The sequence below is a fragment of the Anser cygnoides genome, chromosome 3, assembly GCF_040182565.1.
Source record: "Anser cygnoides isolate HZ-2024a breed goose chromosome 3, Taihu_goose_T2T_genome, whole genome shotgun sequence".
NCBI classification, from domain to species: Eukaryota; Metazoa; Chordata; class Aves; order Anseriformes; family Anatidae; genus Anser; species Anser cygnoides.
Window position 1 is genome coordinate 61,200,608 of NC_089875.1, and position 105,723 is coordinate 61,306,330.

The 105,723-nt window shown below is 37.2% G+C and overlaps 1 protein-coding gene and 1 non-coding gene across 8 annotated transcripts; one reads left to right on the plus strand and one right to left on the minus strand.

Annotated features, from left to right (window-relative positions):
* The first annotated feature begins 3,708 nt into the window (after window positions 1-3,708).
* AHI1 (Abelson helper integration site 1) lies at window positions 3,709-101,702 on the plus strand. Of its 7 annotated transcripts, XM_048075691.2 has the most exons (27): window positions 3,710-3,895; window positions 5,177-5,268; window positions 6,457-6,562; window positions 7,387-7,458; window positions 8,333-8,454; window positions 14,479-15,089; window positions 15,647-15,804; window positions 16,764-16,977; window positions 18,055-18,247; window positions 19,672-19,767; window positions 21,338-21,523; window positions 24,686-24,841; window positions 26,391-26,523; window positions 27,464-27,587; window positions 29,757-29,986; window positions 31,467-31,570; window positions 32,152-32,270; window positions 35,263-35,393; window positions 36,319-36,459; window positions 38,795-38,997; window positions 55,658-55,775; window positions 74,515-74,573; window positions 79,744-79,809; window positions 82,092-82,254; window positions 83,675-83,775; window positions 95,029-95,108; window positions 99,149-100,706. In XM_048075691.2, exons 4-27 carry the CDS (start codon window positions 7,449-7,451, stop codon window positions 99,375-99,377), a joined length of 3,747 nt encoding a protein of 1,248 aa, XP_047931648.2. In that variant the 5' UTR covers window positions 3,710-3,895; window positions 5,177-5,268; window positions 6,457-6,562; window positions 7,387-7,448; the 3' UTR covers window positions 99,378-100,706. The 7 variants fall into 7 exon arrangements, 6 of the variants coding, with proteins under 6 accessions (XP_047931652.2, XP_047931653.2, XP_047931648.2 ...); XM_048075695.2 differs by lacking the exon at window positions 5,177-5,268 and having other exon boundaries at window positions 3,709-3,895; window positions 83,678-83,775; window positions 99,149-101,702; XM_048075690.2 differs by lacking the exon at window positions 5,177-5,268.
* Window positions 65,660-65,730, minus strand: TRNAG-GCC (transfer RNA glycine (anticodon GCC)). The gene has a single exon. It is a non-coding gene; the product is annotated as a tRNA-Gly (tRNA).
* Window positions 101,703-105,723: the final 4,021 nt, after the last annotated feature.

Consider the following 105,723-nt stretch of genomic DNA (forward strand, 5'->3'; position numbering starts at 1 on the left):
TTCTTCTACAATTGAAGGTCTCTGGGGAAGCCGTTCAGATAAGAATACAAGTAAACATTCTCCCCAGCCATCAAGAATCCCATGATACAATGTGCAAATAGGGTAGCAGACTCAACTTGGGGAATTTAACTTAATTTCTTGGCAATTAACATAAATATTTAATGACTGATTCATGTCTTGGGAAACAAAACAAAACAAAACAAAATAGACAAACATTTAGAATATCTGTCCTCCACCTTTCCCAGGCTCATCTTCACTTCCAGGCTCATTTCACCTCAAACATCTCTCTGTGGTGGTTTTACTCAAGTGGGCAGCTGAGCTCCACCACAACCACTCTCTCACTCCCCCTCCTCAAAGGGAAAGGGGAGAAAATGTGATGAAAAGGGCTCAAGGGTGGAGATAAGGACAGGGAGATCACTTAACAATTATTATCATGGGCAAAACAGACTCAGCTTAGGGAGATTAATTAAGTTTATTGCCTATTACTAACAAACTAGAGAAGTGAGAAACAAAGAAAACAAACTAAAACCACCTTTCCCTCACCCACCCTCTTCTACCTCCTCCCCCCCAAGCAGCACAGGGGAATGGGGAATGGGGGCTGCAGTCAGTCTATACTATATAGGCTTTCCCTACGCCGCTCCTTCATGGTCACTCTCTGCCCCTGCTTCAGTGTGGGGGATGCTGTTCTTCCCAAACTGATACTGGGGAGGCTGGCAAAAGGCAGCAGCTCTTCAAGAACTGCTCCCACACGGCTCCGTACCATGGGGTCCATCCCCCCGGAGCAAACGGCTCCAGCACGGGTCCCCCACGGGTGGCCAGCAGCTCCCCCCAGGCCCCCTGCTCCTGCGTGGGCTCCTCTCCACGGGCTGCAGCTCCGGCCCGGGGCCTGCTCCTGCGGGGGCTCTCCATGGGCCGCAGCCTCCTCCAGGCCACATCCACCTGCTCCACCGGGGGCTCCTCCACGGGCTGCAGCGTGGAGATCTGCTCCGTGTGGGACCCATGGGCTGCAGGGGGACAGCCTGCTCCACCAGGGGCCTCTCCACAGGCCGCAGGGGAACTGCTGGCGGGTCCCTTTGTAGCCGTCAGACTCTGGCCCTTATCTAACATGAGGCAGCTTCTGGATTCTTCTCTTAGAAGACACCCCTGCAACCCCTTGCTACCAAAACTTGGCCACATAAACCCACTACACTCTCCTCTGTCCTCATTATTGCCACAGGTTATGCTCAGTCCCTTCGATGAGGCAGTGATCAGTACAGGGATTTGAGGTCAATACATAAAGGTTTCTCTCTGCTGTTCCTTCCTTTTCACTCTTTTAGTACGCTCCAGTGTGGGTCCTCTGCAGACTGTAGTCCTTTTTGGGGTGTACGTGATCCAAATGTCGGCTCACCCACAGCTGCAGTCCCTTCGGGCAATTACCTGCTATGGCATGGGCTTATCCACCTTCCTTCAGAGGTTCTGTGTTGGCATGGGTACCCCAAGAGGTTGCAGTCCCTTCGGGGAAGTGCTTGCTCCACAGGCTTACCCACAGGTCACAAACCCTGCAGGGAAGTAACTGCTCTGTCATGGGCTGTTCATGGGTCACAGTCCCTTTGGGGGTTTGCCTTATCTTAGCCCGGGAGCAATAGCTTCTGCAAACATAAACCCTAACCTAAACCCAATCACAGCTACACCCAGAAAACTCATAAATATGAAGGAACAATGCGTAAAGTATCTATCTCCAGTTGACACACTGCAGACTTTGCAAATTTGAGTGAAGATAAACGCTCTTCTACCCAGACTAGTCTAGATTTGAAATTCTCATATGTCTGGCACCAAATTTACTTTAGAATTGCAGAACATTGTCATGGATGACAACCCTAAGCATCTTTTGGTGGAAATGTTTTGCATGCATTCCCACACAAATTCTCATTCTTTGTATTTAGAGATGACCGTATAAGAGTAATGCATGAAAATACAAAGAGTGAGGGGAACAAAAATATACATGTAAACTTGGGACTGACCTCAAATGAAACTGTTAACAATTCAGTAGTTCTAGTTAGCTTTAAGTTTTATGTATTTTCCTCTAAATATCTCAACATAATCTTTTATTGTTCACTAAAACTACTCGCTTAAGGACTACAGTATACTACTGCAACTGAACTCAGCTCCTCTGACAATTATGTTTCTGTAAGTGAACGTTTCTTACTACAAACATTAGACACATTAGACATTAGAACTAGAAAGTTACATTTGCAGATGCCACGCATGAACATTTTTTCACCTTATCATACTTGCATAACCATATATAGGTAACAGTTGCTAGGAAAAAAAATAATAAAAAGAATTTCAAAGAACCAGTTTCTCACAACTCTAGATATAAAAAGCACTAGCTTCCATATTTGGACTTCTAATTCAGTAGGGTTTGCATCATTTTAACTTTCACCATGGGGAAAACTGCAATACATTGTCAGCAAGAAGCCTGGTATTGCAAAGATTCCTGCACATTAGTAATTAGGAATATGAAAAATGCACTTAATTGTTTACAGGCAATAGTTTTTCCACTAGTATCTCATTCCCCTACCAATCAGATAGGTGCACATGAGCATTTGAGGACAGGCAGAGCAGGTAATTAGGGGGAGAAAAAAACAGCATCTGACATAATATTTGAGAAACAAGCAAATGATTTCAATATGTATAGTCTGACAGAAGGTCTAACTCTTTGACAGAATTCTAGGCATAGTACTCTTGGGAACTGTATATCATTATCCTGGTAAGGTTGGACTGGTGCTTAGGGACATGGTTTAGTGGGTGACATTGGTAGCATGGTGATGGTTGGACTAGATGACCTTGAAGCTCTTTTCCGACCTTAATGATTCGATGATTCTACAGTATCTATCCCAAGCATTAACCCACCTCTAGGTTGTACCAATGGCACATGGGCAGCTGAAGGCTGATTTTACTTGACTTCACTTCTGAACAGATACGGCCATATTCGTCCAAAACCTACATGCGTTTCTGGGTCTAAAACGTGACCCTCCCAGTGTTCGAAATAACTTGGACATCAACAATTTATTTACTTTTTTATTATTAACAAATTGCAAATGAACAAACAGTTCTTCCTTAACAATAACAATAAATCATTTCTTACTGCTGGAGAACAAACCATTGCGTAAGTTATCTACTAAATAAACACAAGAAATTAAGTATCTACATAGCTCAAGAATCTGCATAGCTTCAGTACATCTATTTGTAGTATTTTCAAAAGCTGATGTCTATGCCATTCAGCTCATAGAAAACCTCCTGAGTTCAACAAAGAGCATCACCCAGGTGTTTCATCCTTCTGTAACCAGCTTTCATCGTTAGGCGGACCTCAACAGAGCTACTTCTGACATTTTTGAAGTGGATGATGTAAATGGCTTTTGTTACTAAAGCTTTTCACAAGTTTTGTTTTCAAATTTCCAATTTAAAAAAGGGCAAATTCCCCGAAACGGCCACTCCTCTGAGCTCCTCCTCGGGCCACCTCAGCCCGCAGCGGCCCCATGGCTGAGCAGAGAAGGGCAGCACCACCACAGGCAAAATCCCAGGCGGGGAGGGAGGCACCGCGCATGCGCGCGGGCACGCCCCTTGCCCCATCCCCCGCCCGCCGCCGCGGCTTAACGCGCATGCGCGCCTTTATGGCGGGAAACCACCCGCGGCTGCCGTATTTAAACGGGGCCGTGAGGGGCGCGCGCGGCGCATGCGCAACGGGCGGGACGCTGGGTGCATGCGCGCCGTTTCCCTGGCAGCTGGGATTGTTTTCGGCCGAACCACCTGCGTGGCGCTGCGGAGGGGGGAGGGCGAGACCATTGGAGGAGTGAGACAGGGGCGGCCGCAGCAGCAGCAGCAGCACTACTAGTACTAGGAGCAGCAGCAGCACGTGAGTCGGGGCTCGGGGGGCGGGGGGAGCGGTGCGCCCCGGCGGCCGTTGCGTCTGTACCCGGCTGGGGCGGGCTGCAGCGCGCGGCGGCGCCCAGCGCCGTGCCCGGCCTGTGAGGGCTCTGCCAGCCCCTGCCGGCGCGTCAGGCGCCGCGCGTCCCCTGGGTGCTTGGGTGCTTACGGGGTGATTATAACGAAGTTAGCTTTAAAGGTAGCGCGAACGCCCGTTTCTTAAATAAAAATGTTGTAAGGCGCGTTAAAAAATGCCTAATTCTTAAATCCGAGGGGTCCCGCTACAGGACGACTGATTTTGTGTAAAAGACGGAAAGTAAACAAAGCCTGATAGCCACCCTAGGTGGCACTCGCTCGTTGCAATAGAAGGAGAAAAAAAAAAAGTGTTTTTAGTTCATGGAAATCCTCAAATGTGCAGTTATATTCTGTCAGCTCAGCTTCCAAAGTGGTCCAAGTGGGGTAGGGAACTTCTCAGTTCCCGCTGTTTAGTACAAATTATGTGTGTTCTGCTTCATTGTAAGATACGTTGCTTTTGGGATTGTCCTGTTATGGTGATTAATTGAAGTCTTTTTTTCCTGAAAGGTGTGGCTCATGACATGCCTTATGACATTGAGAATGCCCATTTTACAGATGCAGAATGTAGCTACTTATTCTGTTGTAAAACACTGTGAAAACAACAAAAAATTGATGGAGAATTGTTTAGAAACATGGGTGAAATATTAAAGAGCAAGTTACATTAATTTCAGGGAGGTGTCTAGTAATTCTTGGAAGATTTCATGATATAGTTTTCCTGGCTATTCCTGATGGCTGGAATATACCGCTGTTCCCAAATACATACTTTTGTCACTCCTGGATTGCTTTATGTTAACTAACATGGAAAAGATCAAATATGGCCAGGCATAAGTGCATTTTGCCAGATTAATCTCTATGATAACTGAGTTTATACAGATTGGGGCGCTGTGGTTGCTGAACTCCAATGTAAGATTAAATCTCTACTATTTTAAGGTGAGATTAAACTGAGTAAACACTCTTGTTCTTACCCTGTTGATTAATGATCTATATTTACACAAAGCTAATAGTTGCTTTAATGCACCATGTCAAATGTCATGTAATTCTAAATTGCAAGTGTGTATGAAATACAAGGACTATCATTGTAGGACTTCACCTCAATTTCATTGTCGCAAGAGGATAGATTATTTACTGAATATATAGAGGTAAATAGAAAATGATGCAGTCACTGGTGAACTTGGTGAATCTATGCATTTTACAGAGAACGCTGGTACATACAAGTTGAGCCAAGCATTTGGAAAGGTGTTGGTTCCATTATAAGCAAAAGGATCTTCAAAATTAATTTAGCTGCAGGTTTGTTGTTTGTTTGTGTTTGTGGTATGGTTTGTTTATCCTTTGGCTATAAAGTTATTTCAATAGTTGAAACGCGTATGCGCTTTAGTTGTTGTGCTGTTTTGTTATGTATTACCTCTTACTTTTTTTTAAACTTGAGAGTGCTTAATCATTTCATTTGTTGTTTATTTGTTTATTTGTTGTGAGGTGGTTGAAGTCACTAAACCAATCATAACAGAATCTTGTGTGTTCTTGTCATTCACCATGAATGATTAAAGTGATTGAATGTGCTATATTTTATCTTTTAACTCTTTCAAATTATAAATGTTTTCTAGCTGATTGTGAATCAACTACTTGAAAAGTAGCACTTAATGACTATTACTTTTAAAATGGTCCTTTTGTATAACAGGTTAAATTTCAAGGGTAGATTTACTTTCAGTAATATTTTCTGTTTTTCATTTCCTGTAAGAATTAGGCATTTGTGTTATTTTTAACAGTTATTGTTCAGTTGTGACAGTAAAGCTTTGCTTTACCAGTCAAAACATTTTTAGTAAGGGAAAATATTCCTACCCTGTGGGTGAAAGCATGAAATTACACAACAAAACATTACCTGTGAAGTCACTTCTGGTCATCCTTGTAAATTTCAAACATCCTTAGGAGCTGTTGGATACTTAGTATAAATGCTTTGCTTAGTATACAAAATAAACTAATGACACCGGGAAACTGACTAAGCAGCACTTCTTTAATCCCAAACCAACCCCTGTGCTTCGCTTTTTTTTTTTTGGTTTGGTTTTGCAAGCAGGCGGGCCAAACTACTGTGAGTAAGAAATATGAAATGACCTGAAATTTTGTAGCCTGTGGGGGACAAGGAAGAAGCAAATAACACTGTGAAAGAGAAATGAGAGGGATCTGAGGGTACTGTAGTGCAGATTCTGGGGCACGTAAGTGTGTACTTGTAAAATACATTTGCCTGGGAGTGATTTATAGTGTTGAGGCTAAGTGGTATGCATGGCCTGCTTTCATGCTGTTAAACTTCCTTAGCTCCAAATCAGAGGGTCCACATGCAAACTGCCTGTTAATAACAATCTATCATCTATACTAACTCCTAAACCGTATTGCAGGAGTTGTTGGGAGAGTGCTAGATGGGTTGTACTAAACCTGTGACAAGGATGATTTAACAATATTTACTGGTATGTCTTAATTTACTAGGACTGGTGTAGTGTGGGTGTCCGGTGGATGTGCGAGTGACGTCTAACAGACGGCGTTCTGCAGGGAGGACGTGGAGCTGCTGCCTGATGTGCTGTTGGAAGGGCAGGTGGGTATGGGAGTGTGCTGCATGGAAGGCTCAGGGGAACATAACATATTCATAGAAAGCTAGGTTTCATTAGTTCCACTGTTTACAAAACAGCTTTTTGTATTAAAGGTTTTTTGTGAAACATTATGATTTTTTTGTTTTTGATGAGAAGATAAAGCTGTGTAATAGTTTTATTTGCCTTCCAGCTTTGGTTTGAATTACATTTGTAAGCTTTTCTTCACAACCAGGAGGGCCTAACATTTTTTCTTTAAAGAAATGAGTTTCATGTGATTGCTTGTCTGTTTTATATAAAATACAACTGCTTTATGTAAATGTAAATATTTAGGGATTTGCAATAAAGTTAGATTTGCTGGCAGCTGTGAATCTTTTCATTGTAGGCGATCAGTTGGCTAAAATGTGACTTCGTTTATGATGCTATCAGACAGGAAACTGCTTAGAAAAACTTCAATATAAATGGCTTCATGGTTCGCTATTTAAATACACTGTACAGTTGTTTTTGTGTTTGTGGTGTTGCTGTTTGATTGTCTTTTGTTTTAAGATTGGAGAACTGCAGTACTGAAATACTGGCTATTATCTAGAAAAATACCTATTTTTATTGTCATGGCAGTTTTTTATTTGCTCTCAGGTAACTAAGTATCTCATATGCTGAGCATTCTGAGCTGAGATCTGAGAGAACTTCTTATAATTTAGAGAAATACTTATTTCTAGACCGTTTGTCTAAAAGGCCTGTACTCATCCTTGATATTAATTAGTATGCATTCAATTTGTAGTTTCAAGTCTATGGACCAGTTATGTTAATTAAAGTTGTTAATTACTTTAAACAGAATGGTGAATTCTGAGGAAGAAGCATCTGGTGTGCTGAGCCGCTTTTAACTGAGGACTGAAAATGCCAGCAGGTAAGAACCCTTTGTGTTTCATTTCTAATGTGTATTTTATAGTCAGAATTATATGATATGTGTTACTTCTGTCCATAAATTTTTCATCCTGCATTGTTTCTATTTTGAGTCCATGCTTATAGCTGATTTTCAAAGTATTGTTTTTGCTATTATTTTTTGTTTTAAATTTGAGGGCCTCTGTAAATGTTTTCGTTTCAATGACATATGCTAAAGCTAAGGATTCAGTAGCCTTTTTTAGTGGTGTGACACAATGCATTTTTAATACTTTCACTGCAAGTTAACCATTACTTAGGTGGGGGGGCAGGGGGCTAGAACACCTACTGCTTCAAGGATTGAAATGCTGCTGATAGCACTGTCATGGAAGTCAGGGGCTCTCAGGGCTATAGCTGATTTCAAATCCATGGGCACTCCTGCCTCTTGCAGATCTGCCCATGGTGATGCTCTTCTGGCTTCTAGGCTCAGTAAGAACCCAGAGCTGCCCCTTCTCCTGGGGACAGTTTGTCATCTCCATTGTCAGTGTACTACTGCTCATAAACAATGAAGGGAATAATCTGTCGTCTGCGTTGGCTGACCCAAGGTTTGCTTGATGCTTGATCTTGATGTGTGTGCTGTTCGAAAATCTCCTTTCTTCACGAAACAGTAAACAGTGCCAGTTTCAGCAACAAGTAGCAGTGTGGCATGTTTGTACAGTGTTGCCGAGTTATCCTCCTGCAGTTTATATAGTCAGTGGAAATTCTTAACTGAATACTAAGCAAATTTCTTGGTAAATTTTTCCTGATTAAAATAATTCCTCTCTACTGAAATTGTAAAGTATGATTAGGCACTCTTATAGCAATGGTGATTATTGAATCATAGTCCAACTTTCTTTTTTCAGTTGAAAGTGAGGCAAAGGCAAAAACCAAAGTTCGCTTTGAGGAAATCTTCAGACGTCATGCTGGCCTAACAGACAACAAGAAATCAAAGAAAAAGAAGTTCCACTCTCAAGAGAATATTGTGGTAAGTTTGAACACAGCCATGCTTTGTTTGGTTGCCTTTCTTAGTGGAAAAAGACCACAAAAATGTATTGTAGAAAGGAGATATAAACTTTTTTTTTTAAATATAAAGAGTATTTCTGCCTGTATCTTTTGGTTTTGATGTGGCTTTTATTTATTGTTTATGTACCATAAATTGATCCTTGTAATTCAGAGGCACTCCAAAATTATTTGGAGTGTAACATTGGTAAAGAGTAAGTGGTGTACACAGGTACGGACTCATTTAAAGTATGTCAATACTTTTTTTCCATTCCATTTTTTCAGAAAAGATTTAAGATTTTCATATTCAGTGTTGACTTCAGTGGGAGTGTGAATGATGGACTTGTAGGATCATGGCCATAACGTTATTTGGTCTTGAGAGTAATAATACATCTGTGAGTTGAGAATCAATGAGAGTTTAGATAATCAGCAACTTTATTACATTCCCTAAAGTTACTGGTATAAGTATTTAGAAACAATATCAAATAACATTTGAAATGTACTATTTTCATTTTGTTCTCTGTAATCAGCATATTTCTACATGTGCTGAACTTTCATTACATGTATCATTGCAGTCCACCTGTTTTTAAGATATTTGCCTTAGCTTGTGACTTGAAGGTTAGGAATGCTTCTATCAACCTGTCTTTATGGTTAGATGACATCTTCATTTGTGGTGTATCTTCCATTAAAAGAGCCTGTGAGATTCCTGTAAGTTATGGTTCATATTGTAACTTTTTTTCTAAGCAGAAAAATAAATGTTTGTGTCCTATATATCCCAATTATTGACTTTTAATGTTTAGAATTTCAAAAGAAAGAAAATTGATTAAAAGGCAAATGTTCCTTTTTTATTTTATTTTTTTTCCCTGTTAGACTTTATGCTGTCAATCTTTTTTCTTACAATTGCATCCATACCACATGTTGGAAGTGAATGTTCATTCTTTTATAACTTAGTTAAGACAAAGAAATGATATTTTCTTGAATACCAAAATTGCACATGTATTTATTATGTAACTATTCTGAATATACTTATATATAAAACTTATTGTCATGTTGTCATACAGAATGCAACTATCTATTTACTCTCATAAATATTTTAAGCTTACTTTGGTTTTAAAACTGGTCTTTAATCCTGAAGATTCTCACGTAAAACACTACTATTTTGGAGTTGGCTAGAAACACTTGCAGTATAGTCATGGTGAGCTGAAGCAAAAGCTAATGGTACAGAAGCAAATTAAGAAGCATTTTTAGTATCAGTGTGAAAGTCGAACTTTATGGTTTTGTTGAAGCTGTAAACTTAAACCTGTCGAAGTACTGAAGAACTTGAAGAACATGTATTGAAATACTGCAAAGACCATTTTGAGTATTTCCTTAATGTGTGGCAAAGATGTAAGAGCTCAGGTTGATATTTTCCATGCTGGTTGCATTCTCGTAGAAATTTCTGTAAAAGCTTCAGCTTTCTTTTCTTAGTAAGAAATGTGTGTGGGAGAAGAGGAGATGGAGGGGGTTGTTTGGTTCTGTTGCAGTTTTGTTCACTTCATATAACTTAACTGTGTAGTGTTTTGTGTGTCTTGAAATAACATGGAATTTGTCAGCAACGGTTGTCTTTGTGTCACATAATTGCCATAAATGGTTTCCCAGGTTTGATCAGAAACAGGTCATGGCTGAGAGTGTGTTTCCAATGGAAATGTTCCAGGCTGTGCTTTTGCCCTTACTGAACCTTGCTTTTCTTGAAGTAATAAAACCTTTCCTGTCATAGGCCACTGTTTCCTTGAAACCTGAGTTTGGAACTGCAGGAGGCTGCTGTGATTTTAAATGTCAGAAGTGAGGGTAAAGAGACCTCTTGTCTGCTGTGCTCTGTGTGCCCATTGTCTGGAGAGAAAAGAAGCAGAATGACTGGAAGGGGAAAGGCCATGACAGTAGGGTAGATGAGTTCCAAGCCACAACTGATCGAAATGAAGGGCAAGTAATGGAGATAGAGATGTCAGCTATGGCCAGTGAAAGGCCTGCTTTGTCATTCAGCTTTTGCTGCTGAACTGTTTCTTCTAACTCAGTTCAAGTGTGTTACATACAGGTGATTGCTTTTAGTTCTTTCCTCCTTCATTTCAGATGGAGGGTCTGTACCAGTATCCATGTCTCTGCCTAAGACCTAATCTGATGCAAATAATGTTTTAATTATTATATTTAATTAAATGGTATGTGTAGAAAATGTGGCCTGAATTAAGATCACACAGTGTGTCTGAAAAATTTGTTTCAGCTACAAATCCTGCAACAGCTTTGTGTTGCTTGCAGTATCTTTTAATGTTCCTGGAATTTGCGGCAGTTTGTGATTGTGTTTTCCTTGATTATGAGGATATTCTGTTTTTTGTTTGTGTTTTTTTCCTTTTTTTCTGAAGGATAAATTTCCTATAATCAAGTGACTGTGTACTGTATTTTTGTGGACAAATGTTTTTGTTTGTAGACATAATAAATAACAGGTTCTAGTAAATATTTCAAGCAGGATTTTGCAATAACTAGGTTTGTTTTAGGAAATGACTCTTGCATGCCAAAGTTATTTTAGAAACTCTCAAACAGGTCAGATATGAGTTTTTGTTATTGTTTGTTTGGGGTTTCTCAAAGAATTCCACTTTATGTGCTTGTGGTTTAACACCAATAGGTAGCCAGTCACCACACAGATGCTCTCTCACTCCCACTCCTCAACAGGATGGGGAGAAAAATACAATAGGGGAAAAAAAAAAGCTTATGGGTTCAGATGAGGACAAGGAGATAATTCATGAATTACTGTCACGGACAAAACAGACTCAGCTTGTGAGATTAATGTAATTTATTGGCAACTGATAACAGACTAGAGCGGTGAGAAGCAAAAGCAAACTACAAACAACTTCCACCCTCTTCTACTTCCCACACACCAAGATGCACAAGGAAATGGGGGCTCCCTAACGCTTCGTCTCCACCGCTCCTTCACGGTCCCTCTCTGCCCCTGCTCCACGCGGGGTCCCTCCCACGGGATGCCGTCCTTCCCGAACTGAGCCTGCGGGGGCTGCCCACAGGCAGCAGCTCTCCAAGAACTGCTCCCACATGGCTCCGTACCATGGGGTCCATCCGTCAGGATCAAACTGCTCCAACATGGGTCCCCCATGGGCAGCAGCTCCTGCGAGGTCACCTGCTCCTGTGTGGTCCCCTCTCCATGGGCTGCAGCTCCATCCCGGTGTCTGTTCTAGTGGGGATCCTCTCAGGAGGCCACAGCCTCCAGGTCAGGTCCACCTGCTCCACCGGGGGCTCCTCCACAGGCTGCAGCGTGGAGATCTGCTCCGTGTGGGACCCATGGGCTGCAGGGGGACAGCCTGCTCCACCAGGGGCCTCTCCACAGCCCGCAGGGGAACTGCTGCTGCCTGCCTGGAGCACCTCCTGCACTGACCTTCGGGTCTGCAGGTAGGGCTGTTTCTCCCCCATTTTCTCACTCCTCTCTCCGAGCTGCTGTTGTGCAGCAGTTTTTTCCCTTCCTTAAATCTGCTCTCGCAGAGGCCCACTCAGCATTGCTCCCTGGCTCGGCTCTGGCCAGCGGTAGGTCCCCTTTGGAGCCAGCTGGAACTGGCCCTTACCTGACATGGGGCAGCTGCTGGGCTCTGCTCACAGAGGCTGCCTGTGCAGAGCCCCCCCCCCCCATCCCCCTACAGAGCCCTCCTGCTACCAAAACCTTGCCATGTAAGCCCAGTACAGGGCTTAAGGCATTAATGATCAAAAATTAGCATAACCTTAGTTATGGTCACTGATGTGTCTTAACAACTGTTGGTGTGTTTTAACCTAGATTCCACATGCTCTGCAGTTAAAGCCTATCAGAAGAGGAGGTGGATAATCTATTAGCATTACTTTATTTTTTTTCAGTTTTTGCAGAGCTCATTGCTTTAAATACTATTTTCTTTCCCTTACTTTCTCTTTTTCAAGTTATTTATGTGTTCTTCCAGATAAATCATTGACTTATGAATAAAAAGGATGTTAGTGGTCTATTTAAGCAAAAAAAGGTGACGGTACAAGACAGGCCTTTTCATGATTTCATGTTGAGATAATTTAAACTATTTTTAGACGTGGGGAGCTAAAAATAAAGACACCTACTGAAAAGTTACGTGGATGGGTTTTGATTTTTCTGATATATTTGATAAGTATGCTTAAATTAGGTTCTAGATACTTATTCATTTCACAGTATCAGAGAAAGGTTGAGGTTAGAAGGGACCTCTGAAGATCATCTAGTCCAACCCCCCTGCAGAGCAGGATCACCTTGCCTCCTGGGCACATTGCCCAGGATCGCACTCAGGCGGGTTTTGAATATCTCCAAAGAAGGAGACTCCACAACCTCTCTGGGCAACCTGTTCCCCTGCTCTGTCACTGCCACAGTAACGAAATGTTTCCCCATCCTCAGCTGGAACTTCCCATGTTTTGGTTTGGGCCCGTTGTCTCTTTATATTTTATTAGGATAGTGTTGTTTAATATGTAGAGTGAGTAATTCTAGTTAGTGCATTTTACAACTTTCTAGTTTCAGACTTCAGCTGTTAAACTTTTTTTTTGTAGCACTGCTTTTATTTGATGATTTTCCTATACAAATAATAAACTTCTGTGATTTTTCCCTCCTCCTGTGTTTTTACTCATGTAATTCCAACTTTTTCTTTCTTCTGCCTATTCGTTTGTCAATGGGTATAATACTTTCCTTGCTCTCCATGCTCTCTCTTTGAATGTCAGATGTGAGTAAAACAAGATAGTGATGAAGGTTTGCAGGCTCACGTAATTCTGGCCATACAGTGTGGAGGCAGTTGACTTGCATAATGAGTATACTCTTCCTAGTCATTGAATATTATTATACCCACAGGCTAGCGTTTTAAAGTCATGATCCTCCAAAATGTGATTGCCACTGCAACTTCACTCTCTGTCCATGTCAAGTATTTTCTTCTCTTCTTGTAAGTTTATACATTTTGGTGATCATACATTCTTTTACACATACTGTCCCTTCCTAAAAATGTTTGAGACAAATGTGATTTTGTAACTGAGAGAAGAATCCTAGCTAGAAGTAGAAGCTGGCCATGTTTGTTGAGGGAGGAAGGTCTCAGCAAAGAAAAGATTGTATGCATTCTGTGTGTATGTAAGCACATTCTTTGTGTTTTAAAGTCCTTTTGTAATGTTTCGTATGGAAACTCCAGAGTTTTATTTAAGAAGATAGAGTAAATGAACCACGGTGACTTTATAGAAGCTCTATCGAGGAACAGCAATCTGTGTGTCAAGCTTCTTACAGAACTGGGCATAAGTTACTTGCTGTGTTGTTTGTAGTTATGCTGGTTAGTAAATCAGGAAAAGACACCTGAAGGAGGAAGGAAAGTTTACTACATGTTCTCTAAAAAAACACTAAAAGTGGTCAGAAGGAGTACAAAGACAAATGTATTAACTGAGATTAATCTCTGCTAGTTTTACTAGGCTGGTCTTTAGATTAATTATTTGTCATTTAACTAAGACTAATATGGATTTTTTATCTTTATATATACTCTTGGAATAAGTTTTTGGAATCAGTTTTTCAGTTTTAACACTTTCTAATATAATTTCATTATCAGAAAGTTTGTCTCTAGCTTGGATTTTAAATGTTCTTAAACATTTAAACAAATGTTTTCATGCTACGTGTTTTCTTTAAGGGTTTCATAGTGTAAAGCATTCACGTATACTTATGGAGTGGACTTGCGGATTTCTTTTTTCCTGGATATACATAAGAGTCATTTAAAAACATAGTGAAAATAAACTGAAGGTGAAGTGTCCAAACATAATTTTCTGTTTGTTTGTTTGCTTTGTTTTCAGTGCAAATTATCTGTTGTCTTTCAATTTGTCACTTGTTAATTTTAAGTAAGAAAACTTAGATCCTTGATTTCATTTTGCTTTTTTCTTTGTGTAATTTTGCTTAAAAAATAACAAAGTAGCATGTTCATCCTTAGAATGTGATTTTTATTACAAGTATGTTTTATATTCTTTTCCTTTATAGCTTGACACCTTTAGAACTAATATTGATCTAACTAAAGAAAGTGGGAATGATGAAGCAATTATACACAACACATATAAACCTGAAGAAGAGAGTCCCCGATTTACAAAAAATAAACTCAGAGAGAAAGCATCAATTGCAGAGAAGATAAATAATGATATTGTTAGTGGAGAGGCAAACAAACAACCAAAGTCTAACAAGAAGAAAAAGAAATCACTGTTACAAGAACAATTTAATGAGGAGGAAAATTTATATGAAGCTAAACTGGAGAGTTTTGAAAAAAAGATAAATGATTTTCCAAAGAAAAAAACAAAAAGTAAATCACAAACAGATGTACCTCATCAACAAGGTGATAGAAAGATTAAAAATTCCTTGACTGAAGTGAGAAATGTAACTGAATTAGAAGAGGAAGAAGAACTAATTCAAGCCTATCAGCTGCATGTGGCTGAGGAAGAGGTAAATGCAATTAAAAAGAAAATAAGAATGAAGCTTAAAGAACAGATGTCTGAATTTACTTCCACTGTTCAAAGCCACGAAGTTGCACTGAATGATGAAGTGGGCAAAAAGAAGAAAAAGAAGAAAGAAATCACAGTATTGTGTGAAGCTGAAACAAGGTACTGTGATAAACTACCTTACAACAATATGAAAACCTTTGCTGAAAGTTCATACACACATAGTATAGTTTGTCAGAGAGCTTTTACCTGTACATTTTTTTCTAAGTGATGAACAAATGGATAATTCTGTTATGGAAATAATTACTAAATAGTGTTTCATAATGCTGAGATTAATATTAAATTTACAGATTTTGTATAACTTTTTAAAAAATACCATTTGATGTCTGTTTTATGTGGAACCCACTCTTAACCATTTAGTATGTTCTTTTGGTAATGAGTGATGGCCCTAATCCAGCAAAAAAACTATATACTTAGCTTTATTCAAATGAATGGTTCTGCACACACAGGAAAGTGTTTGGAATGGAAAAAGGAAAGAGACGAATTCCGGGGAGCCCGGGGTGGGGGGAGGGGGGCGAGAATGTTGTATTTTCAAGATCCACAGATGATAAGTTAGAGAACTGAAGATGAAGTTTCAGGTGGATTAATGATGTTAACAAACAGTTGTATTCATATTTGCAATAGATTGCAATTGCTGACAGTAATCCGTAACGTTTCAGTGCAATGTCCCTTTCTGAGCTACAGCATCACCCAGCAGAAGATAGCAATGAAAATCATTCATTGGAAAGGCAATTTGTATCAGGAGGACAGAACCTGGAGGAAAGCATGGAAAAACAGAAACCAAAAGCAAAGAAGGTTAAAAAGAAAACCAAAAAAGGTATGCCAGCAAAATGTTAGAATGGTGTGCTGCTTTATCTAAGCCTCTGTTTTGTTTGTTTTTTTAAAGTATTTTGCCTGTAGTACTAATGAAAGTGACTGAGACTGATGTTGAAGTTATTGAAGTTTATTTAGTTACTTGTATTTTTGTGCTTCCAATTCTAATACTTTTTTTTAAAGGAAGTTAATTTGATGTATCTATCCAAAATCTTGAGAATTCTTTTACTGGAGATAACTTTAGAATTGTGAAGTAGTTAACAAGTGTCTTTTAAGAATAATATTTTATATATCTACCAACTTTACAGTTCATTACTTAGGTGCATATTCTAATTGCCTTTTTGTTATTTCATCACTTCTTATTTGCATTGTAAAGGCTGTATCACCACTGTTTTAATGTGGTGCTCTATTTAAACATAAGAAATACTTTTTCACACAACATATACTAGAGAGTTGGAGAACTCATTTCTTCAGATGTTGCAGAGACCAAAATAAGTGATTTTTTTTTAAAAGGGACCTTACACAAATTCACGAGGAATAGGTCTTTTGATAACTATTAAGGGTGGCAGTCTTACTTTAACTTCTAAATCAGGATGTTCTTTAGCCAATGTTTGATAGATTCAGGCTTTTTTTTTCTCTTTAAAAAAAAGCTGTAGGCTGAGCAGGATACTGAACTGCATGAATTTTAAGTCCTTGTGGCAAAGAACTGTCAATTAAGAGAAAGACCTCTGCCTTTAAATAAAAATGTTTGTTAATAGGAATAGATTGTATGAATTTATATATACTATGCATTCAGTCATTCAAATTTTATGATTTTATTTAACCTATTACAAAAAGAACATATGAAATACTATTACTTTACCATTTATTGCTAAAGGAATGCAGTGGTTTTGTTCCTTTAAACTGCCACTAGCAGAACATAGTAACTTCTGGTTGTTGTTGTTGTTTTATTACTATTTCTAGAAGATAACACAGGAGTTACTGCAGAAAATGATGAGGAAATGAAGGATTCAGAAGTTTCAGTTCAGTCTAAATTTGGTTTTGATGATGATCTTGTATTGGGAGTTTATATCCATCGATCTGATCGACTTAAAACTGATCTCCTGGTATCTCATCCTATGGTTAAAATCCACGTTGTTGATGAAAGAAGTGGCTTATATGTCAAGAAGGATCATAGGTGACTTTTTTTAATAAACTATCTGTTGTCTGTGATAAATGCTTTTTTTTTTAATCCCTAGAAAATGTAATATGGAAGTAACCACAGAATGGCTTGGATTGGAAGGGACCTTAAAGATCACGTAGTTCCAACCCCGCTGCCAGAGGCAGGGATGCCACCCACTAGATCAGGTTGCCCTGGGCCTCATCCAACCTGATCTTGAACACCTCCAGAGATAGGGCATCCACAACCTCTCTGAGTAATCTGTTCCAGTGCCTCACCTCCCTCGGAGTGAAGAATTTCTTCCTAACCTCTAATCTAAATCTCCCCTCCTTTAGTTTAAAACTATTCTCCCTCCTCCTGTCATTATCTGATTGAGTAAAGAGTCTCTCCCCATCTTTTTATAAGTCCTCTTTAAATACTGAAAAGCCACAATGAGGCCAGCCCACAGCCTGCAAGGTCATTTGTTCGCTTCTACATCTCGGATAATGCAGATATACATACTGTAAATTTGGGTGGTATTCCTTTCTTTTTGAGTTTTAAACACTCTGCACTACTACTAATGCTGTCAAGGTTCATGCATTTACAGCATGGTTTATTCTATATTCTTTCCAGAGAGAAAATTTCTCAAATCTCAAAAATATGTAGAAGCCAAGATTAGAATAAGTAAGCAAAATTCTTGTAGCATAAGTAGCACTTGGCTTTTCATTTTCATAAAAGGACTTGTAAAATCCTGAAATGAAGTTTAGTTCTTTGTATTTCTAATCACTTCAGTTGCCTCTTTCTACTGTCATTATTGATACGTATCCCAAAAAACAGATTTCAACCCTGCTTATGCATAGTGATCCTGAAAGAGTCTATGGAATAAAGTTGGTCATAGTAATTTGATTGCTAGGGTTTTGCAATTCAGCCTGTTGCATTTCTACATACATTGTCAATTGCCTTAAGCTTTGTGTGGCTTTTGATTTTTATTTTTCTTTTAAAATCAAATAAATGGTATCTTGTATTTGCTTTCACTAACTTAAATTACTGTTTCATTTGAGATTCCTTTTTTTAAGGCATTATAACAATTATAACTGTTTGGAAATTTTCAAACAGCGAGAGGAAAGTTTCATCTTATTATGAAGAAGAACAAATAGAGCATGTTCTTCCTATTATGACACAACCATATGACTTCAGACGGTTTAAATCAACAGTTCCAGAATGGGAGGAGCAAGTAATATTTAATGAGCGCTTTAGTTACTTTATTCAAAATACTGAAGAAAGCCCTCGGGTAATTCTGTTTTTTGAGGTAAGATTAAATATTTAAAATTTTTGCTTGTTATGATTTTGTGTTACATTTGTGTTTCTTCAACGGTATAAATTTCTCTTATTCAGATGTCTTATTTCAGTTATATTGAATTAATAGCAAAGCTTTAAGATACAGCATTAAGTGGAGATATCAAAAAGCAGTATTGGTGATTGCTAATGTTATTTATAAGCTAAAAAACATGTTCTGGAAGCAGCAAGGGGAAGAAAGCTTTCTTATGAACTCATGAAACTTATGAACTTGAAAAGATTTATAAGATTGTTCTAGATCAGGAGGGGTGGCACCACATAAAGAGGATATCAATTTCTTTCCCACATTCTTGAAATATGAAACAAAGTTTAAGCATGAGAAACTCAAAGATGGAGTCTGTCTGCTTGTAGCAACACCTTTTCTCTTGTACCAATGAACAAGCTGTTGCCTTGTTTTCCATTAATTTTTTTAGATATCTGCTTCTCTCTCATTCTTCATAAAGTAATTATTAGTTCAGCCCCCAATCTGGTTGTATTTATAGGAAAAAAAAATTGTGGAGTATATATTCAACATAATTTTCAGCTCAAGTATTACAGTATTTATAAGAATGTATATATATGAGATTCTGCAGTATTAAATAGAAAACAAAAAGCTAATGCAATAAATACTTTTTAATTTTAAAAAATATTTCATATACATCGTATATACAATATTCCCGTATGTTTCTTTGTGTTCTGTGATGCTCATAAATGAACACATTTATAGAATTAAGAGTCCCTGGTTACGTAGGACAAAAGTAGTTACAGCTGAGTGTAAAGATTCTTCATCGGAATCACATTAACAATGGAGAGCCAAAGTATGACTACACTGAAAGCCTACTGTTTGATTTCAGTGTAGGTTTTGAAGTAAAAATTTCAAGATAGAATGATATACTGGAAGAATTACAGGAGTTGCTAAATACAAGAAGATTCTGGTCTGATAAGAAAAATGAAGAATCTTGTGGGCATAACTGATGAAGTTAGGAAAGGACCTAACCATTTTTGACCAACCATTTCCAGCTAGATTAATTTACAGCTGGTTCTGGCTGTAGGATTTATTATCTATATGTATGATTTGTGAACTATATAGGATTTATGAAAATTACACATGAACTTTTTTTATTTTCTAATGAGACAGAAAGGAAGAAAATTTTTTTTTAAGATCAGATTTATGTTCTTTTTTAAAATACGTCGTATATAGTTATGAGGCAAATGCAAAAGGTTCTGTTACCTCTAATGGTGTACTTGTGTGGAAGAAGTACTGTTTTTGTACTTGCCTAAAATTGAAATCTCTTTAATTTAATGAATCACCTCTAGCATATTTTCAGCAGTATTTTCTATTAATACTAAGTATATATTCATTAGAAGTACACTTATATTCCTTGTTAATGCTTGCAGATCCTTGATTTTCTAAGTATGGATGAAGTGAGAGCCAACTCTGATACACAAATTCAGGAATGTGGTTTCCGAAAAATCTGTTGGGCATTTCTAAAGGTATCGTAAATATTTCAAGGAAGAAGCAAAAATTATAAACATTTTTTATTAAAAGTTATCTAAAAGAAACTAGCTTTTTCTGTAGTGGTGAAACATTTCTGAATATTTCCAGACAACAGAGATGAAAAACAAATCTTTTCTCGCCTGTCTGTTCCCTCCTTTCCCTCTCCTTTCCCCACATAAAATCCATAGGAATACATTCATCAGTGAAAATTTTTTTTCAAAAAAGTATAGGATGTGTAAGAATTTTGCTTATTTGTCAAGAGTAGATTTATTTTTTTTAAATTTTCATGAGATTGTCTTTGCAAAGGAAAGAACAAATCTGCTGATTTATGTACCTCGGCTGTGTTGTATTTTAATGGCATTTTTAGTTTTCTGGTCTTTGGAAAGACTCCCTAGCCTGATAATAAAATGTCATTTTTAGATGCAAAGCCTGAAATGAGATATAGGTAGTTTAGCCCACATGTCATGTACCTTTTTCTCCTTTTTAGAGAGACTTTAGTGTGCCAAATGGGACTTCTGAGAGCTAACAAGGTATTATGTGCTCTAACTTGCCTGAGGATTGTACATTTTGACCTACCCCTTTGGATGGTAGATCTTGACAGTCATTGAGCAGTCCATAGCATGAGACATACAGGAGAGGATAAATGGACTGCAAGCTTAGGGGAAAGCACAGGGACCTCCAGGTCATTCTGTACTGATTCTCTTCTCAACACTTCCCAACGTGAACCTGCAGAAATCAGGGGTGTGGTATTCCCTGTCTGGGTGTATGTCTGGGCATTCAACACAGCCTACTACTGAGCAAATGGAAGGATGAATTTCAAGCTCATAAATACAAATAAAATTACAACCTGTTCTTCATTACTTATTCTTTATTACATCTATCCTTTCATCTATCAGTCAGAGTAGAAGCGTCTGGATAAACAGTGGTCAGTGTTAATGGCAGTAGGTACACAAAAAGGAAAACACAAGCATTAATTTCTGATTTGTTCTAGCAGCATGTATTGATTTTTAATCAGTAATAGGAATTCATTTTTCTAACTCTATTTAGATCAATAAAGAGAACTCTTCTCTCAGAAACTGGAAGAGTTAATGCTTTCATGTATCTTCTGCTCTGAGTCAATGAGACAGAATGGGAAGAAAGTCTGCTCTGAGTCAAAGCCTTACCTATGCCCTTTGCTGTAGCATTCAAACTTACGTGGGTGAGGAGGCAGGAAGAGGCTTTTCGTGGATTTACAGTCATTTGAGATTTGGGTGATTCCAGCAAGTGGTATTAAAAAAAAAAAAGTCAGTGGGACTGCAGAGGGCATCTCACCTACCGGATGTTGTCACTGTGCACATGAAGTATATTTAAGAACTAGACTGCCATCTAAGCTTTAATCTTAGTGATTTGATGAAGGGGATATTTAATACATGCTTATTTTATTACAGCTTTTAGGAATAAACTTCCCCAATGGGAGGTGGATTTTAGAGTTTATCCTGTAGTTGTTTACAATATTAGAAATACTCTAAGACTTCTATTAATTTTATGTTAATGTAATGCTTCTTCTCTTTTTAACTGCTCTCCCAGCTTGTTGGTGCAAATGGAATTCTAAATATTGGTGGAAAACTCCGTCTGCAATTGTATTACCCACCTCCAAAGACCAGGTCACATTCAAATGTTGTTGAGGTTTATGACTGGTGGGCAAGCTGTCCTAGAAATCGTTACCCATCAACTTTATATGTAACCATAAGAGGCATAAAGCTTCCAGATCACGTGAGTTAAATTAAATATATTTACAGATACACAGACTTTTCTGTAGGAGTTAGTAACTAACTGGAGTGTATGTATGATGCATCTGTAAGCGTGCATATAAAAGCTGTACTTACATGTAGGATATAAAATGGTTAGTGTGTAACTAGTTATAGTAAGAACTTTGCATCTTAAGATTCATGTTCCAAACTCAGAACTTCAGAGCTATCTTTAAAAAAAAAAATAGACATTCTCTCCTGTGTGCAACTTTGCATATTCTGCCATTGACAGTCAGAAAACTTTCAGGGCATGTTCTGGAAAACAGGTATTCCTTCTCATTAGGAGAAACACTATTTTAAGTTACAGGGCTTATGCAGGTGTGTAAACTCTGTAAGTGAGAGGGACAGTAAGTGACTTAACTCTGAATTGCTTTAAATTTTTGCTATTTGATTTTCATGTATGAGGTTTCTTCCAGTCTCTTCATTTTTCAGATGTAAAAATGTAATGCATTTAAAGTTAAAAGTACTTTTTTAATCTTTTCAGATATCACACTGTTCATTTTAAAACATTGTTCCTGATAATTAATTTCACAGTATCACAGATTTCTAGGTTGGAAGAGACCTCAAGATCATCGAGTCCAACCTCCAACCTAACACTAAGTACTCCACTAAACCATATCGCTAAGCTCTACATCTAAACGTCTTTTAAAGACCTCCAGGGATGGTGACTCCACCACCGCCCAGGGCAGCCCGTTCCAATGCTTAATAACCCTTTCGGTAAAGAAGTGCTTCCTAACATCCAACCTAAAACTCCCCTGTCGCAACTTTCGCCCATTCCCCCTCGTCCTGTCACCAGGCACGTAGGAGAACAGACCAACCCCCACCTCTTTACAGCCTCCTTTAAGGTAACTGTAGAGAGCGATAAGGTCGCCCCTGAGCCTCCTCTTCTCCAGGCTGAACAAGCCCAGCTCCCTCAGCCGCTCCTCGTAAGATTTGTTCTCCAGACCCCTCACCAGCTTGGTCGCCCTTCTCTGGACTCTCTCGAGCACGTCCATGTCCTTCCTGTAGCGAGGGGCCCAAAACTGAACACAGTACTCGAGGTGCGGCCTCACCAGAGCCGAGTACAGGGGCACAATCACTTCCCTAGACCTGCTGGCCACACTGCTTCTTATGCAGGCCAGGATGCTGTTGGCCTTCTTGGCCACCTGGGCACACTGCTGGCTCATATTCAGCCAACTATCAACCAATACTCCCAGGTCCCTCTCGGCCAGGCAGCTTTCCAGCCACTCATCTGCCAGCCTGTAGCTCTGCTTGGGGTTGTTGCGCCCCAGGTGCAGGACCCGGCACTTGGCCTTGTTGAACTTCATACAGTTGACCTCAGCCCATCGCTCCAGCCTATCCAGATCCTCCTGCAGAGCCTTCCTGCCCTCGAGCAGATCGACACACGCACTTAGCTTGGTGTCATCTGCAAACTTACTGAGGGTGCACTGGACGCCCTCATCCAGATCATCGATAAAGATATTAAAGAGGACCGGCCCCAGTACCGAGCCCTGGGGGACACCACTAGTGACCGGCCTCCAACCAGATTTGACTCCATTCACCACAACTCTCTGGGCCCGGCTATCCAGCCAGTTTCTAACCCAGCGAAGCGTACGCCAGTCCAAGCCCCGAGCAGCCAGTTTCTTGAGGAGAATGTTGTGGGGAACTGTGTCAAAAGCCTTACTGAGGTCAAGGTAAACCACATCCGCAGCCTTTCCCTCACCCACCAAGCGCGTCACTTGGTCATAGAAGGAGATCAGGTTCGTCAAGCAGGACCTGCCTTTCATAAACCCATGCTGACTGGGCCTGATCGCCTGCTTGCCCTGCAAGTGCCGCGTGATGACCCTCAAGATAATCTGCTCCATGAGCTTTCCTGGCACTGAGGTCAAACTGACAGGCCTATAGTTCTCCGGGTCTGCCCTGCGGCCCTTCTTATAGATGGGCGTCACGTTGGCTAGCCGCCAGTCAACTGGGACCTCCCCCGATAGCCAGGACTGCCGATAAATGATGGAAAGCGGCTCGGCCAGCTCCTCCGCCAGTTCTTTCAGTACCCTCGGGTGCATCCCATCCGGCCCCATCGACTTGCGCACATCCAAGCTCCGTAGCAGGTCGCCAACCATTTCCTCATGGATAGCGAAGGCCACGTCCTGCTCCCCATCCCCTTCCACCAGCTCAAGGCACTGGGTATCCAGAGAACAACCGGTATTGCCGCTAAAGACTGAGGCAAAGGCGGCATTAAGCACCTCAGCCTTTTCCTCATCCTTAGTAACTAGGTTTCCCCTCGCATCCAGTAAAGGATGGAGATTCTCCTTAGTCCTCCGTTTCGCGTTGATATATTTGTAAAAGGATTTTTTGTTGTCTTTAACGGCAGTAGCCAGGTTGAGCTCCAGATGAGCTTTGGCCTTTCTGATTTTCTCCCTGCACAGCCTCGCTACATCCTTGTAGTCCTCCTCAGTGGCCCACCCTTTTTTCCAAAGATTATAAACCCTCTTTTTTCTGCTAAGCACAAGCCGCAACTCTCTGTTGAGCCAAGTCTTCTTCCACGCCGGCTCGTCTTTGGGCACGTGGGGACGGACCGCTCCTGTGCCATCACGATTTCCTTCTTGAGGAGCGCCCAGCCTTCCTGGACTCCTCTGCCCTTCAGAACCGCCTCCCAAGGGACTCGGCCAACCAGCGTCCTGAGCAGCTCAAAGTCAGCCCTCCGGAAGTCCAGTACAGCAGTTTTACTGGTCCCCTTCCTGGCCTCGCCAAGAATAGAGAACTCTACCATTTCGTGGTCACTCTGCCCAAGACAGTTTCCGACCACCACATCTCCCACCAGTCCTTCTCTGTTTGTGAAGAGAAGGTCTAGCGGGGCACCACCCCTGGTAGGTTCGCTGACCAGCTGCGTCAGGAAGCTATCTCCCACGCTCTCCAGAAACCTCCTAGACTGCTTTCTCTGTGCCGTGTTGTGTTTCCAGGATATGTCCGGGAAGTTGAAGTCCCCCACGAGGACAAGCGCCGACGATTTTGCAACTTCTGTCAGTTGCCTATAAAACTCCTCATCTGTCTCCTCATCCTGGTTCGGCGGTCTATAACAGACCCCGACCAGGAAGCTAGCCTTGCCGGCCTTCCCACGGATCCTAACCCTAAATTTGTTTGCCTTAAGGTTGCTCCTTCTTTCCGTTCTATGGTAGCCGTTCAGCAGGAACAAAGTAGTGCAACACTGTGTGAGCTCCAGAGAGAGGGATCTAAAAAATCATGTGAAATCACTTCTCCAGAGGAGAAAAAGGAGCAACTTAAATGGACAAGATTGCCTGGACAGGTGAAATATTTTCTTTTTTTGCTTTTTGAAGAAAAATAGTTTAAAATTCTACCACCTTTTAATAGCTTTATTTTTATGATGTGTTATGAAGCAAGTCATTCATTGAAACCTTAAAACAATAACAAGAAAACTACTAAACAAAATACAAAACACAAGGAACTTTTAGAAATAGTAGTGGACGCATAATATCTAACCAAATATGGTTGATGTAATCATTTTTTCCCAGAACAGTCAGGTGTTCTTAATCTCCAGAATTCTCAAGGATCTGAAAGAGTAGGGCTCTTCAGGTAGTGGAAGTAAGACAGTTTCTAGATTTCAGCTCAGTTGTACAAGTCCTTTCAAAGAGAACACTTAGATATGCCTGAACTTCATTTTATTTCCCAATAATGTTTGCTAATTATAATAGTAAAGAACAGTCAAGTCTGTTTTACAATGCAAATTTTCTTACTACAAATAGCAGGATACATAAAATGCATATTTATGTTAATGTTAATTGCAGAAAATTGCAGTTCTGCAAATAAGTGTGTATTCAAAACCAAGTGAAATATAATCCTAAGAATATTTGCTTGACATCCAAAAACAAACAAACAAGGCAGCTCTTTTATTCTTAGACCAGTCCATACACATAATGAAGAACCCTTATTAGCAGTGATCATCTCTTTTATGATGTGGTGTCTTGTGAAAGAATTTCAGTAAGATTATCATGATGCATGTCTTTGCTCCAAAGAATATTAAAACAGATGTTTCTTTTAAAAGAAATAATAATCTCTCCAAATTATTATTTCCTTTATATACATAAAAATGACTCTCATCTTTAAAGCTAAATTACCTTTTAAAGAACCACAATATATTTGTATGTCTCCAGAGATATAGATTGATAGGCGATGTTATTTTTAAAAATCCTCCATATAATTATGAATTACTTACGAAATAAATTGTACGTGAATTGCAGCTTCGTGAACTCTAAGAAGTTTGTTCTAAGCTGAAATTTATAGATTCAACATTGTAATGATTTATTTTAGAGAGGTTAAAAAGCATTAAAACATGTTTAGTTTCTAAAAAATGTGTTTACCTTTATTCTTGAGTGAAGAGTGGATACATAATTATTTAATAACCAGATCTATTTGTATGTTTTAAATGCGTAGGAATCTGTTCATACACATTTGTCACTCTTAAAAATCAAGTTTAGGTTAAATATTCATATAACTACTCTGGATATTTTAATTTCCCTTAAATTTTTAGTTTAGTTCTGGGGAAAAAGAACTGAAGGAAATGTTAATTTTAGATTTTCTTGGGTTTTAAGGACTTTTTATTTGTCTGTTATAAAGTGCAGAAATGAACATACAAAGTAAATGCGATCTAAGTTATGCTGCAGAACTGTGTCTCTTTATAAGGTTGAATTTTTCTTTTACATTCACTTTGGATATTAATAGCTTTTGAAGACTTGTGCGTGACAAAGTTGAGAATGTTTTTTTGTTTTTTTTTTTTTAAAGCATCGATTAGTTGATATTTATAACTCTGTAATCCCAATTCTTGCCTGAAAAGCTAGGCTTGTCGCATACCAAACAAACATCTGTTTTCACTGAGAGGTGGAGATATGGGTTGTTTCTGTATTCGTTTCTCGCATGATGGGAAAACCCTGGCAGCAGCATGTGCTGGAAGGAATGGATACCCTATTGCTTGTAAGTTAATTTTTTTTCCCTATAATCAAATTAGTTTGGCATTAAAGGAAAAAGTGCATATTTAATTTTTAAGAGGTTTTGTTTTATAGTGTATCTTGTAAATTTTCTGTGCATTAAAGACTTGAGGAAATGATCTGTCTGAGTTAATAGGGCTGGAACTGGCTTTTCATACATGGTGATATATATACAAGTCAATGACGTGAAATAATAGTATTTCTGCATAGAATCCTAATGGAAGTACTAAATCAGTTTACATAAAGAACATGTTTTCTGATAATAAGGTTTTAAGTGAAATAACTTTTTGAACCCTCACCCCCCACTTTTTTTTCCTCTAATCTATCATCACGTCTAGAAAACTGTCATCTCCAGACTGGAGGCTTATGTCTTCCATAGTCCAGTTCAGATGGAACTACAAATATTCCTTATTACTCAGACTTAGGGCTGCTTGTTCACAAGCATCAACTGCATAGTACTTTTCTGCATAAGGATTTTTAGATTTACAGAGAGTAGTATTTTAAGTGTACAAAGTAAATGCAAGGAACTGTAAGTCTAGATTCCTTTATTGTACATCTGCAGAAAAATGATCTCTATCTTAATATTTATCTAACATTGGTCATCTGCAGCCACAGTTTCAGAAATTAAAAAAGAAATAATAATCCTAATGTGGTTCTAATAATTTAAACCTTGTGGGCCCAACTTCTTAAGCATTAAGGCATTTGTGGCATCCATGAACCACTAGATGGAAGTATATGCTTGCTGTCCATGTATACCTAGCAACTATTTGATACTGTTTTCTGAAAATGTGAAGGTAAAGAGCATGAATTGACTTATGCTAGCAAAAACTCAGCATGAGACTAGACTAAACTTTGCACTAGTAATTGTGTATAATGGATTGTAAACACTTACAAAAATTTTATTTTCCTATTTGAACTTCCATTAGTGTATGAAATTCCTTCTGGACAATTCCTGAGAGAATTTTATGGTCACCTTAACATTGTGTATGATCTTTGTTGGTCAAAGGACAATCAATACCTTCTTACTGCATCCTCTGATGGTACTGTCAGGTACGTGTGATAGGAATGTTCTGGCAGACAGCTTCAGAAGTGTGAGAGAGAGTGGTGCAATTTTGTGTATATAAATTTGAGAGCAAAGCTTTTGCAAAAAAAAATGTAGTATCTAAATGTACGGCAGGAAAAACAGGCGTATTTCAAGAAATCACTGAGACAATTGGAGTACTCTATCCTTAGAGAATTGTCCTATTCTGAATGCAGTATTAAGGTTAAAGATTAGAACTTGAGGCAGGAAATTTATAGTTGCCATGTTGCACATATATAAGCTTTTGAGTTTCTGGAGATATAGTTAAATACTTCACCTTTAATTACTGTAATTATAATTCGATATTATTTGAGTCTGAAGATGAAAACGTTTTCCTCAACAATTAAAAAATGTGCTTCAATGCAGTGTTAACTGTTAAAATGTTAAAATCATGATCTGAGGTTTCAAAGCAAAACTCTCAAAACTACAGAAAGAACTTGAAAATATGGCTATGACACTGCAGAATTTTACTACAAGCAACTTCATAGGTTTTCATAGACTTTTTTTGTTTTTAAACTCTTAAGATTCCTATCTGTTGTTTCTGTTGTGCAACTCAGTAATGCTACAGGGAGTTGCATAATTAAAATGCCAGAAGAATTGTTAAACGATGCATTGTATATGTGGAGCCTTCTTGCCCCCTCCCCACCCACCCCCTCTCCCCTTTTCTGCGTAGGAATAAAGAGAATATTTTGAGTGCTTGTTCCACGTTTTTCTTTCCTTTTTTTGTTTGGATGCAGGTTAAAGAGAAAATTTTGATATTAAAGTAAATATTGATTTCAGTCATTTATATTTAAACAGTCCAGCTGTTCCTCAATTCTTGAATTTGTGGCAGCATGATGAAACCGTAGTAATCTGCCTCCTTTTCTGTGTACTACACATAGTCACTGTATGAGTTATTTCCTGTATTTATTGTCCGTTGCCGTAAGCTCCTTAAAAGTGCCTCAGTTTAGGAAAGGAGTTCTTCTTTTTTGCTTTCATGTTGGGAACATTTGGCCTGAGAAACATGGTAGAATTAAAGGATGAGGACCAAAAGATACCCTGTAATTGTAAAGTCATATCCGTTTATTACCCGGATCATCTCTCAGACTTGAGTTCTAAGGCATTGTAAAGCGAAGTTTGAGAACTTAGGTGAATTCTTCTTTATATAGTGTTTCATATTGGCATTGCTGCTCCTGAGGATACCCAGGCTTTAGTCCCTCATTATTTCTGAGCAATAAATAAACTTTTCTGTTGTTAGAGTAAAGCCATTCTAAAAGATAGGTTTGTGACCTTTGCATGGTAAGGTGCAAGTTAAATGGTATACTCTTAAAGATTGTAACTTTGTAATGGATTTACCTCAGAGTAAGCTTAGAATTCTTCAGCAGTCACCAGAAACAAAACCTGAAAGGACAGCACTCAAACAATTAAATTCTGTGTTGTAACTGTGCTCTCTGAAAATGCTACCCACCTGTATTTTATGGTTAAGGTACTATTCCATTCTTTAACCTCATCTTGGGAGAAGGCTCAATATAGGTGCACGCAAAAAAAAAAATTCCTAAGAAAGATCTGATCTTTCAGGTGTGGGTGGTGAAGGATAGGAAATAGAGCCATAGTAAAAACTGAGTTTACATGAAGAAAAGGTCCTTGAGAATCATGATCATCATGGTGTGGTAGGTAACTGTTGTTTTAAAATTTTCTGGAGTTCTAGTTATATTTAGTGGTCCTGAATGTTCCTTTGTGGTTTTTTTTTTGGTGTTTGGTTACCTGGTTGGTTGGTTTGTTTTTTTGTCATTCTACTTTTTTTCCTCATTAATGCTAGAACATCTAAAATAATGTGTTTATAATTACTGAAAGAAAAAGAAACCAAACCATTCCATGCATTGCTTTGTGTATTCAAAAATGTGCAAAATATCCATTAAATGAGTATGTAGTCATGAAATTACCTGGAAGATGGAGTACTTTGTGAGGTATTAAACATATCTTAATTCTTGTTTGAGAAAATGATATTGAAGGATTAAATATAGGTGAAACAAATTAGTAAGATAAACAAATGCTGTTAAGTATTTGCAAGCATTTGACTTTAGAACCACTAGCACAAAATATGTCAATTATACGTGTGTATGTGATTGCTTTATTCAATAGATATCCTTTCCTTTTAGAATGTGGAAAATTGAAACACAGGCTGCATCTGCAGTGAGAGTTTTCCCTCATCCTTCATTTGTTTACACTGCAAAGTACCACCCAGTTGCTGACTCTTTGGTGGTGACAGGATGTTATGACTCTGTGATTAGAATCTGGAATGCAAATGTGAAAGAAATCCATGGGCAACTGCTACAGGAGCTTGATGGTCACAAAAGTTTCATCAACACACTTTGTTTTGATGCAGAAGGTATATACATAGTATTACTTCTTCAAATATTACTCGTTTCAATCGAAGATCAGTTTGAGTGTTACTTGAGCCTCATTTCATAGCAACAATATGAAATGCTATAATAGAATTATTTTAGCTGTGTTAGCAATTAATATATCAGTATTGTGCATTATTTGGTACTATTTTGGGCAAACAGAAAGGGGCGTGTAGTCCCTGTTATAACTGAAGAGTAATCAGAAAAGGTAAGCATAGAAAAGACAAGCAAAGAAATATGTAGCGATCCAGAAATCATGACTGGGCAAAATTTTATAGTAGTTTAGTTTGCTTTGTTCCTGTAGCTAGCTATTGTTAGCTAATGTTTTGTATCTATCGCAGTAAAAATTAGCAGAAAATAGAGCACAGAAGCTGCTTTTCAGAAGATGCAAATGCATCAGGATGCAGGTGAAAAGCCTAGTAGCTAATGTAGAGAGGTAAGTTTGAAAAAAGTAAGTTGAGATAAAAAGTAAGTGGAAGAATTATGCAGTAACTTAAAAGCAGAAGTAGGTATTTGAAACCAGCTTCTAGAGAACTATCCTAGCACTTCAGAAGATTTCATGATCAGAACAGTAGTGAAGACAGCTCCTCTATATTGTTCAAAGCTGTCAACTAAATACAAAGATAGAGGAAAATAAGGTAGCAGTAATTAGATTGTGAGAATTTTAATGCTACACTGAAGAAGTGGGAAGGTGATGAACTTTTCCACTTTCTCTGCTAATGCTGAGAAGCGAGAGAAGGACAGAGATTAGTTATAACATTGTGAGGAATGTTAACGGGTAGATTAATAGCTGAAAGTGGGTGTGAGAGATGTACTACTGGATGTTGGGAAGAGTTGAAGATAGATGAATGAATAAGGTACTTGAAAGCGTTTGATTTCTGATATTAGTGACATCATTAGTAGTTGTGTGTTTCATTTTTGGGGATGATCATGGGAGTACGTACTAAGAAGAGGAAAGATGCATTTTTGTAAAAATAGATAAATAAATTGTGCTTAAGAACAACTATTGGAATTTGTTCAAGGTGTTTCCAGAGAATGTATAGGTAAACAGTAGATGATTATGTAACACTTATTAAGCTATAAATGTTCTTTTTTGATGGCTCCCTGGAATATGAGTAGAAAAAGAATACATTTAATAACATTTTCAGCATCCCTGTGTCTAACTTATTTGCTAAATGCATATTTGTGGTTTCAGCTTTCAGCACGCAAGTTTGAGCAGAATCATAGAATCCTTTAGGTTGGAAAAGGCCTCTGAGATGATCTGGTTCAGCCTTTAACCTAGCACTGCCAAGTCCGCCATTAAACTGTGTCAGTGTATTTGCACTGAGTATATCATAGCAAAAGAGAGGGAAGCATTGGTGTTTGCCTATTCACAAAAGGAATAGAAAAAGTTGTTCGTTGTTCGTAAATCCTCTTTATTTGTTCTTTTGCATGGTATTCTTATATGAAGTCTTTATTTCACAGGGCTCCACATGTTCTCGGGAGATAGTTCAGGACTGATAATAGTTTGGGATACATCTGTGAAAGGAAGTTCTCAACACCTATTTCAACACTGGAGAATTAATAAGGTATACAGATTTCTTAAAGAAGCATTGTAATATTTATGTGAACTGTTCCAAATCTAGTCATTTGATTTGAATTCATTTTTTTAATACATTAACATTTAACTGGAAAGGTGTATTTTCTTTAAACAACTTGTTAACAGTATGAAGCAGCTCATAGAACATGCTATGTTTCATTGACTTAGCACTTCAGAATTACTTTGCATTTTTTATTTTATATGTATAAAACATGAAAATGCGTGAGGTTTAATGATGTTATTAACAGATAGATGCTTATTCATTAAACTTATTCTCTAGAGGCAACAATAAAATAGACCACAGGTTTTACAAATCAGCTTTGTTCATACTTTTGAGATGTAGTTTTCAATCAGCATTTCTGTCATCAAGTGTGTTTCAGAAGTTTAGAGTCATAATATAATCTGTTTTTTTGGTTATGAAAAGCTGATTGCTTGGGATACAGTGCCTTAATCTAGGAACAGACATTTTCAGTACTTGAATAGAGTGAAGAGAGCATGAAAAGAGTAATGCAAGAGAAAAATGAATAATAATGTTTACAAACATGAGTTCTAAAACACCTTTTTCTGTAGGAAATAAAAGAAAATGATATTAGAGGAACTCCAGTAAATCATTTGGAGGTGCATCCAAATGGAAGGCGTTTATTAATACATGCCAAAGACAGTACCCTGAGAGTTATGGATCTCAGACTGTAAGTAGATTTTGGTATTAGTGCATATTTTCCTTTGTTTTTAAAACTTATTTAGCAGGGAAGTAAGGTGCCATAAAGCTACTAAATATATTATGGCTGTGAAGAAGAACAGATGTCCTAATAACTAAGGATAGCAATATTAGGGCTAGGAAATGGTTTCAAAACAGTGTTGTGTTGCATACCTTTTGTGTGATGTTGGGTAAGTCTTTTAGAACAGAGTATCTAAAAATGACTGGATTACTTACTGAAGGCAGCATGAAAGAAAATACCATAATCTCCTAAAGATTGCATTCACTTGTAAAAATGGAATCTAGGCCTGAGAATAACTTTGAAATTATAATATTCATATATTTGTGCTTTAGTTTTACATTAGAAAGACTGTGGAAAGTGTTTTCATGATAAAAATGGAATGGAGATCATCATCATATGTACAGAATAATGCAATGATGTATATAATGGTTATATTGAACAAGTGGTAAAATATCTTAACCCAATTTTTTTTATTTTCTTACTTTTACTAGTTGTGAACATAATGCTTTAATAATAAATTACAGTAGAATTATTTATAAGAATAAATTACAATAGAAAACAAGGGGTTGACAGAATCACTCAAGTTGTTGTGGTTGGATGCAACCTGTGGAGAGTGTCTTGTCCACCCCCCTCTAAGAGTAGGTGAGAGTAGGTTGCTCAGAGCTTTGTCCAGCTGAATGTCTCCAAGGATGAAGACTCCACAACTTCTGTGAGCAATATGGTCTAGCGTTTGTTCGCCTGCAAAGTAAAGGAAGCTTCTTCATAGGTTTAATTAGAATATCCTGTATTTCAGTTGGTTCCCACTGCTTCTTATCCTTTAACTATGCAAAACTGAGAAGAGTCTCACTCTCATCAGTTGCACACATTGATAAGATGCACCTGAACATTCTCTTCTGGAAAGTCACACTACAGATATGAACGCTCTTTGTAAATGATTCATCCCATCTTTAATTTCATGGGCTCCCTATCCATGAAAGGAGCCAAAGGGTGACCCTCACCATGCAGAAAATCAAAGGTCTCTGGTGTTCTACATGAAATTAACTGAGGGAAGTACCCTCCCCACCCCCTGGAAATCTCACTCTTTAATAATATTGGATTGGGTGTTTGAGCTAGCTGAAGGCTTTCTAGTTTTAAAGTGTCTCTCTTCGTTTGTAACTGCAAATATTAAACTATAACAACCATGCTAGAAGGCTAAGCTATCCATGTAACAAAAGCATGAAATCAGTAGATTAACTGAGGTAACTTGTAGAGCTTATTTAAAGCTGGTGATGATCTCCTATCAATACCATTCCAGAAAAGTGCAGAGTTGTAGTTTAAGAAAGAAAACTGAATGTGCATATTAAACCTCTTAGAAAGAGTTAACATGGTATGCAATTGCACAATTATTTTAAGTCAATTTATCACTAGGATACAGCATCTCCCCGTCTCCCCCACCTTTGGCAATGTATTCCTAGCATTTTCTCTGCATCAGCTCTACAGATCTTTGGATGTAGGATAAGTCAGATCAGTGAACTGATCCGACTAAAAATCAGCCTACAAAAAACAAATGATTAATTTTCATTTTAATCAACTATCTGATCTAACTCATCCGATAGCTGCCAAAACACTAGAGAAGTGAGGGAGAGCCTGGGAAAATAAGGGTGGAGAGGGTAGCAGCAGGACTGCTGCTTTGACCACAACCCAAAGTTACATTGGCTTAAGTCTATCAATAAACCACAGGGTCAGATACCCAGTAGTGATAATTTTACACGTCATCATTAACTGTTCATTCCCTGTATGAGAAAAGAGGGGGTGGAGGTCACAGATCAACACAATTCACTTTGACAGATAGTTGTTCTGAACTGTCCTCTTTCAACTTTTTTTTGATCTTACTGGATAATGCTACTGTCCTGTCACTCAGGTATGTGATCAGGGTTTTGGTTCAGACCTTGGGGTTTCTTTCTTCTGCAGGTTAGTTTCACATTTTGCAGAGCTATTCTACATGACATCTCAGAGAGATTGTCTTTCTGTTCACACACCAGAAGCTCTTGTTTGGGTGAATATGGTCTTGCACTGTGCTCATTATAGCATACTTTTCCCCTTCTTGTCAAATAGAATTGTATCTCAGGTATATTTATCCAGAATATTGTTAAAAGTAATTCTACCATCCAGTCATATTAACTGCATTACACTTTTCCCAGCATATGTCCATTGTCTCTTCAGTAACATGTTTTAAATATTAATGTCTTCATTCTTTGAGGGCTGTCATGGTCTACTGCCGTTCTTGCCTCAAAATCTGTGTCACACTATTACTCATATATTAGTCTCCACTTCGAACTTCCATACCTCTTTCCCAGCTGTACCTCATGTTTGAGATGGCCTCTTACAAGCTGGGTTATGCTTCTTTAAACCCTTCTGCAAATTCTCTGTTACATGATGTTAACAAACTATTTAAAAGTAGTTAATTAGTAGGTCATTATAACTATGCTGACCAGCAGTGTCTCACTGAAAAAAAAAATGAATACCTAAGTAGCAAAATAGTATTAAAACTATTAATATTAATGGTAAAATAATTAATGTTGATGTTTGAAATTTGTTGATTCTACTGCTGTTTTTGTAGCCAGCGAGACATTAGCCTGAAAAGTTTAAGGAGACCTGCTGGATAAATACAAGCACTACTGGGATGTAATCAAACTCAGGAAACATAATGAAAATATTGGCAGAGCTTGGAATAATAGTGCTAATTTCCCAATATTCTTTGAATCCCAGAATCAAGAAAACTCAAATAGCTATAGCCATATTCATTCTCTAGATCTGAGTATATGCCTTTTGTAATGAAAGACAAAGACATCTACTAAATTATCTATAATTTCAGGTTCATTAAAAAACAGGGAAAATGAAGGGTAAACACTACACTCAGCAAGAAGTGGGTTTACAAATGTGGAAGTATCTGCTATGTTTACAAATTGTTCTTTATCTTCAGTTTGGCTACAAAGAAGTATATAGGTGCCACAAATTACAGGGAAAAGATTCACAGCACCTTAACACCATGTGGCACGTTCCTTTTTTCTGGAAGTGAAGATGGGAAGGCGTATGTTTGGAATCCAGAAACAGGTAATTTTATGGTTTTTAAGCCAGTTCCTCAAGATGGTGAGGAAAGGGTTCTCTAAGTTTTATTGAAACACCCTTTTGGTATGAAATAAAACTTCAGTAAGATGTTCTTAAATCTTGAAGTCTTAGCTCTACTTTTTAAATAGCTGTTACTGATTTTCAAGATCTAATCCTCTAGAGGAAATAAATAGGCAGAGGTTGCATTTGTGGTATTTAGCAGGAATGGAGCACCTTAAACTCAGCTGCAATTCCACAATATGCAGATCAACATCTTAAAACAAAATGCACAACAGTGTTTTAAGTCAACTTTTTCTGTGTGCTTGTGTGTTTTGGTCAACTTTCACTCCCACTGTCAATATTAAATAATTGAAATCCACAACTAAGATAGCTATCTCTGGTGAAATGCAAGCACAAACAAATACTGTGGAACGCCACCTTTCCAGAACTTGCTTATCAGAAAAACACAACTCAGTTAACCTGATGCATCCCCTGAGGTTTCCTGTAGCTACACAGCTGTAGGTATTTTCTGACTTCTTGAATAACTTAAAAACTTTAAAAAAAAAAAAAAAAAGGACAAATAATATTTTTCAATAAGGAAAATGTCCGAAGAATATTTACAGCAGCAGTCACTACGTTGCAGTAATACAGGCTTTAAACAACTCAAACAGTGATATGCGAAGTACTTGCATTTGCCATACTACAGTAATATATCATTTAAGTTGTTAAGCTGTGTGTTTAGCTTTTTAAGATGAGAACCTCTTTATCTTAATAGTATAAAAATGAATTAGTTTATAGCTTCAGAATCACTGACTACTTCAGAAAGCTAAACAAAGACTTACAGTGCTTTGGCACTTTACAAAATACTGCAGTTAGTCAACTGTATCAAATACGTTTCCATGGTACTGATAACCATATTTCACTTTTGTAGGAGATCAGGTGGCAATATATTCTGAACTTTCTTTCACATCTCCGCTTCGTGATGTTGCCTTTCATCCACATGAACACATGGTATCATTTTGTGCCTTTGGTCAAAACCAACCCATACTTGTATATATTTATGATTATAAAGGTACAGTACAAAATCTTTTTTCTACATATGCTTGTAAATGTTTTATTTTTCAAAGTGATTTGCTAGTGTTTGTGCTTTTGAAGGAAAAAGAAAACTGTATTTGGTGATAGTATCTATCTATATCCTGGGAGATACCAAGAGGCTTCGGGGAGACCTCATGGCAGCCTTCCAGTACCAAAAGGGGCCTACAAGAAAGCTGGAGAGGGACTCTTTGTCAGGGAGTGTAGTGAGAGGACAAGGAGTAATGGCTTTAAACTAAAAAAGGGTAGATTTAGATTAGATATAAGGAAGAAATTCTACACACAGAAGGTTCTGAGGTGCTGGAACAGGTTGCCCAGAGAAGCTGTGGATGTCCCATCCCTGGAGATGTTCAAGGCCAGGCTGGATGGGGTTTTGGGCAACCTGGTCTGGTGGGATGTGTCCCTGCCAATGGCAGGAGGGCTGGAGTTAGGTGGTTTTTAAGGTCCCTTCTAATCCAAACCATTCTATGAAAACCTGACTGTGGACTTTACTCTGAACAGGGTGGTTGAACTAGGCAATAACTAGAGGTCTTTGCTGCTTCAGTTTTAGATGTATTACTGTATTGTTCTGTGTGAGTCTGTCAGCACTTTATGGCATATAGGAAGTGTCATGTAAATATTTAGAATCCTCATTTCAGAATCAGGGTGGATTATGAAGCCAGAAAATACCATCATTCTGAAAATTATTGAATAGCTTAAAAAAAGTCAGTATTTTGTGTTAAGTTAAAAAGTAATGATGAAGAGCTCTGCAGAAACTAATTCATATGAGAGTGTATAGGTTGTTTTATTAATGGGTGTTAAGTATCTGTGGCAGATATATTTATTCTCCATGTTATCTGCATGTTAAAGAGAATTTGGTGAGAAATGCTAGCTTTGAATTTGTGATCTGCAAAACAAAATCCAGACTGTCTTTTGCAGTCTTCTCTGGTTTAGTGTTTTTGTGGTTAGCTTTAGCAGTGTCATTGTTTCAATTAAGCACATAGTTTCAGATGTCATGTTACATCTTGACAGTAGATAATGTTAATGCGAATTATGCATTAATTTTTGCATATCTTTAACAGATTTTTGTTTGAATTATATTTGCAGTGAACATAGGTTTATAAAGCTAATCCTGTCTTTATACATTTACTTTTTAAATAGCATGTACTAATGAGATTACTCATATCAAATCTCACAGCTCAGGTTATTTGTCTATTGAACTGGTTGACTTTTACAGGAAAATAAAGTGGAATGACTTTACTATCAGTATTCAGTACTAAACTTCAACCCAGTAAGATATCTGCATTCTAGAGAACAATGGAAAATTTGTCAGTTGAAAATAAAATGGACTGTTTAGTAGACAGTCTTTAAAAAGCTAATAAGGTAGTTTAATGTGTGTATATTTAGAGATCACACTGATATCACACTGGTAGTTATTTGTATCATCTGACTGTTTAACTAAGTCACTGGTGACAGTAAGATTTTGCATAGGTTGTGGTATTTTCTATATTGTCTGTTAGTAACTTTTTGTTCCTTTTTTGGTTGAAAGCATACAGTTTGCTTTCAGAAGATAGTCTTACTGCTTTAGTATTGAAAGAGTTAATCATATAGTAATACTAATTTTAGTCACTGACACAGTTTTTCAGACTCCAACAGTAGGTGTTTTACATGCACAAGAACTTTTATAAATATCCTGGACAGAAGTTACATGAAGAATTCTGTTAACCTTTGTTGGCTTGAGACCTCAGTATAAAAATGACACAAGCCAAATGACGTGTTTAAATGAGAGTGGGCATAACTTTTAATGAAAGTGTCCTGTTCTAGAAGAGTCTGCTACCTCCTAGGAATGACTCCTGTGCCCATATATATGTCTAGCAGCTTCTGAAATTTTCCTCAAGTATAATAAGCTCACTTGAACTAATTTGAAAAAGCCTTGAGGAGATACACACAGTAAAATAGCTGACTTGAACTCATGGCAAGCTATGCTTCCTAGCCTTTGAAAACATCTTTCATCCCCCCCCCCCCCCCCCCCCCCCCATTTCTTCATGGAGAGCACCACTCTTTATCAGCAATACCATAATGCCAGTTCAATGTGAGAGGCTACCGAACACAAATAATAGAAGGGGAGCCATTGTGATCAGGAGGCTTTAGGGAGAAGTACGGGACTATGGGGAAAATTTCATTTCTTTTTCAGGTTTTCCCCATTGCACTATTTACAAATTGTTATGGTGTTTCACTGAGGACGTGGCTGGTAAAATGACAGTGGGCGTTGAAATTTTTTCTCCCATGATAATGTAAGGCTTCACCTGACATATTAATATTGGCTATTTCTACAGTTGCACAACAGGAAGCTGAACTTGTAAAAGATCTCAGCTCATCACTTACCTCAGCTGCACCAAGAGGGCCACAGATTTTTAGCAGTTTTTCTGAAATACCTTTGCAAAAAAGTTCAATGATGTCTCCAGCAGATCATTTTGTCAGCGTTGCAAGAACATCAATGAGAATGCAAAAGCTGAAACAAAAACTTGATTCTGTTATGGTAAGTCAACTTTCATTACTTTCCAGGAATATATATTTTCCTCAGGCAGAGTTCATATTCTGTGAATGGTGTATGTAACAAAACATATTTATGTAGTCTTTGAATCCCATCAGAAATGAATACAAATGCATCTATAAGTATCTCTTCAGAAGAGATTAATCATTTAAAGCCTGGTTACTCTTGTTTATCAAGCATTGATGACAAGGAATGCATTATGTTAATGCTTATTGCCATTCATACAATTTACTCCCTGGATTAATATGATCATTATGGCTGAGCTTTAGAAAGGTTTTAGAGGTGGTTGCGTTTGTTTATACACCTCTAGAATTGTATTTGGCAGAAGTTTCATGGTGAGGGGCTGCAGGGCTGACCTGTGTGACAGGAGATGAACTGCCCTGTGCTGGGCACAGACGTTTCTAGCAAGCTCTGCAAAGGACAGTATTGACCCACTGCACACTGAAATTGGAAATAATCAGAAGAGCATGTGGTACCTCTGCAAAAACATATTTAAGGAAGGATATGTTTGCGAGGGGCAAGAGACACCAGAGTGGAGGGGTGGCAAAGGGAAGCATGTGAGGAGACAGAATTGGAGATACAGGAGGGAGGATTTAAGAAGACATGGAGGAGACACATAACTATACAAATGGAGTTAAAGGGGGAGATAATGGAAAAGGCACAAAAGGAAACACAGGAGGAGATGTGTGAGGGCGCACAAAGGAAAAGACTGGAGGAGGTACACCTCTGAACAACTGCAACCCATGGAGGAATCCATGCTGGAGAAGATACAGCCCCTAAGGGGGTACTTTGGTCTGTGGAGGACTCACATTAAAGCAGCTGAAAAGAGTAAGAAACCAGGAGAGGCCTAAAGAAGAAACCACTGTGTGCTAATCCCAGTCTCCTGCACCACCCATTGCTTTACCAAAGGGACTGTGTATAATGCAGTAGCAAAAGCAAAGGAACTAGAGATTTGGAAGGGGAAAGGAGAGATGTTTGGAGTAAAGTTGAGGCAGTCAAAGAGGGAGGAAATGTATTTCTAAGTATTTTTTGACTGTTTGTCGTGCTTATTTCTCAGTATTTGAATCAGTAATTATTGCCAATTACAAAAGGTTTTTAAGTTAAGTAAAGACTTGAGACTATTTTGCTTGTGACAAGAATGCAGAATATTCCAGAACCGTGCAGTTATGATCGCTGTACACAGTGACATGATCTGTATTTGGTTTTGCATATTATTTTTCATTTTAAGTATTTTCGAGTGCATGTTGATTTTATGTATCTTTCACCTTTGTCTTCGTTAATTAGTGAAGCACAAAAGATGCAGACGATTAGATGAAAGTACTTATTGCTGAGGATACTGTAGCTACTCTCCTCAAGTTCTAGGGGTTTTGATTTGGTTTAGATGTAGTGTGGTTCCTTACATTCCCATTATGCCTGTACTTTGAAACTATCCAAAGAAAACCTATCCCACAACCTTGTGCCTTCTGGGCTGTGAGCTCCTAGTGGACCCCTTTATAAAATACCATACTATAGCTTGCATGGATAATTGTAGAATCCTAGAATGGCTTGGGTTGGAAGGGACCTCAGAGATCATATAGTTCCAACCCCCCTGCCATGGGCATGGATGCCACCCACTAGATCAAGTTGGTCAAGGCCCCATCCAGCCTGGCCTTGAACACCTCCAGGGATGGGGCATCCACAATTTCTCTGGGCAATCTGTTCCAGTGCCTCACCACTCTGAGTGAAATGGTAGCGTGTTGCTGCTGCCTGTACCATTATGTATGGCTCACATAAGGAAGGAAGCCTTTTTTTATGTTTCTTCTCATTGTCCCTCCTCATCTACAAGTGAGCCCTGGTGCCTTGAAGTTGATTATGAGCCAAAGAGTTGTATATACTGTGGAGGGAATGGAGCATATAACCTTGCATCTGAGACATTTATTTTCAGGAAGACGCTCTAGAAGAAATTTATTTTCTTTCTCTTCTAGATGTCTTCTTGTTTAAAGAAGAAGACTGGGATAATAAATTTGTGAGTTTTTACCATTCCAGCTGCTTGGTCCCTGATTAGCCAGGGATTTGGGGTTCTGGGAGACAAATCTGGTTTAGCAGAACCATGTAATGCCTAGGCTATAGGATGGCAGCAGTGGGCATTCATTTTATGTCATTGTAGAGTACACTGAAGCCTTTTGACAAGAATTTGCACTGTTTCTGTAGTTAGATGAGATGGTGTAAGCCTATGGTGTCAGCCTGGAGAAGTGAAAGCTCTAGGGAGACCTTATACCAGCCTTCCAGTACCTAAAGAAAAGCTTCCTTTCCTACAGGAAAGCTGGAGAAGGGACTGTTTGTCATGGAGTGTATTGACAGGACAAGGTGTAAAGGTTTTAAGCTAAAAGACGGTAAATTAGGTAAAGGGAAGAACTTCTTTACTCTGAAGATGGTGAGGCACAGGAACAGGTTGCCCAGAGAAGCTGTGGATGCCTCGTCCCTGGAAGTGTTTAAGGCCAGGCTGGATGGGGCTTTGAACAATCTGGTCTGGTGGGAGGTGTCCCTGCCCATGGCAGTGGGGTTGGAATAAAGTGGTCTTTAAGGTCCTTTCCAACCCAAAGCATTCTATGATTCTGTAACAGTGTTCAAGAGAATTACGTTCAGCCACTGAAGTTTTGTAACCCCAAACTCCCACTGTTCAGGACTGACCAGTTTGGGATGGGCAAGTCCACTATGAGCAGAACCATGATCAAGGTCTTGGACAGCATCCTCCAAAACCTCTACCCTTGAACCATATATAAGGGAGATGTTGGAAAGGTCATCTGAGCCTTTTGGCTGTATGGATTTCCAAATAGTACAGGATGGCAGTTGAAAGAGTCCATATTCAGTCTGATGTCTGTCCCAGAGCAGTGATGATTATAAAAACTTCGAAAAGCTCTGCAAAGAAGTTTATGAACCACTGAGGTCTTGGGTGGAGATTTCTTTTCATTGATAGGACTTGTGATACTCAATTTCAGCAGTCAGACATAGAATCAACGGGATCTCCTTTCCAGTGAGGGACAGGATCACTTCTTGTATGTGGGTGAGGTGCCTGTCTGCCTTATCAGAAATTCCAGGCTGCTAAGTCAGGAAGCTCTACCTGGGCAAAAGCGGAACTTAAGCCAGTGTTTGCTTCCTTCCCTCCATCTGTCCGTCCTTGCTGTAGGATGGCTTTCTGGGCCAGCACTCCTGTAAGTTCTTGGCTTGAATAAGAACACAATTCACTGATTTGTTACCTGTGCCCATTCTCTCTAGCCCCAGGTTCCCAAGGATGTAATTGTTTTGCAAGATACTGGATGTGTTGGGGTGTGTACTGGTGCTCTAGCTTCTGAGAACAGATGAAATAGGAGAACGGAGAATAGATGAAAAACGGAGAACAGATGAAATAGAACTTTGAACAGTTACCTCTGTGCCCAACACTGGCAAGCTACCTTATGTCATGACTGGTCATGTGCTCTATGAGGGTCTGTCCTATGATCTGCTGACCTTTGGATGGGGGGAGTAGAGGGAAGGTTGGTGTTAGGAAAGCAAAAGAGAGCATATGGTGTCTCCCACAGTGATGTCTATCTCATGCTTTGTTTTTCCAGCATCCACTCAGTGGAGCATTTATCTGTGTTCTTATCTGACACTGTTCACCATATGTGCTGTAGACTCATGTCATGCTGACATATATACCAGAGCATCCTTCTCCCTCCTCCTTGTGGGGTACGTTGCCCACAACTAGTATCCTCTGTACTGATCCACTGAAAGAAGGAATAAAAGGAACTCTGTACCTCACACCCTTCCTGCAAGACCTTTCCTCCCCAAAGCCAAACTGACTGTGATGCTCTAGGCTATCAGTGGAGAAAGGTCCAAGACTGAAGGGTTAGGAGTGCGCAGTCAGTGTTCGCCGATAGTGGCTGATGGCAGGCAGGGAGGCCTGCAGCTTCTGCAGTGTTTTGTGCTCAATAGAATGCAGAGGTGGGGAGATCACCACTGTGACAAACAGCTTCAGCCTTTTCATGCTTAAAGTCTCAAATAAGTAGGAATCAGTCCAACCTGTACTTGTCAGCACTAATGTTCTTGGGACTGTGAATACAATCTTAACTTGCTTTACATGATGCTGTTACCATATCATTTCATTGGTCTTTGCAGTATTGTTGAAGTCATTAATAGCCCTTGTGGTCAAACCAAAGAAGTTCAGTACCTCTTTGCAGACCAGGGACCAATTCTGTGGTTCCACCTGAAGTTTTGTAAGCTCACCTCTTCCCTTCATGTGTAAGAGGGCAGTATGCTTACTTCAGTTGAAATCATGAGTACCGTCACAGGGAGTTGTTGATAAGGGTTGCAGCTGTGAGCATGCAGAAGAGAAGTCTGTGAATGCTGATGCTCCCTCACAGGGGTCTTTTTAAGTTGTAAAAACAGGATCTGTACAGCAACACAGAACCTCTGTAGTGAGGACACAGCTGTTGTGCTGCCACAAACAGCTAGCTGTCTGCCTAAGTCTTCAAAAGACAGCCGCCATCTTTTGAACTTAATGCAACACTGATCATTGGTCCCCTTATATTCAGTGACAATCATGAAATCTGCAGCTTCCTAATACTACTAACATAAGATCGTCCTGCTGCCAGAGAAGCTCTAGCTGCTCAGCATGATTTGTTGAGTAGTGTTGTTTCCTGCTGGTCTTGGGTAGCATCGCACTGGGTGACTGAAGAAATATGTTGCCACTAGGTGGAACAGCAGTTAGGAAAGAGTAGTACAAGAGAGAATAGCCTTAGCATGGGGGAAGTCAACAGGAGGCAGGACTTGTAAAGAGGAAGAAAGGATACTAAGCAAGACAAATCCTGTTCCTGCAGACCAGAACCACACTGCAATGCAGAGCAGTGCACTGTAGGTGAGAATGACTCTGGGAGACACTCAGAAGGTGTGCTACTTCTTCAAGTTAAAAATACTTACGTGGATGCAGTCTAGTTTCACATTCCTAGAAAGGGTAATGCCTTGCAGCTATGCACATGAATTAAAAGACTGCCCAGTTCTGCTATAGGTGGGAACATTTTGTATGACTTTTCAGTGAATCACTGCTAATGCTTCTGCCCTGCCTTGCAAGCACAAAATAAACATAACGTCTTTCTTTTCCAGTGGAATTTCGTGAAAGGTTTCCTATGTCATTGCAGTAGATGGCTTTACAGTTTCTAGTAATTGATCTTCCACTTACAGTTTAGTTAAAGTAGTCCACTCTGCACAACTTGGAGTAGTTAAGCAAGAATAATGAAATGGCTGTTGCTTTTCAAGAGCTGCACAGCTACTGTGGCGGTGTCTTTAGACAGTGGTGCAACAGCACCACTCAGATTATGAAACTGGTATAAGAAACAAGGTAAACCACGTAGTTCCTTGAGTAGCACAACACATGAAGCACGGTTTCCTATGATTTTCATTTGTCTCTTTCCTATGTGGACTTTATAGCATTTGATACAGTTTGGTTTTGCCAGCTTTTGCCAACCTTTCTGTTAATGTGTAGACTTATTTGGGGTTTTGTTTTCTGGTCTACCATTTGCTTTAATCAAACTTTAAGACATAGTATTTCTGAGACCTCTATTCCTCTGTCCAGTTTGACTGAAATTTGATTGGAGGAGGTTTAAAATTTGCAGGGGATTAAGAAAACTGATGGACTGATTATCAATGTAAGTAGATAAGCCTATTTTTTGTTAGGAAATCTGGGATGAATGTTGACTGTGAAGTAATTGCAGACATAATAAATATATATATACTTATTGCCATCAACATTACTTTCAGAACTAAATGTAGTACTTACTTCAGAATCAATTTCACTAAGCATTGCAAGTGCAGTTTTTGGCCTTAATCAGCCTGTTGATAAGTTGCGTGTTTGACATGTGGTCTCTTATTATTACTCGTCTGTGAAGACACTAGCAGCTTTCATCACAAATACTATTTCAAAATATGTTTGCTGGTTTTTAAGAAACAGTTTCATCTTTCAATTTTTTTCCGATTAAAGTGTCTTTAATTTAAAAAATAAGTTGTTTTTTAAAACTTTCTATCTGGATGTATTATTTTGTATTTTTTAATTTCTCTTGACTTATCTCAATTTAGTAATTATCATTTTCTTTGCAGAATTATATATTTCAATATGAAATAATGCTTATTTACCCATGAGCAGCAGTTTTACATAGTCTTCTGGGCTTGTGTTCTACATGACTTGATAACATCCATGACTAAATGGTAGAATTTATGTAGATCTTGGTAATGTTAACATTAAAACTTAAAGTATCTACTCCCTTGTAATCTGGATTTATAGCTTTGGATGTATATACATATATGCACATACAGCTCTCTTTCTCATGTGAAAAATGATGCTTGGAAAAAATTAAGTGTAGGTTTTGCTGGAGCCTTTGTCAAAGTGTGTACTCCCATCAATGCTTTGCTAACGTGTTATTCAGAGTAAGCCTAATAAAAGCTGCATCTCAGCTGATTATATGAGAAAATATGTCAAAGTGTCTGGGTACAAGATGCTCAGTCTGCCAAAAATGAAGGCAGGAGTCTATGAAGCCATACGTATGCTGGCAGGCTGCCGCATGATGGGGCCGGAATGTGAAAATCCAAATGAGAATGCAGGTGTTGTCTTGTATGTATTTGTCTGATGCTATGTAGGACTGGAAACTATGCAAACTTTGTACTGGTCTACAGGTCATGTTTGCACACCAGCGCCTTGTCGCAGACATATAGGGAGTACCATGTTGGAAAAAACATGTTAGCGGCATGCCTTGTAGGCAGTAAACCTGGCCTGAGATCAGGCCTGGGGTCATGCTTTATGAGACAAAGGTGTTGGAGTTTCCAGACAACAAATGTGCCAGCCCAGAGATCTCTGGGTGACACCTGCAAGTGTGTAACAGCAGTAACTGATGGATATAAAATTAACTTGTAAATGCAGAGTTTGGAGATCTGCAACTTAGCTGTATGATTTGGAGATGTAATGCGAATATGTGAAAATTCAGTTTAAGCTAGACAGAAATTGAAAAAATTCTCGTCCTGTATGAGCTGTGTTTTTGGTGTTGTGACCAGTGTCTCCTTTCTAGGTCCCTATAGATCAATGTTTTTGGTTGTTTTTCTTCTTCAGTACCTAAACATGAACCTTAATGAATGATAGAAGTTTCTTTCCTTCTCCTCTACACCATTACCATTCTTGTTAGCCCAGAAAACGTAATTAGAACCAAGAGTTGAATATTGGACTACAAGGATTTAGGAATTCACAAAAGCTAGATTGTTTAGCTACATTACAGCATGTGTGATAAAAATGTTTCTGTATCATTTTCAATTGGAAATGTAAGTATGAATTTCTTTATAAATCAGAATGCGGAGCTGGCTTCTTTACCTCACAGGGAAATAGCACTGTAGTGAATCTTGGCAGCAATTATTATTTATATGTGCCTTAGGGAACTAATGCTAATGTATGTTTCTATTCACAGAAGTTTTTGATAGGAAAACACTTAATCCATCTCTGGTCATTAAAAGAACTCAAATGCATTTCTTTCAGTGTTAACTACTTATGTACTTAAAATTTCATTTCCGTCTAGCAATCAAAATACCTGTTTATAACTTTGCAAAGTAAGAGGGTAATACATGTTACGCAGATATGGAAAGAAGGACTTCTTTTAAAGGTATAATATCCTAGCTGTGAAATTGTGATTTTTTTTAACGTCAAAACTTTGCATGCTATAACTTGAAAGAGAAAAAAACTTCAGGACAACATCTATTTATGCTCTGCAGATTGCTAGAATCAATTATATATTGGCTGCCTTCTCTCTTAATATGTGAATAATTCTAAATTAATTAAAAATGCTTGGCTTTTTCCAGTCATCTTCATGGCATATTTCTGAAACAAACAAACAAAAAAGTTATTAAAAGGTTATTGAAGAGATTACCAAAATTCTGTTACTCAGAGGGTTTTCAGTATAATGTTACATGAGTAGAATGTAGAAGAATTTTTCCCTATACACAGAACTCCCTACAATTGTTGTGGCTTTTTTTTTGTTCCTTAAGTGTATTACTACACCAGAATTCATTTAGAGAGTAGGTACTGGGAGAGCATCCAGAAGCTTTCTACCTCAGATTGCACTGAATGTAGTGCACGTTGATCGCTAAGCTGTATGACTACGTTGTCATATATGATGCTTTGATACAGTATATGTCAAATCCTATGATATGTAGTTCTCTGTGATGGCCTCCTTGTAGAATTTAGTTGGGATCCAAAACAGAACTCATCTATAGAATTTAAAGCCACTGCTGTTCAGAAAAGATACATAGCCTTTGTAGTGAATACATAAACATGACACTGATGCTATCTAAGCCATCACGTGGAAGAAGCTGGAAACTTGTCATTTTTGTCTGCAACAAAGACCGAGAGCCAGATCCAGATGTTGAAGTGGCGTCTCTTTTTATGCTGCCGTTGTCAGAATCTGCCTTCCAGGTTGTCCTGTATTTGGCAGATTCCAAGATACCATGCCTGACTTCTGGGTTTTAGTGTAGGTTGGGAAGACAAGTGCTCTATAGTAACTTAACTTCTACTTGAAGATGGAAAACCAGAAGGTCACAACATAGTACGTACTGAGGATTCATTTTAATATACTGCCAGTTATGTGAATGTTTTTGGCCAAGTACAGGGAGATGCTGTAATGTCTCTGCTGGCTAAAATAGTTTTTTTTTTTTTACTTGATCTTGCCTTCAATACAACTTTTTTTTTTCCTGCAAGTTTTCAGAGGAGCTACTGACATTCTGTAATCTTATCTATCTTATACATAAGAAATACACAGTATTTTTAAAACTTCTTTTTCACTCTCAGTAAGTTCATAGAATTATTGTAATTTTCTCCCAAACAAACCTTGCAAATAGATAGGAAGCCATTTTTTCCCCTATTGTGCATCCTATAGTTGAAAAAAACTTAGTTTTCTTTCTTATTAGAAGCAAAACTGTCACTGAATAGTTGCTTTTTTGTTGTTGTTTGTTTTTTAAAGGTTTAAAAATTTAAAAAGACCTTAAAAATTTAAAGATCTATCCTATTCCAAACTGAATATGGAGAGGAGGCTTTTGTGTTTTTACTTAAGAAATCTTGGGTGAGCCTGTGTATTGTATATGTAAATTTGTTCTGGATACCCCTTCTGTAAAAGAATATAGTAAAACTGGAAGAAGCTCAAGCAAGAGTAAAACAATTGCCAAGAGGTATGGAAGAGTTTGCGTGCAGTGACAAAACTGACTAGAGCTTCTCAGCTTTGCAAGGGGATCAGGTGGAGATGAATGAGAGGGAAGTTGTGATAGAAATACATAAAATCATGAATTGTGTGTGTGTATATATAAATGTAAGTTATACTGTTAAATATGTGGCATTGTCATGTTATTTGCCAATGGGTTGTGTGGTAATTCTCCAGAAAAGTTACTAATATTCTTTTCATCAGATTAGTAAATAATTTTAAAAATCCATTTAAGTTTAGTTGAATTTTAAAATATTTATCAAGGCTACTTTTCTCAAAATTACTTCTAGAGCAAACACAAGTCACATCGATACGGACTGCTACTTGATGGTTGGTTTGGGTTACAGTTGTTTAATTATCATATTCATGGAAAACATGATGCTATAACGTAGGCAATCATTTTTCTGATGACCTGTGCAATACACTCCACTGGAATAAGGTCTCTTAAATGAAGTAGGAGCTTTTGAAGACTACCGTATTCTTTCTTTTTATTTCCCTTCCCTCTTCCCCCAATATTTGTTTTCAGAAGCTAGGAAATAATTTTCTTGTTCCAGGAAATTCTGTTGCAGTTATTACTTTAATAATAAAAGTAATACTAAAATAACTTTTTTGCTACTCCAAGATGCAGACTTATAAGGATGTGTTTTATAACGCATGGCGAAACCTCTTTGGGGTCCAAAACCCTGTAACCTTATGCATTTTACTTTTTTTTTCATTTGTCAAGCGGATACTGTTGAATGGTTGTGATAGCAAAGCAATTGTTCATATGAAGTGACTCAAGTATTATTAGAGGATTTATATAGGTAAATACTTAATATCAAATGAATGTTTTGCCAGAATTTCCCTTTGTATATCTTTAAGAATTTTCCGTGCAAATTCATTAAATGTGCCAGTTTTAAATATAAGGCAGTTGGACACCATTATAAATTGCTTTTAGATTACGTTGCTTGTGTTAGGAAAAGTTGAACAAAACTTTTTTTTCCCCTAGTTTTCTTCTCTGTGAAAACACTACAAAGCAGGTCAGATCCTTAAAATCTGTATTATTTCCCTCTGTTAGAATATACTTCTCTTAGTAACACTTTTTTTCTAGGCATTCTTTTTTTAATAAATATAAAATGAAATTTAAAATAATACAGCCAGATGATGTGAAAGGAAACTATTGACTGTATTTTGTAAATAAAGGGAATTTGGCATGAATGTGACGAGTGGTTACACATACCCTGTTTTCATACTACTTTGTATGGATTTACTAGTTAGTTATTCTGCAGTAATTGCTAGTCTTTCCACACTTATGCAGTAAATAAAAGAAAATTGGTAAAAGCAAGGTATTTTACTTTTAAATAAATGTCATTGTCTGGGTAGCTACCTTAGAAATGAGTAATTCTTTTTAAATAGGCATTCCAGCTTGGCTTTGTGCAGTGTGAGCTTCTTCCAAAGTGAGATCTCTAGTAAGATCTGGTACCAGAATTGCGAAGTCTTCCCCTGAGTTCCCTGAATACCTAAGTTAGTTATATTGAGGACTCTTTCCTCTCTCTAAGCTTTTATTTATCATTAGCAGTATGTTTACATCTTTTTATGTGGATTTTGCTGATTGGTTCTGTAATTTTATTTCCAGTTTTGTCACCTTAGTTTTCTTGCCATGAATGTTTGTACAGTATTAAGGAAAAGTTAGTCACTGTTTGTTTTCTCCCTGCTGAACAAAGTAAATGGGGGTATCTGACCAGTGTTACGTATATTCAAATCATATTTAGAGCAAAGAAAGCTAGGCTCACTCATACTGTAAAAGAGAATAGATTGTATCTGCTCGTGCCAGCTGGCTTATTGTCACCAAGGTGTGGAGAAAGCACTTCTTGTTAACAAGGACATTTTATGCAAGAAAGTACCATAAAGATGAATTGATTCAATTCACTTAATTGAAAGCATTGTTGTCCATTTTTTTTATTAGTGTTTTTTTTGGGGTGGAGATAGTTTCTTGCAACATGTTGAGTGAGAAGGAACCCTACTTGTGGCCCAGATACTGAGATACTGTAAATCAAGAGTTAAAAAAAAAAAAAAAAGGTTATAGAAGAATTAGCCTCAAAGGATTTTTAATAAAGTTTCACAAATTCCTTTTATATTCTCTTAGCTGGAGTAAGCAATTTGTTTCTCATCCAAACAAAATAGATTAAAATAACTATAAATTTGCATTCAAAAGTGCTGCTTTATTATGAGGAAATCCGTCAGGTTGCTTCTTTTTTTTTTTTTTTTTTTGCTTTCTCTCATTATAGTTACATTACAATTAATCTCTGGAACAAGCGAATGAGGGCTTGTCAATTTAAGAAATTAAATTACATTTTTGGTTTAAAATACATAGCTTTAAAAACAATGTAGTGAAATTCAAGCTGGCTTATAGAAAGTTACTCTTTTGTTTTTTAGAATAATAGGAATGATAATGATGTTTTCACAGAAAATATACCTTTTGAACATCTTCTTGGAAAAACAAATCAGAAAAATCTACCTAAAACAGATTTTACATATGCTTGGGAAAGCCTAGAGTATACCCAGATGCTTTAGTTGAGGTGAATAAAGAGGGAGGGGGCTTACAAATGTCTGAGTATTTACACGATTACCTGAAACTGTGTGCTGTGTTTAGAGTTATGTCCTAATGTCTTTTTATCACCAAATGCAGAGGAATAGGTTTCTGTATGTATTTGAGCAGCTGTGAATGAGAAGAGTTTCTGGTGTCTATTTTTCTTAGAAGGAAGAGAAATAAAACTGTAACATAATCTTTGGGTGTGTTTTGAATGGGATAATGGGATACAAGTTAAATCCATCTCCATTTCCAAGAAAATTATACCCTTTTTTTTCCTGTAACTAGTAAAGAAAAGTCATGTGTTTTTTTTTTTCTTTCCCCTGGTCATATCATCTTTGATAGCAAGATTCAAAACCAACCTTGGAAGAGTCCACAGTTTACATATGGCTTTTATTAAACTAACAAACCTAGTTTGTACTGCTATTGCTGATGACATTAGCCAGTTCTGCTAACTTGTATATCCAGGCATGTTCTCATGCCGAAATGCCAGTTTTGTCCAATCAAGGAAAGGTCATACTCTCAGTGCTTGATGATTGAGTAAGTCTGTGTAGTGTAACCTGTATTTAACTGTTTTGTGCCTTGTACAAAGAATTTGGTTTCCTTTGTGGCTTAAATAATAGCCTACTACTTCAAATGTGTAATTCTTAACAATAAAAAAAAGTCTTAAAATGAAAAAAATATATTTCTTTGTGGTAAGCCTGTAATTGAAATGCAGGAACTCTGGCAAAAATCAGAAATTGAAAATATATATATAAAATTACCGTGTGCTGAGATGTATCAGCTGTAGGCAATGGCTGTATCTACACTGTACAATGGCTATCTCTAAACTGTAGGATTGAGCACCTTCTAGCTTCAGTTTCCACATGTATGCCCTAATCATTTCTGGGCTTCTATGGGGAAAAACAATAAAGCACACAAATCACAGGGGAGCTATGTTATAATCTAGATGAGTTCCTGATCGGAATAATCAGAGTAGGAAGACTGCAGGGAACATCAGGGGATCAAGCTTACTTCTGACAAAGTCAGTGTGTTTTAATTTTACCTATGTGTAAGAGGATGATAACTTACTTCACAATTTTGGTATTTCACATTTAGACTAGAAGTTACTTATGAGTAGAATAGATTTGTCTGAGTGATTGCAATATGCCTGCCACAACAAAATTCCAGCCTTTGCTGGACATCTTCTAAAACTATTGTGATAGAAATAAATACATTTTTACCTAGATATAAACTTGCTTCACACTTACATTGCAAATTTAAAAATTGTATCGTACTATTTAAACATTATCACTTACGTATTTTTCTCAGTGCTAGAAGAATAGAATTTGCTTTGGTTTTGTATCAGATTCAGTTGTTAACTCTTATTTAAACCATGATCTTAAGGAATTTAACATTTTTAAAATTGTCTTTAAAAACAGCATCCTAGAGCCCTGAAGTTTCAGAAGGGAAGACTAAAACTAAAAGAGTAAGAGGCAGTATAGAGCTGGCCAGCTTGATTTGACTTGCAAGTACATATGGAAATGTTGATTATATTGGTTGCAAAGGTCATAAAATCCCATTCTCAGGAAGAAAAAAAAAAAGAAATGGCTGTTGTCAGCCTGTCAAGTCTTGCAGTATTCTGTTTTTTTGTCTCATGCAGTTCACTTTTAATGTGAAAACTAGTTCCACTGAAAACATATATTTGCATAATTTGCATAGAGCTGCCCTAACAAAAAAGAAAATGCAAATCATGTTTGTTTAAACTTGGCAAAAAATATGTAGGTATCTTTTTATTGCTACAAAAACTACGTGAATGTTATAACTTAGTTTTACTCAATTCAGGATAGTAAACTGTGTCTTTGATAAAGCTGTGGTTTTTGCATGAAGCAAGTGAAGCCTGTTGTGAAAAAAAACTAGATTGATGGTTGGTTATCTTAGCCAACTTTGCTCGTTGTTGTAAAGGTATTTAGCAATGCCTTCCCACAGCAGGCATTTCAAAAAAAAAAAGATTGCTTCACCCTATTCCGTAGGTAGCCTGATGTCTGTTGTAGGAAAATTAATTACTCTTCATAGAACGCTAAACTTTACCTGGAAACAATTCTGTTGAATCATTAGTCCTCATTTAATATCTGAATAGTTCCTTCCTCTCCTATGGTGGTGGTGGTGTGTTGTTTTTGTTGTCCTCCCCTTGGGCCTTTTAAGAGATTTAAGTAATACTTGGGAGCTAGTGGCACAAAGGTCATGAAACTGATTCTACATTTACTTCAGATGGGCAGTCTTGTATAGCTCACCTGCAATGAGCTTCCCTGTGCTTAAGGGGAGGAATGAATCCCTCTTGGCAGACTTCTTAAATTTATCACTGTCTTTTAAATCTCTCTTTTATAAAAGCATGGGGGTCGTGGGTTTGTTGTTTTTGTTTTGTTGTTCTTGTTTTGTTTTTATCTTGCTTTTAAGGACTTGGAGAGGAAGAGTTGTAAGATAGAACTGGCTTTGCATTTTTAAATGCCTGATTTTCTTAAATCTTAGGGAGCATATTCACTTCTAATATATGTGTCTAGTGCATTTGATTTCAAAGCATGCTATGTGGCATGTTTAATGAAAGTATTTGGGTAACAGCAGGAAAATAAAGAAGTGAATTAAATACTGTACAGGAATATTTACAAACTCTGTTTTTAAATCTCTCTCATCATTTCATTCAAGCACTGTGATCAAAAAAAAAGTTTCTCCTGTTTTTTTGCTCTCCCCCTTTCCCCCAGAATGAGCCAGAGAAGTGTCTGTAAGTGGTAGTTTGGAATAGTTTGCTCTGCTGTGTTTAGTTAGATTTCCAAAGACTGATACATTCAACCTGTCTTTATTCCCTAGTAGGGTTGGAATCCATTTGTTTGCTGCCAAATTTGAAAGAGAATTCCAAAATGTTTCATGAGCATACCTGACTGCAAAACATGCATTTGTTTCATTGGTTGTGAGGAAAAAGCCAGTAGTGTGCACCCAGCACAAAATTCATGCAGAGGAGGGATCTAATTGCAGTCTTCCTGCAGAAGGGCTCCCACTAGAGTGAACAGTCGATAAAAGGAGATGAAGCACCAGCAAACCGGGCTCAACATGTTTGCGTAACAAGATTACTTTTCTGTGTTTGAGTAAACACATAAGTTAATGGCTTTCCGTATTTGTGTGTATCACAGAAAACTTTATGTTAATGAAACTTAGTTGCTTCCATATGTAAATGTACCAAAAGCAGATGGATTTTGTTGTTGTTCACAAAACCAGGCCTTGCCAACATGCTTACATCTCACAATTGGTATTTATTAACATTCAGTCAAAGGCACTAAAATCTAGATGCTTTAAAGCTTTTATATCATGTTCCCTGGCTGATCTGATTTTGTCTTGCTTTTCTTTCTATTCACTTTTGGAATATAGTCGTAACAATCACATGTAGTTGCTGAGAGAGTACTCCACTAGTAAAAGGCAGTTTTTAACATATGCTTCTTTCAATAGATGACTTTACAGTAAGATGAAGGTCTAGTGGAGTAATAAGGAGGAGATGATAGCAGATATCCTCCATGCCCCAGTCAGGTTACTCAACACACATTTTTAGTTCTGTATTGCCTTCATCCCAGGACACCAGCCAATGCCCAAATACTCTGCTTTAATGAAACCTGTTGAATTATTTAACATTTATTATATGACAGAAGTAGTATTTATATAAATTATATCATTTCTGGGAATAAACCTCTCTTTGTTTTACTGTCTTTGTTTCTTTAAATAAAGCAAGCCAGTAAATTGAAAATTTGAAAAATGTCATTGTTATGTTTTGGCCCCCAAGTGAAGTTTAAGGGTCTGATTGAACTTTGCTGAAGTGCAAGGAAGTGAGAGAAGGCTTTTAGTTAGATTAAGCAACTATGCACATTGTTCTACAGTGTGTAAGAGGCTTGATTTTTGAACAGTTTAAAAATTATGTTTTATGTAAATAACTCTCTCTCAAAAAAATTAGCATTCATATCTACTTTGTTTGAAGAAATTTACAAATCTTTTATTTAAGGTCTATTTTTCCTCTCTTTCGGACATTTTACCAAAGGCAGACAGTAAAAACAGTTAACAAATAGTAAAATTTTCGATTTGATTATGTGAAAAACTCAGAATTTCATATTTTTTATATAGGCTCTGTGGGATAATATGTCAAGAGTAAAGTTTGGGAAACGTTTACGCTTTGTACTAGAAGCACGTATGCCAAGAAACTCCACAGCAAATCAAATTTTAACTATATTATCTTTGTTATTATGGAAATTATGACTGCAGGTATTTTTTTTTTTTTGTAGCTTACATAAAGGAAGTGCCTGGTGTTTTGGACCAAGTGTGCTGTATTGGCTTGCAGAAATAAGTTTGGAGTTAGGACTGGTTTAACTTTTTTATTTTTTCTTTCTCAGACTAATATTGAGTAATCTCTTCTTAGACTTAGCATGGTTTGACTACTCAAAAATGGGAAGTTATTTTATATATTACAGTTTATAACCATATGTAAATGACATTATATTTTTATATACTAAGATGCAACAAGATGCTAATTCAAGCAGTTCTTTACACTTCTCACTGCTTGAGAGTTTATGCCCGTATAAAAACATGCAGTTCAGTTTGTAGCTCGGTCAATAATTCTTCCACAACACTCTCTCCAAATGTTAAAAAGAAAAACAACAAAAAACTGTCCCATCTAAATTGCTATTTTCCATCCACTTGTCTTATTTTTTTCCTAGAATTTAATAGTTATTTGAAATAAGTAATTATTTCTGTCTTAGCTGTTGCATCAGCAAGTAACCCAGGAAATTACACTTCATTTTCTGATTTGTCTTTCCTATTACAGGCAAGCTCAAATCTCTTGCTTCCTGCGCCATCATCACTGTCACCACACTCCAAGCTAAGACTGCCGAGCACTCTGAGCACTCCACTGAATCCTCTGTATGCTTTCACAGCTAAAAGTGGTATGTTTTTCTTCATTTGCTAGAGAGAGAGATCAAATAAGTAATAACTTCTGCTAGGATTTTTCTTCTGTCTGTATAAACTTCGCTTTGTAGCTCTTTCAGGGAGTGGCCAGGTTGTTATGTGATATTGTTTATTATGAAGTGCAGTGTGATACTGTCCCATACTGATATTTGTTCCTTCATAATGTTCATTTTCTTTTATATGTATGCTTATTAATGCTGTAAGTTCCCAGAACAGTGTGTGATTGCCAGTTTTTCTTAATTTAACATTTTGTTTTGAAGTATCTTGAGCACAGACACTGCAAAACAATGAAATCATATTTTTAAAAAGCGTATGTATTAATAGAGGAAAACAATAATAAGAGAAGCATTTTACTTACGAGCGGTAGTGCTCAGTAGTCTGTTTACAGTTGTATTTAATTTATATTTAATTTTTCCTAAAACAACGTGTTCAAAGATTTTGAGAAAAAGGGTAAGCAATCAACCTCCACGTTTTTGTGATACGTAACTACTTTGATAATATCTTGTTGCATTGCTAATCATTATGTTTAACAACAAAATAGATAATTCCATATGCTTTTTTCTTTTTTTTGGGAACCTATGAAGACAGGAAATTGGAACCTTAGTTTCCAAGTGTTTGTTTTTGTATCCTTCAGAAGAGTGAAAAGAAGTCTAGGGGAACAAGGGAATATATAGTGAACTAGAAACAGGTAATAGAGATTTAAAATGTTGATAGTACAGAAAATAATAGTCTCTAATTATATAGAATTATCTCATAACGGAACATAATTTGCAAATCATGTTATGATTACATTTTGTGTTTTTTTTAAGAATGAGTCCTTAGCATGGACCACTAGATTGACCAGTAGTTTCACAATCACTCTCAGCCACAGCACAAATGGTCAGCTACCAATGAACTTGTGCATTTCCATTTTTCTACCTTAAGAAAAAATCCATAATAAGCATCTGCTGTGAAATAGATATTATTGTTTCCAGCATATGAAAATCTTATAGAAAGAGCATACATATTCTATTTTCTACATATTTTAAATAGAATAGATAGAATAAGTGGTTAAAATAAGTGGACTAGCCATTTGAAGGACATTAACATTATATCCATTTGACAACTTAGTGTGTAATATTGCTCAAGCCAGTGTCTTGAAGCTTGCAGAAGCACAGATAAATGTGTTGATGGCAACTTCTTAAATAGCATGATCAAATGTAGATGTGTGCTCTAGATGTTTATGCATGCTTCCAGAACGGTTGTTTCCAATAACTGATTAATACTTTAACACGATCCTCAGATATAGGGTATTAATTATGGAAGAGAAGTATAGAGAAAAGAGGTAAATTTTAATGGTCTTTCACCAGTCAGTGAAAGCAGTGAGAAAATGAAGATTCCTAGGGGAAAAAGACCATGAAAAGTCTAGTGGAGCACAACTGAAATAAATTTCCTGTAAGAAAATCTTAACAAATCCTAAATGATTTTTCTGTCATTTTGGTGTCCTTCAAGTTCTGCTGCTGCGAGAGAATTGTTTTTATTGAAATGTATGAGAAAGCTTTACTTATTTAGTTTATCTTTCCCCATTTCTTATTAAGTGTGAAGATAGGTGCTCATGTTTGTAGCTGTTAACTGTCAGTTTAGTTTTACTTCTGAATAATATAAAAACTGTAATATATATACTTCTATATATATAAATGTATAACATATGTAATATATATAATAATCTTCTATATAATCTGTACTAAAACAGATCTACTCGTGTATGGAGTCTGCTGGAAGCACAAAATTTTTTCGCATGTTGGTTTTGTTTATACACCGTGTATGTTTTTTGTATCATAAAATAATACATTATCAACTGCCTCTAATACAAGGATCCTTAATTTTAGTCCAGTGAATGGTTACATATTCCTGAGTGCTATGTAGGCAGTTATTCTGTCTTCCTTCTCATGCTCCCCATCAACTTTTTGCTGTGTATCTAATGCTTTTCAAAGCAAAATGCGGAATTTTAATTACAGTGAACTCTATAAAGGTAGCATGTAATCCTACTAGCAATCTTTTTAGCTATGTAACTGGTGTATGTTCTTGCTCTACTAACTTAACATTGTAGTTGATGTCTTGCGATATGGACAGTGTAGTAGCTTGGATGCATGCAGCACTTTCTTCTTTTAACATGACAATTTAATTGTCTAGGTCTTCCAATAGGTAGAAATAGTGGAAGGAATGAGGATCTACTTTTGTGATTTATTAGTGATAGCAGTAATACTGCAAATCTTTCCTGAGTTTTAAATCTTACTGTATCCAGATATATTTGTAGAAATAGCTGTAAATGATTTTATAGGATTTCAATTGAAAGTAACATTCATTACTGTGTCATTAAACATGCATGCTTATTTAACAGATGGGTTCTGCGCCCTTTCAAATATATAGTATATTTTAGCTTTACTTAAAGTACACACTTTCACTGTATGTAGGCTTTCATGAAGCCCATAGTTCTTGTTTTGTTCTGCTTCTTGCCTTCCTCACTTCCCCCAAGATCAGTTATCTCATGGTCACTGAGGTAGGACTGCTTTTGTCTCCAGTCAGTTCTGCTTTATTAATTGTTATCAGGGTCAGAGATGCAGCCCACCTTAGCCTGTCTAGCATCTGTACCAAAAAGTTGTCCCCAGCACATTTATAGAATCATAGAATATCCTGAGTTGGAAGGCACCCACAGGGATCATCAAATCCAGCTCAGGTTCCGCACAGGACCTCCCAAAAAATCAGACCATGTGTATGAGAGCGTTGTCCAAACATTTCTTAAACTCTGATCGGTGCTGTGACACCTGCCCTGGGGAGCCTGTCCCAGTGCCTGACCACCCTCTGGGTGCAGAACCTTTCCCTAACCCCCAGCCTGACCCTCCCCTGTCCCAGCTCCATGCCGTTCCCTCGGGTCCTGTCGCTGTCCCCAGAGAGCAGAGCTCAGCGCCTGCCCCTCCGCTCCCCTCGTGAGGGAGCTGCAGGCCGCCATGAGGCCTCCCCTCAGCCTGCTCTGCTCTGGGCTGAACAAACCAAGGGACCTCAGCTGCTCCTCATACGCCTTGCCCTCTAGACCCTTCACCACCTTCATAAGCCTCCTTTGGGCACCTTCTAGTGGTTTTACATTCTTATACTGTGGCACCCAAAACTGCACAGAGCACTTGAGGTGAGGCAGCACCAGAGAAGAGAGGGACAATTTCTTCCCTTGACTTGGCTAGCAGTGCCATGCCTGATGCACCCCAGGATACAGTTAGCCTCTGTTGGCTGTGACCAGTGGCCACATTGTCTTTCAGGCGTATTTTGAAGAAGTCTGAATTGCTTGTAGCCTATGTTTTTGTCTTTTAAGCAGATATAAAATGGTTAAAATTTTCTGTGAGACGCAGGGTCTATGATTGTGACCCTTCCTGCTGTTTAAAGAAAGCTTTATTCAGTTGCTCTTCTTGATCAGGCAGTCTATAGCAGATACCCCCAAAATATCCTTCTTCAAAGCCTCAAAATTCTTACCTGTATGCTCTTGACAAAGCTGTCACCTACTCCATAAAAAAAAAAAATCTAAGACTAAAAATCTTTGGTATCTACAATTGAGGTTTTACTCTCCTTGTGCTGTATAGCTCTGCTTACATTCATGCTTCAGTGCTAACTTTATTATACCTATCTTATAATGCTACTCTGCAGCACTACAGTGTGCTAGTGCAATTCCTGCCTTTTCCTTATCATGTACTCATCCTTGTATCTTCTTACAGTATAAGCCATTATCTAGTTGTTATTTTCTTAAATAAATAAGGAAGTAGCAAAAGCTACATCTTTCAATTATCCATTTATTGAGTGATATTAAAATCTCATTTTTTTGGTTCACTTCCTTCCCTCCTTAAGATTTTAAACATCTTTGCACAGAGAAATCACCTTCCTGCACTCAAAGGCATGGTTTTGCAGATCTGTGGCATACCATGAAAGAAATTAAATGCGTTTTTAGGCTTTGTTCAGCAGTGACTCTTCAGTAACTCCCACTGTGTTCAGGGTATGTTGTCTAAGATGAATTTTAGGCTATAAGTAATTGTAATTAGCAGTGACCCTAATTGTTAACTATGTGGTAGATTGAAACTCAACTATAGATATTACATAGATCTTTTGAGTAAAATTTTGACTTCAATAAAACTAGTTAATTAAACTTGCTTTTAAAAATCAATTATGTTATGTTCTAGAAACATGATGGTTCTTGTATCTTAAAGTCTCAAAACCAAAAAAACATAATGCTTTGGCAGGGTTGAGAACAATTAGAAATTTTCTCTCTGCTAACACAACTGACAGTCAAAGGTGTTTTCCACCTGCATAAAGCAAAAGCTTCAAAGAAGTCTTTCTTGCTCTCTGAAGATGTTAGCAAAATTGACTTCACATTTAAGTCCTCAATTATATTTGATAAACTATTCAAAACGTACCTTTTCTGTCTCAACCAGTCCATAAAGTAAGTTTCTACACCAATTATCAAAAAATATTTATGCATTATCCAAATGCTCTTAAAATACTCTTCATGTTTGGGTTTGGTTTTTTTTTTGGTTTTTAGAAGTAGGTAAAAAGGGTACATCAAGTAACAAAATTCACATTTTTGCAGAGATGCTGCAGAAATGTTGTTGGAAGTTAAACCCTCATATGTATGCTAGTGTGCTAGTGCACAAGTCTGTGGAACCTGATGAGATGCATCTGTGGGTCCTGTGGGAACTGGTGGATGAAGTTGCTAAGCCACTGTTTATCCTATTTGAGAAGCCATTGCAGTCTGAAGTTCCCACTGACTAGAAAAGGGGAAACAACCCCTGTTTTTAAAAAGGGAGAAAAAGGAAGGACTACAGGCCAGTCAGTCTCACTTCTGTGCCTGGAAGGATCATGGAGCAGACCCTCCTGGAAACTGTGCTAAGGCACATAGAAAGTAAGGAGGTGATTGGTGACAGCCAACATGGCTCCACTAAGGGCAAATCATGCCTGACAAATTTGGTGGCCTTCTATGACAGGGCTACACTGTTGCTGGATAATGGAAGAGCAACTGACATCATCAACCTGGACCTGTGTAAACCATTTGACACTGTCCCACATGACTGCCCCTTGTCTCTAAATTGGAGAGACATGGATTTGACGGATGGACCCAGGACCCAGTCAATGGATAAGGAATTGGCTGGGTGATCGCACTCAAAGAGTTGCAGTCAACGGTTCAATGTCCAAATGGAGACTAGTGATGAGTGATGTTCCTCAGGGGTCAGTATTGGGACTGGTGCTGTTTAACATCTTTGCTAGTGGCATGAACTGTGGGATTGAGTTCACCCTCAACAAGTCTGCTGACAACACCAATCTGTGTCACATGGTTGACACACTGGAGGGATGGGATGCCATCCAGAGGGACCTTGACAGGCTTGAGAGGTGGGCCTGTGCAAACCCAATGAAGTTCAAAAAGGCCAAACGCAGGGTCCTGCACCTGGGTCAGGGCAATTCCAAGCACAAATACAGGCTAGATGGAGAATGGATTGAGAGCAACCCTGATGAGAAGGACCTCGGTCTGTTGGTTGATGAACAGCTCAACGTGAGTATTTCTGGGCTGCAAGGTGTACTTGCCCAGAAAGCCAACAGTATCCTGGGCTGCATCAAAAGAAATCCGACTGACAGGTATAGGGAGGTGATTCTCTCCCTCTGTTCTGCTCTTGTGACACCCTACCTGGACTACTGCATTCAGCTCTTGGGCCCCCAATGTAAGAAGGACATGGATCTGTTGGAGCAAGTCCAAAGCAGGGCCATGGGGATGATCAGAGGGCTGGAGCACCTCTCCTGTGAAGACAGGCTGAGAGAACTGGGGTTGTTCAGCCTGGAGAAGAAGAGGCTTTGGGGAGACCTTATGGCAGCCTTTGAGTACCTAAGGGGGGCCTACAGGAAATCTGGAGAGGGACTTTTTACAAAGGCATGTAGTTATAGGACAAGGGGTAATGGCTTTAAGCTTAAAAAGAAAAGGGGGGGGGGGGGGGGATAGGTTTAGATTAGATATAGGGACAAAATTCTTTACTTAGAGGGTGGTGAGACATTGGTACAGGTTGCCAAGAGAAGTTGTAGGTGCCCCTGGAAGTGTTCAAGGCCAGATTGGATGGGGGTTTGAGCAACCTGGTCTAGTGGGAGGTGTCCCTGACCATGGCAGCGGGGTTAGAACTGGATGGTCTTTAAGGTCCTTTCCAACTTGAACCATTCTCTAATGATTATATGATGATGGCATCCCGTTGCTAGAATTTCTTTGTTCTCAAAAGAGTACAAGAGAACTGGATAGAGACAAAGTGCAAGCTAAACACACAAATTGGATTTCAGCAAGTGTTAGCTGACTTATTTACCTGGCTTCACTGTAGGTATTTTTTTCAAGAGCAAAACATTAGGTCTAAAATGTTTATTGTATATGTCTGTGTGTTAATTTGAATGGGAACTCCCCTGGGCAAAATGGTCATTCATTTTAAGGTATTCTTATCTCTAACCTTTCCCTTAGGGACAGTAGTAAAGAGAACAGAGTAAGAATATATATATTTTTTAATTATTTTCTCATAGAGGAGTAAAAGAACTGAAAGATTTAACCTAAAATATTTTGTCAAAATTAATTTCCTTCTTTAAATAATAGACACATCTATCACAAGACTCTTCTTATGCCTCTTTTTTCCTTTATAAGCTGTTTTGCTATACAATTTACATTTTGAAGGCCAAATACTTGAATATTGTGTCTCAGTTTCTTCAGTGCAAATAGATTACGAAGACTCGATTGTCACCTGCAGCCAACCTTTGCACATACTTCCTAGATTTTATTCCTTCTGCTCAGTCACTAGAGCAATTTAAGGATACTTTGCCTTACTTCGTAGCTGACTTTGGCAGTAAACAAAAATCAAGAGTACCAGGACACAGCCATGTCTTCACTGTAGCTCACAGGCTGCTCAGGAAATTCTGGCGGGGAAGGAACTTCCACAGAGCTCTGCAGCCCCCCCATGCTTTGCTGCCAGTATCAGTTGCCAATGTCAGAGTTTTGGCCCAAGGCACAAATACAGGACCTTATTTTAAGGTAGAAGAGCTGAGTGTTTACATTTACAAAATGAATAGTAAAAATGATTTTTTAATTTGAAAACAAAAGATGTATAAATAGATACATCTAACCACAAAAATGTTCCAACAGAATAGCAAAGACACAGAGACAAAACCATTAACATTAATGACAATCTAGTTCTTCAATTTTAAAAGGCTGGTTTTCCAGTTTCCTCTATCTGATTGATAAGATGTTATAAATGTCAGAAGAGTTTGTATTTTCTAGTTAAACTTGCAAGAATTGTTTATACTGAGATCAAAGATACACATGTTCCTTTATTATATGTTCTTTTTCATGTTTCTTCTAGGCAAGTTAATTAAAATATTTCTCTAAAAATTACGCTAAATACAGAGCACAATAACAGTAATCTTTGAAGATTCCAAAAACTTTATCAGAAGAACACCATTTATATTTACTTGAAATTGGTGTATGTTAGGGTAATTACTGCTGTGCCTTCAGGGTAAAGGAAGTACTTTCAGCCAAATTATACAAGGGTGTGGATTAAATGAAGCATTACTCTCTGTTTGGCAGCAGTGGGTATAGATTGCAAAATCAGGGTGTGACGTAGTACTGTGGAAAGACTCTGCCAAAAGTGATTTGGCCTGAGTGTGCCCTTACTTTCTCAATTATGTGGATCCTAAACCAACCAAATCTAATTAATTCCTAAGTAGAGACCTCTTGTTAACTGTTTTCAGTCTGAGCTTGTCTGTATTTTTCTGAGCTATGGAAATGCAAGACAGCAAATATTGACAAAGTGCATGCTTAAATGAAATTCTAGCTGTTTTTAGAGGTGGAAACACTTCTTATGTCAAAGGGCTGTGCAGTAAAACATCAACTCTCTGTCCAGAAGAAAGTTCAGGTCAGCAAGGATGCTATCTGTGTAGCAATAAGCATGCAGGAATAAGGTGAGTAAATTCATCCTTATATGTATTGCTCTAGTACTTCAGTTCCAATCATTTCCAGAGCAGTTGTAAGGACTATGCAAAGGACCCTGTGGCAGCCATGGTGTACAGGAGGGAGGCATCTCCCTTTCCTCCCCGAGGGCGCCAAGCTCCTTTGATTTTTATTCTGTGTTTTGGCAAGCGAGCAAAAAACAAGTACACTTAAAAATCGCCTTATTTTTAAGATACATTTTTGATCCTTTGCATACATACTTTTTCAGCTTTTCTAAATATGCTTTGCTAGTTTTGTAGTTGTATTTTTATCTGTGTGAAAGAAATGTATTTTTATGGATTCAGGTATAACTTCTTTTATTCTCATTGTTGAAGCACCAAGTTCAGTGAGAGCCATCTTCCCTCACAATTTTTTTTTTTTAAAGTAATGACTTTTAAATTAACTATGGGAATCTGTGGACCATACTACAGTCTGCAATTTATTCATCGACTGTGGTACCAATATAGCTCATGGTAGGTTAGTACTGATTATTTTGGTCCTATAAAAACTGATCATAGGGGATGGTGGCTGGGAAAGCATTAGGAAAATGTACAGATAATTGAAAGTGTGTATGGGTGCATAACTTACGCATTGCCCATTGGTGTTGTCACACAGCTTTGTGACTGGTAATACTTACAGAGCTGGTCTCAACATGCCGCTTTGATCCAGAGTTTCAGCAGAGCCTGCCTCCTCGCTGTTAGCTTGCTCTCTTGCTCACTGGAAGTTTTAAGGAACAGTGACTCATTTGCTTGTTGACTCAAATGAGGTGGTAGAAACTCTTAAAACTCTGCACATCACTTCTTCATTTGGGAGTTTTCTGCAATCTTAAGGCACACTCAAGTGAAGAAAAGAACCTGTGGAATCTGTTCTTTACAGTTTTCCTCAAACAAACAATTTAGTGTTTCCTGGGTAGACCTCAGGCCTAGCTCCAACGTGCAAGGCAATCCTTCCGCAGAAGACTCTTATTCAGCCTGTGTAACAGATAGTATTTGAAATGTTGCATATCTCATCTGGAGGCTGGTTGTAGCATATGGCATCCCCATTCCCTATACTGTCCACATCTCCTGTTTTGAAAAGAGGGACACTGTCTCTACTTGAGCTGACTCTAATAGCATCTGGTACCTCACTGCTTTTTATTTTTTCTAGATTTGTTGAGGTCTGTTGCAGTGATACGTATATTGATACAGGTCTTTTCAGAATCCATGTAGAGCCTGACTAGCTGAAGGAAACAGACTACTGCAGCTAATATGCCAAAGAATGAAACAGAAAACTGTAGCCTACTTAGTTTATATTGAACATCTTTTGGTGTGATAAATTGACAACTAGCAGATGTTTTGAGAATTCTTTCACCAAGCTTCTGTTTGTCCCTATCCACCAGTAAAGCATAAGAAGCAATTCCCGTTTTCTTTTTTTTTTTTTTTTTCTGGCAAGGACTGTAACTGCTTAGTTTCACTTTGTAAGGTGTCATATTTTCTGTTGTTCTGGAGGTGAAGAGAGTAAATAGGCTGTGTTTCCCTGCTCTTTGCATCTTTGAATTTTCATTTTGGATAATTACATTTAAGCAGAGTTCACCATAATAATAATAATACTGTGGTCTTGCCCTTGAAGTGTCTTCTTTAAGGATGTCTTGAGCAGTGAGGTCTGTCACCTCTGTTTATTCAGGAGAATCTGTCCATAGAATCATGGAATCATTAAGGTTGGAAAAGGCCTTCAAGACCATCTGGTCCAACCATCACCCTACCACCAATGTCACCCACTAAACCATGTCCCTAAGCACCAAGTCCAACCTTTCCTTAAACACCTTCAGGGATGGTGGCTCCACCACCATTCTGGGCAAAAGAACATTGCATTGGCCGGGAATCGAACCCGGGCCTCCCGCGTGGCAGGCGAGAATTCTACCACTGAACCACCAATGCTAACTTCTTGATTATACACGTCCCATTTGGAAGAACTCCTATTGTGAACCAGGTGCAAGCTAAAACCAACTTAGCTTTTATCTCTTAAGGACTCCAAGTCACACCGAGTTCTTGGAATTTTTCATTCTAGAAATCAATTCAGAACCTTGGTTTTAGGCTACATATAGATCAATTTGTGGTAGCTTTTCCCCTTTTGTGTTTATTCACTCAGTCTTAAAAGATTTTACAGCCTAACTTGTTGCTTCAGATTTTACTGCTTTTGTATAAAAAACAGAACTAACAGGAGAAGACACATTTGTGCAGCTCTTGGAAAACCTGAAGTGCAGTGCATACTTATAATGCATGCCTACAATATACCACATCATGTGTACCATGACAGCAGTACTTTATCAGAAAGTTGTTTTCCTTGTGCTGAGGAGCATAAGGGACAGTTCTATCATTTTTATCTACTCATACATAAAGGATCTTCAGCAATTTAAATTGTGGTTTGAATTAAGGATCTTTCTGTAAATCAGCTTTTCTTTGTACCAAAACAAATCCTTTTCAGGGTAAGTTCCAAGAATTCTGCGACGAGAACAAGGTGTGTCTGGAGTTGTCTGTATCACCAGTGCTTGAGCTGATAACTTGGCGTGTGCAAATGTGCAAAAACCATCTAGGAAGATCTAACAGCTATGTTCTTTTATGTGAAAAAGCTTAAGGTATATGCTTGCAGAGCTCCAAACTTTTAGAACACTAGTAGGCAGTTTTCTGTGTTTTCTATGGTGGTTTGGTCCTTCCAATGGAACAAATGTTTGTGTATCAGTTAGCAGTGCTAAGTCAGTTTTAAAGAAACCCAGATATCTTTCACAGTGCATAATATATAAAAATGGGATACTTTTGTAGTAAGGTATGGAGAAGAATTTCCTGTCCTTGAATATTCAGACCTCAATAATGTATTTTTTCTTACTGATGAATATGAAAACCTAGTAGTTGCTGCTTTTATATGGATTTGGAGTTATTGGAGATGCAGTATGAACCATAGTCAGAAGTTATTTTAACTGACATTAGAAAAAAAGAGAATGTGTGATATAATTAACTGGTTATTGCTGAATTTCAGTTGCGAGAGGAACCACTCAGAGTAAATAACTTTTATTTTTCTTGTTTGCTTAATTTTCATTAAAGAATATTTTTTTCTCTCTAGTCAGGTGTGGTTGGATCATGACTATCATAACATGTTTTAGGAAAAAGATAGGCATATATCCTGCTATTTCCTGTCGTTGCAGGAGAGTAAATTAATACAGCATAACAGAAGCAAAAATGCTACCAAAACCAAAAGTGAAGGTTATTTCTTCAGTGATGTGCATCCACAAGTGTAGGTGCTGCAGTTGCTCTATTCCTTGGATGTGTTTTTCTACAGGGTAACATCACAAGCTTTATTTAATATAATACAACACAAGTTTCTTTTTCAAATTGAATTTAGCTTTGTTTGTTTTTTTTCCTTTTAAATAGTTCTGATGAGCTTAGCAAAAATAGTAATTACTTTCTCAGGCTATCTGCAGCACTAGAAGAAAAATAACCCTTATTAATACGAAGTATGTGTCACAGTCTGCATTTTCCTTGCATCTTTATCTGCTATCTAGAACTTGTAAATAATATTGCCAATCTGATTTCAGAATGCTGATGTTATCTATAGAGGCTTATTGATGTTTGCTGTACAGTCACTTTCCGTTCTCTACACTGTAGAAAGAAACAACCGGGTACTATAACCCCTGTTCATTTTTCAATTGTATCTAATGCCATTATGATGTAAGGTTGTTATAAATTAGCACGTTCCTGATTAGCATGGATTCAATATATGTTCTTTACTTCAAAAGAATGCTCGGGACACGTGCTACTACTTGCATTGTTTATATATGGTACTGTAGAAACTTAACATTTGCAAGAAAAATGTGAGATGATGATTTGATAAGATTACTCAGAAATAATTAGGTGGGTGTGTAGGCTGCTAAATGTATTTGATTTTAATCTCTAATTAAAAAGTTAGATTTTTTTATTGTTTTTGTGATGCAATAGCTTTTACTTCATTATATCTTTTGTAAATAGGGGCCAAATTCTGCCTGTTTGTTATGCCAAAGTACAGGGTGAATGTATGTATATGGAAACACTCTTCTCCTCAAAGACAGCAACAGACTGTCCCTATAGTTCCTTCTGGAGGATTATTCTAAGATGCAGAACACATTCATGTTTGTATCCATGTGCATCTTGAACTAGGAATTAAAATGATGGCTAACCTTGCATGAGTATCTCTGTGCATTCCTTTGGCTGATGGTAGGTGTAATTATATTGTGGGATGTGGCACTGCCAGAAGCGCAGTGTTTTTCATGTTGGTGCTGTCTGATTCTGAGATCTCTTATATGAGGATTGGAATTAGCTGGTGTTGCAGTGAAGATATCTCTTTGTGGATCTACAGGTGTGAATTCAAGCCTTGCTCCATTCCACTGGTAGCATTCACTTAGCTCTGCTGCAAGGGTGTACTTGGTCATTTGGGCTGGGGAATCAGAGACAACCAGATGCAGTAGCCATAGATAACTGTGTCAGTCCTTGGATAGGAAAGTTACTGTGTTTAAGCACATTAGACCATTTATCTTGCTCAGTTGAGGAAGAACATGACCAACTCTTGGTTTGCGAAGCCAACTTTCTCCTAATACCTGGAGCTGGCGCATCTGCTGGAAAATCACTTGGTGTTGTGGAAGAAGCAGCAGCAGTATGTGTGGAACTGCATGGTACTGAATCGTGTAACTCTCTGAAATTATTTTTCTGGGTAACTGTTTTTAAGACCAGCATTTAGTAAACAATTGGTAAAAAAGATAAATATTGCATACTTCCTGATGGAAAGCTTATATCCTCCTGTGCAGATTTTTCTGTATAGTGTAGTATTTTGAGTCATTCACAGTCTGATCTATTGACATATGTTTCTAAGTTTTCTGTCTTTTGTTGGTCTGTGAGTTTTCATAATACTAATGGGAATGGGGAAAGGAAACAAAAAGATGTTATGCTTTTCCCCACCTGTCAGCACAGCTCTTAATTGATTTTTTTTTGTCACTGCCACCTAGATTAGCCTCTACACTAACTGGAGCAGTGACATCTGGCAGCTGTAAAGCTGGAGTTTCTCTCTCTCTCTCTCTCACACATACACACACACACACACACACTTTTTAAGTATATAAAATGAAAACAGTTCTCATATCTAACAGGTAAAATAAATGAAGTTTATATATATATATTTATATTGTAGAAAGTAAGACAATAAACAGAGGGATTTTATTTGTCCTTTATGCTTTGTTTTTAAATGGATAGATATAGGTAGCAAATTGGAACCCCATTTAGAAAATGATCCCTGGATTGAGGTGATGAATTGGTTGCTCTGAAAGAAAACGTAAGCGGGGAAAAGATGAGGAGAGGCTAGTAACAACATGGGCTCACCTGTCATTGGGTAGAGTTCTGTGAGTCTGCAGAATATATTGCAAGAGCCATGTGGGTGTTTGCAGAAGGCTGCATTCAGTAGTGATGCCATCACAGCACTTTGCATGTACACTTAAATATATAGCATGTCAGAACAGTCTGTTTTGAGAATATACATGGAAGATACAGGCTCTGAAGAGAATTAACCATTTCCTTTGGCCTCAGACTAGTTAAAAATAAAACAATATTTTAGAAAGACTGATTAAAAATAGTCAATTCAGAGTAAGGCAAGGAATAGCTTTTGAAAGAGGTTTTAATGCTTTACAACTTCAGCTGAATGTGTTTCAAAGTAGTTTTAAAAGCGACGATACAGATTAAACTTTGTTTAAACAAATTTCAATACGTTTTAGTCCTAGCTACTTTCCATTCAGTCTAGAATACGTTGAGAACCATAGGAGCTAGACTACGTAATTTGTAACAGAATTTGAAGTGAGTGCTCACCTACAGTGTTGGACGTTAGTAATAACGTCTGTTTTGCTGGTAAAATGAAAAGGTACGTGTGTGTTCAATGAGCGCATCCTTTCCTTTAGTTTTATGTGAACTGCATCTGAAGATGTTTGTGGTGGGTTTTGAAAGTATTTGTGATCTTGTGCTTAAGTAAAGGAAAACAGTTTCTTATCCAATATATAAACAATTCTTTTATTTAATGAATTCTGTTTGATCTGTTAAAGCATAATTATTGTGAGGATAAAGCCTTTGAGGGAAGTTTAATATGTATTTATATCATTACAAAATGGTCTTCTTTCTCTTATACAATACCTAGCTTGGAAAACAAAGTCCCAGAAAGAACTGAGTTATACTGCTCTGAAAACTTTTATTTTAAAAACAAACAAATAAAAACCTTTTTCTTGAAACCTGAGTTAAAGATTACACTGTGTACTTAAAGATCTTGTTGCAAAAGTCATACGTTTGATTAGGTGACTCTGCTGAAAATGTAATTGTTTACTAGAAATAGTTGTAAAGCCACAAAAGGTGATTGGAAAAGGGGATGAGCTGATACACAAGTATTCATCTTATATTTCAGATGCCTTTTTTTTGTTTTCCGATGTTTATTGTTTATTTGGGTATATTTTAACCATGCTATGTTGCAAGAGGCCACAATATAAATTACAAGATGTATGTCTGCAATAAGAAATCCAGTTTCTTAGAAGCAGAGTTTATTTTCATGTCTTTCAGGGCATTTTTCTTTTTTTCTTTTTAAAGACAAAATTAATAATGTGAAACTGGAATAGATAAGATTTCTTTTTTTCTCTGTATGCTTTAGAGGGGTTCATCACAGAAATAAGCTGGAATATTATCTTCTTTCTCTTCTGTAGTTATTTATTTGTTCAGTGGTATTGTTCATTGATTTTCTGAGGACTTTCCATGCTAAACCTTTGGGTGATTTCACTAACTGTAGATTCCATGAGTTTGGAATTACCAGAGATTTATGATGCAAAAATACTTTTATTGATTTACAGAATTAGTTTATCAAGAGAATTTCATGAAGGGAGAAAAACTACTCTTTTGAAAAGTTATTAAAAAAAAACAAACAAATGAGAATTGTCTCAGCCTCTGTTAAAAGAGGACTTTTTCACATAAACATTTCATATTAGGTGGTCGTAGGTGCTCCAATATTATAATAGTATAATCATGTGACTACCTAGAAGGACATTTTGTCCCTGTCCTGGCTCTCTTGCTATTACTTTAGAACAAATGCAATAACTAAAGATGCTGCTGTTTAATAGGAAGTGTTCTCAATTAATTGCTAGTGCTATTTCGGGGGCACTGTTGTTATCATTGTTGTGAAATAGAAGCTACTTCCTCATTTAAATTTCTGTATAAATCTAATCTGTGTGGAACTGAACTCATCTGCATCCGGTGTATTTCAGCCCAACTATTTGGAATTTGATCACTTCACGCAACGTGCTTGTCTAGAGTAGGGGGTAATATTTTTCTTCCAGTGAAAGCACACAATGAAACTGGGAACCTGGTAATGCGGACATATGTTCTGGACAGGAGAACAACTACCTGGTTTCTATCTTTCCTCTTCAGTTGTGATTATACTGGCAGAGAATATATCGCCAGAAATGGCCAGGGGACAAAGGATGCATTTGCAGTTCACTGTTCAAATTGTACAGGAAACTAATACAATTTGAGACTCCCCATCAAGGCAGCCAGCTATCCTGTTTCTCGCAAGATATCAATTTGGTCGTCATTTACATAAACTCAGTGCATGCTTGGACTCGCAAAATAATAAGAGCTGTCCTGATGTTAAATTGTGTCAATGGGGAAATTCTGGTCATATAAGCAAAAGCAATAGCACCTATTGTTTTGAGACATTTAACATCACATTTGGACACTAGCAGTAGTTTTTCCTAGAAGTGATTTATTCTTCTCATATAAAATACGTTGTGAAGGAGACCTCTGAAAAATCAGTGCAGAGTAATAGGAAATACAGTAATTCAAATGTTAATACTTTCACAGGAAAGATTAGCTTCTCGAGATGTACAGGGCGTTGAAGGTGACATCAGAAGCTGTTAAGAGAGATGATTGTTGGAAAGTTCAAATAAATCCTCTGAGTCAATAGAAGCGCTTCCCTAGTAGTGATTCTGCAGCATCATTAAGATAAGGCAGTCCAAAATGACCTGGGGGAATGTTTTTTTTTTCAGGTTTGACCTTACAGGAGATTTAATTACCTTTATCAGGCTAAGTAAAAGCCCCCACAAGTCATGGTGTTCTGTAAACATCATTTTTGGATGAAATGTCCTTCTGCAATCCTCAATTTCAGTACCTCAGTACAGTAGTTGGAAAGTTTGCCCAGCCTGGATCAGAGAGAATTGAAGCAAGCACTGCTGAGGCTGTTATTCACACCTGCTCGGTGTCATTTACATGCTTCATCAAGCGTGGAACCATGTCAAGCCAATAACTGTGTAGCATTGCTTTAAAAATCTAGTGCATGGTTTGAGAAAGAAGGGATGGATTTCCTTGCTTGCTGAATGGACCTTGTTTTGTGAATGAGGGAGGTTTCAACCGTGGTTTTGTTTTTAAATGTCAGTGTCATCAATGTGAAGGCTGATAATGCTTGATAGGTGAAAACAACTAAGGATAACACTAAAGAACAGTCAGGGGTAACCAGATCACGATCAATATGAACAAATAGCATTGGCTCTGTGGAGCACAGAACACTTGAAACCGTGTGTGCTGTGCTCTGGTCAGCATTTGCACCTCAAGCAAAGTAATAGGAATTCCCTGCTTGCTTTGAAAGAAGGCTCTGCTGACAGGAAATGCTAAGTCACAACCAGTGCTAACCAGTGCTAGATGCTAGAATTCAGTACAGTATTCCTTACGTCTTTGAGTTACAAATCTGTCTCTTTCCTGTGCTTGCAGCAGAACAGGTCTGCACTGCCTTTATTCAGGTTTTATGGTTAGACTGATATTCCCCCAATTAAGTCTTCACTTGACAAGCAGCTGCATATAGAGGCCCACAGGAGTACTCACATAAATACAGTCCTGAAGTACTCAGAGGTAATACATCTTTTTCCACAGGAGAACAAGAAAGTAATTGGTGTTACTGATTTAAAAAAAAAAAAACAAAAACAAAAACAAAAAAAGGCATTTTTATTAAACTTGGAAGATTTTTTTTTTCAAATAAGGAATTGATTTCATGATATGTTTTTTACAACTTTTACCTTAGAATGGATTTATGTGAACTGGCATAGACACTACAATTATCCAAAGGGAAAAATATTTTTTTATCATGCAGATATTTTATTGGTCTTGAGTTTGAATTGTTTTTAATCAAATAGTTGATATGACACCTGTATGCAGTAGTATATCCATATGTATCTATGTATGACTACACAGATAGCCACGTTAGTAGGAACACTGATCTTTGGTGTTAGTGCTGAACAAATGTTTTGGCGAATAACATACTTGAAGAAATGTAAGCTTCAGGTCTCCCATCTTTGAGTGTCAGTTGAATTCAGAACACAATTTCTATTCTCATCTCTTTTCCACAAAGAGTGGAAATTAATTAATGAAATAAAAATCAAAGCAGGTCTTTCAAAATGAAGAATTTCAGAATTTATACAAACTTTTTTGAAATGATTAAGATCACATTTTTTAGTTCATATACTAGATTTAAAAAATAATTATTGTACTTATCTGGATTTCTCACAAGTAAAAAAATATTGACATACAAATGATCTGCAGGAGCATGGCTTAATTATGATTGTTTGATCTTGCATCTTTTATTATATTTAGAAATATCTAAATATCTTAATGATTAAACATTTATGAGTAAATCTCCTGTGAAAGTCTAAACCACTAGGCTTTAGAAAGTATACTGTAGGTGGAATTGTGCAAGCTTCCCTATGGAGCTGTGCCAGTACATGGGAATCTGAATCTCAAAAATCCTCCTTATTCATATACTGGGCTCCTTAAGAGTAGGCTTTTGGAGTGGTAAATGAAAATGAGTTTTCAGAACTCATTGGTGTTTGAAAACAAAGCTTGTTTCAAATCTAGAGTCTCACAGAGAAAATCCAGTGAGCTTAACTCTGTGTTGTCTGGCATCACTATACTTGAGAAAAGAAAAACCATTCTCCAGCAAAGCAGTGGCATTTTTCATTGTCGTGTTCAACAATTTTCAGATTTTTGTATCTTTTTAAGATGTTTTCTTAAGTATACAGCTGAGGAGACAAATAACAAAAAGGTAAATCCATAAGTGATGAAAGGATTTTCCTGGGCTTAGTAGTTAACATAATAGTTTGGAAATAAAAGAATTTACAAGTACTTGTTCAAATGCACTATGTTGAGAATGAATAAAATAAACAGCAAGATGTGTTGTGATAGGAACTCAGATGATCAAAGGGAACTACTGAATAGGCATAGTTATTCTTTCAGATAAAATAAGGAAGTAATTCCTTTGAGAGTTTTTGTGATCGTTTCTGTTGGAAAACTTTGTATGCATTACTTGGAAATTCAATGAAGAGAAAAGCATTACAGGCTAGATAATAGTGTCAGCTCTGAGCACGAGGTGGCATGTGGACATAGTTTGAGCTATTTCTCCAAATCATTTGAATGGAAATATTGGATTAGTTAACCTTGTGTCAGGTCTGTTAGTTAAATAAACCCTCCAACTGTTCCTGACTGAAGGATGCATAGTTGCGACTGAAAGATGCTGCTGCTTTTCATTAGAATTTTGTCAAACATATCCTGCTAACATAATGATTTTAAAATAAAATGGTTTATTCGGTGGAAAAGGATAACAAGCAAAAAATTCACAGCCTTTTCTTTTCACAGGGTGTTTCAGCCCAGTAGGAAATCCTCTTAGCGGAACACTATTGGGTAGAATACAGACGGTAAGGAATTCTATCTTTGCATTTTTTTTAAATTGATGTTTAACTATAAAATGTCATTATTCACAAGTTCTTATTGTAGAGTTTTTTTTTATCCTGTCTTTACTCACAAAAGAAATATCTTCAAGCAAATTGTCTGCAAAGGCAAATAAGGTTCTGCCACTGCTAGCTGGTAGAGAGATCAGATATCTGCAAATTAAAGCTTTATTTTTTTCAAGTTTTACTTTTTGTTATCTAGAAATAAATAAGCCAAAATCACAATCCAGTATTATTGATTCTTATTAAGAATATGGGCATTGATGGGGGAGAAACATGGGACAGTATCTTGAAATTTAATCCTGTTTTTACTATTTACTCATATTTCATCTTTTTGTAACAAGTGACATCACAGCTATCCTCTGTTAATTTAATTCCTTATATGTAAGTATTGATTGGAAGCATACGGTAATGTTATTTTTTCCTTTATTATATTTCTTGTTTCCTGATCACTGTAATAAAAAAACAGCAGGATCTGTAAATGCCATTAATTCCAACTACACACTTGATAAACCTGGATTAAGCATAGAGGGACTCATCAGATGATGGAAGAGTGAGTGGCGGTCTGGACATTGAAAGTGTAGGGAGCTCTAGAAGGCTGGGCCTGTTGTACAGGACATGTTAGTCCTCCCTGCCCCCGTGTACAGAATGTCAGCATTTAACATTCTGTGTTAATTGTATAGTGATTGCAATTTTTCAGAGAAATGTTAGAAAATGATATAAATTAACATGGATTGTTTATAGCTGTTTTACAGTTTGAGGTTTGGGGTTGTCTTTTTTGGACCTGCATCATTTAATAGAATCAGTTAACAGTAGGCTTGTAAGGCACATAGGATTCACCAAAAATTTTTGAAAGTTCAGTTTTCCATTGCTATTTGTTTTTTTGTCTAACTGGTCCTTGTTTATACATTTTTGACTATAAGCCATCACTGTCTAATTTTTAGGAAAAATTGTAAATTATTCAACGAGTATTTTAGTGTCCTCTTTCACAGAAAGCTTTATAAGCATTTATACGATCAGCTGTTTTGGTAAATACTAAATATTTTTTCCCTGAGGGTTAGATTAAGGTTTTGAATATTTTAGTTACATTTTCTGGTATATAAATAATAATATGCCGAAATATGTATATGTTGTTAGTGCAGATAAATCATATCAAGAAAGGAAAATAGTAACAAATGACAAAACAGTTGAAAAGGTTTTGAATAATTTTAGGAGCTGGAGTATTCCACATACATCTGAATTGATCTTTTTTTTCCCTTTTTTTCTTTTCTTTCCTGTCTTTTTTCTTTTTTTTCTTTTTTTTAATCCCTGTGGGCTTTACTGCAGCAGCTGTGTTTGCATTTCTGTTTTCTGTTTGTACATTGTAGGTTTCAATAAAGTGCAGCCTGGCACAGGTTATTGTTTTTTTGTTTTTTGTTTTATTTCCTCTAGGCAGATTATAGATTCCCATGCTCATTAAATATTGAAAGGCTGTAATCAAATAAGGATTGTAGTCATCTGAAGCCTAAGGAAGTACCTTTACACTAGTTTCGTGATAGCAGACAGATTAATTAAGACCAAAGAAGAGTACATTATTCTTAGCAGCTAATGCTTTTAGAATCATTTTAATTTAGCTGTTAATACTGTCCTTGTAATTCTGTTTCCTGTAGACTAAATTTGTGCAGTTAAGTGTCCTGAGCTCAGCATGTGTTGACAATTAATTGGAACAGAGAGCAAGAACAAAAATATGACAGTGCTAACAATGTTACATTACTTTATGTTAACTCTCAGCTTATTTTGTGTTTCGTTTAAAACTTCAGTTCCTGGAGTAAAGAGATTACATGATGTTCTTAGGGAAGGAGAGGATTAAGTAAATTTCTAACACTTGGCTTCGTAAGGAAAAATGAAAACAGAGAAACTGTAGAAGCTCAGATTCCATAAATTTTAAAAACGCTTTCAGTATTACCACATTTTTAAGCCAGTCATGTTGTTGTGTTTTTTTTTTTCCCAGTGTTGTGTGTTCATTTCTAATTTTCTGTTCTTAAAAACAAGCAAAAGCAAAGCCACCACCACCAAAAAACCTTGGTCTCAGAACCTCAGGTGTTAAGCACCGAGGCACGGATCTGTTGACCAGACAAGGGAAGCTGTAACACACATTCTCCGTGTCCTTGCTGGAGTGTCTGCACAAGTCATACTCCCGGTTTCTTTTCCACTCTGGCAAAGAGAGGTACAGGGAGCTGGAGAGAAGCTGTGGCACTGTGCAGCATCGAGGAAAGAGACGTTTGTCCTTCTTTGTGTCACTGAGTCTCTCCCTCTGACAGGAAACGGACAAATACTTGTGGTACTTGAAGTATATTTATTCAGTGCTGGAAATGAACTGCTGAAATTTTTCAGAAAAGGCAATAAAAAACATATCACTTCTTACTCAGTGCTGCTTCTTTTAAGGTCATGAATGCCCTCTGATGTCCAAATCTTGTTGGCCACCTGAATCTGCCTGCATATAAAAGCAAAACCTCTGTTACCACAATCACTGAAAATGCCCAGTTAAGAAGAAGCCATAAATATTTTAATTAGTGCTATTAGTAGGAATCAGTGACACTTGACACAGCAACTTACTTACCAGGTAATTCTTACCTGCAGTGCTCTCTCGTATTAGTGATTAAAACATTTTTTGTTCATTTTTGTTAGTAAAACCAAAGCTTTAAGTGGGCCTGTTGTGGATAACTGATATAATGCTCCATGGTGTGGAGCTCTGAATCAACTGCTGGATCCATTTGTCTTCATCTGAGGATGTTCCTTACGCTAAAAGCTTCTCACAGTTTTGTCTGAGCCAAATCAATGTGACATGGTGGGCTTTTTCAGCAAGCATTTTATTCCGTTTTCTCACAGGTGGTTTGCCTCAGAGTAAGACCAGCTCCTTGGAGCATAACTATAGACCCCATGTCTGTTTGGATGCAAGAAGAGGATTAACTGGCTTCCATCTTGCATTAAAAAAAGAAGACATGTAATATTACATTAAGAACAGTGTATTTGTACACTTCAGTACACCTGTTGCTTTTTTGTAATCCTGAAAATGTGGCTTAATCTTTTGATATGGCATTAAAAAATCTAATGTTTTTAGACTGAAAAGCCAGTTGTTTTTGCTGGGTGGTTTACTACCAGAGTAGCTGGTAGTTAGGATGTTTGAAAAATCACATAGCGTGGCAGAGCCGGCTCCGGTACTATACAGGGTTAGCACGCTTGTGGTAAGCAGCCGCAGGCAATTCCCCAGTTCGTGTTTCAGCTGCCACAGGGACTGGAGGGGGGATGTATGGGCAGCCTATGCCCGTACCTCTTTAAGAAGAGATTCTCTGGATTGGTGTTGCGTTAAAAGTTTAACGCTGTATCTGAGAACATTCAGCATAGTCTCAGGATGACTCATGGATTTTAGCTTATTTCCAAACAACTTGCTCCCTTCGAGGTCTTCTTACATCGAGTGTTTGAGAGCACATAAATACTTTATTAAAAAAAAAAGTCAGATTGAGACACAATAAATGGGGCAATGTGAGTACCTGAGCTAGATACCTAAATAATACTACTAATAATTCTGATGAATCATTTTTGAGCAACAGGAGGCACTCCCATCCCACAGGCTAAGCACATTGCCTGCACAGTTCTCTTAACCTTGAGAATGAAAAATGAGAATTAGCTGAAATGTGGAAGGCACTGCTAGCTACCGGTAGACAATTGATCAAACCTCTTACTCTGAACTGCGCTTCCACTATTCTTTGTTCAAAATTTGCTTATCAAATCAGGCAGGTTTGTTTTTTTTGTTGTTGTTGTTTTGTTTTGTTGGGTCTTTTTTGTTTTGTTTGTCCTCTGTGTATGCAACAATTATTCAGAACTCTAGGTGGTAAGCTTAGATGTTCTGGTAGATTATAATAACTGAGTGCAACTGTTCACTTTTGTACTGCATTCATCAGTATGCATTGTGTGTGTATGTAACTATTGTGATGCTGCCTAAACAATCTGGAGACAATATTAAACCTTGGTTTGCAGGAGTATAAAGGATTTCTTTCCTGTATGGGATAAGCATAGCTAAGTTAAGAAAACAACGTGTAAGGGCAAGAATCTCTGTCCTACAGAATGCCATTTATTCTGTTGAAGATTGCAATAATGATGTTTCTTGAATCATCCTAATATAAATAGATAATAAAGGGAGCAATATATTTTAAGTACATTTATAAAAAAAAAGAGAAAAGTTAATGCAAAAAACAGTTAAATGGGCTCTAAAATATGAAAAAGAAGTATGTTGGATAGAAATTCCCAAATATCAATGTTTTTTATAACATGGCACAATCTGTTATAGCTGGAAATGTTGCTTACTCCGCGATATTCACATTTGATTCTTCTAAAATATTTTAATTGCTATGTAGTATTTCTATTCCACAGTGTAGTTGGTATCCTTTGATGCAAGCAAAATCTAGGGGAAACTGGTTTCCACATTGTGAAAATAGGCCATTGGAAAAAGTTAATTTAAGCAACCAGCAAAGTTCAATCTCTTCCATTGTTCTGATTTCTCTTCTGCTAATTTTCACTGTATTTCTGTTTTATATCTCGCAAATGAAAGGCTCTGTTTTTTGACAGAAATCAAATTTTTTAGCTACTGGCACACCCTAATTATTACATTTTATATAAGTTATTCCTTTGACTTCATTAGAAGTCTGAAGAGTTAAGTGCCAAAGATGGAGCAATTAGAACTGAATGTGAAAGTATTAGTTATATTAAGACCAACCTGAAATTCTCCATTACATGAAAGTGACATCTTTTGCATACCAGTTCAGAGGTAAAGTTAACTGCAACAATTTCTTAAACATCAGCTGTATTATTTTCAGTGCAGACAAGCTTAGACTGTGTAATCATCAATCCTGTCCTCCCACATGTTGTCTTTAGCAGAGTGTACATACTTCAAAAACTTAGTGAATATATTCTAAACATCTATATAGTCAATATTACTCATGGTTGCTCAACATCACTTCTGCTTTTTCTTTTTTAAAAAAGTATTTTTATTGTAGTTTTCTTTTTGCTGCAGCAGCAGATGTGACAAATATGGAAAATACTTAAAATTCTAGTTTATTAAAATACTTCACATTAAAGTTGAAATCATTTCTTCTTCTAGAATGATGACTCCCTATCTGCACTGGGGGAAAGAGGAGGAAGCAGTTGCCCACTCAGGCAAGAGACAGTAAGTATTATGTAACTTTTTGCATTATCTCCATTACCTGTTGCACAGCATCTGTGCTTTTGAAAACTTCTTTTTTAGCATGATCCCAATGATTTTTTTGCCCCATAGATTATCCTTATGAACATGTTCATAACCACCATTACCCATGTTACTGCTGTTCTTATATCACTCCTGAAAAGTCATTTCGTAAAATGTTGATGGATGTAGATTTTTAACTTCTTTTTGCTTGATTTGGACCCAGACAGCATTTAACACGTATCTGAATATCACATCAGAAGAAATTCCATTGCTTTGGGCATAATTGTGAGGCTTTTATATTCTTCTTTGGTCCAGAGATGCATTTCCTGTATCCCCCCCATGCTCATTTTCTGATCATTTGTCTCCAGAGAATATAACGGCAATTTCCACATTTCTTTTAAATTTTCAGGCTTGCTAAACCAGTTGTGGTACAGGACACATTGGTATTTTAATTTTTTATTTCTGGGAGACAGATTGCGGGGCTTGCTTGGTTGGTTTGAACTGTTTGTTGGCAGTGTTTCCATGTTACTGAATTTTTGTAATTTTTTCCAAACGACAAAACATTTACACTAAAACTGCCTTGCAAAAAGGCACCGCAAAAAGAAGTATTTATTACTCTGCCTTTCATTGGGTTTCATTCTGCTAAGTAATTAGTGCTAAATTCCTTTTACCTTAAGTGACCTTTCATAGTACTATCACTAAGGAAACCTTTGCCATTGAGCTGAAGTGGCCACTGTTATAGCACCCCTTACTGGACATCATCATTTAAGCTTCCAGTTCTGCACTGCTTCTGTATGGTGCTCTGTAGTGTGTTTTAATTTGGTTCTGTTCTATTCCGTAGTTCATATTTCTATACTGTCAACATCACCTGTAGTTGTATTAGCTTTGTTAACGCAGGGAGGAGAATTATGACAAAGGATGGTCATTGTTTAGCTCCTTTATGTAAGCTCATGATTACTGTTCACACATTTAGATGTATTTCCTGTCTACTGACAGCTAAGCTGGTATTAATGCTTTGATGCTGACCAGCTCACAAATTACCAATTCAACTTTCAGTGGTAGAAACATTTTCATCTTTTCCCATTCATAGGTGATTCATCAGTGATGTGCAAGTATTTTCATACAATGTCATACAAATGACATTGGTTACATTTTTACACCTATAACTTGTAGGTGATCATACTGAAAATAGAAATACAAATATGAAAAGCACTGTACAGATCAGCAATTTTAGGATTTAAATGCATTCATAGGTAATAAAAAAAAGTTTACTCCAAATCCCTATTTTCATAAAGACTTTGCTGTCTTTAATCCTCTATTCTTTCTATCACTCCCTAATAATCTCTGTTTCTGACCTGTCTATTTATGATTTCACAGGGGGACCTGAGGTGAGGATTATATGTAGGGAAATAGTGTTCTCTGTGTAAAATAAGTCGTAATTCTGGTTTCCACTTATGATGAGGGAAGTGAGCAATTCCCTTATTCTTTCAGTTCACTTCTTTTCATTTTTTTCTGACTCTGAATTTGTCAGGACAGATTTTTGTTCATAGAACAGGGGAAATAAACAAGAAATTATACTTGATATCTTCATATACAGAGTAGAAAGCAGGCTTCTGGTAATGTATTATATGTAGTGTGCATGATGTTGACCACTGTTACCGCTTTTATCCTGAAAAGTATTGTGTTTTTCAGTGGCAAATGGCTTTGTTATATGAAATGGAATATATACCTATTTTTTGCAGATTTTTTTAAATCGTATATGCAAATCCTTATTTCTAAACAAGCGGAAAAAAAAAAAAGGAACCGATCAAAGCAAAACTTTGCAATGACATTTTTCCACTAAAATTTTCCTTCTGGTAAAACTGTAGCACTGGTGAAGTATTTGTTTGAACACATATGCTTCGTGCACACAAAGTGGGATCTGAAGGTGGTGTAACAATTCTGAGAAAGTGAATGTATGAAGTGTTTTTTTTCCTTTTGCTTCACAAGTAAATTGCTTATAAAACTAACAGCTGCTGTTTTGAAGCTAATCTTAGTGAATTGAATGTTCTTAACCATTTCTACAATCCCACAGTCCTTTATCTTGCCTCTCCTGCTGCTTTCCCACCACCCCTGATCCCATTAGCAAAACTTGAGACAGCCTCAGCTTTTACCAAAGTGCAGCTTTGGTTTCAGCTGCTTTTCTGCAAGAGGAAGTGAATGTTGCGCTTTTTTCTCTGTGGCATGGTTGTGATAAAGCTGTGGTGCTCTTATCTCTCTTTTAGGTAGTGGCTCTTTATGACTACACAGCGCATCGATCAGATGAGCTAACCATCCATCGCAGTGACATTATCCAAGTGTTATATAAAGATAATGATAACTGGTGGTTTGGCAGCCTAGCAAATGGACAGCAAGGCTATTTTCCAGCTAATTATGTGGCTGGTGAAAGTAAGTTTACTGCTGTCTTCCTGGTATACCAATGTGGGTTTAACTGATGGTCCAAGATTTTACTATGCTGTACTGCTTATTATTCTGAAGATATGAATTTATGTAGCACACAGTTGGCATAATGATGACTTATTGTGATGCAGAAATTGTATAAAGTTAGCTAACCACTTAGCAAGTTGGCATACCTGACTTTAAAAGGTATTGACAATTAAACATTCCAGCTTATATAGTACTGCCTTGATTATCAGTTAACTGGATTGATTCCTCATTCTTTATTACATATAGCCACCTGGTTCATGCCCTGCCTTGCCAATGTTTTAGGACACATCTTAGCATTTTGCTGGCATTTTAGGCTTTTGTAGGCAATATTGCTTAGCTCTAGCTGGTTACCATTTATAAAAAAAAATAATAATAATAATAATACCCCCCTTCAACTCTAATGCAGATTGCTCTGTTCCCAAGTAGGTAGATTTCCGTATAAAGCTATAAAAGAGCAGTGATGGTTAAATCTCATGTCTGAACATTGAACTTGCTACCAGGCCCTCGTCGTTAAAATGGTTTTGACTCAACTAATACAGTAAAAACTAAATGTAACTGAAAAAATAATATTGGAAGCATCTGACTGAGTCAACTGATGTAAAGATGCTCAGTATTCTACCAGTTGTTAGTATTCAATTTATGTATATATTGTGTGGTCACATGCTACAGGAAATACATTTGCTTTCCTAAACTATCTAGCTATCAGTTATACTGGTGTTTAGAAATCTTTCAACCCAACGTTTCTCAAGATGTTTTCCCCCCATTTTCTAGTTCCTCCCACTGTCTTCCAAGTGAACTTTAATATTTCTGCCCATTCCTTAAAAAAACTTGGACATGCTACTGTGCTAACTAGATGATGCTACTTAAAATAAGTTGAACTGCTGTCCTTCCCCTTTGTCCTCCCCTCACGCATCTTCTGCATTTTCTCCTTGCTCTCTTCCTTGCAAAATAAGGCAGAGAGCAGTCTCTAGGGAGAGTCTTCAATAATGTCCTGTTGCTCTTGAGAAAGTTTTAACAAATGTATTTTGAGGTAGTTGGCCAACTTGGGAGCACAGGGAAGTGTATAATTTGTTTCAGTTGTTGACCATTCTAATAATGAATCAAAAGAAGTATGAATTTTATTGCTGTTGCTATAGCTGTTGTTCCTAGTCATGTAAATGTTTGATTTTTATTTTATTACCTACAAATTTAAATCTAAGCATAAAGTTAATGGGCAAATTTTGATCAATTCAATCAAGTTTAGTTTCAAACATTTTTGACTAGTATTAGTTCACATTCCATTTTTGGTTAGATCATAATGTCATAGTTGTTCACATAAAATAGATACTTCTATAATTCTTCCATGGCTCTCAAAATGATGAATTATGAATCCTGCTTTCAGAAGAATATGAAGAACAGCCTTCAGGATTAGTATCGGATTCTGCTCCTCTTCTGCCTGAAGGACCCACAGAAGCAAAGGAAGGTTCTCCAACACTACAAAAGGTAATAACTGAGAAGGAAGTTCTATAAGTAGTGGTAGAGTAAATCCTTTGTATGCCAGGTGAACTGTATTAATTTTCCTTTCTTTTTGGAAAAAAAAATAAAAAATCTGATGCATAGACCTCATTCCAGTACAGCAGATTTTTTTTTCAGCGGGTGGCTAATGTTCATTTCTTGTGTCAATTAAATATTCTACCTATTCTTGAACCATTATAATGAGTGCCTAATCTGCCATTGAATCCAAGGTTGATAGAAGTGTCTAACAGTTACTAAATAGAAGTAACTTTTTAAGGAACAACATGGATTTGTCAAAAGCTGACGCATTTTCTGGCACTTGATTGTCATTCTTGGAATATGTACTGCCCACAGAATCTTCAAATTTTCTGCTATGAGATTTCCATATCTATCAGGTTGCTAAAAGAACAAAAGCTGTGATGTTTTCTCTCAAGCATTTTCCAGTCCATGTAGTACTTCCCTAATTAAGATACCCAGTATGATCATAAAGCCTCATTACCAGACAATGCGATATCCTGCATACAAACCTACTTATTTGTCAGTGGATCTTTCTATTTAAAAGCTGATGGTGATCCTCTGATATGAATGATTGCTCTCATCCTGTAGGTTGCTCAGGAGGAGACTTTATAGTTTGGAGGAATAAAGGAAAGAAATACCAAGAAACCTTAAACAGAGCATTATATTGGTTTTTCTGACTCCATCCATTTTTCTTAATTCCAGGCGTAATTGTTTTCTGCTGTAATATGTAAGGTACTACTGAAATAGTACTTTTAGGGGTTGTCTCCTTGGTTAGTTATTTTTATCCCTAAAGTACATTTTAAGTAAGTAAACAAGAGTTTTTACCAACTGTTAAAGCTCTTGATCAGATATAAAGTCTCTCCACTCCCATAGTATACAGCTTTTGGGTTGCAGCATTGTTGTTGTTTACGCATCACATGTTGTATTCCATGCAGAAACATTCCTATTTTTGTGATTTTAGTTAGAAGCTGGAATGCACAAAACAGCAAAGGAATAGCAACCAGTTTTTAGTAACATTAGAGAAAATGTACATGATGGAAAAAAATATTAAGGTGGTATGTTTTCTCTAGATCTTTTGAAATACTGCCCTGTTCAAAGCAGGCCAAACAATTTTCACTTCTCTAGACAGAGAATCAGAAACTTACTAACTTTCTGTGTAGCTTATGTTCCCCTTCTGTGAAGTAAAGATGATGATTGTCTTACACTGTAAAACAGCAAAGTAGTAATAGAAATGAGTTCAGCAACTGTTAGAATTTAAGAATTGTTTTATTCCAAAGTGTTTGTAGCCCTCTTAAGTATGCTTTCAGCAGCTACTCATTTAGTCAAATACTACCAATATAACTAATTTAAAGGGGATTTTTGTTCAGATTCCTTTCAAGTGATTTGACTTTTCTATATACTTCTCTAAAATTGAATTTAGTACTTTGCCTGACTTACAGGACTCAAAGTATGCAGAGTGGCTTGGTTACTTTTTTTTCTTTTATCAGATGGTGTATCTTTGCTATGTAATATATTGTAATGTTGAAGGTTAAAACACTCAAATCCACTTCTATTAACCTACTTTGTGTAACTTTTGTTTTTATATATGTGAATAGGGAGGTAACATTTATTAAATTATTTAGTACAGATTACTCACTTGGCAGTCTTGTTGAAGCCAACCGTCTTGTTGAAGCCAGCTGCTGTAAATTGAATGTTATGAGTGTTATGTTTCTAACTATACTTTAAAAATGAAATTAATCACCACATCGAGTAGTAATAATTAATCTGAAGTATCTGTTGCCACTTTGTGGCTGAGAAACTAAAAGTCAAATATCATTGTCCCAGAAAGGCAAGGGTGCATTACTTCCAGATACATGCTTTCTTCCAAAGTCAGAGTGGAACAAATTCAGGAAAAATAACTTCGTTACTAGAAAGCAGGAGGATTTCTTTTATCTGTTATCTATGTTGCTGGAGGCAAGAAAGGTATCACAGAGGGAATATGTTGCTATACTCACCCTGTTTCACACATACCCAGATTAGAAACGGGGGAAGAGCTGAGGTAGTTATTGTCATTAAGACTTGATCATTTTTTGTCCTAATCCTTTTTTGTTTGTTTTAGTTTAGTAGAAAACTAATTTAATTAGATCAAAACAATTTTTGTGCACACTAACTTACATTTGTCAGTTACAACCAATATTTATTATTCAACTTTATAAGTTATTTTTGATTAGCTCTAGATTTTGTCAAGTGTCTGTGGTTGACATACTATTCTAACAATCATTTTTGTATTACTAGTAGCTCTTCCAGTAACAGTTTTAGTAGTATTTCATCAAATTTTTCTTCACTGTGATTCTGCTGGCACTTTAAATTAAATTTACCATATCTTTAATCATTAATTTGAATTCTGTAGTAAAGCACATACAGTCCATACAGATATTCAAATGGTATAATGCATAAAGTATACAATAATAGTGCAAAAGCAGGCAGATATGTTGCTTTTCATCTTGTGTAGCATTGATCAACACCACAGAATCACCAGGGGTCAAGAAAAATCATGAAACATTTTCAAGTGCTGGAGAAAATGGCATAAGAGATTCGTATAATGGTTACAAGTTAGATACTGTCAAAGAATGAGCAATGAAGGAGAGAGTACACCATAATACATGGCATAGAGAGGAGAATTGGATGCAATCTTTTTTCCCCCTCTCCTGTTGTTAAACAAGAACAGGGAACATGAGGCTGAAATGAAACACATCCAGTATTTAGAGATGGAAATTCTTGTTTATGCCATGCTTAGTTATCTGGCAAATTAGCTACTACAAGACACTATTAAAACTTAGACATTCAGGGATTAATTTTTTTAATAGAAAGTGTAAGGCTGATGTAATGGCTGAGATTCCAGAAGCATCTAAATGAGTAGGAAATACAAATCTGGCTGCTGTATTTTATTTTATTTTATTTTATTTTTTAGGTTACATAAGTATTTAGCATACTTGCATATATGCTGTATAATTCACCAAAAAGATACTGAGCTGAAGTTACAGCAAATGAATTAAATCTCTCTGGAAAGCATGAGATGCCTTCAAGTGCAATGGTTTTACAAAAACTTCTGAGTGCTGCATAGACGAAACAAATGTCACTGAGCTGTTTGTCATAGTGAAGGAAAGTTCTATAGTGCTTTGACTTTAGGCAATACCAGATACTTCTGAGACAAAACTGCTCAGAGGACCACTGGGGGTCTGATCAGTTATGGCAGTTCCTGTGTTGCAGCAGTGACACAGCAACTTTTCTTCCTATTCCTTTCGTGTTTTTTCATTAGTAGAGCTGAAAGGAAATACCAATTTCTTTTACATGAGAAATATGAAAAATCATTTTTCTGTAATACCCTATGATTTTTATCTTGACAGAAAAGGAAGCATGTTTTCTTTGAAAATCCAGAAAATGTATTAAATAATTAAGTTGTTGCTTAAGTTGTTAAAACAGACTGTGAAATATAACCAATATTTTTTGTTGTTGTGCTCTTTTTTTGCCTTTTTTTTCCACAAGCATACTTTCCGAAATACTTAGTTATATCGAGGTTTGATACATCTCTTGTTCTTTATGTATTTTTAAGGAATATTTAAATATTTAATTAAGACTGCAAAAATATTATTACTGTGGAAATCATCATAGCAGCTATTCATGAGATTTTGCTACCATACTAGTCTAAAAAGGGCACCTGAAATGCAGATGAAGAATATGGTAGTTTGAATCACTGACAATACCAGATAATCTTATTAAAAATAGTTTTCCAACTGCGGATATTATAAGTACCTAACTATCTAGCTAAGCATCAGAAATTACGATGAGTGGATTAAATGGAATCATTAACATTTGAAGAGTGTGTAATACTTAGGGTCCAATATTAATGTTTGCAAATACAGGCCATTTTGTTGTAGTTCAAAGAGCTTTCAAAATGATTTCTACCATCAGCTTTGCATTCATAACATAATAATTTTATGCAAACCTTCTTTTCCTGCCTTATGAGTTACTTAACTCCTGAGCCACAAAATTAGGTCATAATCATGTTTAATTACAACATACATTTAAACTGCCAATAGAAGTTTCATGGAGTGAAGATCTATCTCACTATGCTGTTGAAGAATTCTAAGTATTGGGGACAGACCTACCATCTGGCTGGTCCAGTAAATCTGCTCTTTTCAGGTGCCTTAAGCTGAATGCAGAAAAGACAGGAATTCAGATAGGTTTGTGCTAGAAATCAGAATTTGGGGTTTTGTAAAATTTTGGCAAGTCTGAGACATTTCAAATTCAATACAGTACCTTTTTTTTTTGGTCAGAAATGTACTGCTGTCTAAAAGCCTTGTGAATAGGTTTTATAATTTAGGTTGGCCTACCATTTTTTTTATGTGAAATGCCTCTAAAAAGATTCTGAATGTTAAGTATTTCAGTTGGGTTATATGGGAATAGTGGGAAGGAGTGATGGACAAAACAAAGCAGTAATTTAAAATATCAGTTAAAATCATAAGAAAATATTCTTCCTAGTATATTTATCTTTGAAAATTTAAGTCAAGGTATAAAATAATGATCATAAGCATGAAAAGAAATTGTTTACTTCCTAGAACTACATTGTTATTACATGGTTTGGATAATCTAACTAGGGATCATCAAAATTTGACTGTATGTATATTTAAACAAATTTTGAGATTATCACTGTGTTCACATAAATAATTCATGTTCTCACTCTTCTTCCCCAGAGTAGGTTATAAGACAGCGTAGCATCTGTAAAATAACCTGCCAAGCTATTGAGGCTTTTCCTCTGGGCTTGAGCTCTTTCAATGTGGTTGGTTTTGTGGAGTCACAATTCATTAATTATAACTAAAAATTAAAACTTACTCCACAATATCTCCAAAAATACTAGCTAGAACTTTGCTAGTTTCATCAAAAATGTTAATTTTGTAGTTTGTTCTGATTCTGTTTTGTTCTCTAATTGTGCCTTTTTTCAGGTTACTGGGAAACAATTCATTGACTGATCAACTGTTAGGAAAAGGAGGGACTAGAAAGATCTGAGAATCTGAGAAACATTTATAAAAATTAGCATGGTAGAATTTTTTTCAATCAATAGAGCTGAAGACTTTCACACATCAGATGTGTGTCTATTTTGAAGATTCAGAGAGGTTGCAAACCCACTAAAATGTGATATTCAATTGAATTAGAATGGTGAAGCTGATAATTCTGGGCTTCGTTCTTGTATAATGTGATTACAGATCTCTTCTTCTAAAGGCATTGACACCTTCTGGGCTGAAAGATGCCATGCATTTTTAGAATCAGTCTGCAAGGTTGCTGTGTAGTCTTCCTCAGCAATCATTGAATAGGCATAAAATAGATACAACTTTGCAAATCCTGGTAACTGTTTTGATTGTTCTAGAAGAAACCTTCCTTCTGACAGAAATTTACTATGGTACCATCTACTAGGAATAGACTATTTTCCTCAAGCAAAATCTGACCTTAACATATTTCATCTTTTTAGTTCTGTAGTTTGTTATTTTTAGATACTGTTTTCCCTTTAAAATAGAGCTTGTACTATTCAGATTGAATAGTATTAAGCATTTGTTTTGCTACTTCATTTGTAAGCTGGTAGCTCTTTCTTTTTCAGGTCCAAAACCACCTCTGTGGTTCCTATGAGTTCTGTCTCATAAATGTTTGTGCCTGTGTCTATAGTGTTATTTGAGTTATTGAAATAAAAGTTATTCGTTTAATAAGCAAACTAGTATCTACTGGGAAAAAGTCAAGGATGATATGACATCCATAGCCATTTGCTGTAAGTGACTGTGGTCTATTTAAAGATAGGAAGAATCAGGCTGAGACGCTGAACTGGCGAAGCAGAACCAAAAATACTATTGAGCGACATTTATATTGTTAAGATAGCTCTCAAAAACAAGCTAACTTCTCTCTTCCCCATTGTTTTCTCCTCGGGTCCTCATAGCCTCTCTCTGAAGAGGATTGAACTATTTTTATGCAAATTTTAATGCAAAGCTGTAACCACAGATGAGTTCCCAGAGGCCAAGACCTCAAGACCGAAAACACCTGTTCTGAACCATAGTGCTTCAGTCTGAAGCATCTTGTCTCCACTCTTACTCCTCTTTATTTTGCTGTCTCTCAAACAGTCTTCCAGTGATTTGATTTCAGAGAGATAGTATTTGTCAGTATTGAGCTGTGACACTTAAAATTATGATTTTCGTCCACTAGATTTCCTGCAGGTCTCTCCTAGCTGTGAGCAGGCCCAGGATTTCGCAGTTTCAAAGACTGGACAAGGCAAAGTCCTCTGTGCCTGTTGCTCTAGCATTCCTAGATGCGGAAGCTAGTGAATGTTAGCATAGTCCCGAACACTTCAGTGATTTAGCTGCTTTTCAAGGGAAAGATACAAATTCATTTCAATGTCTTTGATGTACACAGAACTGCAGTTTTGTTAGATACTTGTAACTGAGGTAATAATTCTAGGCATAGGGTTGACAATATGGTGATCTGGTTTAGATAGGCTGGTACTTAATATTAGAGAACTTTATATATGTATATATATATATAATTATTGCATTTTAAATAAGGTCAGGGCAAAATAAATCTATGCAATTCCACTAGCAAAGCTTCCTGTCAGTTGTTGATTTAATGGGGAAATCTTTGGGTAGGTACAGAATAGGATGAGGGAAATAAGGAGTGTGGTGTGGTGTCACAATCATTTCTCCCAAACTTGACTCATTAGAAAAATTTTGACAGGAGGCTTCAACGTAGGTCTGGGGTGGTAAAGTATGTTGGTATACATCATTTCATCCATTGACTGCAGTAGAAAACAAAATATAGACTTAATACAAAAAGAGTTTAATGTCCTAAAGACTAATTTAAAATACACAGACATGTTTGTTCTTGTTGTCTGTGATCCAGTGAATCTTTAATTAGATGAGGTTCTGTAGAAACAGCTTCTATGGGAAAGTTTAGAGCATTTACTTTCATAGCTTGCATCACCAAAATAGAGGAAGAAAATAAATTCAGATTGCCTGCACCATTCCATCTTGTCCATCTGCCTCTTAACCTGTTAGATTACCTCTCCAGACCTTGGTTATAGAAACAACTCTATGCAGCCTAGAGGAAAGTACTGCAAAAAATCTAGAGATAGGATAAGACTTTGTCGTTGTTAATTCCTTTAGATGCACTCTGCTTCAGGTTTTCCTGTGAAGTGTGTTCTGATGCATCGGATTCTTTCCATGAATGTACAGGGAGCATTTATTGCTTAAGTTACTTCTTTGGATTCTGCAACAGGGATCAGGAACTGAACTGTTTTTGTATACTTAGCCTTTCATTTATTTTATTTTTTTGTCTTGGTCACTTCTTGTGTAGAAACACCAACAGTATTAAGGATCAAAGAATCAAGGCCAAATGAACTGTAAAGCAAGCATGTCCTCTAGAAAAGGAAAGTAATACAGTAAACATGTCAGGCTTTATTACAATTTTTGGTTTTGTGGTAGTAAACAAAGCAAAAGAAACTTCAGGATGAGCTGATGGTCTCCTGCCTTTCTGGTGTGCTGTATTTTTCAAAGGGTGGAGAATTAGAATAAGGCAACAAAACAACACCACTGGTGGCACTGCACACGGAGCTCATATGTTGTACTGTGTTCAGTATTTGTTCTTGTGAACAGAAAAGTTCAAGATATGAATATTAATTATCTGACATATTTACTGTATTTTTTGTTTAGAACAAACGCAGCCCTAGTAATTTGGTTTGAATGTTTAAGCTCTGCACTGTGGATGAACTTCATAGCTAACACTGTATCTGTTACAATGCAGAGTTTGCTGAATCTTAGTATGGACACACTGACAATAGTGGAGAGGTGTTCAGAGCTTCCCGTCAGATGTGCCCATGCAAAATAAGAGGTCAAAGAGGTTTAGAAATGGGAAAAGGAGATAAGCAGTCTCCTCAGCCATACTCTAGACTTCTGTTGCCTGCTGCTTACATTAGCATGCCCCTGGTGCACTCTCCATATACAAGTGTTACTACAGCCTCATTAGCTGTATACCTCTTGCCTGCTCCCCTACCCTCCACTGCCTCATTCACTGTGCTCCTCCTGCTGCTTTCATCCTCTTGTTGCACCATCTAGTTAATGCACTGCCTTCTTGCATCTGCCCCCACCTCACCTATTCCTTCAGTACTGTTACTGCTTGGCTGCGTCGCTGGGATGGGAAATGTAGGTCGAGGACTGGGCTAAGAAGGACGCAAAGATAAGTGGGATAGCGAAGAACAGAAGGTAGTGGCAGTGAGATCTGCTTCAAAAAGATCTTGTATCTGTGCAGTTCCTGCCTCATTACGTGCTTGAAAGTTTGTAGGAATGAGGTAAGAAAGCTATCATATTCAAACAGTACTCTGGAGAATTGGGAGTCTGTCCCTATGTACCCTAGGAATTCTCATTAATTACCATGCCAGCTGAACACAGCTTTTCCAAGGTAGTCTAATTGTGTGCTCTTCTTTCCTTGGTACCCATGCTGAAATGCTGTGCTTGAATGTATAAAAGCCTATGTAACAAGTAGTTTTAAAAACAGATCATAGGAAAGATCATAGGAACTTTCAGTTAAGAAGCTTAATTTAGTGGGTATTTTAACCTCCTGTCTGTAAAACAAGCATAATTTCCTGTGTTTTGGTGTTTGAAAGTATTTTAAAATGTAAGAGATGTCAGTCTTCTGTAGTGTCATTTAAGGGAATTCTAGCAGAATGGACTTTGGAAAGATCCATACTTAATTATGGTATTAGTACAATATAGAGATTGTCACACTAGCTTAAAAATGGAACATCAAAAAAAAAAACTAGTTCAGCATTGTTCACATAGGGTTTTCAAGGAAAAAAATTAGTTCTGACTGCAAGTAAAGGGAGTGCCTTATTGTGTATGGCAAGCACCTAGAAGGTTACGAATGATGTAGGAAGTATTAGTTATTTAAGAGTCATTCCCTTTACATCAGTCACTTGTGTTTTCATATGAATGGCATTATATTTCTTCCTTTATGTTTAATTGTACCATTGACTTAGTCTAAAGTTATTGCTGTATTAACAAGAATTTTGTCTGTGAAACAGAAGATTTTTTTTCCTAGCCCAGCCAATGCTACATTAGTACATTGTAATATGCTGATTTTTGTCTAAATTAATCTAGTAAACTATGTTATTTCAGCAGACTAATTCTAATGACTAATGTTTGCACATGGTTGTTGTGGGCAGTGTGCTTTATATGATCAGTAAGTCAATGGGAGCTTGATCCTGTTTCTTCTAACTCAGCAGTAAAATAAATATTAAACTAACAAAATAATACTAGGGAGCAAGACCAAGACAAAAAAGTTCAAATTTCATTAAACTACTTGTGTTGACTAGATTTTATTTTATTTAATTCCATTTTGAGTTTAAGAAAGTAATTAAACTCTTCAAGACCTAAAAGTGAGGTTTGGGAAATATGAGTTCTGTTTCTAGTACAGTCTTTATTTGTGTGTCAAGACAATTTTAATCTGTGCCTCACTTTACCCAGAATTAAAATTGGACAATAGCACTTGACAGAGAAATTTTAAGTGTTTTTTTATTAGGGCTTTGAAATCTGTGATGGATAAATTTTAGTGTCTGAAAACAGAGTATTTTCACTCTGTTTCAACATACTGAAACAAATGCTTTATTTATTTAAAAAAAAAAAAAAAGGTTGTGAAGCAACCCATTGTTTTCTGTTTCCATTCTGTGTAGAGTGACTATCACTAGAGTGATACCTTGCATATGAGGTCGCACAAAATGAAATAAACAGTTGGCAGATTGAAGTGTCAAGAACTATCTTTTTTTCCCCTTTCTGTTACTTCCAAAAAATCCTTGTTGACTTTGTAGCTACTTTTTTAGATGCTGTATTGTTGTCGGGCACTCTAGAGTTGCTGAATGGCACTCCCTTCCTAATACTGCTCATATTTTACCAAGCCTTTCCAGCGCAGTAACGTCAATAACCAGCTCTTTCCTGGAGCAATCCAAGCTGATACCAGAACATTAAACATCTTATTTACAAGCAGATGAGTACATCTGTGCTTGGCAGAACTGAATGGGCTGATCTTTTTAACACTAGGGCCATCCGAGAAATTCAGGAACAATGTGGTAGGTTTTGCTTTAGGTAGGCTATGAATCTGAAGCTGAACTAAAAAAATCATAAGCATGGGCCAAGTTAGTTTCAAGCTCATTCTTCTCTTTAGTCCCTGAAAAATATTACTTTTTGGAAAGTACCAGATCTAATCTGTCCCTCCTTTCTCTGGCCTCGGGCTCTACGACATGACACTTTTTCTCCAGTTTCTTTGTAGGGACCAGTTGCTACTGTCACAACAGCTGCCTGGATATAACTCCTGTTTTTCTTTCACGCATACCGTACCAGACACTTACAGAATGTAGCAGTCCTGTCAACCTGAAGTCCACAACAGTTTTTCACCAATAGCATTGTGTGCTGTCCTGCTTTCCACAGTTGTTGTTTGTGGTGCTCTGGAGGCCTGAAGTACATGGCTGGATGTGTGTGTATGCCCTGTTCCGAAAGAGCAAATTTTGAATGAGTCTGTCAGTAGTGTTGGCTTCTGTCCTCTGTGAAAATTAAGCTGTATGGTTTATATAAGACATTTGTGAATGGTCTGGGTGGCAGAAGGTAGAGAAAATAAGGTGTCCCTGAAGACAGTAATCTCAGGTCTCGTACTAACTGAAAAAAAAAAAAAAATCTAAAAGGGACATGATGTCTTCCTGATGGAATTAGAAGAGTGTTTACAGAGGGCTAGTTGCATTTTTTTTTCTTTTTCTTTTGAGCCCTGAGTAGTAAAGTAACCTGGAGTGGTGGTTTTTTTTTTTTTAAAGGCTAGGCATCTCTTGTTAAAACTATGCAATGAGATGGCTTTTTAGCATTCTCCAGTAGCAGACATAACTTACTTTTCACAGACTGTTTGTATTTTAAGCTTAGCAGATTCATAACTTCTTGTTTCTACACATACCTGAACTGTCTTCTATTTGCAAGTAGCTTTTTTTTTTAAACCAGGCTACTGTTTCCTTGTTTGTAACCACATAGGAGTTAACATTTTATGGCTGATAGACATTATTTTTCAAACGAGGTATATTCTCTCCTTATTCAGGAAGCTGGTGGGTTTTCAATGTACATGTGTTGGCCCCGTTGTCTTTCTTCTTTCTACCTTCCTGCTTTTTTTTTTCTTTTACAGATGTCACCAGTCATCAGTAAGACGGGGGACCTGAAATGTATCTCAGGGCATGACACAGATAGGGACTCACCTGCAACACAGTAAGCAAGAAATATTTGAAATGATTTGCAGTGTTACATCTGTAACTACTGTTAGGAAGCTGTCTTAGCAAGCAAAACAAGAAGGTAACTTTAGGATACTTATTCAAAAAGAGTGCTTCACACTTAAAATGTGAAGGAAATAACAATTTCTATATACATATACAAACAAAAACATATACCATAATGTACATCAGAATAAAAACTAAGGAACACGGGATTGTCCTATGGCTTTCCTTTGTTATGTATTAGACTTTATTGATACAAATTAAAAAATATTTTTACACCTTCTAAAAAGTAGTACAAATTGGAAAAGGTCACATACTGAGAAGGTGCAAGCTACCATCTTTGATTGTGACACTTGCATTTCTTAAAAATTGTGTTCATTTGTTGTGTGCTGTAAGCAGATAAGATCTCAACATTTTGAACAGGAGCTGCTACAATATATTTAGCTATTGCAATCATTTGTACCTGGAAAAAATCATCTGAAAATACTTCTTGAGGTATTTTATCTACCACTTTAGGTATCTGTCATCTAAGCAAAGTTATTTTACTGATTATTTTCCAGACTGGTCCCATAACCTTCCCTCAACATTGCAGATGCAGTTACATATATAATTTTAACTTCTGTAAATCCTAAATGATTTTTTTTACATCTCCACCTCTATCTAGATTTGAATATAAATTGTGAGTGGAAAGTTCAACACTCATGTTTGATGAGAAAGGGACTGTAAGACTATAAGTTGGTAATAAGTTGGTATAATTCAGGGTTGAATTTTGAGCATGACTATTCTGATAGGACTTAAGGAAGGAAATGCCTTAAAAGTACAGTTACTGTGACAGTTGATACAGTCTGTCAGAAGCCATTATCAAAAATTTGATGACTGGACAGTGTTAGTAGAGCTTCAGCAAACAATTTGTTTGAGTGCCTTTTCCCAGGCAAACACTGATTAACGAGGGACCACAGATTTAAAATGTGGAATCACAAATTATTTAATCAAATTCAAGAATTTCAAGTCATGTCAAATGTGAAATACTCATTTTAATGGAAGCTAAATCTACCCTGAGAAGAGCTCAGGCTGAAGTATCATGCTGAAGAAATAGAGCCCAAACTTCTTCAGTTGCATTTCAAAAATTTGAGGGAAGCTGCCTGCATGCCTTTGTTGCTGGAATGTACTCCCTCCTCCTGAAGCTTTGGAGTAGGAATGTTATGGAGATGGCAATCTGAAGTCGTGCTTTATGTCATTGCTCTCTCGTCTGGACAAAGAGCAGTGTTTCAGAGCCTCTTTCACAAACTCTCAAGGCACTGAGCCATTTATACCTGATTGTTGGTGAGGGAGAGTGAAAGATGCCATGAGATAGTGTTTGATGCTATACCTTATGAGGGGAGAAGAATATGAAAGGGAGAAGAACAGATGTTTCAGTACTACGGTGTTGTATTGTATTTTGCTTTGCTTTGACCAGACATTCTAGGTTTTGTTATATATTTGCTGCCTTGAAAATATATACTTTGCAATGTTTTTCCATGAACTAGAACACAATGAAATGTAATTCAGTTGTCTTTTATTATAGCAGTGACTGCAAACACCAGTTTTTTGCTTGTTTGTTTGTTTGGTTTTTGTTTTCTTTTTTCAGAAGAGACTATAAGTTCTTGCTGTGTTTTAATAGCTGGAAGAGAAGAGGATATTCTTCTCTTTGCCACTACTTTGAAAGACAGCTCCATGTTTCTGTTTGGAGGTTACCCATGTAGTACACATTAGATAGTAAAACATCTCAGAAACATGGCTGCATATTTTTCATTAAAACTGTCACTTCTCTGTACCTGAAACCATGACCCATGGGGGCTGTGACAGAACTGCAGTTTTCCAGTATCACAGCACTTGGCTTGTTGAAATACCTAGAAAATGACACACAGGCTAGAGTTAAGATTTTAACTGGAAAAGTTTTCTATTGTAGCATCTAAAAGCGATTTCAACATGACTTGAGATCCAGTCCAATCTGTGATTAAATATTCAATTCAAAAGTTTCCATTTTCTTCCTGTTTTCTATGAAAACATATTTAACATCCATGTCATATGCTAATACATAGAAGGAACCGATCAGTAACTAAATTTTGTAGCAATCAGTTCATTTGTGATTACCAAGTATGCAGGTTCTGTATGGAAAAGTGAAACTTTGCACCTCCACAATTCACAGTATCTTTCTTTGAGCTTCCAAGTGGTTGTTTGATGGTTTGCCTAATAAAGAACACTATTCATTATGACCACAGTACCTGCTGCAAAAGAAACTGAAGGGCAAGTTTTGATGGAATACCTATCTTTCAGAATTTCCAGATGGAAAATACCATTTTTCAACATGAAAATAAATTTCAACAATTTATTCACTTATTGAATTGAAATAAATAAATTGAATTTATTTTTTATTTCAATTATTTTCAACATGAAAATAATTATCCAAGATGGCAGCTGATTTTTATCTTAGCCAAGCAGTTAACCTGTCTTCTGCAGACTCTAGAAGAAACAGAAATGTCTATATAATAGATGTTAACTAAGGTTTTTATCCAAGTATCTCAAAGATTAGTTACATTGCTGCATCTGATGTGATGTTCAAATAATAAAAAGATGAACACCTCTTCTCAAAAATTTGAGTAGAATAAATTTATGCCAAAAATCTGCATGGTAGCCTCACCCTTTGAATATTAATGATTAGATATCATCTCAGCACAGACTTGTATCTCCCTAGATATATTCCCATTTTACAGTTTTCTTGAGCTGCACAAGGTAGTGCTCTCTCCATAAATTTACAATGATTACACATCAAACCCAGATGAACACTCAGTTTGGTAGAAAATTGTACTTACTGGTTAATTATGATTCTGATCTCTGGTTTCCTCAGGTGGCAATACTTTTCAGCTTGTCCTAGGAATCCTAATGCAGGGGGTATTAACTTCCTGAACCTTTTCCCTCAGGATGCTCTGGTATTAGAGCTGCAGCAATTCACATTTTCATGAATAAACAGCTCAGCTTAAAAGAAATAAATAAAACTTACAGGCAGATAGTATTAATTCCATTAGGAAGGCCAATATGTAAACATTTTAATCTATAAAAATTATTACATTAGCACAATATCACCATTAGTAATGGTCTTACAGCAGTGTTTTTTGGGAAACTACACTGTCTCATTGCATTCTTCAGTCTTGATTCCTCTGCTTGTTTACATATTTCAGCAGCATCCAGCATTAATAGTTCTGGTCACAAAGAAAGATCAGTTTATGCTACATGCAATACAAATTTTAAACAAAGACAGTACCTGCTCTTGATAGATTACATTTAAATGAGTATGGTGTATATATAAATTTACAGCTTCTGTCAAGAATGGGGATGCATGGTAGAAGTGGTGTAACATCTGCATAGTCACTGGCAATATCTGCAAGACAAGCCTGGTTCCCTTGTTTGAAGCACTAACTGGTAAAAACACAGGAGCTTGCCTTGATTCTTTTGTCATTGTACAAAGTCTGAGAAGCACAAATAGACATAAAAATCACTAGTTCTATGAATGTATCATAGTTTAGGTAAGTTCAAATGGAAAAACTAATCTTTTGCACTTTGTCTGCCTGTCTCCCATACAATGGTTAAATAAATAAAACATGAATTTCTCTTAAATTGCAAGTATTTTGATGTTTGAGCTTAGAAAAGAATAAAAGTGCAATGGCTTTTATGATTGGAGGAGACTGGTAATTTGTATTTTTAATGATGTGTTGATTGTTGAACAAGACTTGCTGATTTTTAAGATCATGAGCGGTTCTTTTTAAAGCAGTGCTATGACATGTTGAAAAGCAGACTAATAGAGTGGTCTCATTTTGTCCTCATGTTTTTTCTGTCTTTGTTCTGCAGTGGAATGGTAGTTTTTGTAGCTGTTTGAGCATTGTACTCAAGGGGGACAGACAGACAATTGCTCTAATGCATCAGCTGTGTGTGGAAAAAGCTCTAAATTTGAGCTAACTTTGTGTTTCTTTTACTCTTTTTATATCCACTTTCCCCTAGAGGTGTAAAGAAAAAGAAGAAAAGGATACAGAAGAACGAGACAGAAAATCAGACCAACTTAATGGGTCTCGATTCTCCTGTATCATCAGTTACAGCTAATGGTGTTGAAAATGAACCTACAGCCCATGGGGTGGAATTGAAGAAGAAGAAAAGGGCAGCGAGAGGCTCGAACTTGAGCAAAAGTGGAAAGACAAATATTGCCTTTGAGCCTGAATGCTATGACGTATAGTCATAATTTAATTCCAAATACCAATGTGACATTCAGTATACACACAGAAATGTATTTGAATGATGCAACTTCAATCTTGCTTCTAGATTGACAAGAAATAAACAACAACAAAGAACTAAAATACACAAAATGGTGGCAGTTGTGACTTAACAGTGGTGTAACCCTGTTCAAAATAATTTTGATCAGGGTTCCTTGAAATTAACAGAACTTGAATGTCCAGCTCTTCACTAGACTGGTAAAATCTGAAATGCACTTTCATATTTTGTGAGAATCCCACTGACAAATACAATGTTAACCATCTGGTTATATCCTAAGTTAGGCTAAGCAGGCATTTCTGTGGACTGCAGATCAGTCTATTGTGAGCAGAGAATTGAGTCCAAAAGTGTAATCTAGAACAAAACAAACCCAACCACAACAAAAGTTCTTGAATTAGCATTTTATTTATTTTTTTTGTATATAAAATAGAGCAGTGTTCAGGATGGTGAAGTTGCAAAGGAATGCTGACATTACAATGTACCTGAAAACATGAGCTTTTATTTATTATTTTTTTTCTGACATGAAATATTCACTTGGACTACATAGTGCAGCACTTAAGCAAATTGTTGAGTAACTACCTATGCAACTAGTCAGACTTCAGTGGGACTGTTCATGCTTTCCAATCCAAATAAGTGTTGCAAATTCCAGGCACTTATATTTTCAAATGAGATTTTTATGCGTATAATAAAGGTGCATTGCAGTTTTGTCAGAGTTCCTGGCTGCTTTGGCAGCAGTCTTGCCAAATAAGTGTTCGTTCTTCTGAATGAAATATTTCGTTATCAAACTGTGTATTGTTATACTTTTTCTTGTAGTCTTTATTCAGCTGTACGTGTCATTAATCTTTTTTTTTGCTTGAGTATTATGTTGTGAACTTTTACTAATAACTTTGCTAATTATCTACAATTCTAAATAATTTGTTTTATATTAAATGAAACACTTTCTATCAGTTAGTGCTGGTATTTTTTCTGGCTGATGATGTCCAGTTTATTTTTACTCTGCTAGGAAATTCTTCCTCCTCCCCCTCTGAAGCAATAAATAACATAAAATTAGAAAGCCCTTATTTAGTAGACAGGGCACTTGATTCCATTAAAAAAAGAAGTGAAAATAACAATGTTGGGCACTGATGTGTGAAATGCACCCAGATGCAGAGCACTAGTTGCTATATATTTTCTAATACCTTCCCTGCACATGTTAAACGAGACAAACCTGTAAACCTGTTTCTTTTGAGTAAAAAGGAGCAGCAAATGTTCTTTTTGGCCCCACTGGTAATGGTTCTTTGCCAGCAGTCCTAGCTCGGCTTTGCCTAGTGCATGTGTATGGAGTTTTCTCCTAAATGGGACGCGTGTGTGTACTGGAACATTATGAACATCTCTTTCCCAGTCATAGGTTCTGTAAAATTATCTTAGTCCAGGGACTGCCTGCTTCCAGCAAGGGTACTTGCTTCTTATGCTTTTACTTTTGCAATATATTCAAATTCATAATTCTGCATGACATGCGGGTTTTAAAGATTTTAGAAAAGAGAAAAATCTCAACATCTTAGGTTTCGTTAAAATGTCCAGGGTTGCACTTAAAAGAAAGGCAGAGCGTGACATCAGGCTCCACGTCAGGGAGAGCTGAGCAGTAGCCAAGATCTGGGAGCTCATTGGAAGGCATTGTAAAATGTTAATTTGGCATTGTGGATGCTGAAGACAGAAATAACACTTCAGATAAACACCACAGAGAGATGGTAGTTCTAATCAAAGGCACAGCACCTCCTTTCATGCTTGCGAACTAGGGCTCCAATTATGTTCACTGCTCTGAAGCTGAATAGAGCTGCTCTGCCACACTTTCCAAATTGAGAGGAGAGGCAGCAGTAGTGTCTTCCAAGGCACAGTTCCAAATAACAATTAAGCAGAAGAAATCAGATAAGAGCCAAACATGAAAATGCAGGGAGTTGAAAATAAACTTTTCATAATGTTTTCTTGTAATTGCAATATCTTTTGTTTTGTTTTTATATTTTTTTTTACTCCCTACCACATGGTTGGCTGGATTTTTCTATTGCTTTATACCAAATCACTGCGGTATTGGAGGTTTCTGCATTCATTTACCAGAAAATGAACAAAAATAAGGACCTGCAATTAAAAAAAGTTGAAGTGTTCTTTCAGTATTTAAGTTAGAACCTTCAGACTATTATCACTTCTCAACAAATTATTAACAGGGCACACTAGAAATTACAGTTTTTACCTTTTGTTCAGAAATATGGCTAATGCATTCATTGTAAAAACAGTTTTTCTTGAGAGATTAATCATTCTTCAGATGTTGCTGTTGGCATTTTAAAGTTTTTCTTTCTAAAAAGCATTCTTCTTTTCTTTTAAAGAATAAAACATAAACAGTTTGGAATAGAATAATAGTTTAGAAAAAGTTTTGAAATTTAACTTCATATAATGCTTCTTGTTTCTATGTCAATGCAACCTACATATTTTTCAAATCACTTCAAAATGAACATTGTATACATTTTCTGAAAACTGTACAAGTATTTAGAAGAAGAAAAGAATTCAAGAAGGATTCAGATTACCTCCTGAAATTTTTCTTTTTTTTTTTTTTTTTAAGCTGACGAACTACATTAAGTACCCTAAAACGTGAGTGCCCTGCAAAATTGCTCCCTAAACCATGACTTGAAATACCAGAATTATAAACATCTGTTTGAGGAATTTTTACAGGGTGATACTAATTCATTGCTAGAACAACACAGATAAAAACTGGTTTAAAAAAAGGTAAATATTAGATATTTATAACTGCCTGGTGATAACAGCACAGTAGGTCTTTCATTGTTCTGGCGTTTTTAGTTTTTATGTGTGTGTGGTTACTACATACAGCTCCTATTACATTTTTGTAATTTGTCAGAGGTACTGTGAAGAATGAATGTATAAATTAAGAAAATAGGAAAGAAGGGATGGCACATTTTTCCTGTGTTTCCCAATAGCTATCAGATTGCATTTATTTTTTTTTTTCCTTAAAATAAGTTGAGGAACAGACATCATAAAACACAATAATTGTATTTGTAGCATCACTTAATTCAGAAGGCAGTAGGGGATGGATCGCAGTCAAACAAGGGCTAATGAGAACACAGAGGAACATGACAACCGAAAGTCTCTGTTGACTAGTGAACTAAATCTGCCGGCTGGACCCAATTGTCTGACAGAGAATTGAATGTCAGGATCATTTAGGGTTAACAATGGCCCATTACAAGCGAAAGCAGACAGCTATGAAAAATAGCCGGCATGGTAGCCATTCTGCAGAGACTGTGGATACAAACTTGATAATGAGGCACTTCATTCACTACATCCTTCTGCTCTAATTACTAAGGTGAATAGGAAATACTTCATTTAAGGCGGGAGCAGACTAAAGCAAAAACACTTGTTTGGTAAACACAAAGAGTGGTGGGGGGTTTTAATGATCCTTTTCTAGCACATATGAAATTAGTATGTGTGCAGTATAGCCTATTTTGTGGATGTGGAAACTGGGAGGAGATAGGAGTATTTTCTGAATAGTAAAGGCAGGCTGGAAAGGTTCAGGTACAGGCTTGTACTGAGGTGTTTTTCCTTAGCATTCTGTCCAATGGCTGCCCAGAATGTTTTGGACAAACTAATTTATGGATGTACACCTGCACTTGTAAAAACATATTGCATCAGTTCAAGGACTTTTACTGCTTGAAGTATAAATATGTGCATTAGGAGCAAACCTGCTGCATGTAAGGAATAGAAACAAGCGGAGGTCTGAGAGAGGGAAATAACCAACTTAAGAAGAAAACTACTGTGGGGGGGAGACTTGCAAGAGTGTGGCAATTAGAAATTGGAACTTTAGAAGAAGGAACAGAAGATAGCGGGAAGGCGTGTTATAGCAGAGCTTTGGTGGCTTCAGTCATGTTTTTTGGGCTTTAGAAATTAAGATATTTAACCACTTCAGCTTTTAATACATTTAAATGTTGTGCTATTTACAGGAGCTTTTTGAGTGGACTCTTAGAACCCGTGAAGAATATTCTCCTGTGGCTTCCCAGCGATTCATAACTTGGCGCTGTCCTATCTCTGAGCTACAGTCCAGAAAGCTCCATGTATCTGGCTTATATCCCAGCTCATGCTGCTGGGGTAGCTGAGGCTTTGGTTCCCTAATTCTGCTTCGGGCACGGGTCTTCAGAGGGCACCTTTCTAGTCGTTGTCTGTTGCAGTGCTCACCTCTGCCTTGATCCATTCCCCTCCAGACTCTTTATCCGCTTTAGAATACCTACAGCAGCAATGAGATTTTCACACCAAACATCTAGCTGCTGGTTTGAAAATTAAATATGTGATCCTTTTTGTATGTATAGATGTGCCTTACTCACAGTGTTTTATCCTTCCTGCTGTCTGTTCTGTGCTGGTTGGTTGCTGCCTTCCCCTTCAGGATGGTGTTCTCCAGCGGTGACACGTATGTTGAGAGTTCCAGTCCTGCAAGCTGCTCAGGGTAAATAAACCCCTCTTCTCAAAGTTTCAGCGAAGCTGGCAAGGCTTTCAGTAGCCCCATCATGGCTGTAGTTTGTCAATGAACATGCACTAACTTGGATGACTGCAAAAATAGCTTGTACTCATAAATGAAAATAGCTCTACTATGGAGTTTCCATCCAGAACTCCAGCCACCTGTTCGATGGCTTTGGGTGTGTGTGTGTGTGTGTGTGTGTGAGGACTTTGTCAGGCCAATGAATTTGCACTGTGTTTGGTTGTGGCAAACAATTTACAAGGTCTAATACTCAGAAACTGCAGATGCCACTTTTAGCGGAAAAATGTTTCCACACTGGTAAAGCAGTATCAGTAAAATCTATGCACTGAGAAGACATCAAATTCTTGTTGCACTTATATCGCCTGCACAGGCAGGGAGTATAATAAACTAGTGTGTAGCAGCTGTAAATTTTCTGAGGATTTATCTAACCACAAATACATCGAAATGGGGAAATAGGGCTATATTAAACTGTGCAAGATGCTGCTGGAACCGAGCCATTTCTGCAACATCCTGTAATTAATTTATTATGACAGGTCTGGCAAACTGAAACACCCAATACGCTTGCGACAGACTGTTATGATATAGCTGTTTGAAAACCCTGTAGTCACATAAAATGCAGGTATAGCTGGAAAGGAAAATAATAAAATAATAATAATAATAATAATAATAAAAATAATAATAATAATAATAATAATAAAGCATTAGGCCACACAATATTACCATGATTTCTCTGAATTTAGAAATATTTCCCAGAGCCACATTCACTAGCACCATGGAGTGGCAGTGGCAGAGTCAGTGCAGGCAGAGGTACTAACTGGAAAGGAAATCATTGCAGAATATATTGGCTTAGATCCTACTCTTCTGGGAGTCAGAAAGGCAGTTAATGATGTTCTGTGGACATGTTCAGCTAAGGAACCTCTTTTTCATACACTTTGTGAGTCAGTGCAGGCCCTAGCCATGTTTTCTGGTGATGAAATTCAGAGTCGGAGCTGAAACACTCAGTGCTGGTTTAACTATTTTTCGATCACTCCTTATCGTTGTTTCTCTGCCCATGCTAAAGACATTCAGTTTTGTTTAATAATAGTGAGAAGGTTGCAATGAAATTCTGTGAGTTGAGAATTAGTACAAAGTTCTCACAAATCAAATTTTCGTTCTTACGTTGATTCGAATAGGTCCTCCATGCATTGCACATCTGTATAATTAGAAGAAAATTCCTCTTTCTCCCTTCCTAAATTTTGGTAAGTAGAATAGGTTGTTTTGCTTCCTTGCTTGCACTTCTTGTTTTAATGTGCACAAATTAAGCCTTTGTCGGTTTATCTGCTGCTGCAGGTGAGAGGTGCGTAGTAAATGCAATTAGTTGTCATCGCCACATGTTACTCACTTGGCAGTGGTTATTTTTCATGGACTGGAAATGTTCCTTTAGTTCCACTTTGAAGTTTTTATTTTGCCATTGCATCATCAGCCATTTTTTTTCTCTGCACTTCATCAGGGTTTTTGACACCTTTGTGTGGACACTGTATAAAGCAACTCAATTTTACGTTCTACATTAATTTTAGTGCTTAATGGGGATATGCAGTTATGGCTGTAGGAGTGACATCATCCCTGGACTCATTAAAAGAAATGTCATGTAAAGCCAAGCTCTTAACAGCCTGCATAAGCCTATAATAAGCTTATAGGGGGGTGGTTAATCCCTATTGTGGCTTGGTATTATGTCATAATGAGAAAGTGACATCAGGAGGAGGGCAGAAGGGGCAGTCAATGTGCTCGCTCTGCATTGTGGCAAAGGGCACCGGCAGGGCTC

Bases quoted from the DNA above. Each gene is read 5' to 3' on its own strand.
- AHI1 (XM_048075691.2), top strand. The intron at 19,768-21,337 runs GTATCGTAAATA...CTGCTCTCCCAG, and splicing joins TCTGTTGGGCATTTCTAAAG to CTTGTTGGTGCAAATGGAAT. The intron at 79,810-82,091 runs GTAAGTATTATG...TCTCTCTTTTAG, and splicing joins GCCCACTCAGGCAAGAGACA to GTAGTGGCTCTTTATGACTA.